The sequence below is a fragment of the Meriones unguiculatus genome, chromosome 7, assembly GCF_030254825.1.
Source record: "Meriones unguiculatus strain TT.TT164.6M chromosome 7, Bangor_MerUng_6.1, whole genome shotgun sequence".
In the NCBI taxonomy this organism is placed as follows: domain Eukaryota; kingdom Metazoa; phylum Chordata; class Mammalia; order Rodentia; family Muridae; genus Meriones; species Meriones unguiculatus.
Window position 1 is genome coordinate 97,645,959 of NC_083355.1, and position 144,179 is coordinate 97,790,137.

General features: G+C 41.7%; 1 protein-coding gene across 3 annotated transcripts; it reads right to left on the reverse strand.

Moving 5' to 3' along the window:
- Window positions 1-2,309: 2,309 nt before the first annotated feature.
- Window positions 2,310-46,766, reverse strand: Sel1l (SEL1L adaptor subunit of SYVN1 ubiquitin ligase). 3 transcript variants are annotated; one of them, XM_021657509.2, is made up of 21 exons: window positions 46,555-46,766; window positions 40,797-40,834; window positions 39,609-39,840; window positions 30,070-30,237; window positions 28,531-28,636; window positions 27,631-27,793; window positions 24,017-24,070; window positions 23,872-23,931; window positions 22,179-22,260; window positions 21,702-21,856; window positions 20,273-20,329; window positions 16,633-16,701; window positions 14,744-14,821; window positions 13,759-13,821; window positions 12,603-12,690; window positions 12,140-12,288; window positions 11,305-11,470; window positions 10,943-11,017; window positions 9,577-9,749; window positions 7,550-7,678; window positions 2,310-6,445 (listed from the first exon to the last, which is right to left on the reverse strand). In XM_021657509.2, exons 1-21 carry the CDS (start codon window positions 46,622-46,624, stop codon window positions 6,236-6,238), a joined length of 2,385 nt encoding a protein of 794 aa, XP_021513184.1. In that variant the 5' UTR covers window positions 46,625-46,766; the 3' UTR covers window positions 2,310-6,235. The 3 variants fall into 3 exon arrangements, with proteins under 3 accessions (XP_021513184.1, XP_021513170.1, XP_021513178.1); XM_021657495.2 differs by having other exon boundaries at window positions 30,220-30,237; window positions 46,555-46,758; XM_021657503.2 differs by lacking the exon at window positions 30,070-30,237 and having other exon boundaries at window positions 46,555-46,758.
- Window positions 46,767-144,179: the final 97,413 nt, after the last annotated feature.

Genomic DNA, 144,179 nt, shown 5'->3' on the forward strand with positions numbered 1-144,179 from the left:
TTTAATTACTTTTAAGTCTCAAGTGGGTGATGAAATAGATACTAACTAATCAAAGCGTGGACCTCTTCAACTGAACAGAAGCAGCTGTTTGTAGCTCCACCCTGGATAGTTCCATTTAGTTCAGTTTATGCCAAAATGGGGTTATAGGGAAATAGGGTGCTAGTTTCAATCGTTTCTGTAAGACGGAAATTTGCATGTACTGTGTAAGATGTTACCAAACAACACTGTTCAAATAGTAAGCGAAAGAAAATAAATAGTATATGTGCAGAATGCCGGAACAACTGTTCTCTGAGATAAAAACGACAAAGCCAGCTAGAAGGCTGTATATATTCGTGTGTATACATTAGAACAAAGCACCCAATGCATCCAGTTTTGTTAGGAAAAGTACAGAATAGGCAAGGCCATGGGCGGGGGCTGGGGTGGTGATATGTGTGCCGGGAAGCAGGAAACCCAGATGGGTAAATTCTGAAACTCACAGCTGCATTTGCACAGCTCAAAATAGGTTGGCTTCCAAGAATGGTTTCTATTCACACTGAAATACTGAATCATGTAAAACAGTGACACCTTCATTTTCCAAGTTCAGAGTCTTGGGCTATGTGGCTCTCCCAGTACTTATAAGACTTAGGAAAAATCCTTCTTAATGAGAGGCTAGTTCTATTGGGAGGCAGAGAGAAGGAAAAAATAGAGACGGGGTTGAGCTGTGAGCAGCATGGATGTTCAAAGTTGAGGTAACTACCTGACCACATGCTACGTAATTCACATGAGAAAGCCTGCATTTAAAAAATACAAAACTTAGTATAGACTTTGGCATCAACACCATGTTATATATGTTTTTCTTCGTTCTTTCATTTATTTATTTTTTTTGAGGCAGAGTCTCTCCTTGTATCCCTGGCTGTCCTGAAACTTGCTGTGTAGATCAGGCTGGCCTTGAACTCAGATCTGTCTCTGAGGGCAGTGATTTAAGGTGTGCATTATCACACTTAGCCTTTTAATATTGTTATATTTCAATAAAATTAATCCAGAGAACCACAACTTAGCCTTAGGAAGGTCTGTTTTGTCCAAAATGAAACATTAACAAAGTATTACCAGTTTGGTAGCATTTTCAGGATCCACTTATATTTAATCTGCCAACTTGTTAAGTTGTAGTTGGTCCAGGAACATGTCCTCTTGGACTCCTGGGTTCTGAAGAATTTTTCTTTTACTTCTTATATTTGTGAAAAATAAAAAAATAACAATAACAATGTTCCTTTCTGCCTTTTTTTTTTCCCAGTTTCTACTACAGAAATGGTTTCTATTTTTAAAATTGAATGTAGTTCATGCACTGCTCAGAAGAGCAGTGGACAAGGCTATGGCAAGCCTGGGAAATACGGTTGGGCAAACTCTCAACTCCACAGCTCAGCATCAGCAGACTTCCAAGGTGGTATATTCAATGTAACTTACACTTAGCCTTTTAATATTGTTATATTTCAATAAAATTAATCCAGAGGACCACAACTTAGCCTTAGGAAGGTCTGTTTTGTCCACCTTGGAAGTTAGGGGAGGAGCTGTGACAGCCTCCTTACCTGATTTCCCGGCTGAGCTGGCAGACTGCTTGGATGTCGCTAGCATCACTTTTCTAGCCATCTCGGGTAGCTGTGTTCTTTGGAGTAACAATTGAGATCCGTTTATTAACATGTGGCAGTCTGTATTATCCAGACTTCTTACCCAAGGATCTTATGTGCTAAGCTGGACCGTTTTGCTTTCATTTCCTCTGAGTCGCCTGCTAGGGTGCTGAGGGACAAACCTACAGCTCTCTACAAGCTTGCTTGTTTTCCTGAGGATGGCAAGCTCTCTCCCACTGACAGACCCTTAGCCACGAGCTAGGACCCTGTGTAGAGCACACTCTCGGCTAATGTTTTTGTCCCTCTCCTCTTAGACCGTATTTTAAACAGGCTTTCCTGTGCTGTATCTGTGTCTCTGCAAGCCCTCTTAAAACCCAGGGGTGAACATGCACACACACGTTGGCAAGTTATAATCAGTCTAAACAGAGGTGTGCTTACTCCAGACATCTCTGGCAGATTGAGGTTAAGCGCCAGAGAGTCCACAAATAGTTATCACTTCTTGGAAAATTCATATTCTCCCCAGGACAATGTTCAATTAATTCATGGGAATCTGACTCACAGATGCTAAACATGAAAGGCAGATTCCAATTTCCGCAGAGGACTGTATTCTAGAATTTTGTTTCTGAATTTCAAAAAAGGTTCACTAGAGGTTGACCCTTCCAGGTTAAAAGTGAATGGAAAGGCCTTTGGGCATGGCACACAAAGAGATAACCAGAGGTGGGATCTTTATTTCACAAGTTTCAAGATACAGTACAAAACGAATCTGTACATCTCTCTATTAACAGGATTTGTTTACACAATTATAATACACTTCACCAGCCTTTATACTGCATTCCATTAAATACAAAATAAATTTACAAAACGTCTAGTATGGTGTTCCTCTACAATGCCAGCTTATGCTCTAAAAACTTCCCTCAATATTTATAGTGGTCATACTTTGATCATATCAACATTGTTATTTAAATAAAGAGGAATAGTGTCAGATTGTTCGTCAATAAATAGTAAAGACAGAGCATCTGAATGGCTCCCTGCACATAACCAAACGACCCTTCTTATGCACACAATATTGTTTTTTTTTTTAAATGTGTAAACAGTCTCTTTAAGATACAAATCATTGGTATAAGGGGTTATTTCAAATTTTCTTGAAATCCCTAGTGGGTGGAGACACTTACTTAGCTTCTTTTCAAACAACATTACCCATTTAAAAACCAGAAATTACAGCACCCCGGAATATTTTCTCTCCTATCTGAGCAATAACTGATGAAAATATTTCTCTTGCACAAAACAGTTTTCTTTTGCTCTGGTTATTTCTTGCATATCTCTAGGTCATAATATTGCATAATACACTTTAGAATCACTTTCAAATACCAGTTGCTAAAGTAACTACTAGCCTGCTTTTCCTGGCAGGGAAGGCGGGTCACAGGAAGCATCTTGTTTTGAAATGCACATGTGAGGTGTTATTCCAAACCCCTGGAAAGGAAACTTTCTCAAATGTAATTAGACACTGGTGCAAATGTCACACACGAGGAGTTGAGGTCTGCATTTGGAGCCCTCATGTTCCTAAGCACTACAGAGCAAACATGAGTAGCAGACAAGGGAGAGAAAACCCAAGCAACCAGTCAAACAAAAGCAAAATAGGACACACTGCCATGGGCTTGTCACCAGATCTCTGGAGGCCTCTAGTGCTTCTCCATGTAGAGACATGACAGGCAAGTAGTAAAATGTTCAGAACTTACCTTCAGAAGAATAACAAACCTTCAGGAATATCAAGATTTAGGACTTACACTTTTACATTAACCTGGTTTAGGTGTTAATGAATTTTGAAAAAAAAAAAAAAAAAAAGCCTTTGATTGACTTTTTATTTTTCTATGCTATTAGCTTGTAACCAAGAAAACCCACAAATCAGAAACAAAAACTTCAAAAACAAAAACTCCACCCTTGTAAAACACCACAGAAGAAAAACTCGTGGTCTTGAGACTCTGAAATAGTTGGCTACCCAAAGGGGTAGAAGCACAGGAGGACAGAGGCGAACAGAGAGCCTTTGTAGGCTGCAAGACAGACCACCAAAGGCAGCAGTAGGGATGGCCTACAGGGAGCAAGGAAGCCACACTCTATCTGGTAAATCTAAATCCTAATGCTAAAACTCCTGAATCCCGGAGTTGGCTTAATGTCATTGACATTAACTAGCTTTATTGCCACTTTATTCAAATGGATGCCATTAGTAAGTATGTGCATTATTTTTAAGAGAAACACCAAACCCAATTCCTATTTGCTTTGGTACCATGTCCCATGAACAGTAGAGAACAGGAGCAAAGCATTTTGACACCACCTTTGAAAGAAGCCGTAAGAACTGAATTATTTTAAACATGCTATCCAGATTCCTGGGAGCCAACAACCTAGGCTGGAAAGAGCAGATGCTAACAAGCCGAGGGAAGGGCATCTACAGTAGTGGCAGTAAAAAAGACTGCAAGGGTTGAGTCTGCTACATAGAGAACATATTGTCCCATCCAGCTGTAGGTAGTGTATGCTAATTTAAGAAATACTTTCTCCGAGTACTCTCTGTGGGAAGGAAAGATGGACACAAAAATGCTGCTGTCCAGGGAGCCGTTAGGTGGATGGTACAGGAAAACCATAGAAGCCGTAGGCATCTTAGAGTTGCCCAAATTTTCATTGATTTTTAGACTAGGTCTTGTTTTGCTGTGTAAGCTGGTCTTAAAGTCCTGGTCTACAGTGATCCTCCTCCCTCTGTCCCCCAATGGTTTGGGGCTAAGGTATATACCATCGTATGCATTTCCTCTAAATAATTTAAAACAGTGCCTTCTACATGAAGAGCTTGGCTGCCGTGGATGATACTTACTGGGCTGGGAGAAGAGGCAGCAATGAAGGCCCCTATTTACTGTACCACTCACAATCTAATCTTCAAGCAAGAACACAGAATAAGCCTTACTATTTACAGGTGCTGCCCAAAGCAACATTACATTTTTGAGAGGAACACTTGCTGCCTCTCAAAGATCAGCTTTTTATGTGGCCACCTCTTCAAATTTGGAAGCAAATATCTGGGAGAAAAGTTTGCTTACCAGGTTTTCCATAATACTGTAAGCACACACAAAGGTACACCACTTCACATTTAAAGTCTTCATGTTCATTACAGATGAACAAAATTGAGTTCTGATTACAATCCCAACATTCAAACCCAAGGCTTTACAAACTCCACAAGGGATGAAAACTCAAGTTTCATTGCAGACAGGGATGATGGAACACAGTGTAAAGGTGACTATGCACAGGCTGGTGTGAGCTAGCTATTGGGTGCTGGCTGCTGAATACTACCATCTGAGGACTACAGAAACTACACATTCAGTTCCGGCCTTTATTCTTTCATATGGCTCCTTACGTGAAGCTCTAAATTTCTGTTGTTTTTTGTTATCTTATTTAAGCAAGTGATGCTGAAGTGTAACAGCTGTAATTTCCTAAAGCTTACAGCAGAAGGGTGATGTCTGACAGCTAAGTAAGTGTCTGACTTTCTTCAGGCACAAAAAACTGTTGTAATAGAAGGCTACCACAAAACAGTACACCCAGGCCTTGGTTTCTGCCATGCACTGGGTCTAACCCATCCTCAATTATTTGAGTGTTAGTATTTCTGCCTGCCATATCTTGGCAACAGAATTTTATAGTTGAAGACTTTGGGGGGTTATCTGTTCTCTGTGCAGTAAGAAATGCAAAGTAAAACGAATCCTGGGAACCAATGCATCAACCTGTAGGTGCATCTCAGATCTCACCTCAAGTTGGGTAAGACTGTTTTCTGATTTCGCCACTTAGTCCATCCTCTGGCTTCTGGACTACTCTGTATACTCAAACAAACAAGCAAATCATACTGAGTAGTTCGGGCAAATTCATATGTGAGTGCAAGGAGTCAGTTCACTGAGTTTTACTTCTATTCCAAGGAAATGAAGTGCACAAAAAATTCTTTAGTAAAGCCTTTCAGTCTTTGAGGAAGAGAAGTTTGCTATGAAGTGTCACAGTCACCAGTACAGGAAACCTCTCAATAATCCCTTTCAAAATACAAAGTGCCAAATATATGTACTCGTATGTAGACTGGCAAACTTTACCAGTCACTGCACTTCCCAAACACCCTGAAGACGTCCTGCTTGGCTTGTTTTGTTTCTGACTTCAAGGCCAAGGCAAGTTCTAGTCTCAGACGTAAGCATGTTTTTGCGGTTAAACTTGCAACTAACTGGGTTTTCCCAGGTTGTCAATGCTTAGGACCTTAAGATATTGATGCAAGAACTCACGCACATTGACAGGATGACAAAAGGACTCTCTCAGGAAAACAGATGGCTACAGTAGACATGACTTGAGTATCTTGTGTATGTTTCCAGAAGAAAGAGAAAAAGAGGAAAAAGAGGAAAGCCACTGAGAGTTGTCATTCCTTATGGCACTGAAACAAACATTCACCGTAGCTCCGGTGAGAGCTACTCGTCCCTGAAAAGGAAGGCAGCAGGTTCTAAGCAGCTTCTGGGATTCAACACTTCCTCATGCCTCTTCCAGACGGCGGCCACCGTCTAGAGCCCTACATCAAATGCAAGTGTTCAGCAAGCAGCTCCCTAGTGGTCAGGGACCCAGTGGGTGTGTGGCTGCTACTGCGGTGGCTGCTGCTCTGGTGGTCCTTCCTGCTGGGGAGGGGCTGGCCGTGGCCCTGGGGGCCTGGGTACTGGCATGTCCTGGTGCTGTCTCTGCCTGTAAGCTATGACTGTACCCAAAAGCAGTGCAATGATGGTCATGAGGTAAAGGTCCCACTCAGGTCCCAAAAGCTGGTCCATATCCAGTTGCGCGAAGAGATCTCGAATCTTAATGAGAACATAAAAAGCATTATCACTTCAATGTCAGTGAAAGAACTCTGAAAGTAGTTATTAGAGATAAGCATGGGCCCTTTAAGAACATTTAGGACACTTAAACCCTTCTTTAACTGAAGCCCAGAATGGTGTGTCTCAAGAACTTAGCTACTGTTTCCTAACAGCTGACCACATCAGATGTCTAACCACTCTCCATCAGAAATATAACGCAGCAATTTCCAGCTATTTCTCATAGTAGATATTTGAAAGGATCCCTGCGACAATAAAAGAAACTCCAAAACCATCTAAGTCCTGGAATAACTCTAAGTTGTCCACAGTGACAGCAGGCCAGCTGAACAGCTCTGCTTTTCCCATGTAACTAAAGACAACAGGACCAGGTATCCATTCTCTGAACAAACGCCTCTTTTTGGTTATATTTTAAGTAAAATGCACACTATTTCTTATAACCTATAACTATTTCTTATAACCTATAAGTTTGAACTTGCAAGTTATATTCTTAGTCTATGAGATTTTGCAAAATTATGCCCCAAAAGCTCCTGTAATACATATTTGTAGGCACAGCGGTTAGATTTTCAAGAAAAAAACTTATAGGCAATGACAATGTTTCCTGGGGGACTTTGTGTCTTTTTCATCCGTCTGACTTTCTAATCATTCATTTTTAGACAGGCCATCTCAGCAGTCCAGGCTACATGAGACAAGAAGCTCTGTGGGCATGGTTAACGTCTGTTGCACTATTGGAACAATCAGCTCTCAGGCTTCCTCTCCAGCTTTTTCTTCTTAGGGCATTGGTTTGAGTTGCTGCCAGGTACTTGTCTGACTTAACGTTTATTACTGTTTTAAAGTGTCACCAGTTAAGTCTCTGTTTTGCCTAAACCCGAAATTAACCGGAATCAATGACAAGTGCTTTTGTGCAAAGAACACTGAGAAATGCCACTTGAAAATTGGGTTGACTGCCTAGTGCACAGCTCACCCCACCTGATGGGTTCATTTACACTTTACTGTGAGGAAACAGAGAGCCTGTGCTCCCAGCTTTTAACCTCTAAGCCTTAGAAAATGACATAATTTGTAGTTTTTAACCAAGACACACAGCTCACTTACATTTGCTTCCCGTATGTACTGTAAGAAATAGACGACACCTAATTTGCAGAGTGCAAGGAACACAGGTACTTGTGCATCTGGGCTAGCTTCGGCTGCCATGTCATAAAAGCGCTTGGCAAGGTGAATATCCTAGAGTGCAGAAAACAAAACTAATTCTTGTCAAAATCTATGAAAAGTATTTATTTTGTGTTTCAGAAAAATTTGTCTTACCTTTCAAGATTCTACTTAAAATTAATGTCCATTACTTAAAGAAAAACCCCAAACTTTATCTGGGTAAAATTTCTTTAATTACCTAGTTAAATAATTTAAAATCAGGAGTTGGAAAATGTAACTTATTTCCTCCAGTGTAACATCAGATTTTATGTGCAGACACACTAGGTTCAGCTAAACATCTAACACATGATATTAATGACCTGGAGATTACAAGGGAAAGCCTCTAGGTTTGAAGCTAATCTTTTACTTAAAAACAGTGTAAGCAGCTCTGGTTTAGTTCATACAGGGGTAGGACATTCAAGAATCTGAAGCTGGTCCTGTCCTAGAGAAGCATTTTGGGATTTCTCAACTTATACTATGTGTTTTCCTAAGACAGAAGTGGCTGGGGCAAGCCTGTGGGCATGGTAACCTGTCTCTGCAATGGGGGGCTCCAGCCTGACAGACCAAGTCCTTTCTCAGTTTATTTTCTGGGGTGGGACAGCCTCAGAGATCCCAGTGTCTTGTTATGCTGTTTTCAGAGGAGGCTCCTGTGCTATCACAAACTACCACAGTGCTAATATACCTGTTTCTGAAATGGATGCCCCCAGTCATAACCAATTCTGTCTCAGGATGGAGGGCTCAGAATTCAGAATGGCAGGCCAGGATGATGGATGTTCTGAAGAATACCAAACTTTTAAGACAGAATGACACACAGGAAAAGAAGGTGGAACACCAAAAATTACCGCCTCCATACACAGATTTAAATAGAAGGAATTATTTTCAGTTAGTCCTTATTCTCAGCCCTCAAATATGTCATTTGTTAAAAAGAAAAGCACTTTTAATTAACAGTAAGAATATGGTTAGTATCCAATTATAAATATATAATCTAAACATTTTTTTACAACTGAGTCTTTTAAGACATTGAATCCAACTTGATATCCTACCAGAGACTTTGTGATGTGTATGATTTAACAGGCTATTAAGCAATATCAAACCACATCCTGACTTATATTTTCCAATCATCATCAATCTTCATATTTTGGTAGCAATTTACTTGGTGTTGGGCTGAGTTCTGTTGTTGCTGTTGTTTTGAGACAGGGCCTCATTTAGCCCAGACAGGCCTTGAATTAGCTGGGTAGTTGGGAAAAACCTTGACCTGATCCTCTTGCCTCTACCTTTGTTGGATTACAGTAGGCGCTGTACCGATTAGCTTGTAGAAGTAGTGTTTACTTCATTTACGAAGTAGGAAAAAAATAGAAAAGATGACTATGATGCCTTTTAAGGTCATGCCAAGCTGTGGGAATTACTGTGAGTTTTGTATCCAGCTACTTATTCTCAAAAGCTGAACCCCAGTACCCTACTGGAATACTCTTTTATCAAAGTGTTTATTTCAAAGTGTACAAGTAGTAATACTTTCTCAGAATTCTTTTGTGGTAGATAGACAAAAACCTAAAACCATTCCAAAGAAAATTAGATTTCATTAGGAAGGTAAAGATCATTTTTCTTCATTAGGAAGAAAAAAGTTCATCAATAGGAAAGAATTTAATTCATTTCAAAATGATTCAAAAGCAATGGCACTGACTGAACATGGATATAGTTCCTGAAACAGGAGGTTTTCCACAGGGCAGCGCTACCCAAAATACAGCAGTGCTCATATTCATGAGTGTGCTCAAAATGAGATGTAAGGACAGTCCTCTGACATACCAAAGACCCAGTTCTTATTCTGTGGCCCAAAGTCGGACAGAATTCCAACAGCACTGTTTTCATTCTAGTGAAGGCAATCTCCCCTTGTCTTAGTAATGCTACTCAAGTGCGAGCTTTGACGTCACGCTCACCTGTTTAATGCCAAGGCCCTTCTCATGCATGTACCCCAGGTTAAACATGGCTTGGGCGCTGTGTTGTTGCTCAGAAGCCAGGCGGTAATGAATAAATGCAGTCTCGTAATCCACATCAGTGCCAAATCCATAGAAATGGTAGTCTCCAAGTTTAATTCTAGCCACAGTATAACCTGAAACAAAAATTAAATGCAGAACTGCTGATAAATGAGGTGTGCTTAAAACAAATCAAACTTATTTTTAAAATGTGCTTTTATAAAAATGAATTTTCATTTGTAGTAGAAAAAATTTCATTGGTTCCCTCAGCCAAGTTCTAAAGCCAACAAGCATTTAGAGTACTCATTATTTCTTCTGCAGAATGCATATAATAGTCACAGAGGTCAGGCCAGGAGGGTTTCACTAATGTCATCCTTCCAATGACCATGCTTCATTTATCATGTCATTTTAACCTAACATGCTTGAGCCCTGTGCAGAACTGGAGAAGGAGAGGGCTAGTGTGGAGAGGAGTATGTGAGAAAAATGTTAAAGAAAAAAGCATGAGGAAGGTTAAGAGTTCTTCTCCATGTCTTTCTATCTTTCCCTTCTTCCATAAGACTCCTTGCACTCTGCCCAAAGATTGGCTGTTAGTCTCAGCATCTGCTTTGATCCCCTGTTGCAGGCAGCCTTTCAGAGGACCCTCTATAAATGCAGAGGGGTCAGGAGCCCCACAAGAAGACTAACAAAGCTAAAAAATTCTGATCACAGGGGCTCCTGCAGAGACTGGTGTACCAACCAGGAACCATGCATGGAGAGGGCCTAGACCCCCTGCTCAGATACAGCCGATAGGCAGCTCAGTCACCATGTGGGTTCCCAAGTAAGGGGAGCAGGGACTGCCTCTGTCATGAACTCGGTTGTCTGCTCTGTGATCACTTTCCCTTGGCAATGTGGCTTTGTCAGGCCACAGAAGAAGAGGATCCAGGCAGTCTTGATGAGACTTGATATACTAGGGTCAGATGGTAGGGGAGGAGAACTCCCCCTTTCAGTGGACTACAAATAAGGAGACAGGGGAGGAGAAGGAGGGAAAAGTGGGACCAGGAGGAGTTAAGGGAGGGGGCTACAATTGGGATAAAAAAAAAAAGTTCTTTTCCTCTTCATGCTAGCATTCTATTCGTCAATTCTTAGTTTATACAATCCACTGGCCTAAAGCTAAAAACCTAATGGTGATAAAAAGCATTTAATCGAGGACTGGCAATTTAACTATTGACCTAGGAATGAAGACTGATTCCAAGTAAGATAAGCAATAGTGTCTGATGATGTTCATGAGAGGTACAAATCAATACAGGGAGGATCCCTGGCAAGACTCTTGTCCTGACAATTAGCCACTCACCTTGAGAGGCGGCCCTATTCCAGTGCAGCAAAGCTCTGGGGTAAGTTTCATTCTCACCTACAATGGTGGCTTCCCCTACAGGAAAGACAAGAAGTCAAGTGTTTTCACTTGTAAGCTACAGTGGAACATAGTAAATACTAAATTAAGCTAGTATGGAAAGTAAATAAACATTAGAAAAATATTCTGGATTCAAAGGAAAGCACTGATTCAGGATGACACTACTTCCTGGAGGTTTTAGTCAGCCAAATACTGAGACTGGTTTGGGGACTTGGGGTGGAGAAAGGGCAGTTTTGTACTCATTTCATTTTGAAAATCTCTTCCTGAATGAGGATAAGCTTCGCTAGGACTCAAGTGGACCTTACTCTGGTCGAGGATGAAGGCTGCATTGCTCTGTGCCACTTCATAACCCTGTTCAGCCAGCAGAAGGTACTGGATCACGGCAGCATTGTAGTCTCCGTCTTTATAGCTATTGTAGGCAGTCATAAGCCTCTCTGACCAGCGGCCTCGCTCACACACGTTCTTAAACAACTGTGCAAAGAGAAAAATGACATGTATGTGCTGGAAACAGCCTTTGTATCTTGGCTATGAGTGATTATTCAGTTTGTTCGGTGACTTGCTGGCAGCTGGCTGTCCTTACTGTTTAGAGGCAAACACACTGCAAAAATAACAGCAACCTACATCCTATTTACTGTGGCCAGGGCTGTTCTTCTAGTGATGTATGTGTACTGCAGATACTGGCATATTCTCCTGCCCGAGGAGCTGCTCATGAGGTGAGTCCTATTAACAACCCCATTTGACAAGTGAGGACACTAAAGAAAGCAAAGAAAGATTTCCAAATGGTGCTAAGCCTTTGTCAGGGTCCCTCCAATGATAGGTATGAAAGCTAAAGAGAAGTGGTCCCAATTAGGAAATGCTAGCCTTGACCTTTGTACACCACCTTCAATGTACTCTTTATTTTGATACTATGCGTCTACTCTGGAAGAGATACAGATGCTGTGGATGGCCCGTGCCATTGCTTCTTAGGAACAAACAGGTAAGCAACAGTATGCACAGCTCTCCAATTAATTCCTGTAGTGTATCAATGCTAGTGAAGTGAGTCAGCTTCCACCACCAGGCCAAGGGAACTAGAATGAAAAGGGAAGGCCTTTCTAGCAGGTAAACCCATTTCCTACATACATGCTGCTGAAAAGTCCTCACCTCTACTGCAGTGTGACAGGAACGCATCACACCTGTGCCGCTGGCATGCATCTGTGCTAGGTTATAGAAAGCCAAAATATGGCCTCCTTGAGAAGCTAAATTAAAATATTTCAAGGCCTGTTTATAGTCTCTCTTGACTCCAATACCATCTGAAAGAAACACAAAACAAAAACCAATGAGGGGTGAGCAGTTAAGATTTAGTTAAGAACAGAGAAACTTTATTTGAGGGATAAACTAGTAGAAGGCAGAATTCTTACTCAGTAAAACATGTCAATCTCACCAATGCAGATTAACATATTAATTTAGATTAATATAAAGGATAATGAGAAACAAGAAGCATAAGTAACTGAGTTGGTAGACTATTAAATCACCAAAAATGACTCTCCCATTTCTTTATCCTAGTGCCATCTAGTGGAAAGCAGTTTAGACTGTTACATCCATCATTAACTCTGATGATACCTACTATAGTACATAGAGCCAAGCTGCAGCTGCCCATCCACCCAGCCTTGTTCAGCAGCTTTCTGGAAGTACTTGAGTGCCAGGTCATAATTCTGTAGAGTAAGATGTCAAACAGTAAGAAAGCACAAAAGACTGATACATATGGAAGTACAGAAAGTCATTCTCTGTATAGACAAAGTATACATATTCTTAAGAAACCATTTTAAAGGGACCATCTTCTGATTAAAAAAAGTAAACCCAAAACAATACCCCCATAGTGCTTCAGGTCACAGGAGAGTTAGGGTCTTATATTATGAAGAAAAGCAAATAAGAGTTTGTGAAATAATTTGTTTGTTCTTAGAAAGCATAAACACAAATAGAACAGTAGAGTAGGAATTAAGAAAATCTCTTTATACTGTAATATTATTTTCTCTTATCTGTTCCCTTCCTGTGTATATTACAAGATGCTAAGGTTTTAGATCCCAAAGGTCTATGTAACCATAGAAAAAAACTGAAATACACTATCTGAATTTTGGTATCATAATGACCAGAAGGCAAAAGTATCACTGTCTTTTATGTTAGAAAATAACCATAAATAAGATTTTTAAACCAGTTCTTAGTTTTAGACACAAAAATATATGTTGCTTGGTCTAATATCACTACACAAGGCTGACATTTAGGAGGTTACTGGTGGTCTGGATGTAAGACAGAAACCTGACAACTAAGAACTAAAGTAGCTTACTAAGGTTCATTCTTTGGAGGCACTTGGCTTTCAGCGAAGGACTGGAGAGAAGAGAGGCAGAAGCTAGAAGGAGCAAAGGGCAGAAGGGAAAGCTTCTCCCTCCTAAATGGAAGAGACTTGAATGCTTTCTTAGGCTTGAGTAAAGAAGCGGGCAAGGAAGAAAGTCCTGGAGAAATGGGAAGAGTACGGTGTGTAGAAAGCAGACATGAACAATGAGAGACAACTCTATCCTCAGATGGTCCCAGAGATGGAGCTGGCCTAAAAGGACAGTTAGATGAGGTATGTGTGAGGCACGAACAAGCCAACTCAGAGATAGAGGAAAAGGGCTCTTGCTGTGGCAATGGGATGGGTCCATCAGGTTGAATGTCAAGGAATACCTCCCGCCCGTCTGCAACGGCTGACTACTTCCTAAGCTCAGCAAGCCACACTGCACACTTACAACTTGAACTCCTCTTCCATAGAGGTAGGCCATTCCAAGTCCACTCTGTCCCACTGGGTTGCCCTGTAAACCAGAGAATCAGACAACAGTGATGAGAGCTCATTAAAACACGGGAGGGTAAATGACTGCAGAAGAAATAATATGAAGAATAGTGAAGTATGTTTTAATTAGTTTCCAATTAAAGACAAACTTTTCCTCTCCATTTAGATTAAATATAACTTGACTTTTAGACACTAGAGGGCTGTCAATAATTTGCTTTCAAAGATTAAAACATTAAATGCCTTTAAGGTCAAGTCTTGTGAGCTGACTTATGACCATCATTACCACCAATTTATGACACAAGTGTGACTAACATTTCACCAAAATTAAAAAGCATCTGCGTATTTATGCATTGGTAACTTGGTAACTTCCTGCCGAAGAAAGAAGGAAGGACAATGTTATGGGCAGAGTCAACAGTCATGTATTAAAAGCAACAATGCAACCAGGAGGTAATGATACTTAAGATTAATGTGGTGACACAGAGCAAAGCATTTTGAGATATAGAACACAAAATTCTAGAATTCACCCAACTCACAAAAACACATGACATCTTAAAAAATGTGTCAGAGCATCCCTCAAGAAAACACTCAAGTAAGACTGTGATCCAGCAGTTGGAAACAGGTCAGTGAACACATGGGAACCATACAGGGCTTTAAGTACCCTATATGCATTTTTTCTTGCTGAGTCAAAAAAAGCCTAATTCTATATCATGGTTATCAATAGAACTAGATTATGGAAGCTTAACACTTTACACTAACAGTCACCCACCTAGTTCCTAAACAGAAGCTGCTCTTAGTGGACAAGCTTTCCTGGTCAACTCATCAGATATATACACACTTTCAATAACTCAGAGAATGAGTTGGTTATGATTAATCCTGCAATACGGTCCACTCATTAAATACTAGTAACACAGCACAAAGGTCAACACCGAGCCAGGAAGTCTTACCATGTCAGCGGCTTTCTTAAAGTAGTGAAGTGCTGTCTCGTTACTCTGAGGTACAATATCACTTCCTTCAGAATACATCTGGAAAATAGACCCCCATTTCATAGAGTTGGCACCCTTTTTCCAGATACAGTTTTTTCCTTTTTCATCTCATTTTCATTAGTTCTCATGAAATTATCCCATAAAGTTTAGAAATCTTCACAGGAAAGTATAGAATTTAAGGCAAACTTTTATTGGTAAACATTTACACATTTTTAAGTATTTGGTAGTCTACTAAATATATGACTTAGGCATGGATTTGAATATATGAAGCAGGTTAATGGCTGCCTTAGAAATCTTCACACATTTGAAAATTACATTTGCTGTGTCTATGTGCTTGCGGGCGGGCATGCATGTAACACGGTGCACGTGTGGAGGTCAGAGGACAACGTGTTCCTCTCCACGTACAGTCTGGGTCCTGGGTATTGTCTTTGTCTGCTGAGCCATCTCACCAGGCCAGGAAAAGAAACTTGAACCCAGGACAGTCAGGAGCCTAATAATTAGGTTGAGACCAGATAACTGAACCCATCAGTACAAGCTTTCTGCCGACTCACAAAGTCTACTTTGCCCTTTCTTCTACCAAGCTGCCCCCCAAATGGGGTAAATGGTGCAGCTGGGGTTAACAGATAACTAAAAATTGGGTTGGGGAGATGGCTCATCTGGTAAAACGCCAGATACATGCATGTGGGCCTAAGACAGAATCCCAAAGCTCAAGTACAAAGAAGCGGGGTAGGACTGCATTCCCTTCAGTCCTTGCCTGCGAGGAGAGGAAGGCAGACCCCAGGGGATTTCACCTGGCCTACTTGTTAAGCTCCAGGTCAATGAGAATCCTATCTCAAAAAATAAGGTGGATGATACTTTAGGCTGTTTTCTGGTCTCTCTACATAGGCACACACATGTGTATGCACACCTACATATTACCTGTGGGTACATACACAAAACTTACAAGTAACTAAAATTATTAAACAAGGTATAAATACTAATGAATTACAGGATCAGGTAAAACCTAAGAAGAAAGGAAACCAAATGGCCAGCATTGCTTCTCATCCACATACATACTAAGGGAATATATACTAGAAAACAACACTAAAGTTGCTTTTAGACATAGGATTAATTAGTAATTAGGAAAAAAGTAAAAATGCTGGGAACAAAAAGATTTTAAGATCCTAACAAAAACACATGAAGGAAAAAGATTCCTGTGTTATGGTGTGGACAGCTGATATGCTCACCACCACAGCATCAATACCACACAATCCACGCTATGACGCTGGAAGGCTTGCAAGCCATGTTCCAGCTCCTGGTTAGCTAGCTGGGATTATGTGGTAAGTCCGGATGAGACTTTTCTCTCTGTAAAATCCTTGGAATTCATCTGAACTTCCTTACTTCATGATTTGCTTATAGATGAACAATATCGTTTACACTGTATTAATGTTAAAAATGATGAAATTGGCATTCTTCCCTCACACAGAATCTATTCATTAGTTTTTATATACAAATGCTTTCCTGCGCTACACAAAGACTACCCTGAGAGGTGATCACAGCTCTCATATAAGACAATGAAAATATCTGCAGACAAATGCTCACAGCTCTCTCACTCCAGCATGAAAAGTAACACACAACTGTCATTCTTAGTAGAACCCCATGTACCGCACATTATAGCTCTCATCACTGCACATAACAGATACAATATTGGGAGCTCAGACAATGACTACACTTAGGAGGAAATGTTACACTATGACTAAGTTGTCTGAGAACATGCTTTACACGGCATTTACCTTATGACAGGCCATGCTACACTTGCACTGCAAATTTTATTTTGCTGTTACATAACATAGCTGCGGGGTGTACAGTACCTTTCCCAGGAAGGCCATGGCATGCGAATTGCCAGCATTTGCTGCTAAGTTGAAGTAGTCAAACGCTCTCTGAAAGAGAATTTATAAGAATAATTATTTTTAGCAGAATCTGTTTCAACCAAAACACTTAGTTCAGGAACACTAGAAAAAATTTTTCTCTTTTGCTATATTAAAGTTGCTTCCAAAACAAGAATATCCATCTGGATTTCAAAGAGAATTGTGTATATGTAGCAGTTTTATAACCACAAAGAAAAGTCTGGTATTCCCTAAACTTTACAGATTAAGATATCTTATTTACAGGAAAAGTAAGTAAACGTCAAGCAGCTCAAATTCACTTGTCTACTTTACTATCGGTACCCGTGAGAAAGAAAAACAAAACAAAACAAACAAACAAATCTAAGAGGGCATTCACAAGGCATGGGGCATATTCTGAAATACAATCTCCTTTTGTATTAGTGAGAGAAAAGTTCTTGGCTGTATTTAAAGTCACATAACTAAGCACTGCTTTTGGCCAACATTCACTGGCACCTCTCTCAACTCAGTGCTACCGTAGCTCACTTGTGTTAAAAGGTCTTATGCCACTGGTTACTCCTTGTCTCCCTTGATGGTTTAATCTCTTCTCTTCCTAATCTTTTTCAATCAAGTGCATTCTCCTGTTATTAAAAAACATACCAAGAAATACAAAAATGCATCTTTTCTTTAGTTTCAGCTTCTCTTCAATGGGTCTGATCCCAATTAGCTACTTCATTCACAGTGTAGCTTCCCCAGTGAGTCCACTACAGAAGTCTCCGTTCTACTACCTTGACTGGCTTCCACCAACCACTTCAGAAAGGGGGCTCTTTAAGCTGCCGATACCTGCTCATCATCAGTAAGAGTCTCCCACCCACTCCACCTCTCTGAAGCATCTGATGCAGTCGGCCTCACTCCTTTGGAAACACTTTTAGCTTGGCTCACATGCCACCCTTTCCTGGTTTCCTTAAACCTGTCTGTACCTGCACCATCTACAGCCACCTTTACAGTAAAGTTCTTCAACTGATGACCCCATTTTCACTTTACATTCTCTAGGCAGCCTTATCAATTCCACGGCTTCACATATCGTCTAGATGATGGCAACTTCTATATTTGTATTTTCAAGCTCTGAACTAAATAAAGTTTACGGTACCTGTACCATAGTTCTAGTCCACACATTTTCGCTCAGATGAGCCTCTGGAATATTCTGTTCTTTCACTACTTGAATTGTATTTTGGGTTTCTACTAATTCATTCTCCACATGGCAGCAAATGTCAACATTTTCAAATCTGAGCGTGCTGGCTCTAAGAGTGCCTTGAAATGCAGAGGCTAGGCTGACACAAGCAAGTGCTGACAGTCTCAGAATTACATTATATCTCATGATGTCAGCACTATGGGCATGTCAGCCATGCTCCCTTATGCCCCAGGGCCTATGTACATACTGTTCCTTTTGCCATGGAATGGCTCTACTCCAGTGTCAATGTCACCCTTTTTCCCCTAGAAGGAGTCTTTCCTGTCAATTGGTTGCTCCCTTCCCCTACTTAATTATACCCACTAATTCTGCTTTGAAACCGCAACTGCAAATTTAAATGCTTGTATCTGCTGATGTAGCTATTTAAAAGGTACCTAATATTCACTGAACTTGAAACTCCAGCAAGAACATGACTAAAGCTTTCCACTCAGTGCTGTATTTTGAAAACCTGGCAGTGACTGGCACATAGTAGGAATTGCAATGTTTGTTGATTTAATGACACCATGTGCTGGGAAAACTTTTTCTTTTTATTGTGGAGCTGGTGGAAATAACCTTCCATTGTGCAGCCACTTTATAGGTTAGCAGCATAGAGCACAAGGACATTCCCAGTTCTTGCTATGCAAGAGCTCTGGGCAAACTCTCTCAGAATACCACTCTCTCATTATTTTTGTTACGTAGCAGTGTACAGCATACATTTTGGTGAGCAAAAGACAACATTAGCTGTCAAAGCTGCCCAAATAAAGAAAACCCACAAGAGTCTGGCATCAGTGCTAAGTGTCAATTTAAATCTTAAAGTTGAAAGGCTACAGTACATGAAATAACTTTACTTAGTATAGTTAACTCTACTATAGATAGAAAAATTAGAGTTTGATAAATACTTCTTGAGAAGTTACTATGTGCTAGGTTCTGCTGAGGGCTGGAATAAAGTAAACAAGATGTGACTGTGCTCTCTTGAGACTAATTAGGCTCTATCCAGGAAAATAACTTAAGTTATGGAACAAATTAATCTACCTTGGACAAGGATCAGAAAGAACACATATTTTCAGGCATCCTTTGTCATATATAACCTCTGGGGACAGGCCTTGAGGGAGACATTACAGGTGGGTGTTGAGTTCTGGAGGTGGGAATTACAAGATGAGCAAAGCAGCTGGGGTGATGGTCACCACAGAAGCGGGGGTTGAGATCACTTGAAGTCATGAGAAAGAGAGACTCACAATAGGTTCAAAGACCTTAGAAAATTCTGTGTGCCCGTGACTGAGACAGCAAAGGGACAGAGAGGTACAAACTCTGCTATGAGACCTTGCAGGTCATGTTAAAGGGCAAATCTTTAAGCTACTGAACCCACAGAACACTGAAAAATTTTAAGTGAACCATAGGACTGGGTGCTGGGGTTCTGGAAACAGATCGATACTCAAAAGCTGCAGGTGGCAGATGAGTCACAGAAGTGACAGGTGCTGATAATGGAGAAAAGGAAATAGATGAGTCAGATTTAGGACAGAAAGCAGATAAAACTTGGTGAGTAGCTGTAGGTCAGACTTGAATAGTTGTATGCTCCTGATTTCTAATAAATAATAGTTTCCTCAGCTCTATATTCTTTAAAAGGTGTCTTTTTATACGGCATCCTTTTTGTTTTTTGAAAATTAATTTTTAATCAAGTGTGTGTGTGTGTGTGTGTGTGTGTGTGTGTGTGTGTGTGTGCCTGAGGGTGAGTATGTATGCTTAAGTGTAGGCAGCTACAGGGGCCTGAAGAAAGTCAGATCCCCTGGAACTGCAGGTATAGGAAGTTGTAAACTGTGGACATGGTTTCTGAGAACAGAACTAAGGTTATCTGAAAGAACAGCAAGTCCTCTTAAATGCTGAACCATCTCTCCAGACCCCAAAGGTGTCCAAGACCTAGTTCTATTACATATTTAACAACAACAACAAAAAAAAATCAAGATATATATGTGTGTTTGGGGAAGTAATACGACCCAAGTTTAAGAGTAGTAAAATCTGGGGCTGTAAAGATGGTTCAGCAGTTAAGAGCACATGCTGCAGTCTTCCACAGGACCTGGGTACAGTTTTCAGCACTCAGATCTGGTGGCTCACAACCACCTGTAACTCCAGATCCAAGTTATATGATATTCTTTTCCAGCCCCTGCAATGGCACCTGAACAGAGAGAGCATACAGAAACAGACATACATAGACACACATACACACACTAAAAGTAATGAAATCTTTCTGGCCCTTCTGAGGACTGTTGATGTGTTTATGAGCCATCAGGTAGGTCTTAAAAGCTCACCTGTGGCAGTGTCTAATGAGCCTGAGTAGCTAAGAATACACACACAGCAACATGTTTTTGCTACAATGTGAGCAAAATCCTACAACACGGTGGTTACCTGGTGATTCTGCTCTACTCCACGCCCTCCATGTAGGTGCAGCTGTCCTAGACCAACCTGGAAGGCAAAAACAACAAACAAAAACGATACAAAAGTGAATGTGAGCATCTGGCATGCAAAAAAGAGTCAGACCAACAGTTGGCTGTAAAAAAGCTCTGCTCATTAATCAAAAGACTAGAAGTCTAATCTTTAATCCTGAGTATTTACACTGCTTCAGTTATCTTAAAATTGCCAAGAGCGAAAAAGGCATGCTTTAAAATAAACAGAATTCTTCTAAAATAAACAGCATTCTTTTGCGTGTGTATGCAGTGTTTGTGAGTGAATGCATGTTCATGTGTCAGGTACAAGTACATGGAGGTGGAGGCCCAAGGTTAATGTCATGGTTCGTCCTCACTGCTCTCCATCTTATTCTGAGGCCAGCTCTCTCAACTCAACCCACAGATCCCCAGTAAGGCCACCCTAGCCAGACAGCTTGCTCTGAAAAGCTTGTCTCTGCTTTCTGAGTGTTAGACCTGCAGGCCACACTCACTTAGCGTTTATGTGGGTTGTAGGCACATGAACTCTGGTCGCTATACCTGTACAGCAAATACTTTTATCTACCAGGCCATTGCCCTGGCTCCCTAAAAGGCTTTTAGACAATTTACGCTGAATTCAGTGAACATGCTCTAAAGTAAATACTAAAGGATGCTCTTAAACCAACAAAGATAATTATCTGAGAAGCTTAGAAATAAAAACAAAAGGAAAGACAAGTATGAATATATTTAAACTAATATGTGCCATATAAAATAAAACTGTTGTGAGGTTTAAAGCCATGTAGAATTAAACCATGCTAAGCATATTGTAAGGGCTCCATGTTGTCTGGGAACAGTACACGCTCATCCACTAGACTCAAGGGGCAGAGCTGAGTGTCAATCGTGAGGTCGCACAAAGAAGGCCTCATTGTCTTGTGTTTGGAGAGAGGTGAGGCAACAAGAGCAAGCACCAAGAACAAGGTCAAGAGAGCAAAGGAAAGGGAAGGTAGAAAAGCAAGATAAACAGAAGTGAAAGAAAACATTTAAACCAAAATATACCCCAATGTGAAAGAATTGACTTTTACAACGGACAAGATAGTTGTAGTCTAACTTCCACGAATAACGTTCAAATCTACTATTCATTATAGTTTTAACTTAAGACTCCCTTCTGTGAGCCTTAAAATTATTGTTAGTACCAATTACTTATTTCTATATATCCCAAGTAGCTGCGATTTTAATAGAAAAAAGGTGTTGAGAGTGTGGGATACTGGGTTCCTAAAGGACACACTGGTGATTCTAAACCACAGCTAATAATCACTCAGAGCAAAGACAATGTTACTTACAGATGTGGGTGCTTGCCCTTCCCTCCCAGATTAAGTAGACACTGACGTAAGAAATTCCCTGATGCTGACACGCACCTGTGCTTGAACATCACCCTTCTCAGCTAGGAACTGGTAATACTGAATCAAATCTTCTTCCAGCATCCCACTGTTCATCCCTGGGTTTTCCACTTCATCGGGCAGCCGTATTCTCTGGACTACAGAGCCTCCAGTTAGGGAGATATCACTAGCGACTGATAGGGAGGGACAAATAAGACTGTGAGATAAAGTCAGAGGGGCAGGTCCACAACTGTGCAAGCAGATTAGACACGGTGCTAATGGGGTCTACAGGTGGCAGCATAATAATACATTAATAAATGAGACTTCCACTACAAAATGTTTAAGGATAAAATGCAAAAGGAATGTCTTCCTTGATTAAAAAAAGGAGTTAAAAGGTTAAGTCCACTTAAAGGAGTCATTTGCAGTATTTGAACTACTACAACCAAAATATATACACTTAAAATTAATTGCAATTTTTTTCCCCTGTAGGGTGAAAGAGAAAAATAAAATAGGTACCATGATTAGCAACAAGACGATAATGCGTCAGTGCCGACTCACAGCTCTGGAGAACTCCTATGCCAGCCCAGTAGCGGTAGCCCTGTAAGACAGCTTGGAGTGAGACAACAGCAGCACAGGTTTCTGTGGCGTTCTTCTTGGAACAAATAAAGCCAACCACTCAGGATAGAATCCCGCTATCCTCTGACCCACATACCCCAGCACGAAGTCTACAGCTAAGCATGAGAAAAGAACATTACTAGAGCTACCAAGTGAGTGCCATGAACTTTACGAATGGAGCATGGATATAGTCCTCACCAGTTTTTTACTCAGAATCAATGGCAACCTTATTTTAGACATAATCTTAACAAGAATGAGCTGATCTTCAATATCAAAAACAGAAAATAAGGAAAATGTTTGTTGGAAGCAGGCACAAATATGTTATGCTAGCAACAAATGACTATAGAATAATGATGTTGGGGGGACTGCTGATTATAAAGAACACGAAGCAGGAAGGAGGTGTCTGGAATCAGTCTGCACGGACTCAAATCTTTATAAGCATTCCCAATTTTTGGGTCATAACTAGAGAGCCACAAATATAACATGTTCTGATTCTACAGTCACTGTTTAAGAAAGTTGGTAGTTTAAACTATTTCATATTCATATTTGCCACACAAAACTGTTCCCTATTTTGTAAAAATATATCTGAGCCAGGTATGGTGGCAAAGGCAGGCAGATTTCTGTGAGTTTATCACTATCTTAGTCTCTATATATAGAGTTCCAGGCCAGCTAGGACTACACGGTGAGATCCCTGCCTCAAAACTACAACAAAAAACAACAACAAAAAAACCTACCAAAAATTTTATCTGAAGGAGGTTTTCAGTTATTCTCTGAAGTATGTTACCAGAGATGAAACAAAAACAACATTGAAATCAGAGAGGAGAGGTGTTTAGAAAGTCCAGTAGCATCTTTGCTTTCCATTCCCTTCAGTTCTGTCAGCAGCTGAGCCCCAGGACAAAAGAGAGTCCAAGCTCCTGGGCATGACTCAGATAATTTGCTGGATTCCAATCTGCCCTACGTATCAGCTCCCAGCATTCTACTCTTTAGGCTATCTCTGTCTATCTACATACCCAATCTGATCTTGACAATCAATCAATAATTATTTTTGAAATTATCTATGATTTACCCAGCTGGCTGGAAAACTAGACTATCCTTGTCTGTCCTGTCAGTAACCAAATCTGGAGAGCCTTTCCCGCATTCCCAGTGGTTTTGTGTCCACTCAGTCCAGCCTTTACATTCCTGTAACAAAGAACTTATACTCATTTAAAACATACCTTCTATCATGTGACCTATCCCAAACTGAATGGGTAACAAACTTAAGCCCCTCGGCCCAAAAGGGATTTGGTGGGAAGATCTGTATCTGTAAGTGGCAGTGCTGTAAGTTTAGACACAGCCAGCAAGTACCCTTTGTAGGACAGTTCTTTGTATTGTAGGTCATCAATTTAGATGCAAAATTTATGACAACACAATCCAAAAAATAATTCCAATAAACAATTCCAATTTATATAATTTTTGTCACATATGGATTCAGTATGTTATAACAATTAAACTATTTGATCTTAAGTGAATCTCAGTCAGCAAGGCTGGGAAACTTATGGCTAATGCAAACACAATTTTACCATTTAATGTAAGTTGTCTTAAAGTTCATACTTACCAAAACCATATGGGCTATCAGATTACCTCCAAGAGCTCCAAAAGTATAATAAACAAGAGCCTGTGAAAAAAGATACATAAATGAACACAGGCCAGTGCTTATTCAACTCCAAATTCAATATACAGGAAGACTTCAATAACATTACCTTTGCCTGACTTGAATTAACACCAAGTCCAGAGGCGTAGAGAAAGCCAAGAGCCTGGGGTAAAATGAGGAAAAGTCAATATTCTTACTTTGGTGAAAATACATATAATTTTATACACTGAGAAGAGTCAAGGATCTTTAAATATGAAAAGATTTGAGTACAGCTATGTAGGATGGTTCACTTAAAGAGCCGGAGCAAAACACCACAAAGCTAAGTGCAACTTAAACATGTCATCAAGCTTAGTCAGAAGGTTAATGGAAAGTTAACTAGAAAAACAAAGCTAAAGACATCATTTTTACTTCATTTTTTTTTAAAGCTATTTTTTTGCCCTTATATCAACATTTTTCTTTCACTGCATGGAGGGATGAAAAGGACAGAAGTGTCCCAAGATAAGTAACCTCAGGAATAAAGAGACACCAAGTGGTCAAGGGACATGATCACTTTGCAAAACATGAAATTCCTAAGAAAGCCACCGCCAAAAGATGTACTGACATGACTCTACCTTCTCTCCTGTGTATCACCCTGATGACATGCAAGTGATAAGGGAAGAGTGGCAGAGAATGGGAATGCCATTAGTCTATGAGGCTCATCCACATTTCAGCCTTCCTTGCATTTAGGTCAGATTATGATCGTAGAGATGGCTGCAAAGGAGGTCAACTGCTTCCCAGGAAGTCACCATTTATAAGAAAGCAATACAGGCAAAGGAGCTCAATCTAATCTGGCTGAGCAAGAAGTAACTGATTTGGAGTTTGTGCTAGCTAAAATTAATTACCACACTGTTAGTATATTCTTATGGAATATACCCTTGTCAATTCAAATGCTGATTTCTCTACCCCACTATCTGGTTTCAATCCAGACATTGCATTGTGATCCTTATCTAAGCATCACCTGTCTCAAGTTTGTGTCAACATGCCACCATTTGTTCTCTGTGTTGTCAATAAAACAGCCAACCCCAATGCTGAGCAATGGAGAGAAGATGGTAGAGCATCCTGGTCCAGAGAGGAGGAGAAGGAAGATGAAAGGGAAGGAAGCAGGGAGGAGGAGCAGAGGTCGGCAGGAGAGAACTTGGAACAAGGAGGAGAGATGAGCCAGACCTAAGATATAACTAAAAGCCAGTATAATGGGTGAAATCTGATTGGTAGAAAACTATGTGGGCTTGGAGGTTTAGGATGGAGTAATCATTGCCCAGTATTGTGCTCTAGATTAACTATATAAAACCTAATCTCTGCCTGGTGATTTGGGTATACAGCTGGATTAGGAATAACTGCTGATTAACTAAAAGATAAATCAATAGTAAACATTTATAACCCACAACACTACATGAGAATGTTGGTGGGGTATGAATGCAGCAACAGTAGAGATGTGGATGTCTGCCTTAAAGACATCAATGCCTCTGAACATAATGTACGTGTGTGTATATAGGTTTATATAAGCTTATTTAATCAAGGAAAAAGAAGTTTCAGAAACAAAATAACAGTTAAGACAGCATCTGTTTACGGCTAAAAATGAGACCAAGAAAGAGGAGCAGGTTCTTTAAATATTCACAGAAAACAATGGGTATGATCCTGTTACCATGAAGCCTCAAGAGGACTGTCTCACATCCTTCATTCAATTATGGTTAGAAGGAAACAGGCATCTTTTTAGGTTGCAGAAATGATAGAGAAAAATGTATCTTACAAAAATAGTTTTCACAAATATGAATATATTTTAACAATGTATTTTTAAACATAGCTCATATTTTGATTAAACATTAACTACTAAAAGCAGTTTAAATAGTGTGTAGTTTGTATGTATGTATGTATGTATGTATGTATGAACATACGTACATATGTGCGTAATGTATTTGAGTACTTTGGATATGTGTCTGTATACTATGTGAGTGGAATCCTCTTGCAGGCCAGGAGGGTGTTGGATCTATTTGAACAGGAGTTATAGATGTGAGCCACCCCATGTGTGCTGGGAATTGAATCATGGTCCTCTGGGAAAGCAGCCAGTGTTCTTAACAGCTGAGCCATCTCTCCAGTCCCTCTTAAGATGCTTCTTAAACCTAGGTCCAATCTTTGTATTCTTTATATTATTAATTGATAAAACATGAAGACATGTTACCAATATAGTGCAATGTGGTACTGACATTCATCTACAATGTAGCCTAGTTAAAAACAGTTACTTAAGGTTATGAGCCTTTAGCTGTGGCATTTGGCTTTCAGGTCATAGAAAAATTAACTAATTGATGCTGTGATAAGGACACAACAACAACAAAACTGTAGAAAAACTGCATCTACTAACACAGAAACATTTCAGCTCAATGATGTAAGAATATACTATGAGTATGTAGGCTGGAGGGATGGTGTGTATAGGGTAGGGTAGGGTAGGGTAGTGTTAGGAGATTAGACCCAGTACTTGGCACATGCAAGGCAAACGCTATTTTTTCTTGGCTATATCTCCAGCCTGAAAACAGCTTGTTTATTTATTTATCTATTTACTTATTTTCATTCATCCACCCATCCATTCACTTATTTATTTATTCACTTATTTATTTATTCACTTATTTATTTATTCACTCACTCATTTATCTATCTATCTATCTATCTATCTATCTATCTATCTATCTATCTATCTATCTATCTATTTATGTCAATATTGGGCTGGAGAGATGGGTGGCCCAGTGGTTAGGTGTGCTTGTTGCTCTATCACAAGGACCCGAGTTCAGATCCCAACACCCACGTCAGGCTGCTGCAACTTCAGATCCCAGGCATCTGATACTGACTCCTGGCCTCCTAGAGTACCCATAACACACACACACACACACACTCATACACTAACAGATACACATACAAATCAAGGTTAACTTTGGGGGGAAATATTATGATGAATAATTTCAGATAAAAAACTGCTCTATAAAATTTTTTCATCATATTTCACTCTCTCTAGATTTAATACTGAAAAACTGCAAAAGAAATTGTGGTAAGATGTAGCTATAAAGTTATCTTCATTGACCATAGTCATCTTAAATGAGGAAAAATAATTATCCAAGAAATTAAGTAAAATGGTTGTACAAAAAATTATTATTTAGCAATATGTTGTCACCCAGTCTTCTACAATTGTTGAAAAAAGACAGGGCTCAGAGAATAAAGTGCTCTTAGAATCAACAGTGCTGAGTACTGGAGAGAGACTGGAGAAATAGCTCAGCACTTAAGAGTATATGTTACAATTTCATGGGATCTGAGTGTAATTCTCAGCATCCATAATGCTTGGCTCCTGCACTCATATGCACACAGGCATACATATTCACACTTCATTAAAAACACATGTTACACTAGAAAGGTGCAGGGGCTGTAGAGATGGCTCAGTAGTTAAGATCACTGGCTCCTCTTCCAGAAGACCTGGGTTTGATTCCTCCATCCAAATGGTGGCCATCTATAACTCCAGTTCCAGGGGACAGGACGTCCTCTCCTGACCTCCTTGAGTACCAGGCACACAAGTTCTGCGCAGACACAGACGCAGGCAAAACACCCATACACATAAGCAACAATCCAGCCCCCAGCTTCCCCCAAAACGAAACTCAACAACAGGAAGGTGCTGTGTACAAGGCTCTCCACCGAAGCTGCACTTACAGTCTGTCCTTTGGGAGACCCTTCCTCAGTCAGTTTCTCAAACATCTCTTTAGCTGCCTGGATATTCTGTGTGAGGTAATCACCAAACAAAAGAGCATAGGACACTCTCTCCAGGGCTTTGGTGTGATTCATGCCTGCTGCCTTTTGAAGATACCGATATGCTCTTTAAACAAAAGCAATCAAACAGAAAGTCAGCAGTGTTTTTGAAACAGCCATTAAAAAATTTTTTCATTACTAAATGTAGCATACATTTTTTTTTAATTTTATAATAAGAAATTTTTACACATTCCTATCATGTTATTTATATATGTAGAAAATATTCTGGGTAGTTTGAGTTAGTTAAGGGGCCAGTTTTCCTTATGTCTAATGTTTTGAAATGGTTTAATTATACTAAGAATGAATGAAAAATCCAATGAGCAGGTTAATAAGATTTGCAATAGAAAATTACATCAGGAAAATATTCCAATAACTCAAAAATTTCTAACCCTACACATAGACGAACTAAACAAGCAGATATCAAACAGACTTAAAATATTAGAATTCTTTTGCAGTGTTACACTCTAGGTGAAAGTTTCAAAACAAAACCAAAAATCAACACATTTGGTGACTATTTCTTTTGTTTTGTTATTTTTGAGTCTGGATAGCAGAGTCATTCTTAGTTCTTAAAACTGACTACAACTACTGTTGCCCTTTTCCCCACTATCAGCCTTTATGGTCAATATGCATAATCTTTTTATGTAATGAATTACATTCTGTCAAAAACCTGTCTTCAGGTTTCCTGCAACAGCATTTAAGACATCTTATATATTTCTGGTAGCATGGTCTTAAGAGAAAGCGCTCAGTGACTGGCCTCAGCAAGGGCTTCTCTTAGGGGAGAACGTGCTGGACAGTGAAACTTACTCTCTCCTTTGGCTCTTCCTATTGCTTCCATTTAGTATCTTCATTCCAGTCTGATAAATCATTTCTGCTTCCTGCATCTGTCGTCTTTTAGCAGCATCTTCTTCAGCTGACAATAAAATGACACATGCATTAAACAAATCTCTGTTATCTAGTACCAAGCTCACTCACTGTTTCAGGAAGGTTACACACAGAAAGAATGATCTTTCACTATTTCTAAACTCAACTCTAAAAACAACTAAAGTATGCCCTGTACCGACAACAGACTTTTAGAAAACACAAAGTCCAAAAAAGTCACTTGTTTTTTTTTTTTTTTTCCCCAGAGAAAGCAAGATCGGGCTGCTTTTGAGGGTATTTTTGTGTTAGTAATGGTGACTTTTTAAAATACAGTTCAATTAAAACTTCAGATTAAATGCTACATTCAGCTAAAATAATAACAAAAAGCTATCAGAGAAGAATAAACCGAAAACTACCATAATATTCAAAGGTGATATGTTGTATATTTACAAATGTATTTAGTTATATAATTAAAATCTTAAGACCTGATTTTTATTAAACATAGGTCTAAGTTAGTATGCAAAGCTCAGGTATATTAATTCTCTCTCTTCTTTTTTGAAATAGGGCTTCAAGTAGCCCAGGCTGGCTTCAAATTCCCCACATAACCAAGGATGCCCTTGAACTTTTGCTCCTGCTGTTCAGAGTGCTAGGATTAAGGTATGTGCCACCACACCCAACGTGTGTTGTATTGGGTGGGGTCCAACCCCAGGACTTTGTGCATGATAGGCAAGCACTATATCTCCAGTCTAGCGCATTACTTTTTCATACTCATTAATGTAACACTGAAAAAAAATTGTAGAACTTTTGTGGGTTAAAAAAAAAAAAACCTACTTCGCTACTTCAATGCAACATTTTAAACAATATAGTACCCATCATAAGACACCCATAACTTCTACTATTTATATAACTAGAAGTTAATTTTTTATAATAAAGAAAAACTTGACATATTAAACTAGTCATGCCAGCCTGCATCTGAAGATGGCCTACACTTGATGCTGTTATTGAGGGATGCTCAGGAGTCTATAGCCACAAAATAGAAATATTATACTGCTATGTCCCGTAAACACAGCTTTCCACCAGAGGGCAGCATTTGCACACAAGGTGGTTAAATATACTATGTATGTCAAATGTTATATAGCATATTTCACTCCGTTTAAAGAAGGTAGTTTTTTGTTTTCTTCTAATTACTATTAACCTTTGCCATCACAGTCAGCTTCCAGTATTGACAAAAAGTTTTGTATTAATGAATTCAACAGCCTGCCTCAAGGGCTCATAGAACTTCCTGTGAATCAGTGAGACATAAATGTGAAAGGCTGAGTGGCAGCCTGAAATAAGCATATCACATGCTCACAGCTCTTAAGTGAGTCTTTAAGGCTGTGACCACGTCACCAACACGGGCCCACGTGAAGCAGGACAGCTAGAAAATGCCTTCTGAGCTGCCCTAGACTGAAGCCCCAGGGCATGCCCCACTCGAGCAGTACGCACTTTCGCAGAAGCCCCACTTCTCATCTGTCTTGTAGTCATAGGTTGTGGCACACCACCGTCTGCCATCTTCCCTCCCGTCTGAGGTGCACTCATCATACTCCTTATCCAGAAAAAGGAAAGGGAAGTGGCAGGGCTCCCCGTGTGCTGTACCTTCAATGGCAGTCAAGACTGGAGAAATAAAAAAAAAGAAAAGAAACAAAAGTCTAAATATAAACACCTTTCTGATTCATGGATTCAACAATGCTGAAATTCAGCTATCAAAATCTAAATGAAAAGAGATACGCTACGCCAACTGTAATGGGAGCCAGAAGAGAGCTGATTGGAGCTGACTTGAGGTCAAGTCTACTTAGTGACTACTCACATGCATCTAGCTTAGACTTTGAGTTCTTAAGATAAAACAGCTTAGTGTTCAAAGTCTACTGTGAAATGCCTCAAGACTGTCGTGAGTTTGAGACTACCTGGGCTACGGAGTCTCAAAAAGCACAGCAAAGCAAATCAATAAACCCAACCAAAGAGCTCCCCAAACTCCGCAGATATAAGGGAATCACCTCTATTCCTTTTTTCTGAATGGAGCACATCAATTTCAATTATCTAAAGTTATACTGGGATAATGCTTCCCGAGGCAAAATTAATCATTCACATATTCCTCTGTGAAGCATAGCACTTTATTAGAGTACTTATCATATGTACTGAGGGTTTTATTATTAGTTTTTCTTCCACACTGTGGCTCTTACTAGACTACTTAATATGGCCCCTGTCACTTCAGATAATAAGTTCAAGAACTGACAGCTGCTATTATGCTAACACCCTTCCCTCTGAAAGGCTAGAAAGTATCCCTCTTTTCGTTTTAGTTTAAAGGACACATCTTAAGATACTAATTTTAAAAGTAGTTGCAGTAATCTAGGAGACAGAAAAATGTTTCAAGTGTTTGCATCAGGTAGATGCCACTAATCCTATAGCTGTAAGGGATGCAAGTATACCTCCTGCAAGAGCTCATGTTCTTGCTCCCAGTCAGTGCCTCCAAGTATGCCCAGGGCTGTATGAGAAAAGGGGAACAGACAAGTACGGCTGCTGTGTCTAATTTTCACGTACCTATCTAGATTCGCTTTCCACATAGGCGCTAACCTAGTGGTTCTCAGCCTATGGGCCATGACCCCTTTGGGGCTAAAAATGACACTTTCACAGGGTCACATATCAGATATTCTGCATATCAGATATTTATATTATGATTCATAATGGTAGTAAAATTACAGTTAAGAAGTAGCAACAAAGATAATTTTATTGGTGGAATCACAACAACATGAGGAACTGTATTAAAGGATGGCAGCATTAGGAAAGTTGAGGGCCCCTAGGGCTCTAATCTGTCTACCACATTTCTTTTACTACCAAGTATATGAATAATAGAAGTCAATAACTTGACTCTAAAATAAAGGAATTCTATGATGGTTGACGGCTGGAATATTTCCGATCCAATGTCAAGATTATCTTTTTTAATTTATGTATTTATTTACTTTACATCCCCATCGCAGCCCCCTTCCTCCTCTCAGTCTGCTCCCACCCTCTTCCTCCTTTCCCCCTTCCCTTCTCCTCAGAAAAGGAGAGCCCCACCAACACCAACCCGCCCCATCATATCAAGGTGCATCAGGGCTAAGCAGATCCTTTTCTACTGAGGCCTGACGAGGCAGCTCAGCCAGGGGAAAGTGATCCAACAGCAGGCAACAAAGTCCATATCAGAGAAAGGCCCTACTCCCACTAGCTAAGAGCAGTGTTTAGTCCCCTACATAGCCCTTTATCACTCGTGTCTGATATAATATCCTTTCACCTGTCAGATAAAAACCTTTGACATGCATAAACTTAGCAGACCATCAGCTTCCACCAACTCAAAAGCTACAAACGTCATCAGATAGCATCTGAACCTGTAACATATTTCCTCATTGTGCTTTAACTCTTCTAATCTAATAGCCCCATCAATGCACTTGGTTAAAAACAAACAAACAAAAAAGCACTGATTTGTAGTTTCCTTTTGTTCTATGACTATAAAAGTTCATGTGGGCGCTTCTACACTGGGACACTCAATGCTTCCAGGCCCTCGTCACTCACAATTTGGCTCAGAACAAACTTCCTTACTCCTTTTGGATAGCGAGTAATACTTTGTGTCAACAGCAATGAAGAGCTTTCCACCAAGGTTGGGGCCTGCTGGAAGCCACTGCTTACGACTTCTTAATCCCCCACTAAATGAAGGGTCCTTCCTTGGCATCCCCAGATCAACAAAGAAGTTGAAACACTTCTTTTCTCTGAGTCTGTTTATGTCAGCTGAAAAATGAATGTGTTTGTTATTCCACTGAATTATTATTCTTTGCATTTTTTATTTTACCATAAGAAAAATGTGTTTTTTATATGACACAATCAAGACAACTGGGCAGTATGAAAATGTAAAGTCCTATCACTTCAAATTTGTTTTCTCCAGAGTTAATGAGGCTTTATAAAAATTTTGAGCTTTTCCTTTTTATTTACAAACATAAAAAAGAAATGGCTCCCCCCACATAAACATGACTCACTTGTTTGTATAAATGTGGTTTATGTTCAATACCTGTTTTCCTCTTGGGATTCTAAAGTTTTGGTACATGCTAGGCCAAGGTAAATAAATGGCTAATTCCCAGTCAAACCACCAGCCACTAGGTCTCTTATGAGCTTCCTTGTGGGCAGTGTCTCAAAGGTTATCTCAATGTGCTCTGTGTATGGGAGCTGGGAGGTGTCAAGGGAATCCTATATAAAAATGTGGTCCTAAGAATTTAGGCTAACAGTGTTTTTCAGCTCCAGCTCCCCACACCAAACACCTAGTATGCAGTATAAATGACTGGTTTCCCCAAAGCCTGGCTTAGGTCCCAGGAGCTACGACTTATCTTCCAGTTCAAATAACTGAGACACATTGGCTAAGTCTACATATGCACACTGGCTGCATTTTATTTCACCATTTCTATAACTTGTAACTTTGTTTAGGTGTTGACAGATTGAGAATTTCTCTCTTCCCAGTTGGCCAAAACTATATATATATATATATATATATATATATATATATATATATATATATTTTGTGTGTATATTTTTTTTTTGTGTGTATACATTTTGTCTGGCTGTCTCTCCCAGCTAATTTTCAGGTGTGTGTGTGTGTGTGTTTGAGAGAGAGAGAGGGAGGGAGAGAGAAAAAGGGAGAGGGAGAGGGAGAGAGGGAGAGAGATACTCATGTGTGCAGAGAGCTGGAGTTAGAGCCAGTTGTGAGCTGCCTGATGAAGGTGCTGGGACCTGAACTCAGGTTGTCTGTAAGGGCAGTATCTGTTCTTAACTGCTGAGCTAGACATAGGTTGGGGCTCTGCTGATATTGATACTTCTAGGAGAGGATTTTACGAACTTATGTCTTGTTTCTTCTACTTTGTCAAACACAACTTTTCCCTTCACTGTTTTTTCTTTGAATCCTTCTATTGGATAAGTCATGGCCAAATGCTGTGGCTCCTTCTAGCAAATCACCAAATCTTGGGACAGTCTTGGGTATCTTGATGTCTTGACCTTGCAAGTGGGATTTACTAGAATGACCGGGACTTACTGGAAAGCACTGCTAGGGAAAAGGAGACACAGGAGCAGGGCATGATAAGCCTGGTGTACAGGTGGGTTACAGAGCCATATGAGTAGGAGCTGAGAGGAAAAGTGTGCATGAGAGGAAAAGTGACCTGTAGGAGCTGAAAATAGGGGTTTAACTCTAGGTTGATTGGATCCCCAGCTGGTCTTACTGGCTACAAAATGGGAAAAATAAGAGTAGCTCAGTTGATATGGATAGTTTCGGTTTTTGATCCATGTCCTCTGATGGGCCTTAAAATTCTCCAGGCAGGACTGACCTATGTTGTTCAAGTTTTCATTGCTCTTTCTTCTAAAGGAGTATATGCATGTGTGTACAGGGGTGGGGGATATGATTAAATCAGGGCTGAGGAAAAAAGGCAGATAACCCAGAGGACAAAAGGGGTAAAGAAAATTTTCAGCTTAGCTGTTATCACTGCTGCAGCAGCCTTCCTTTAGTACTCATGCTGGCTGGGTTCTCTCTGGCTGCTTTGAGGCTACAGCAAATCTGTACTGGGAGTTTGAATAAACATTGAGGAATTAAAGTTAAAAAACGGTTTTTAGCAGAGTTGTATTTTGTGGTTAGTATATATTAGATATACGGTAAAAATTCATAAAAAACACCAAATTCTTCTGACTTTATATGCTAGACGTAGCACCCTGGTCAAGGGAAAATGAAGGAAAAATATGTTCCTGAAACACAGCTTCCTTGGTTTTCCCTGCAGTGTGGGCTGGAATTTAAGCATGGAGTACTGGAAACATAACAAATCTCAGTAGCTGATTTTTCTGTTATAGAAGTTTGGTCCATTTAAGGGGGAAACAAGAATAAAAAGAAGTGGTCTACAGACAAAGATATTCTTTTAGAATTTACATATCAAGTTTTGTTTGCTAATTCACTCTTGTGAAAGCTGAAGTCTGACTCCTTCCTTCCTTCCTTCTTTCCTTTCTTCCCTTCCTCTCTTCTTCCTTCTTTCTTTGGTAATAACTCCTGGCTGGCCTGGAGCTCACTATATAGACCAGGCCTGTCTCTGCTTCCAGAGTGCTGGGATTAAAAGCTTGTCACCAGAGCTGACCAAAGTCTAATTTCTTAAATGCAGATGGTTTTCCAACCTGAATGTACTTTGAGTAAGTCAGTTAAGACTAAAGATTGACTAGACATAAAGGGCTTAGGGAAGCCTGCCTTATTCAACTCCCTGGTCCTGAAGCACCTTCTTTTCTATTGCTGCTAACATCTGGCCTTTTTTGAGTTTACAGACCTTAACTGCCTGGACTTGATTCTGAGCCAACGGCCAACACTGCCTAGGATAAGCTTTTAGTCCCAGTGGGAACTGTGCCCCATTTGAAGCAGGAATGAGCTCAATGAACAACACTGAGCCTCCCACATTTAGGACACTGGTCAGGGGCCCTAATATGTGAAAAAGTCCTGATTTTAAGGGTTAGCTGGCCTCAATGGCAACATTCACATGGCCCCAGGGAAGGGCTCCTTTTGTGCCGGGACCCCCTAAAATCCAGTTGCTGACTGGCTATCCAGCTCTGATACAGACAGCACTGGCAAGTCTGGCAAGGGCACAATGCTGAGACCATGATCCTTTGCTCCATTAATCAGGACGACCTGATTCTGGCTGAGCAGGTCTCATTGCTGCTGGCCTGTGCTTCTTTCCTCATCAGCTGCAGTGTGCAGCAATGGACTGATGACCTGACTTGGTTTCCTTCGCCCACTTCCTGTTCCACACGGCTCAGGGGAATCCGAGTAACTACAACTCTCCTCTGAACTCACTGATAAGTGAAAAACGATCAGGGTGAATGGGTAACAGAATTCATGAATTTACCTTCAAAGTATTTCAAAATTCAGGATTTTGTTGTGTTCAGTTTCTATACATAAATGAAGTTACATAAAATGTTTTTCTGTGATACTGTTCTGTGGCTCTACCATACAACCTCTCTAGACAAATGATAAAGATAAAACTAGGGAATGGCTGAAAAAAATGTGTACTTATGATTTCTGAATGGAATTACTGATATTCTAACAACTGAGCAAAATAAACTGAAACATGGACGTGGCAAGGGGCAATGGGCATTGATGATCTTTGGAAACTGTTTCTAGAAGCTGTACTGTGTCCTAACGACATGCTAGCTGTAAGAAGGTAATGGCTGACCTAAATGTTCAGTTTCTACACAGAAACCCTCCAGATCCTTCCCAGACTCATGGGTAGGTGGGCTGGGTTATGGACAGTACAACCATGTGAAACCTACCATCAAGTCCTCTGAAATCAAGGACCAGACTAGGAAGACTAAGACAAGTCACCCATGGTGGAGGGTTACATGATGCCACTTAGCATGTATCCTTCTTGAACAGTCCCAACAACTGTCAGCTCTGTTTCCAGGGTTATCATGTGTACCATATGGGATGGAACTTCTGATAACCATACTTTAACCCTGGAAGGCTGTTAGGTTTATTTTAACCTACTAAAGACAGTAACACTGTGTCTCAATTGATTCTCTGAGCCAGGTTAAAAAAGAAAAATCGTTAATACAGTTAAGGAGGAAGCCGCCTGCCCTTCTAACAGATTTATTAACAACTAATAGGATTTACTGTAATTCACTACAAACAGGACGCCTAGAGGGCAGAGCAGCAGACTGGCCTCACTATTCCTGGGTCTTATTGATAACATCTTGGTTCTAGAGACGCCTTGGTCAATGACCACAGAGGTAGAAACCACGCTGAGAAGAATCAATGTACCAGGCCTAAGTTCTATCATGTGAAATTACTGATTTCTGATGAGCCCCCACCAGCTTGCTTCTTCAGAGTAGCTCCTCAAACTATATAAACAGCACGATTCATGCTGAACACACGCATTTCCTCTGAGCATCTGCAATTTTGGTATGTGCCAGGTACACAGTTGCCACCTTGCCTAACTTCAGGTAGTAAGTCAGCCCCAGCCTAAGGTAATGGGACTCTAATGTTTGCTGTGTGTTACTGCAACTTACTGCTGACGAGTTAAGGGCACGGGAAGCTGCGGGGAACCTGTGGGAAGGCCCCCAACAGAAACCTCACAGCATTCTTGGGGAGCTTTCTGGAAAAGGATATTTGAGGGGAGCTGCAGGAGGCGAGAGTATAGACACTCCAGAGTCTGTGAATCATGCTAAGCAGCGTGAAGTGTGTGCTTCAATGCAGAAGGCAGATAGAAGGTGAGAGCTAGGTAAGGAAGCAACAGGGTCAAATCTGAAGTTAGGAAGATTAATACAGAGCAACAGGAACCAGAAGCTGACAAAAGGAGGAATTTAGAAGGGACTGTCATAGAATCTAATTCTAATGTAGCTGAATGAAACACACAAACCATGCAAACTCATGCAATGTACAGTACATATTAAGTATGCGTAAGTGTACACTAGTTCATAAATTATGAATAAATTAAAAATCAATCCAAATCATTACTGAAAACTAAAACAAGTTGAACAGGTGAATGTAAATATTTATAAAGTTGTTGGTCTAAGCACACTCAGAAAATTATATGAAAAGATAGTTAAAGCACTATTTCAAATCCTCAGTAAATATATCCTGGAGACAAAAGAATCAGGAATCCCTATCTGTTGTGTCTGTTCACTGGCCTAAGAAAGAGAGATGACTTGGTAAGGATCCTTTATAATCATGCTACCTACAGACCTGCCATCAAACATGTTAACAGTGCTGAAAATATCACAATTCCTACTCTGTCTAGACTGCTCATTTTACATACTCCTCAGATGTATGCACGCACCTCTTCCTAAAGAATACCTCAAAGTTTATGATTATCAGAGACTGAACAGAAGATGTCTAATCAGCATGGCTCTTTTCTAGGGAAGTGATCCTCCATCGTGTCCATTAGAGGTCTTGAACAGTATGCCCTGGCTAGAATCCATTCTGGATGGAGGCAAGAAAGGAGCTGTAAGTAGCTCTGCTGGTCATGGACTTAAATTCTTTTTCTGTGTCTGTGGCAGCTGTTTCTTTGAAAATATGCACCAGGTCTGACAACTCTGATTCTTTGAAGTTCAACTTGCTAATCAAATTCTTTTAGTTACATTACCTGTAATACTTGATGTGCACTGGAAGCCTAAGCAGAGATCCTAAATTTCCTAACCTTATCTACTGAAAAGGCCTATGAGAAGGCTCATATTCTAACTCATGGAAATGAATCCAGATTTTCTGGAGAAGTAGCTGAGGTTAACTCTTAGGTTAGGAGGCATACTGATTTTGAGACATATTATTCTGCCTGAAAAAGTTATGAAAGATCACTAAAATCCAGTCAAGAACAAAGGCATAAACTAAAGGTGTTCCCAGTGGACATAATAAAATACTTGGAGCAACAAGAATGGCTGTATTGGTGAAATTGGAATATATAAAGATCATGGGTTTGTGATGAGGTCCTAGGATTTTGAAAAGCTTATTTGTTCTACAGTTCCTAGAATCTTCTATATACCAATGTGAGGAGGTGCCAGGGTTTCTAAGTTACCAAAACAGGGAACCAACCATGCAATCAGATGGTTGAAGCTTGAAGCTTCAGTCTGCTCAATCAGAGGAGCAGAGGGTTCAGGTGACATATCCGTGATGCTTACATAATGAAGCTTTCATATAAACCCCAAAGGACTGAGTTCTAAGAGGGTTTCAGCTCAGAGGATGGAGGTTCCCAGAGGGTGGTGTGCTCACAGGGGTGTGGAAGCTCTGCTTCCCCTCTACCTCAGTCTACACATTTCCTGTCTCGTTGTTCACCTCTGTCTTGTGTAATACACTTTACAACAAATGGGTACACACAAGTCTATTCCTGACTTTTCTGAGCTGCTCTAACACATTAACTGAACCCAAGGATGATGTCATGGGAACTCTGGCTTACACTGACTGTCAGACGCACAGGCAATTGAGACTTGTAACTGGCATGTGAGTGGGACAGTTGGCAGCGCTATGGGACTGAGCACTTGACCTAGGGGATCTGATACCATCTCCAGGTAGAGTGATGGAACTGAAGTAAATAAGAGGGCACTGGCAGCATCAAGTGTAAAATCCACTAAGAATTGCTTGCATGCTGCATGGGAAAATACTGACCAACTGGTAAGTGTAAGAAAATTATCTGCAATTGTCTTTTGTTTTTTTCTTTCTGTATTCTTATCAATGCTTAAAAACAAAGAACTTCAAACTGTACAGATATACATTGTGAAAAGACTGTCAGAATATTCTCTAGAATATTGTCAAACGTTACTTTTAGTTAATGGATTAAAGCACTTGTAATTTTTTTTAAATTAATTAGTATGGCAGAGTTTCAACTAGGATTGATTGCTGACAGTGGCTGGTAATGAAATAAGTGCTGCAGAGGTCATCCATGAAGTAATAAACTAAATGGCAAAATGGCAGACTATGGCAGAACAGTTATGTTACCAAAATTTAAAAGGACGGACATTTAACACACTTTGTATTAAGAAAGATCAGCTATCAATGTAAGCTGTGAAGCAGATACAAGTTAAAAGAGGATTGAAGTTCAGGTATGTTTCAATGGGAGAAGGTTAAGATTGAAATCGAATTATCTAGGATGACTGAAAAGTTACAGGATGATGAAAAGGGTAGGAAAAATCCTAACACAATTCTGCAACCACACCAAGAATTGTTTCTTTCTTTTTGCCCCACCTTGACATATTAATTTTTTCTCAAAGGAAAAAGGCAGGATATTAGTAAAAATATATGCAATTTTATCTATGAATTTAGGTTTTGTAATATCAAATCTACACACTGAATAACTGATTGACTAAAACCTTGAAAATCCTGTAAAATTACACTGCACTTTCCATGTGCTTAATAACTAGCAAGACCAGCTTAAGTTAGCATTTACCTACATTCCCTAGTTTTAAATTTTCAATTGTCTCTTTCCTGTATCTGTTGGAATCAAGCAATGCGTCAAGGCTACCTGGCTTCCGCACTTTCTTTGGTTCTTCATAGCTCTTGCTGCTTGGATTCGGAGATCCTAACAAGCTGATCTCTTCGGTGACACTGACTTCCTCCTGGGTCTTGGAGCTGTCTTCCTCATCCTGGAGAGGGGATTCCACATCGGATTCCTCAGAATCAACAAATATCTGGCCAGCAACCACTTTGCCTGTGGTAGCGTGGTCCTTCACCGGCTCATCTGCTGGCAAAGAACTCTGAGAAAAAAAGGACGTATTTGTTACTCCCCAGCTGTTCCAAGACTCCCTCCAATCCAGTCTGACCACTGCTTTGACAGGCGTCTCTTTCAGCTCCTGCCTGTAGGCTTAGGTGCGCTCATCAGAGTTAGGTCTTTGCCACCTGACTAGCTTTGCATTTCAACTCAGAGATCACCTTCCCATAAGCCTTCCTTAATTCTGAAAGTCTGTATTACAACTTCCTGTTTTTATCTCTACTCCATCTAATCTAGAGATCAGTGTTCATAACTAGCAGGCCTCCTTGGATATGTGAGAATCAGCTATACTAATGCAACCCACAAAGATGGACATTCCCTGATTTGATTTAAAATGGCACAGGTTAGGCCTTCAAAATTAAAACAAACCAAAAACTTTAAAACTGGGTATGGTGACGTGCTTAATCCCAGCACTTTGGAGGCAGAGGCATAGATTTAAGGCCAACCTGGTTTATGTACAGAGTTCCAGCCCACCCAAGCATACATAGTGTGACCTTGTCTCATTAAAAACAAACAAACAAAAAAAATTAAAAAAGTGGGCAAGATGGGCACACACCTAAAATGCTAGCACTTGGGAGGGCAGAGACAGGAGGATGAAAACTGGTAGGTCACTCTCAGCTACATAGTGAGTTTGAGGCCTGCCTGAGCCACATAAGACTTTGGGGGGAAAAGGGAAGAAAATCTATCTTTCTTTAGGCACTAAACATGCTGTCTTAAAGCTCTTCAGTGTAAATGTCCACCATCCACATAGCACATTCAGATTTAGTTGAAACTGACTATTCTCTTATATAGGTCAGTTTTGTTTTTTTTTTCAAAAGAGCTAAAATACTGGCATCATTTTATCTTCCTTTTAATTTAATTCTATTACTCAAAATTAGTATGTCCTTTCTAAGGTGCATAAGTCCTACTTTTAACTTGTTCAGTGTAAATCTTAGTACCTACCTTGGAATCTAAGGATTCATCCTGATTAGTTTCATCATCTGTAAAGAAATTTTAAGATAAATTATCTTTTTTGTTGGGAACTATAAATGTTAGAAAGCACATTAAAGACACCATGTATCCTTACCCAAGAGTCCAAGTAATTCAGAAATTATATGTGAAAAGCTTGAAGGAAGCACAAATACACAACAGATAGTAACCAGACACGGGATAATAAATGAACCTAGAATTACTGAAAAATTGATGGTGTTCAACAATTTCACAAAAGATTAAGGAAAAAAACTTTCCCCTTCTTTTTCCACATAGGAAAACCAGGAGGCTCTTTTCCCAGTCCTCTAAAATAGCCTCTTCTTCAGATTCCATCTCAGTTTACAAAAATGAAGCTTTAATGTTACTTTCTAGGCTTTGACCGGTTCTGTTTCTCTGCTGATGTTCTGTATTACCGGAGGTTATTTTAATGTAGGATGTTGTTGTTTCACTAATATGACCAAGGATGGGAACAAGTAATAATTGCTACTATTGTTCAGCAGAGTTAAGAAATAAATACAGACAAATACGTTTAAGATTTGTGGTCTATTTTTCTAAGGAGAAACCAGATAGAGAACAGATGTGGCATTGAACTATCTCCTGTTATTCGTATGAGAGTTATTTATTAAATCAATAGTTTCTTTGTGTAAGTGTGTGCCATGTGCATGTTGGTGCCCATGATGGCCAGAAGAAGGCTGGGGTTTATAGATAGCTATGGGCTGTGTGACAAGGGTGCTTGGCACTGAACTCAGGTCCTCTGAACAACAGCAAACACTGTTAGCTGATAAGCCATCTCTTTATGCACAAAGAATCAACAGCTTCTTAAAGTGTGTGTGTGTGTGTGTGTGTGTGTGTGTGTGTGTACAGAGATGGTTCAGTAGTTAAGAGCACTGGCTGCTCTTGTAAGGGACTCAGGTTTGGTTCCAAGCACCACACAGTGTCTCACAGCAGTCTGTGACTTCAGTTCCTGGGCATCTGACACACTTTCTAGCCTCCACGGGCACTAGGAGTGCACATGCTACACACACACATGCAAGACAAACACTCACCAAAAATAATTATAAACCTTAGGGACAAAGTCAACTGGGCAGTGGCGCAGGCCTTTAATCCCAGCACTTGGAGGCAGAGGCGGGTGGATCTCTGAGTTCGAGGCCAGCTTGGTCTACAGAGGGACTTCACAGAGAAATCCTGTCTCGAAAAACTGAACCAAAACAAAATAAACCAAACCAAACCAATCTGGTTCCAGCCATCATTTACACCTTGCTTCTGAACGTACACAGGTAGCTCAGCGGTCTGAAAAAACGGTTTTTGTATTATCCTTTCCATGTTTTGCTGTCTCCACTAGTCTTAGTGGCTGTTGTCCTTTTCTCCTGCTCTCTAAAGAAATAGGCAACAATTCACGGCAGCTGAACGCATCTGACCTTTGTAGTCACTGCCAATGTAAAGAAACAAAAACAGTCACATGGGCTTCTGCTTCCTTCTTCTTTTTCTTAAAATGCTCTGATTTCACCCTGGATGGAATATTAGTATTCCCTTGTCCATAAACTATATGAAAATTCACCATGAAATTCTATAAAAACCACCTTGAAATGTAGCATTAATTTTGTTTCAGGTGGTGTTAGCATAAGGGACTGAACTTAATGCAGCTTAATTTGAAGCGTTTGTTTTGCTTATCTGAGAAAAATAAGTCTTGCAGTGAAGTTCTGTCACATGTGTGCTTCCAATTAATAAAAAAGTAAAGTATAGATTCACTTCTGAGGGGCCCTTCAAAAGGTTTTGCTTCTGCAGCCTAGAGGTGGTAGTGGGGGGTATGGTATGCCTCAGTCCCACAGTTACCGTGACATTTTGGTAGTGGTCCATGAACTAACAACCATCCTTCCTCCTAACTTTCTGACGATCTTGATGGTTCAAATCTCTGTTAAGGAAAGGAAATCCACCCCTATTATATATCAATGATGTATGTACAAATGTGGCTTGCTAACCACAGATAGCAACTACTCAGTTTACAAAAATGAAGCTTTAATGTCACTTTCTAGGTCAAAACCAAGTGTGCACATTCATATGAGATATGCCCCTGGGCCTTTTGACTCGATGCAAGTGAAGTCACTAAGTTGGTCACACACACAGCTGGTAAGAAAATAATAGAGACACCTATAAGTAAATATAAATGATACACCTCTGAAACAAATCTGTGAGGCACTGGATGAGCAAAATGTGTTGTTGAACTCTAGGAGAAAGGATCTGTGACATCAGGGTGGTTTCATGTGAATTGCATCATTCTTTCTTTCACAAACTTGGAGCATATATTAAGATGACTTGGTCAACAAAAGAATTCTTTTTCAGTTACTAAACTGGAAAACCTACTTCAAACAGCAGCTTTAAGGAGAAGCTATTTTCTTTTTCCAGTTGACATTCACACGACACCTTTAAGAAGGCTGCTGCTAAGTAACTCCAAGTACTTCTGAATGCAGTTTTTAAGTAAAATCAAAGACACTGAAATTGTACATAAATAGAAGGCACAAAGTAATGCTTGAGTCAGGCAAGAAGAAAAAAATCAACAAGATTCAATAAAGAGTTCTAAATTCCTCTTCATCACTATCATATCTAAAATGTAACTACCTGTCCAACTACATTGACTGCACACTTTTCCTTGAAAAAACTCCATTTCATTTTTGTTATACTAGTTAAGTGAACTGCACACAACCATGGATACTGTCAAGAAAAGGTGATCATTATAAATTCATTTTCCCATGTGTCATGCACAGCAAATAGGTTAGACCACCTCCAAACATAAAGACCAGTGAGTTTAGCAAAAAGAGAACAGCCCATCCTGCCTTCTGCTTTGCTTGACATGGGTGCAGATCCTAGAAAATTTCTGATCCTAAATTACCCCAAATCTGAGGTTTGGAAACCTGTGACCTGGCTTTCCCACATACTTATTTAGACACATATGGGTTCAGTATGAAAAGTTTGCTTGGCCTCTATTTTCTTAGTCTGTCAAAAGGGAATACAACCATGTGTCTGTCCATTCACAATAATGTTGTTCACAACATCTTAAATGGGGAAATTAAACACCCTTAGCAACCCAGAAGCTGCCCTCTGAACTTACGTATTAATACAACTTACCTCAGATACTTGGCAGAGTGGCTAATGTACAGACTATAACACTCTTTCTCCTAATCTCTCTGTCTCTCCCCACCCCATCTCTGGATTGAACCCAGGCCACCCCAACAAGCACCACCAATAAGGTAATACTCCCAGTTCCAACAAGCCTGAATTGCTAAGTGAGAAAACTGAACACCTTTTCATTGTTATCTTGAGAAAATTAAGAAATGTGTATATGTGTGTGTACCCTCCTCTTAATTTATCCATTTACAAGAAAAAAAGAAAACATTTCTAATACAAGTACCACGTTTTTACATTTCTCTAAGCCAACATATTAGACGATGCCTATCAACAGTGATGGGATCAAGGTCTGCTTTGTTGGCTAATCAGAGCCTATGTGGTATGGCTGTAAGCTCAACTTGCCCTGGGTAACCCTAATGTTAAACACAAAATTACTATTAAAATGATTTTTATTAAGAGCAAAGTTTTAAATCTAAACTTCAAAAATGAGGCAAAAATCCTATGTAACAAGCAACTGAATGCATGGCATGGAAAGCTGAGAAATCCTTGCCTTTAATTTATAAAGCTTTCTATCAAATATGGTATTTGAACTTATGTGAGTACAGTAGAGCTATCTTTTGATATACACAGATGCCTGGTAATAGGATACAAAAGGATGTCCTAACCCTAGGTCTCAGGGCGCCCAAACCCAAGGATTACAAAGTCCTCTATATAAAGTAGAACACAACCTGCAGATCCTCTCCACCCCTTCTCACAAAGTCAATATCAAACAATTAGTTATTACATTGTTCAGGAAAAAAAGGATGGGAATACAAAGTCTACACACGTGCAGAACATAACAACTTAAAACTCAAGGGTGGAAATCTGATGATGTGGAACTTGTGGATTAGCAGGGTCCACTGGCCTTCACTCTTTTGCATCATGCATTTTTGTAACTGTAGTTTGGGCTAAGTTTTTGCCTGTACCAGGGAAATGCTTTTGCACGGCTGTCACTGTGACAGCAATCAGAGCAGGCATTTCCTAAATGCTGTACTCCATTTAGATCAACACAACCCTGTGATTTAATACTTGACTAAGTATTTTAGAACAACGTTCAACTGGTGATCATCTCGACTGCCCAGAGCTCAAAGTACACACAACACAGTTGACGAAAGATGCAGGGAAAACTGTTGTTTGAACATTCTTTAGTCTCTGCAGATGGAATTTCAGAGGGATATATGTTATGTTACTTAATTACTGGGCTCTTCAAACTTTGGTGTCAAGAATCACAGAGCTTGTTCATGTAAGTGTGAGGTGTATTCCAGACCTAACACTGTATTCTTAAGAAAATCCCAGGAGGAATTCAGTTGCAGGTCAAGAATTCATCAGGCACTTTATCCAAGGTATTGGACAGCTCTACGTCATACTTCCTTTGAACAATAACTGCTAAAATTTCTGCAAGAGTCAAATACTGTATAGTCTTTAAAGATCTGATCATAAACACAAAATGTCATTTCAAACGAAGCAGAGTGGACCTCAAGCATGATGCTGGCAGGAAAGTGATTACCATATGCTTGTCAGTTTTGAAATGGTGTCTCCAAATACACTGTAGACAGGATTTTGGTCTAAATCTCTTATTTTAGAAGTAGGATGACATTATGATTTTCATCTACAAATAGGACAAAGGATTTGGGGGTTCAAATAACCACCTGGGAAAATTTCTGTTGTTAAAAGAAAAAGTTGACATTTATATTTTACAGTCTTCCAGAAAAAAAAAAATGTAACACCACCCAACAGCTGTCTTGTTAATTGAAACTGATTAAAATCTTGAAGTCTTATTGTAGTCAATGTTTGTCTAAGTATGTTTAAAATAAACATTTATAAGATGGTAAGTTTTCTGATATAGTCAGATCAAAACATAAAAAAAAAAATCCTTTGTAAAGAGGTAGTAAATATCAGCTATTTGAAAAATCAATTTAAAAACATATGGATTTTTATAGCTACAGGAAAAGGCAACGCTATTTTCTATTCATGTTGGATGAACAAAGTCTATCAAAGATCACTATCTACAAACTCAAAACCACCGTGGCAGAGGTCACATCTTCCCACGAAGGTTTATTTAAAAGGGGGTGGGGGCTAGTGACTATAATTATATGAGAGGCTTTCTTTTAAAATCCAGATCAGGTGTTGAGCAATCCCCCCACTGTCAACATCCTAGTCCCAATGAACCCTGCTCTGCACATAAGTGACAGCTCCAGGTGTGTCAACTGCAAACCCCCGCGAGTCCCAGAGCCTGTGCATACATCATCTACCTGAAGGTGGAGGAATCCCGGAGGGTCTAAGGCAGCTGTCGGGTCTCCCTCCCCACCAGTTAATTCCTCTTTCCTCAGAAGTCACCTAAAGTTTGCTGCGTGGGAGATGGGTGGGCAGGGGGACCAGCTCTCCCTTACGCCCACCCAGCTTCCTAAGCACCCTCTTTGGCCCAGACTAACCCAAGCCCGAGGCAAGAGCGAGTGACCGTCAGGGCGAGGTGTGACCCGAGACCGCTGAGCCGCACCGCCCTGTCTCCAACACGGTCGGGGGGGGGGGGGCGGTGGCTGGGGCCTGCTGCCCGAGGCCGGATACTGACCCGAGGACGCGGCCGCCGAGCCCAGGAGCACGGCGCAGAGCAGCAACGTCAGCCCGAAGCGGACCCGCATCCTGCTCTCGAAGGTCGAGAGCCGTCGCCGTCGCCGCGACCAACTCAGCCGCTGCTGCCTCGCCGCCGCCTCGCAGCCGCTCTTCCTGCTCAGGTTCCTTCTTCTCCCCTTCCCAGGCCTCCCTGGCCCAGAGCGCAGCCAATCCCCACCCGCCGCTCCGGCCTCCTTGTCCAATGGCCGTGCCTGCCCCGCCCCACCCAAGGCCACGCCCCCTATGCCATCCGTTAGCCAATCGTTGTGTGCGGTTCTCAGACCAGCTTTTCCGGTTGGACCACGGCCTCACCGACATGGCCCCAGCTAATTGGTAGCGTCTGTGTCAGCGCGTGAGGCAAAGAAAACTCATCAAGGACTACAGCTCCCGTAATGCACGGCATCAGCTATTTATTGGCCAATGCTCTTGGGAGATGTAGTCCAGCATAAAGCAAGGGCTCAAGCTGCAGGTGGCTGAGAAAGTGAGGAGGAATTGGGTAGATACTCAAGGGAATAGATTCACAGGACTCTTGTCTTTGAGCCAGAACAAACATCAAGGAACATAGTATGCGGTTAAGAACTTGTAAAGGTTGCCAAGCGTTTCTTTGTAATTATTTTGAGAATGTGAATCGGACATGACATGAACACTGAGAAATAAGTAATAGCTGCAATGAAAAATCTAAGTATATTTAAGATTTAGTTAAAAACATACTTAGGTCTTTAAAAAAAAGAAGAGTACGTAAAGCAATACTTGTAGTTCACAGAGGCTGCAATACAAGAAAATACAGCTTGTTATTTCCCTTATAAAACAAAACATCCCCCCTCCCCGTGAAGATTAGTTCAGCTCCTGTGTTCGTTTTGGTAAGGCTTCCATATCCACTAGCCACCCAGTAAATGTGCCAACAGCTTTCCAAAACACTTTCAAACTCCTGGTCCTCATTATTCTCTAATGAAATATATGTTCTCTTCTTCCTTGACCGGAAATGGGACTAGATGACTGTGTGGCGATAGAAGTGAGAGCCACAGCCTTTCAGACTTGGTGATATTTATGTAGAAAGTACCGATGCGGACACGATCCTTTTGAGTAGCAGGGCAGCAATGTTCTTAATCAAGTTGTGTTGCTCTGCTAAAATTTACTTTCCAGCACTGCCATATAGTTGGTTCTAAGGCCAGGAAATCTTATAAATTCCTCTTTCTGTCTGTTTCTGTCTCTGCTTGTGTGTGTGTGTCTGTGTGTGTGTGAGAGAGAGAGAGAACACCAATAAAGGTGTAGGGGGTCTCTGTTAATTGATAGACATCTTTTATATTGAGAGTGTCAATATTCACATTGTTGATTCATCTAGATTGTTTTCCCTATGAAGTCCCAAGGAGTCTCCTGTCTCCCTTTTCACAGCAATGGGATTCCAGGTTAATGCTGATGTGCCTGCTTTTAAAAAAATCTGGGTTCTGAAGGATGGAGCTGAGGTCTTCCAAATATTCAGAAATGAGCTCAAGCTGGACTATAGGAGGACTTCTGGCAGATAGAGAAAAGCCAACATTCTTCAGGAACTTGTGAAACTGGTTTCCGTCTGCCAAAGGAGCCACTTCTCTTATTACCTCTGACAGAAGCAACATATGGTTCTTCATTGATATGGCTTTGTGGATGCAAATCAAAGCCCATGCCAGCCTCCAGGCTCCCTGTTCTCAGGTACTTGTTATACATTTCAGAACCCCTATGCCAGTCTCCTAGCCCTCACCTCCCAGCCAGCGACTCACCATCTTTATAGCCCACTCTTCTCTACTATTCCTGCTCTCTCTCTCTTCTTACTATTCTCTCACTATGCTATCTCTTGCTATCTCCACTCCTCTTTCTCTTCTAGTATCTCCACTATTCTCTCTTTTGCTTTCCTAGTCCTGACCATGTCCAGCTTGCTTTCCTTTCTCTCTGCTCTGGACTCTTCCAGATGCTTCTGGCTATTTCCCCTCTCATATCTACAATAAAACCCTTAATCCTTTTGTGTAGTCATGCCGGCAGTTTCTTTAGTAATGATCACTCATACTAATACAGCTAGCACTTTACTGACTGTTCTGGTTAGATGTGTGTGTGTGTGTGTGTGTGTGTGTGTGTTTGTCAATGAGACACAAGCAAGATCATTTGGGAAGAGGGAAATGCCTGTTAGAGTGACAAAATACCTATTACTTGAGAAAACACCTGTTAGCTTGGCCCATAGAAAGTCTGTGGGGACATTTTTGTTTGTTCTTTTTTGTTTTTTGAGACAGGGTTTCTCTGTGTAGCCTTGGCTGTCCTGGACTAACTTGGTCAACCAGGCTGGCCCTGAACTCATAGAGATCCACCTGCCTCTACCTCCCAGAGTGCTGGGATCACAGGTGTGACCCATTGTGCCTGGATCACATTTTCTTGATTAGTGACTGACGTGAGAGGGTCCAGGCTACTTCGAGCAGTGCCACCGCTGGGCAGGTGGGCCTGGGCTATCTATGAAAGCAGGCTGCCTCCACCGTCTCTGCTTCAGTTCCCACCTCCAGGTTCCTGCCATGGCTTTTCTCATGATAGAGTGTAACCAGTGACTCAGATGCCTCCCACCAGCACTGCCAAGTTGCTTTTGAGTATGGATTTTTTATCACAGTAATAGAAAGCAAACTCAGACACAGTCTGAGTCATCTCCCCAACTTTGTACTTGCCCTGCAGCAGGATTTCATTAATATCCTACTCTAAGCTGGCCTGGTATTCACTGTGTAGCCTAGGCTGGCCTTGAACTTATGTCAGTCCTCTTGCCATGCTGGGATTAAAGGCCCTGGCTGCCATGCTCAGCTCCACGTTCTGTTATTTTTTTTGCTTCCTTATCTTTTACCTTCATTTCTGTCATTAACAATATTTTCTCAGACTTCCATGTCAATTTGACACAAGCGAAAGTGATTGAAGAGGAGGGAACCTCAATTAAGAAAAAGGTCACCCTAAGATCAGTTTGTAGACAAGCCTGTAAGGCATTTTCTTAATTAGGGATTGATGGAGGAGAGCCCAGCCCATTGTAGCACTCTGGCCTGGTGGTGCCGGGTTCTATAAGAAAGCAGGCTGAGCGAGCCATGAGCAAACCAGTAAGCAGCTCTCCTCCACGGCCTCAGCATCAGCTCCAGCCTTCAGGTTCCTGCCTTGTTTGAGTTACTGCCCAGATTCCCTTCCTTCAGTGATGAACAGTCATATGGGAGTATAAGCCAAATAAACCCTTTCCTTCCCAAGTTTATTTATTTATTTATTTATTTATGGTCACGGTGTTTTCATCGCAGCCATAGGGATCCTAACATCTACTGTTTTGAAATCAGAGAATAAAATATGTTTTATTTTCCTACCTTTTATCCTACCCATTATCAAGTCTAGTCCTTTCGAACCATGTGATAACTTTTAAAATTTACTTTCATTTTTAATTAACTTATCAACCAGCAGGTTTGCCTATGGCATTTAATTATTTTTATACTGTGTTGTATTACTTGATATTACTTTATAATATTGTATTACTCATTTTAGTCTAGTGTTTTTTGTTTGTTTGTTTGTTTGTTTTTTATTCTTTCTCACTAGAAATGCCTTTACTGGCCCTCATTTTCTCTTCCCTGGATGCACCTGAATCCTTGTGGCTGTATTCACCAATGCCAGTCCCCCTTCATTCTAATCTACGTCACACACAGTGGCTGTGTCTCCTTAAACACCCCTTTCATAAATCTGTTTGAAATTTTCATCAGCCTCTATTTTAATAGAATAAAAATATTTAGAACTTCCTTTACTTATAAAATAAGAATCTGTGCTCAAAGTTCCCTTTTGGGAAGAAACTTCTGCCCTCCACACAGGAAACAGTGGTTATTTGATAACTCAGACTGGGGAGGACTCACTGAAGATCCAATCTTTTTGTTTGTTTGTTTGTTTGTTTGCATGCTTGTTTATTTTGCTTATTGTTTTTACTGTAGTGCTTCATGCAGTTCAAGCCCTGGCTAGATGCTGCACAGATGGGGTTCCCTTTCTTTTTATCTGCCTTGCAGATTTCTATAGTAATACAATCTTCTGTTTTTCTTGGGCCCCTTTATTTTCTTCTCAGTGACCTTTACTTGTTCTTTGTCTCAAGCCTGGCATCCATCCCAATTTTATTGCATCTCTTCTTGGCTGAGACTTTCCCAGCTAGCCCTGTCCCCTTTCACTCTTAATTTCTCTAAATATCTCTCACATGTTTTCAGTTGGGCCTTTTACATGGATCTGAACTTGCTAAGATCAGACATCATTTATATGACTCCTTGTGTTGGCATTACCATCAACTAATAGTAGATAATTGGTTGGCTGACAGATGTACTTTTCTTGTCTGGCATACCGTTCCCAAGTTCAGGGAGAAAGCGCTTTCTACATTGAGGCATGTTTAACAAATGTTACTGTTTCTTGCACATTGTTTGTAAGGGGTAGAAATTCATTTTAGCTGCTTTATTTGGAAAGGTCTATACTTGGTAGAGCTTTTATCATTAGCCAGCAATGAGGAACTGACCTGTTTTGAAAATACTAACAGGACCTTGACTTCCTGGGGAAGCTTGACATTTTCGAAGTAAGGTCTGGACTGTGGGAAAATCAGGTTTGTTTGGTCAGCCTGTGGCCTTGAATGATGTTTAGTTGAGAGGGGAAAAAGACTGTGAATTCTCAGTGGCCCTATATCCGAGCACACGCTCCCTAAGGTTAACCGCCAGCACCCCCAGTTGAGGTTATGTACTTATTCTGCTTGTACACAATGTTAATGCTATTATTTATCAATCCATAGTATTTGCTCAGCTGTCTCCTGTTAGTTCGTCCCCTATTAGCTTTCTAAGTCACTGCTGTAGATTGCCAAGTTGCAGAGAGCCTGTTTTCCCTTTATTGCAGTACAACCTAGAATCCGAGAGTGGGCAGTAAGAAGTGTCTAAGTCAGTGGATCAACTCCCGAAAGGCCTTCAGTGCATCAGCCCAGCTCTCTTTTCACCTAAGTATGATAGGACAACTCCTAGATATATCCCGAGAGTGGAGTGGCTGTCATCAATCCTTAGAGGGTGATACCCTTTCTTCTTCTGAGGGATTGGTTTGAACTGGTAATGTGCACAGGTTGCTAGCATTTGTATTTTGGTGTCTGCCAAGGAAGGATTAGGGAGAGAGAAATAGGATATTTTTTCAGAGCTTAGAAAACAATGTACTTTCTTTGATGTAGCGGAAGCCAATTAAAGTCATTTCTCTTGTGTTTGTTTTTCATGCATAAGTAAAATGTAAATCCTATAAGTAGTAGCCAGATCCAAGGGCATACCGTGGTCTCCATTTACATTCTGAGCTATTAACTTAAATGAACAATGGCTTTCCACCTCATCATATCCCTCGTAACTTGGAGACAGCAGCTGGAAGGTGCATCCTAGGTAATCTAAATAAATAACCTTCAGATGTTCATGTCGCATTACAATTCAAGGCCATCAAGTTCTAAGTGTAGCCCATCGATCGTGGAGGTGTGGTTTTGCCATTTCTAAGCTTTGAAACTGACAGAAGGTGAGAGGGTGGTGGGCCCTCAGGCTATTTACCAAGCTCCATCCTGAAGTAACATTTACTTTGTGGGATGTTTTTCTCCCTGGGCATTATTAGTCATATCAGATAAAGGAAAATCCAGGATGTTTTTATATCCAGAGTAACTGGATAGGCATCTTTGGGTTTAGTCTTTGTGTAGAGTTGTTAACTCTTAGTTCTAAGAGAGAGACTGGGAGAAAACTAACTTGTAGTAAGAATCGATTTGCTGATATCATGAGGAAACGAAAAAGCTTCGAGTCCCCATTAAATTTAGAGTAAATAACCCTGGAGTAAATGGCAACATATTTAGTCAATTTTGCATTTAGAACATCATATAAAAATTCCTTACTTTCTGCCAGCCGTCTTCCCTCCCCACTTTCCTTCCATCACTGTCATACACAAGGTCCATTTTTGTAGCTTTTTGGTCTCGTAGAGGGAATGACCTATAAACGTACGTGAGAATGCAAGGGTGAGTTATTGCAGTTATGGAGAGAAAACAACAGGGCAGGCAAGCTAGGAATGCCTACAGCTGCTGGGTCAAGGGAGATGGAAAGTGGAGTGAGAAGGAAGGCGATGTTCTGAGTTAGAAGTCAGAGAGGAGACAGGCTTGGAGGAGGTGTGTGTGCAGCTTCTCTCTCACCCCCTCTTTATTTTTCTGCGTGTGTAGGTGGTGGTGGTGGGGTGCTTCAGGAAGAGTGGAGCCAGTGTATTACTGGGCTTAGGGGCCAACAGGCTTGGGATTTCCGTAGGGTCCAGGAAAAGGGAGATGGAAAAGGGGGGAAGCTTTCTGAGCTGTAACTCAGAGTTGGCAGGCTCTGCAGTGACTGCCTGTGCTCAGCCACAGACTGGGTGCTTCATATTATACAGGCACACGTGTATCTCATTAAGGGGACAGCTATTTCTCCTTTTTCTTTATGTCGTCCTTAGGCGTGTTATATTTCACCTTTCAGCTTTGGACTGGCTTTCTTTAGGTTATAAAACAGGATTTCTGCTTCCACATAGGACATCCCTATTCTTCTTGGAGGAGAACCCGCTACTGAAGTGCACAACCAGTTACTGTGTAAAATATGCTTTAATTTTCAATTTATATCATCAGACTTAGGTTATGTGTGTTGTGGAAGAACAGCATGGAAGTAATGATGAATTCTTCTTAGTGCACCAAAATGGCAGGGAAATGCTGCTGGTAAGTTTTAGTCCCAACCAATTGGTTAAGGAACTATTTCTCTCTGCTATGTTTTTAATATGAAATGTCCTCCATAGGCTCATCTGTTGAATGGTTGGTCCCCAGTTGGTAGCACAAACTTTAGGAGATAGGGTCTGGCTGGAGCAAAGAGGATGCTGGAGGTGTGGCTTTAAAATTTATACTCTATGGTTGGTCCCTTCTTCTTTGCCTGCTCCCTGTGGGGCATGAGTTGGATAGTGTCCCACTCTAAATGATCTTACCGTCTTCATGTTTAGCCTTACCTCAGGCCCAAGTGATGGAGCCAGCCCATTATAAGCTCAAATTCTGGAACAACGAGCATATTAGTTACTTTTCCATTGCCACCATGAAACAACATGAGCAGGCTAACTTCAAAAAGAAAGTGTTTAACAGTGCTCCAACTAGATATCTTATGGCACCAAATAAAGCCCACAGTGCAGGAATAGGTTATATCTTCTTGTGTTGTTGGCGAAAGTGTTCCCATGGATCCTTCCTAAATATTATAGGTTATTCCTAAAGCTACTACATATAGATCTGATGGTAAGGTCTTATGATGAAGATAACACTTACTTGTATAATCAAACTTATAGAGTAGGGCATAAATCTAATCAGATTTATTAGTAGTAGGCCAATAACGCATCTATTCATAGGTTTCTGGTCTCAATAGTAGTGACAGGTTTGGGTTCCAACTTGTAGAGTAGGACATAAATCTAATCAAAAAGTGGTTGCTTACTCCCACAACTCTTGTGTCATAATTTCCCCAGTGGGCATATTTGTCAGGGCAGTAGTTATTGTAGTTTTCAGGGTTTACAGTTGTGTAAGGTTGATGACTACTTCTACCCCCAATAGTATGTGTAGTGCCTTCCATCAAAGAAGGAGGGAGGGTGGGACTGGGAGGAGACAAGGGATGGGCGCTGCAGAGGGGATACAAAGTGAATAAATTGTAATAAATTAAATTAAATTAAATTAAATTAAAAAGTATCCTGGAAGAATGAAATTTCCATTTAGGTACCAGCTTGATTTCTCCATGTTCTATGATTCAATTATGTTAGGTTTTCAGCAAAATTGTCTTAACTGTCAAGTTTCGGAGGGTTTTCAAGAGGTTTGGCAATAGCCTGCAATGTTTGGGAGGGGTGAGATCTACAGGACCTCACTGTCCAATAATTCTAGAAGAATTAACGCATTCCTGGCATTGGGCTTGTTAGTCTCTGGTATCTTGTAGGGACATTGTTTTAATATTATAGGGCAACACTATACAAACACACATATGTATGTATATATGAAAGATGTAGATATCAATATGTATATATTATACATTTTTAATTGGGTTGTTTATTTTCTTGATGTTTTGTGATGGATTTTTGAGTTCTTTGTGTATTCCAGATGCTAACCCTCTGTCAGACATACATCTGATAAGTCTTTTTTTCCATTCTGTAGGCTGCTTTTTTACTTGAATGATTATTTTCTTTGTTATATGGAAGCTCTGTGGCCTCATGTAGTCCTATTTTTCAATTATTGATATTAATGCCTATGCTATCAGGGTTCTGCTCAGAAAGTCTTTTACTGTGCCAGTGAGTTCAAGCGTGTTTGTGTTCTGTCAGATTCAACAGTATCAGGGCTTACGTCGAGGTAGTTGATCTATCTGGAGTGAGTTTTATATAGAGTGAGAGGTAAGGATTTATCTTTATTCTTTTACATTTAGCTATCTAGTTTGATTAGCACCATTTGTTGAAGATGCTGTCCTTATTCAGGTGTATGGTTGGTAAAAATTGAGATGGTTGTAGGAATATGGGTTCCTAATTCTATTCCACTGGTTAAAGTGTCTGTTTTTATGTCAGTGTCATGCATTTTTTTATTACTATAGTTGCCTGGTGTAACTCTGAATTAGAAGTGATCATACATTTGGCCATTCTTTTTTCATACAGGATTGTTTTTGTTATTCTGCTGTGTATTTATTTGAGCACCTACACTTGTGTGTTTCAAATGATATTTAAAATTTAAATTTTTTCAACATTTGATGGTGATTACATTGAGTCTGTAAATTGCTTCTACTAGAATGTTTATTTTCACAATATTAATCCTGTCTATCCATGAGCAAGGGAGGACTTTTCATATTTGAATATCTTCTACAATATCTTCCATCTCTTATTAATTAATTAATTAATTAATTAATTTTTTGGTTTTGTGAGACATGGTTTCTCTGTGCAGCCTTGGCTGTTTGGGAACTTACTCTGTAGACCAGGCTGGCTTCAAACTCATGGAGATCCACTTGCCTGTCTCCCAAGTGCTGGGATTAAAGGTGTGCACCACCACTGCCCAGCTTCTTAATTTTTTCCTCCACTAATTAATTTATTAACTTTGTATCTTGATTGCAGCTCCCATCCCCATGTTCTCCCCTCACACACCCTTCTTCTTCATTCTCCCTTCTCTTCCTCAGAGAAGGGGAGGTCCCCTGTGGGTACCAACTCACTCTGGCACATTAAGTCTCTGAGGGACTAGGCATATCTTTTTCCACTGAGACCACAAAAGGGATCCCAGTTAGGAGAATGGGATCAAAAGACAGACATCAGAGAAGGTCCTTCTCCAGTTGCTGGGGCACCCACATGAAGACCAAGCTGCACTTCTGCTACAAATGTGCAGGGGCCAAGAACCAGCCCATGCATGCACTTTGGTTGGTGGTTCAGTCTCTGTGACAGCCCCACCCCCGTGCCCAGGTTAGTTGAGTCTGTAGGTCTTCTTCTGGAGTCCTTCACCCCTTTGGCACCCTCAGTCATTCCGTCAACTCTTTCATAGGGCTCCATGAGCTCTGACTGTTTGGCTGTGTGTCTCTGCCTCTGTTTCCATCAGCTGCTGGGTGAAGCCTCTCAGAGGAGTTATGCTAGGCTCCTGTCTACAAGCACAGAAAAGTAACATTAATAGTGTCATGGACTGGTTCTCTCCCATGGGATGGGTCTCAAATAGGGCCAGGCATTGGTTAGCCAGACCCCCAGTCTTTGCTCCATCTTTGTCCCTGCACTTCTTGTAGGCAGGACAACTTTTGTATCGAAGGTTTTGTGAGTGGGTTGCTGTCCTTCTTCCTCCACTGGAAGTCCTGCCTGGCTACAGGAGGGGTTTGCTTCAGCCTCCATATCCCCTGATGCTTGCTAGTAGACTCAGCTAAGGTGACCCCCATAGACTTCCTGGGGCCTCCCCTATCCCAGGTCTCTGGCACGTCCTACAGATGACCCCACCTCTGATTTCTGTTCTCTTCCCCAGCCCTCTGTCTTTGGCCCTCTCTCCATAGTCCTCTCTCTCTTGCTCTCCCTACTTCTAAACCCCACCCCTGCTCCTCTTCCAATCCCTTCTCTACCCAGTTCCCTCTCTCTATAGACACCTTCAATGCCTATTTTATTCCCCCTTTTGAATGAGATTCAGGCATCTTCCCTTGGGCCCTTCTTGTTACTTATCTTCTTTGGGTCTATAGATTGTAGCATGGTTATCCTGTACTTTATGGCTAATATTCACTTATAAGTGAGTATATACCATGTGTGTCTTTCTAGATCTGGGATACCTCACTCAGGATGATCTTTTCTAATTCCATCCATTTGCTGCAAATTTCATGTTGTCCTTGTTTTTAATAGCTGAGTAGTATTCCATTGTGTAAATGTACCACATTTTCTTTATCCATTCTTTGGCTGAGGTGTTTTCCAGTTTCTGGATATTACAAATAAAGTTGTTATGAACAAAGTTGAGTGAGTATCCTCATGATATGGTGGAATATCTTTTGGGTATATACTCAGTTGTGGAATAACTAGATCTTGAGGTAGAGTTGTTCCCACTTTTCTAAGAAACTCCCAGACTGATAAAACAGGAGGTCCTTCCCGATCCGTGGACTTGGAAAGGGGCAGGGAGAAGCTGAGGGAGGGAGGGTGGGGTTGGGAGGGAATAAGGAAGCGGGATTCAGCTGGGATACAGAGTTAATCAACTAATAATAATACAATAAAAAAAAGAAAGAAAAAAAAAAGAAACTCCCAGACTGAATTGTATAAGTGGTTGTATGAGTTTGCACTCCCATAGCAATGAAGGAGTGTTTTCTTTTCTCCACAACTTCACCAGCATGTGTTGTCGCTTGAGTTTTTGATCATAGCCAGTCTGATATGTATAAAATGGAATCTCAGAGTCATTTTAATTTGCATTTCCCTGATGACTAAGGATATTGAGCATTTCTTTAAGTGGCTCTCAGCTGTTTGAGATTCCTCTGTTGAAAATTCTCTCTTTAGTCCTGTACATCATTTTTTAGGTCATTTATTTCTTGAGTTTTATTTAAAAATATATTTTGGATATTAATTTATTTTTCAATTTCTTTCTTCAGAGACTTGAAGTTCTGGTTATACAGGTCTTTTACTTGCTTGGTTTGAGTTACCCCAAGATATTTTATTTGTGGCTATTGAGAAGGGTATCTGTTTCCCTAATTTCTTTCTCAGCTCAGTTATTGTTTGTATACAGAAGGGGTACTGACTTTTTTGAGTTAATTTTGTTTCCAGCCACTTTGCTAAAGCTGTTTATTAACTGTAGTTCTTTGGTAGAATTTTTGGGGTCACTTATGCATGCTATTATATTATCTGCGAATATCAATATTTTGACTTCTTCCTTTCCAATTTGTATCCCCTTTGTCTTTTTACTCTAGCTAGGACTTCGAGTACTATATGGAAGAGATATGGAAAGAGTGGGCAGCCTTGTCTTGTCCCTGATTTTAGAGGACTTGTTTTAAGTTTCTTTCCGTTTAATTTTATGTTGGCTATTGGCTTGCTGTATATTGCCTTTATCATTTCTAGGTACGCTCCTTGCTCCTTGATAAGGTATCCCTTATCTCTCCAAGACTCTTATCATGAAGGGCTGTTGGATTTTGTCAAAGGCTTTTTTAGCATCTAATGAGATGATCATGTATTTTTTTTTTCTTTTAGTTTGTCTACATGGTGAATTTCATTGATGGATTTTCATACACGGAACCACCCCTACATCCCTGGGATGAAGCCTTCTCATGGGGGAGCGTCTAACCTGGATGCTTCAGGAGAATGGCTGGAAAAGAAAGGCTGTGGGCTGGAGGCCGGTTGTTCCTGGGGCCCAGGCCTTAACATTTCTACTGTAGGCTATTTTATATGTTTTCACTTCTTTAGTCAGATTTGTTCTAAGATTTCTTGAGGCTATTGTGAATGGGATTATGTCTTTGATTTCTTCCTTGTTATGTTTGTAACTGGTGAACTGCTTAATGTTGCAAAGCATTCCTTTGACATTCTGCAGCTGCTGTGAATGTAACGAAAGTTGTAAGACTCTTTATAGAGTTGTTTAGGGTATGAAGAAAAAGTTGTCACTACTGAGAAATAAGTTTATTTTGAGAAAATCTACTATATTTCGGGTCTTTGGTAAGGACAAATTAATTAATGATGTATCATAGAATCTATGTCTCCTACTACAGGAGTCTGGGAAATCCAAAGGCTTTTAGAACATTGGGGCAGAGGTGCCTTTTTGGGGTTGGTCTGATGCTTGTATTTTGATGCTAATTACTGGCCCTCAAGATCTGCTCAGTGCTCAGATACACCTATCCTTGTTGTGTAAACCTGCCTAAGACATTACTTTTGATTGGTTAATAAAAAAGGCCTGTACCTGGGCAGGGCAAAAGGAAGTAGATATGGCTAAGCTTCCTAGGCTTTGGGGACAGGATCACAGGAAGGAAACAGGCAGACAGGAAGAGAGGAAAGGTGAGGAAGCTGCGATGGGTTAGCGTGGAAAAGGAAAACTTGGGCCAGGAGGAAGGACTCCAAAAGTGGAGTGGAAAGGAGTGATTCAGATGAAGGATAAGCAAGTATTTATGGAGTTATAGATGGAAGGTAGCCCAGAAAAGGATAGTTAAGGCAGATGACATTGGATGGGGGCTGGGAGATAGATGATGAGGTTATTGAGATGGTGTAGGTGGAATTATTTGCCCAGCCCAAGGCATTATAAGGCAATTATAAAATCTAACAGGTGTCTGTGTCTTATTGATTATGATAGCGGGTTAAATAATACTGCTGTAATAATTATAGGGATAATAATAAGCATTATATAGCCCGATACCTTTTATTTCCAACAACAGGTGCTTTATGTTTGTAGGTCTTTGGGAATAAGTGGACAGAATCATTTTCAAACTCAGGTGGTTATTACCTGTGAAGCATGTTCAGGATGAAGTTCACGCAGGGCTGCAGCCCAGTTGTAACATTTGCAGGTCCCTGGAGACCTGGTATGGTCTAAGATTAGGATTTTGCTTGGGTCAGGACAGTATTTCACCTAGAATCATAACTATGTGGGTCAAAGGATAGACTCAAAGTTGAGAATTGGTTTATCCTTTTCTTCCATTTGAAAAAACATCAGCTAAATAAAACATGGTCTTAGATAAAAAAAAAAAAATGCAGAAATAAAAGCAATGCCACCAGTACAAAAGCTACAGCAAGCTACGGACCCCTAAAAAGTATATAAATTTTGGTTGAGTGAAAAATAGTTACATTCTTCCACCAGAGAACATATTTTGTTTATAGCTCAAAGTCTGCATGTAACTCAAAATATCTACCCTCAAATGAATAATCATTTCCAATTACATTTTCTATCAGATTCCCAACTTATAGTTAATTTAAATTATTTAGTATATTATCCATTTAATACCTGTTTCCTTTGTTGAGGCTCAGACAAGATAATAAATTCCATCTCCCCGTGAGTTCAGAATCTGCTAAGAAATAAGAGATAGGAAACAGACAGATAAAAACATCAGGCTTCCTTCTCCTGTCTGACAGCCCTGCTTGTACCTGTGACTCATTTGAAGGGATGGGTCTTACTTTTGCAAGCACAGCTATGTCCGGGTAGGACATATCCACAGACATAATACCCTCAGGAGATTAGGAAATCTGAACTCTTCCAGAGCTTAAAATATTGGCTGTCATCCTCTTTAATGGGGGAAAACCAGCCAGAGAGCCCGCTGTGAATAGAATTGCAAGAGGAAGGATATAGATACAGTGCAAATAGCACAGAACCGTCAGATGACGCAGAGTGGGACGCAGGGCTCGAGTGTATATGGACCTAGTAATTAGTGGAATGCATGCTGGGATAGGTCTTTCCTGGTTTGTTGAGATGGAGTAATGAAAGTACATCCTTAAGCACTAAGATCACCTAGGAGATATATGCACATATTTAGAGTTTCACTGTCTTTGTCTCCCTGAAGTCACAGTGCTCCACTAGCCTCTGCCTGCCTCTCATATTCTGTCATTAAATTTGGATTACCATGCCTGGCCTCTAGAGGTTTTTTTTTTTTTTTTTCTCACAACAAGATTGATTTATTCATATGTATGTGCATTTGTATGGATGCCATTTATATGTATGCCATGTGTATGCTGTACCCACGAAGGCCAGAAGAGGAGGCCAGATCCCCGAGAACTGGAGTTGCGGGTGGTTGTGAGCCTCCTGATGTGTGTGTGGGAAACCAAACTTGGGTCCTCAGGAAGAGAAGCAAGTGTTCTTAACCACTGAGGCCTCTCCCTGTAACAGTTCCAGAATTCTTTACCTCACAGGTATCTTTCAATCTCTGGTATTAAAAAGAAACCCCAAGTTTCACTATTTTAAAAAATTTAAAAATTTTTTAATAGTTTTTATTAATTATACTTTATTCACTTTGTATTCCCCCATAGGCTCCTCCCTTTTCCCCTCTCAATCCCACCTTTCCTCCCCATTCTCCACGCATGCACCTCCCCAAGTCCACTGATGGGGGAGGTCTTCCTCTCCTTCCCTCTGACCCTAGTCTATCAGGTCCCATCAGGAGTGGCTGCAATGTCTTTCTCTGTGGCCTGGTAAGGCTGCTCTCCCCTCAGGGGGAGGTGATCAAAGAGCAGACCAATCAGTTCATGTCAGAGACAGTCCCTGTTCCCATTACTATGGAACCTGCTTGGACACTGAACTGCCATGGGCTACATCTGTGCAGGGGTTCTAGGTTATCTCCATGAATGGTCCTTGGCCACCAGGTGCTTGGTCACTAGCCTTCACTTCTTTTGAAAGAATGGCTTGATAGCATTTGATGAGGCTTTGGGAGATGGTGATTGGGAGGGAGTTAAGAAGGGAGCAGCCTGCTATTCCTCATTGGAAGTAAGAAGGCTGGATTGATTCTTCTTCTTTTATTTTTTAATCCTTACAACCTAAACGATAGTATATGAAACTCATTTTATTATGTACACTGTGCATTTTCCTAGGTACCAGCTCTCACTTTATTGATGTAATAGCACATCTGAAGTATGAAGCTGTAAGACCAAGTTCTAACAAAAGGAACAGTAGGAGAGAGGAATGATGACAATCCAGGACCTGATCAGGAGGTCAACACTGGGGATATCCTTCTGACAACTGGCTTTCTCCAAGGAAAGTTGACAGACGAAGCTTACATCTGGATTCTGAGAGCAATGAAGAGCTGAAGGGCTGGGAAGCTCAGTGCAACACTGTTTCTCACAAATCATTGTTTCTGGGGGAAGTGGGGAGCTCACCTGTCACTCATCCATGACAAGGCCTAGCTGATGCTTTGGGCAACAATGTGTGGAGGCTATGAACGGATTTAGAGTTTGTCACTACTAAGAAAAGACCACCATCCACTGCCACAGTGAGGTAGCTAGCTGTCTTCCCGGTCCTGGGCCCAGGAAGCTGTGTGCTCTAGTGAGAGGTACAGTCAAGATTCAGAGGGGCTCTGGGAATCTCTTAACTTAGTGGGACTGGGACTTCAATCTGCTGCTTAGTTCAGATGGCTCTGCAATCACAGTGATGAGCAAAGTTGTAGTTGTCATCTTCCAGCCACTGATCAGAGCTGTGAGACCAAAGTGTGGGCAGAGTTGAGGGGAGGCCTGAGTAGGAAGGAGGGAGATAAAGTGACAGTAACAAGATGCATTACTCTTCACAGGTAGCAGATGGGCTGAACAGTGAGCTGTGCTAGAAAGAGCTGCATGTCTCTGCAGAGACAGAGAGGGAGAGAGTGAGAGAGGGAGGGGCAGAGAGGGAGGGGAAAGGAGAGGGAGAGAAAAAGGGAGAAAGACCAAAGACAAGTTGTTCAGATGCTGCACAGAAATTCTTGACATAGAAAAAGGGGATTTTGGGAAGTAGCAATTTGGTACAGGAAGGAGCTATAAGACATTTTTATGAGGTTGGCCACTATGGCCTAAGCATGTGTCTGTGTTGGTTACTGCCCACAGATGATAGGTTTGCTTGTGATGTATGTGATAGCAATAGTAGCCTTCAGCTTGTCATCAATAGAGTCAAATTTGGTAAGGACAGTGCTGGTCAATGGTTGAGTCAAAGAATGGTCAGCCAAGACTGGTTGAATTTGACCATGGCCCTTGGGTTCAGTAAAGATGTCTCAATAAACAGTACCACCTAAGATGTTTCAGAAATAATGCATTTGGTCAGGGAAGCCATTAAGGGTCATTATCTTGTGCATAGTCAGCATTATTTCACTGTGCTACATAAAAGCCTAGATTTTGTGCAAGGGCAAAGGCTTCCTTGCCATAGCCCCTATCAGACAACTTCACTGATGGTGAGGTCACCATGGTTCTGGAGGGCAGTCATATGCTAGAGTTATATTCATAGAGATGCTCCATGGCCCTGGCATGAAATGGATCACAGGAGTAGTGAAGATGATGAAACCATTCTCCAAAAGCCAGCAGGAAACCTTGGCAAGGTTAATAGACTTCTCTATCAACACCACCACAGAAGGTGACAACACGAGGGTGCTGGCAATATTACACATAGCCATGTTCTTCTAGAGCGTGCCTGTGTGATGCTGTGCCCGAAGAATCTGCAGACCCCTAGAGCTTGCCTCATTATGGAAGTCACGATGTTGAATCCCTCCATCACTTTCCCTTCCAACTTGCTGACAACAGAGCCACAGAGCTGCATGACAACGTCTGCAGCTAGGTCCTTAGCGATGAGGTGATCACACAGGGAAAGACAGAACCTGTGTCTTCTGGATTTAAACCCTTGGAACCCATAAAGCCTTCTGGCATACCAAACCTGCCACCCAGGGTTCCCTTGGTAGCACTAAGTTTGATAGTTCCAAGTGGCCTTTCTTCTGAGTTGCTGCTCTCTAAGGCTTGAAGATGCTGGGCAGGCCCACTTCCTAGAATCAAGTTAGTGTTTTTCGATAGGGCAGCTTCTGGGGTCCCACTGGCGGTAGGAGGTCCAGGACTTCCTTGCTTAACAGACACCCACTTTCCTACCTAAGAGTCTTTTGCCTTTATCTTTTGGAACATCTGGCTTCATGACTGGATAGATTTGCCCACATCTCTCGCCATGTTTCCAGTTGAATTTCTTCTCTCTGGAAAGTTCTACTCAGGCCCCATTGTGGGACTGCAGGGGCTTCTTGGCTGATAACCAAAGGGTCTTCACAGCCTTTCTTTACACCTTCCCTGATGATGTTTTCTTGCCTTTTTTTGGTTATGGACCTCACAGGCTTCATGGCCTTTACAGAATCTTTGAATTTCTTCATGGTAATGGGACTAGAGGGTTTATTGCTCCACTCTGCTTGGTGAAGGACCCACAGAAAGTCATTTTTCAGACCAAGAGTGCCATGCAATGGACTTAAACTCTTTGTTGTTGGAACTATGTATGGTATTTGTCAAAGCAACTAGGAAATACTATTTGTGTATGTACATCAACATTAGTATCTTATGAAAACCAACCCCAAATTAGCCCAAGCAAGTTGACAGGTTATAGGTGAGTGAGAGCTTTTAGGTGAAGGAATTGTTACTTTCCTGTTTCACACTATAGTACTTTAGGAATCAGCGCATTAACAAGTGGTACATGTCACTCGTGGATGAACCAGGCAGATGTCCATTCTTGGAGAAAACGGTGAAGGAGCTGAGCGTGGAAGCAGACAGATGGAAGAGAGGTGTGGGGGCGGGGAGCTGGTGTAAGTGCCAGGAATTTAGGTCATCATCACTAGATGATACTGGCTGGTTTTGTTTTCAACTTGACACAAGCTATCTTCATCAGAGAGGAAAGAGCCACAGTTGAGGAAATGTCTCCATGAGATTCAGCTGTAAGGCATTTTCTCAATTAGTGATCAATGGGGTTAGGCCCAGCCCATGGTGGGTGGTGCCAGCCCTGGGCTGGTAGTCCTGGGTTCTACAAGAAAGCAGGCTGAGCAAGCCAGTAAGCAGCACCTCTTAAGGTTGTATAGCATAGTTCCATTTCCTGGTCCCATCGTGCTTCCTAACTAGGACAATGTAATGAGCTGACCTTCCACTCCTACCTCCGTGCTTTCCCTGCCATGATGGAGGACACCCCTTGAACTGGAAGCCAAATTAAGCTCTTTCTTCTTGCTTAAATTGCTTCTTGCCAGGTGTTTTTATCACATCCTTGAGAAAAGTAACCAATACACTTGGCTTACAGAAAGGAAGCAAAAAAAAAAAGTTATTGTCTTAACTAAATCGATTTGGGAAACTCAGGGTCCTATAGCTCACCTTGTGGCTGCTGCTAGCTTGTTGCAACTGTTTGCTTCTCTCCGTCTGGAGCTAAGTCAAAATCCACAGCTAGGAAGAATGTAAACAAAAGCTTCCCAGGTGTGTCTGTGGGTGAGGCCGCCATGCAAAGCCCAAGAAACACTGGCTCCAATTCAAGGGCATGTGTGGTTTGCAGGCTTTTCATCCCACAAACTGAACGGAAGGTCTGTGAGGAGCAGGCAGCGGTATGTAAACCACTGTGTCCACACTGGGAAGCTAGTCAGTTCCTCCTTTCTTTTCTTTTTTTTTCAATGCAGTTTATTCAGGAACCTTGAACAATCATCTGACCCTGGGGAAAGCCAGCCCACAGCTTAAATAGCCTCTGGGTAGCCAACCCAGGCGTGCCACGGGGGCAATGCAGATAGGTCCACATACATGGAAGCAAGCCAGATCCTCGGCCTTAGCCAAATGTGGAATTGTTCGTGACAGAGAGCTCTCACCATCGGGAAGGTGGAAGGCGGAAACCAGCTCCATCTTTAAGGCACAGCATTCCGCAGCTCTCTACAGTTCCCCCTTTTTGTTTTAGACGCATCAGGCAAGAGTAGAGGTCTGATCTCTGATATTAGAAATAAATTGGGACTTTGTACCGATGTTCGTTTAGGTGTCATCCACCCAAAGAGCATCAGACCCGTCCGATACCTTTTTCTCAGAGGTGGGACCTGGGGTATCAACCCGCATGCAATCAGACATGCTCTTCTCTGGGTCCAAAGCGGCTGACCCTGAGTGCAGTGCTTAGCCTCGCATCCTGAGCGTAACATTTTAGCTTTTTATGGTAGCCAACCATGCTTGGGGAGAATGTCCTGCTTCAATGGCTGTAAAGGCCTGAATGATCATGGCTGCATCACACTGTTGTGAGACTCTAATCTTGCATATATACCACAGGCAAACCAAGGAGACCAACACCAGAAGGCCTGCTAACGCTCCCATGCCCGCCCATTCCTTCAGATGATTCATGGCTGCAGCAATCCATGATGATAATCCTGTGGCTAGTCCTGCGTCCACTCTGGTAGAATTTACTGTGACAATGGCCACTCTCAGCTGCTCCATCGTAGTATCGAATTCTCCAGTCCAATTACCTAAAATATAGCTCGACAATTGTTTAGACAGATTTGCAGCACAGGAAAAATTCTCACGTTATATGCTAGTGACTCAAAGTCCAGCATATTTTCATTGACAGCCAAGTTGAGCGATTTGCCATAGGGTATCAATTTGCTCCTGCATGAGGTCAATCCTCTGATTGAACACCATCAAGCTTCCTTTTAGTTGAGCATTAATTCCTTTATGTACAACTAAGGCATGAGCTACATTGGCTAAATGATTATTCAGGGTCTGAGCAGTCTGCCCAGTATGACTCATGGCTAATGCCCTGGTGGTAGCTCCAACAGCCGCCAATGAGATGGCAGTAACAATGGTGGCTGTAGTTCCAAGATCCCTTTTTTGTCTGAAGAGAGTCATAGCGTGAGGGGCATCAAGACACACATGGTATATACTCACTCATATAGACATACAACATAGGACAAACCCACTAAAACCTGTGCATCTAAAGAAACTAAGCAAGAGAGAGGACCCTAACTAAAATGTCCAATCCCCATCCGGAAAGGCAAAGAGGATGGACATCAGAAGAAGAAGAAAACAGGAAACAACCTAGGAACCTACCACAGAGGGCCTCTGAAAGCTTCTGCCCTTCAGACTATCAAAGCAGATGCTGAGCCTGATGGGCAACTGTTGGGCAGGTGAACGGAATTTTAGGTAAGAACTGGGAAATAGTAAGAGCTGGAGAGGACAGGGTCTCCACAAGGAGAGCAACAGAACAAGAAAATTTGAACACAGGGAACTTCCCAGAGACTCATACTCCAACCAAGGACTATTCATGGAGATAACTCAGAACCCCTGCACAGATGTAGCCCAGGGCAGTTCAGAGTCCAATTGGGTTACATAGTAATGTGAAGAGGGACTGCCTCTGACATAATCTGATTGGCCTGCTCTTTGATCACCTCCCCCTGGGGGGGGAGCAGCCTTACCAGGCCATAGTAGAGGACAATGCAGCCACTTTTGATGTGAACTGATGGACTAAGATCAGAAAGGAGAGGAGAACCTCCCCTATTAGTGGACTTGGGGAGTGGCATGCAAGCAGAGGGAGGAGGGAGGGTGGGACTGGGAGGGGAGGAGGGAGGGGCTTATGGGGGGATGCAGAATGAATAAAGTGTAATTGATGAAAAATTTAAAAAAAAGGGAAAAAAATAATTTAAGAACCTTAAATGACTTTCAAAAGTGGAGGAAAACATGGAGTTAGTCAATTGGCATGAAGCACGTCTCGCCCCTGGGGGCAATGGTCTCCTGAACCTACTCAGACCTCGGACACCACCACTGCTAGTTCTAGAACTGACGCAGGATGTTTCAACGAGGGGGTTAAGGCTTCTCATAATATTTCCTATAAGCCCACACCTGTTTGTCTATATCCCCCATTTTTATTCATTATTAGCCAGATAGAGCCAAGTAATTGTGGTAATGATACTTGCTTTTTTGCCCAATGCTGGAATGCTAGTAAATTTAGGTATGCCCTGGTTACTCGCATGCCTCACTGGGTGCCAGTTCCTCCTTTCTTAATCCAGTTTTACTTTAGGTTCCGTTTTGTAAGGGTTGTATTAGAAGATCTAACAAATGGAGCCATAGGGACAAAATGACCTTTAAACGCGTAGGTGGGAGCCAAGCAAGTTTCACCTGTCCTGGGCGGTGAGCCAGGTGGATGTCAGAAACGTTTGCAGACGTGAGACTGCTTACATGTTTATTTCTGAAGACCGAGGGAACACGGGACTGGCTGTTCGCTTTTCTGTCTTCTTTAAAAGAAAGATTTCAGGCTGTATTGGTCCTTGCAGACCATCAAATCCCAAATCCCAACTAACTCTCTTTCTCTTTCTTTCTTTCTTTCTTTCTTTCTTTCTTTCTTTCTTTCTTTCTTTCTTTCTTTCTTTCTTTCTTTCTTTCTTTCTTTCTTTCTTTCTTTCCTCTCTCTCTCTCTCTCTCTCTCTCTCTCTCTCCCTCCCTCCTCCTTCCTTCCTTCCTCCCTCCCTCCCTCCTTTCTCTCTCTGTCTCTCTCTGTCTCTCTCTGTCTCTCTCTCTCTCTCTCTTTTACGACAAGACCCAGAGGAATCGGCATTTGTTAAAGGCTGCAAGCAGGGTCTCCCTACTCAAAGACTGTGTAGAGAAGCCTGGAGTGCGAGGGGAACCTCACGACTTCGGAGTACAGGTGTCATGGCGGTGGCCGGGCCTGCGGAGTGCACCCTCGCGTCCCTCCCCTGGCTTGTCCTCCTGCAGCTCCCAGGGTACCCACAGGGGATGATTCCAGGGGACCCACGAGCCTCACAGGAGTCCTTCCTTCAGCCACGCTTGCAGGTTTTGGAAAATACGAAGGCTCTTGTCTTCCTTCCGGGAGGAGGAGACCTGATGTCAGACTCCGAAGGCTGCGCACTGGTCCGCTGTGTCTGGGAGAAGGCTCTTCCAGCCAGGCTCCTCCTCAGGTGCTCTGTGGGGCCTACCTCACCGCCACAGCCGCATCCACCCGCTCTCGGCCGGCTGCTCTGCCTCAGGGAAGCAGCCTGCCTACCGTGACCTCTCCTAGTTCGGAAAGAAAGGCCTTGGCAACTCCCCGAGGACGGAGAGCAGCCATCAAGCGCAGCTCCCCGAGGAAGACCGTCAATCTGTGCTGTGAACTTTCCTTCCTTTGAAAGTCCAACCGGAAGCTACCTTATGGGGCTCAAGCCTTATTCCTCATGGAGTGAAAATAAACTTGAGGTCACAAAGGGAGGACTGTAGTTTTAGAACCATATAGGGCCTGTGTAAAATTGATTGTCTGACCTCAGAGGGGGAAAAAGAAGAGCAGAGAAGCGATTTTTTCTATCACAGTGTTTGGAGGATGGAAAGGGTCCCAGTGATTATTTGGTTTCCTTGTTGTACAAATAGGAAGTTAATGCCTCGCGTTCCTTTCTAGTCGAATGGTTGATTCAGTAACGTATTCAAATATTTTCATCTTTAAAATGAATAGAACATCTCCCGAATGGATACCCGAAATGCCCTTCTCTCAAATTTCCCATTCCGCATTCTTGTTTCCCGAACATGTGGCTGTGATATGGCTCATTAATCTAGAAGCTAGGCGGTGGCTCTGGGGTCTTACATTTTAACCCTGGGTCTCACCATGGGCTCCTGAATTTTGAAGCAGGGTCCTTTGACAGTTAAGAAAACTGCCCATGATTCAGATTTCCAAATACTGATGATACTCTCCCGGCTGCTTTGATGAGTACAGTCGACAGACACAACCACAGACACAACCCATAGGCTTCCCCTTCCCCCTTTGGAAAGCTCTTGGTAAACTGTTAACTAATTTAAATAGTCTGGGATGCCAATCATTGAGGTCCATGTTCCCAAATGCCACACAGCAAAGGGATAAAGGACGCTGGACCGGTTTCAGCTCCTGGACAAGTGATGGAAAAGTCAGCACACCACGCTGTGAGGCTTTAGAAACAGGACTCTAAACTGTACTCGTAACTTGAAACCCCACTGTAACTTGAATACTTTTTGGCACACACTAGGCTCATAATACCTACCTGTTGCATTGTGCATGCCTTTATTTTCGGGTAGAAGGTATGCCAGAAGCCTTTGAACAACAAGCGAAAGAATGTGTCAGGATAAGTCTTAACCTATTCCTGGTTGAGCATGGGTGTGTGTGCCATTTAGTGAGTGCCATTTAATCAGCTGGCATTGTGACAGAACACCCGAAACAGTCAACTTAAAAGGAAGAAAGATTAACTTTGGCTCATGGTTTTGGAGGATATCACTTTATTTCATGGCAGCTGGGAAGCTAAGGAAGGGACAGGAAGGGCTGAGGTCTCAATATATCCTTTTAGGGCAAATGCCCTCTTTCAAGATTTTTTTTTTTAAGTTACTGAATGTTTTACAGCTGAGTCCCTGTTTTCATAGTCCCACCACCTATGACTAGCATCACAGTCTGGCACAAGCCTTTATTTAGTACATAGGCCCTTAGGGGGACATTTCAGGTCCAAGGCACAACAGCGAATAGTCCCTGAGGGAGAGACACCAGAGAAACAGCTCTGAAGAAATCGCGGCTTGTTGTGATGGGAAGTGTACATGCTTGGGTCTGTGATGAGACTGGGCTTCAACGTCACCTCCTCTCTTACTTGTTCTAGGGTTGAAGAAGCTAACTTCTTCTCACTCTTTCAGCTGTTACCCTGGGTTAATAGAATTTTGCAAATATGACTTATATGATCAAGGGGACTAAGCAAAACGTTTTAGATATTACCTACACACAGAGTGCTGTCTATTTTATTGCCAAAGGTAATCAATTCTAATGACCACTTGCTAATAACCTATATACTCCAACCAAGTACCATGCATGGAGATAACCTAGAACCCCTGCACAGATATAGCTCATGGCAGTTTAGTGTCCAAGTGGGTTACATAAAAATTGGAAGAGGGACTGCCTCTGACATAATCTGATTGGCCTGCTCTTTGATCACCTCCCCGTGAGGGGGGAGCAGCCTTACCAGGCCACAGAAGAAGACAATGCAACCAGTCCTGATGAGATCTGATAGACTAAGATCAGAAGGAAGGAGAGGAGGACCTCCCCTATCAGTGGACTTGAGGAGGGGCATGCGTGAAGAAGGGGGTGGGATCGGGAGGAGAGGAGGGGGGCTTATGGGGGGATATAAAGTGAATAAAGTGTAATTAATAAAAATAAAAAAATAAAAAAGCTGTAGGTGATGTTATAGATTGTGTGACCACCAGGTGGCGCCATGTGCTCACTGTTTGCATCAGCTTCTTCACAGATGGTTCACAGCGTTTAACACAGCTCTCTTTGGATAGTATGAGTTTAACACATTTAGAGGCCTAAACAGCTTAGTCTAAAATTTAAAAAATGGCAGATTCTATCCTCCAGGCTTCTATTCAGCTGGGTATCGACGGGAACAACCTATTAAACATTCTCCATCCCAGATGTTGAAAATATTATTGAAATGAGAACTCAGCTGGATCTGATTTTTTTTTTTTTTAAGTTTAAAACATTAATTCAGTTTATCTAAAAACATGAGGCTGTCTTTGGGTATTGAGAATTTCATGCAGAGTTGGCCAAGATGTCAAACTTAGGCCTTTCTGCAGCAAGGGTGAGTTCATCTAAATTCTAGGTGGAGGTTACAGAACCGGACCCTTCCTTATCGACTACTTACTGTGTGCTCCTCTTTGTAAGCTCTTGGGATTCAGTGTCAGAGAAAGAGGTGGAGGGAGAGGAACAGAGGGTAGGGAGGAGAGGGAGAGGATAAAATTTAAAATATGAACTTTATCAAATTTCTAAGTGAAAAGTGACAAAGAAAGGGACAATGCTTTTGAGCAACGCAGCAGGCTCTGCTTATCTTTGTACCAGGCATGACGGACCTGCAACCCCTTCAAGTCCGTTTGTTGGAGATGCCCAGCTTCAGCCCGTCCCCACGGCTGCTAATATCATCTCCCATTGGGGAGCACTTAGGTCTGTGCCCCTAAATCTCCATGCTATGACACACAGGTGCGTTACTAAGAACTGTAAGGGGTCTGTCAGAGACAATTTCCTTTTACTATGAATCTCAGCTAGAAATGAGCAAGGTTATAGCTTGCTTTATCGTCCCGCGAGTCATGCTAACTTAATTTTGTCCCTTTATTCTGCCAGGAAGGCAGAAAATCGTCTGGATCAATTTGTGTTTCTTGTTTCTTGCAGGTGGTGTGGCAAGGGCCAGAGGGTGATGTAAGGGTGTCGGTGTGTGTTCAAGAAGGTCCTTTAAATCCTTGACATTATCTGGCCTCACGGGCATCTCTTGAGGTGTCTGTTATTCATTTAGTCCCTGGTTGCAGTTTATTTAGCTTGCAGAAGAATCAGCCATCCTCTAATAGTTTGACAGTCATTAGCCCCTCACACTACCTCCTGGTCCTGGCTCGGGGGTGGGGTGGGAGGGAGAGAGGTGCAGGGTACAAATAATTCCTTTACACCAGAGTTTAGTAAAATCTATGACTGATTTTTGCCCATGAACAATCTGTCCCAGGAACGCCAGGCAGCCACTGCCTCTTTCTCTCTTACTGCCTCTTAGGTGCTTTCCAAGAAAAGAGCATCGTTCTTGCTTTCAAATATCTAACAGCTGCCTGGGGACTTGAGGCCACCTTGGGGTTAGTCAAGTGACCCCTTTTGCTCAGCAGCCTCACTCCACACTCTCTTAGCTTTCCATTAGGCTTTCCAGCTCAGGCTTGGAAAATCCTCTCAAATTTAGAAACTGAAAAAATTCTTTCTTTCTTTCTTTCTTTCTTTCTTTCTTTCTTTCTTTCTTTCTTTCTTTCTTTCTTTCTTATTCCTGATTTGTCCCTAAAAACCTGTCCCTCGAATTCCTTGCACCTAAATACCCCATCTTTTGGAGGTAACAAAATCCAGAATAATTTTTCCAGGCTATTTGCTGTACCCTCCTGCTGCGTCTCTCTACTTCCTTTTACCCTGAAAAACAGTCTGGGCTTCTGGCTGGGCATGTGAAGAAAGGTAGGAAGGTGAAAGCAAATATGGGGAAAAATACTGCTTCATATTCTTAATATGTTATCCTGACACACCAATAATAAAGCACCCACATGTGTGAAAGATTTATCTTTTTTATAAATCGAAGTGGTTTCAAGGTTATCCCTACAACAACTTCTATCCCATTTTTCCTTTGCATTTCAGTTCAGTCATTTTCCTTCCTCAGGGAAGAATCTTTTGACCTACTCCTATCAATGCCTTTGTGGTGCCACTTCTCTGTCTCCTGTAATATTTGATTTCGTTTTGTAAGACCATGGCAGGATATGAATAAAGAATTCACCTTTTTTAGGCATTTTTTTTTTTTTAAATTTGAGACATTGTTTTTGAGACTAGGTCTTACTATGTAGTCTTGGCTGGTCAGGAGCTTGCTATGTAGACCAGGCTGGCCTCAAACTCACAAAAATTCCTTCCTCTGTGTCCAGAATGCTGGGATTACAGATACGCCACCACTCTGGGCTCTCTTTCCCACCTTTAACATAGAGCCCATCACACACTTGCTTGAAGGTCTGCTCCCATCTCCATCATATACCCGCAGGGATTCTTTCTGCTTGAAGGTGAAATCATTTTAACTCTGTCATTGTGCGACTCTGATTCATGTCTTCCTGTTCCAGTAGGTGCTGAGATCACAGAAGGGCTCAAATTATGCCCTGTTCTGCCCATCTCTGCTTTCGTGCCTGGCATAGTGCATACCACCGAACAGAGGCGAAACCAGCAGTACTTCCAGGGGTGGAGCTCTCCATCGCCTCCCATATGCTTGTTCTGAAATAGGAGGAGATAGGAAAGAGGCATAAGTGATAAGCCAGGAATGGCTTACTACCCTGGCTGTTCTCGGGAGAGTCCTGCATAATTTAACTGCAGACTGTTCTGCACCCATTCCTCCCAAATAGTGTGAAATAGTAAAATCCCAAGTGGGGGGTGGTGATAATGAAGAAAAACTCATTAAGCAGTAGCTTAGCAAAAAAAGAGAAATTGTGTGGCATGAAAACACCCAAGTGAAAACCAACCAGCCAACCTGGACATGTTGGAAAGGCTCGTGGGGTGCTGGACCAGAGGAAGATCTAGGTTGACTCTCAGAGTTATACTTGTGATGCCACAAAATCCGAGACTTCAATATATAGCTATACCGGCTGAGGAGCTGTGAAAATGGCGCTGGAAGGAAATAGCATATGGCAGCAGCTACATGGCCAGGCATAGAGTTGGAGAAGTCCACTAGAGCCCAGAGATTTTGAGCAATAGGAACAAGACTCACCAATGACGAAACGTGTCAGGTACAGTGATCTATCACACAGCACAGACATGAATATGCACTGGAAGGAAGAGCGAGAGAGTTTTTTTAACCATAATTCCCCTGGTCTCTATGGGATGGTGAGCTCCACCATCTTTGTCTTTGACAGGAAGCTAAAGTGGTTTTAGATACAGAGCAAAGAAAGCCAAAAAGCCCAGGCCATGTCATCAGATGGTTCAGGAAGTCTGTGTAGGCCTGCTGAGCAGAGAAGCAGCATGGCTACAGTGCAAACAATGGATGAAAATGGAACTGTGAGACTCACATGAATATGTAAAGAAGATTTCATCTCAGAAACATACCAGGGAACAGAAGGACACACTTTGGAGCTGCTTTGTGTTCTAGAACAACTGGGAGGTAAAATTTGTTGACAGAGACAGGGTCATGTCTCAGGGTCAAGTTCCAGGCTGGCTTGGAACTTGCTGTGTAACCCAGGTTGGCCTCACACTTAGATTCTACTGAGAGCTTGAATTGTAGGCATGTGCCACCATGCCTGGCTCAACATTTAGTTTTGATAGGATTAGTTTGAAGTGGTAATTGAGAACCAAAAAATAATGAAACAATGAAAACATGAAAAAATTCTGGAAGCAAAGAAATTAAACTGAGAAACTATCCAATATGAAAGTAGGACCAGTAATTGGTAACAGCAAACAACAAAGTGGAGGGAATACTAAAACTTGAATTATTAACATGAAGAAAGACATTTAAATAAATGTAATAAAAAAACCCAGAAAATTTAAAGCAATGGAATTGAAGCTAATGTCTTCAAAAGATCAAGGAAAATTTGAGCATAAGAACATTGTTGTCAGCTGAGTCTGCTGGCACAGGTATATAACATTCGCACTTTAGAGGCTGAGGCAGGAGGATTGTGAATTCAAATCATCCTGGGCAACTAATTGAGACTCTGCGTATGTATGCATATATATGTATATATATATATCCCATATATATATGTATATATATTTATCTATACATATGGGATATGACACAGTGGAAGGGCGCTTGCTTATCAGCATATGTGAGGGTTGAATCTCAAGTGCTGCAAAAACAAGAAAACAACCCCCAAAGTAATCATGGAAACAGTGCCTCCTACCCAGTGTTGAGTTTCCGTGAAAGAAGTGCTTAAGGAAGTAACAGAAGTGTTTTCTGCATGAAACACCAGTCTGCAAAGTCAAGTCTCAGCATACTTCTGGTGCGAGAGTAAAACGAGGAAACCAGGAGAGCCCGTGTGGAGGTTCCTCAGAAAGTTAAATCCAGAACTACCATGTGACCCCACGGACCTATTCCAGATATCTATCCAAAGGAATGGACGCCGGCATCCCGAAGAGATGTCATTGTAGAGTTAGTCACAACAGCCACACTTTGGAAACAACGTCAGTGTCCATCGGGACGGGGGGAAAGAAGATGTGACGAAGGCAAACAACGAATGCTGTGGAGCCTGGTGTATTAGCACAGATCGCTCTGGAGGAATAAGCTGAAGGACGTCCATGCAGATGTCAACTATATGAGGCATGGAAAATAGTCAGATATGTGGAGGTAGACAGCGCAGTGACAACCACCGGGGGCACGAGGGAAAAGGAAAGTGGGTGTGGTTATTTGGGGAACATAGAGTTCCAGTTATGGGAGGTGATTTATCTGGAGATCTGGTGCACAGAACATTACCCAGAGATAGTGCACATTACATACGGCAAGTTTAAAAGGACAGACCATATGTTAAGTGTTTTTAACCTAATAAGAAAAGAACAAAAGCTTCAAGGAATGCTGCGGTTATAGGAACTTCTTGGAGGGGAGTACAAGCAAATAAAACTCCTTAGAGGTACGAGCTGAAATGGGAATGCAGTCTCGGTAAATACAGCTGGCGGACACTGATTCCACAAAAATCTACAATAAATTCTGAGCAGCTATGGGGGTTACGTTTGCGGAACAAATGGCAGTGCTATAAACATAGACAATGTAAACATGTAATATAACTATAAACACAAGAAGGGGAGGAAAGAACAGCAAATGTTACCTATTACTTCTTTTTGTGAGTATGTGCTATGCATTCATGTCTGTGCATGTACATGTGTGCACATGTATGTGGAGGCGAGAAGCTGATGTTGGGTATCATCTTTAGTCACTCCCCACCTTATATTTTGAGTCAAAGTCTCTTACTGAACGTGGAGTTCACCAGTTGTGTAGATTGGCCGGGCAGCAAGCTCCTGGGATTTGCCTGTCTTTGTTCCCTTCCTTCCCAGCAATGAGATGATTGTCTTAGACTACCACACTGTGCTTTTAGTTGAGTGCTGAGGATCCAGACATTTTGGTTGAGTATGATTCTCCTGTGTCCCAGTCTGGCCCTGACCTCATTCTGTAGCTAGGGATGACCTTGAACTCCAGATGTTTCTGCATGAACAGCCCAAGTATGGAGATTTCAGGCCACACATAGATTTGTGCCATGCTGGGACTGAGCCCAGAGGTTTGGGCCTGCTAGGCAAGAACTCTCCAAACTGAGCCACATCTCCAGGAAATGTGAGACTGAGTCTTTAGCCTTCTCAGCAAACAGCAGGGAGTAATAGGAAGGGTCCTTACCAAAATAACTAGCTTTCACAAAATACCAAACCTCTAATGTATTAAAAACTCCCTTCTTAACCCCAGAGGTATCCTTTAAATATTAAAATGTGGGGAAGCATGTAGTTGAAATTCAACAGTTTCTTTAATGTTTGTGTAATTTCTTTTTATTTTTACATCTTTTAAAGCCAAAGTAAATTTAAAACCAGTATTTTTAAATGAAAATTGCTTATATATGTATAAGCCACTTTTCAAAAATGAAATTTCCTTTCCTCCTCCTTTTCACACTTATCTTTTTTTATTGCTGTACTTAAGTATGAAAAACTATATGGGATCATTTAAACCCAATATGAACAGGAATTCTCCTTGATTTAGATTCTTGTTTGTTACCTTTAAATTTGTGATTTTTCTGCATTAAAATGTTTATAATAGACATATATTTGAACAGGAACACACACACACACACACACACACACACACACAAACACACATGTGGAAACCCAAGCCTGATATTAGTAGTCTTCCTCAGTTGTTTTTCTGCCTGAGTTTTTTCTTTTCTTTTCCATTCTTTCTTTATTTTTTTTTGAGACAGTCTGTTACTCAGCCTGGAGCTCATCAGTTAGCTAGACTATTTGGCCATAAAGCCCCAGGCGTCCTTCTGCCTTCATCTCTGCGGATTTAGATACCGGGGCTTCAAACTCAGCTCCTCATGCTTTGGCAGCAAGTGCTTTAGCTATTGTACAGTTTTCCCTAGGCATGCATTGCTTGTTTTACACAAACAGGAGATTTAAAACCATAAGCCTCTTCCCTCCAAAACAACAACAACAGAAACCCAAACAAAAGTGGGCATGGTGGAGCACACCTGTAATACCCGTGCTTGAGGGGCTGAGGCAGGAGATTAGAAACTTAAAGTCATCCTTGGCTATATAGTGAGGTTGAGGCCAGCGTTGGCTACAGGAGACTGTCTCAAACAAAACAAAACAAAACAAATGCACAAAACGAGAAAACAGAACAAACCCACTCATCAATAAATGAATAAATAAGTACACAAATAAATGTTAGACATTAACACAAGTAGTGGTCAATTCTGGAGAGGGTACGATTGGACAATTATTAGGTTTTTGTTTGTTACCTTGTACTTTTAATTTGCAGAGAGTATTTGTAGAGTGTGTTAGGGAGACAGTTCAGTGGGTGAGGGTACTTTCTGCTAAGCCTGATAACCTAAGTTCAATTCCAGGAACCACACTGTCGAAGGAAATAATTGACTCCTGCAGTTGAGTGCGCGCACACACACACACACACACACACACACACACACACACACACACAAGCTCTCTCACTCAAAAATGTTAAAAATTGTAGAGAGAAAAACGATATTTAGAGTATCTGCTTTATACCAGTTGGATTGCAGTCATGCCTCAGGGCTGCCTAAGACATCCGAGGACAGGTTGGGAGAGTAACTGGCTGGCCAGAATGGTCTCTTGGATCTGTAGTAATTAGCTGGCTGTATGGAAGACTGGTGTGGCACACAGCCACTCTCAGGTGGTCAAAGAGAAAACTGACAGTGTCCATTAGTAACGCCAGGTTTCCACCCCCCCCCCAAGGGTCTGTGAGAAACAAGAGAACAGCGGGACCTATTCATCATTGCATACACTTAATTATGGCCTGCTCAATGTTTCCCTGGAAGCCTGACACCTAGTTAAAGTCTGAGAACATTAATAGGTGTTAGGTTTTTTTTTCCCATTGAACCAGATGATTTTTTTCCTACTTATTAAGCATCCAACCAAGATGGAAGCATGTTCATGAAAACTAATGAAACTTCTATAATTTTATAGCAAAATTTTGTGAAGAGTTTGGTCCATTCATGGGAAGAGGGCATGGCGTTCGGACAACAGCAGGGAGAGAAGAGAATCGGCATGGCTGAGAATTTGCTGAAGGATAGTGATGTCCTATCCATATTTCCCTCTGGCCTTCCCTTGGTACCCAGAGCCAGGGAAGCATGGTGTGGTGGTTTGCATGAGAATGGTCTTTGTAGGCTCAAATGTATGAATGCTTGGTCCCCAGTTGGTAAAACTGTTTGGGAGGGATTAGCAGGTGTGACCTTCTTGGAGGCTGGGTGTCACTGCAGGTGGAATTTGAGGTTTCAAAAGACCTTTGTGTCTGTTTCTGCCTCCCACTTGGGGATCAGGATGTGCGCTCTCAGCTGTTCTTGCTGCCGTGCCTTTGCTGCACCATTATGACCTTTAACCCTCTGAAACTGTAAGCTCATATGCTTTCTTTTGTAAGTTGTACTGGCCATGATGTATTGTAATGGAAAAGTAACTAAGACACATGGAGAAGTACAAAGAGCATGGACTTGGAAGTCAAATTTTAGCTCCTAGCTTCTGAAGCTTCTAAGAAGCTTCTGTCTTCAGAAATTGAAGATCCTATGTCTGACTGTTGCTTACATTCTAATGATGTGGGTATAAATGTGATGAGGACTTCAGCGGGAAAAATTACCCCTTAAACACAAAGAAAGGGCTCAACCTCCACCCCGCCTCAAGGATGATCATGGACCTGGCTATGATTATGACCTGAACTGTGTATTTTTCTATTTTTGTCTACTTCCAATTTGACCACATTCCAATTAATATGAGGATTCTTCCCTGGGACCCTATAAAATTAAATATGAGTTAAATTTTATTCAGAAGGAGTGGAGAGATGGCTGAGATGATGACTCTAAAGCTCTAAGAGAATATCGTGCATGAAGGCCATCTTGTGCATGGAGATCAGGAGAGATACAGTGATGATCCAGCACCTTCTCCTTGCTGGCGGTGATACTGAGACCCAAAGTGACGAAGGCTTGCTTGGGCTTTGCTTATCGGTAAGTAGTAACGCTGTGACAAGAGAACTCAGCCTCCTGATTCTGAACAGTCACCTGTACTACAGGGCATCAGGTGCCCTTATACAGGACTGGTTTACCGAGGGAGAAGTGTATCAGTTCAGAATGGACTGGGAGGCCAAGGAGATAGCTCAGCGTGTTAAATGTTTGGCATACAAGCCTAAGGACCCGAGTCTGGGTCCCCAGAAACTGTGTAAAGCTAGGCACGAGTTTGGATCTCCAGAACCCATTTATAGCTGGGTACAGTAGTGCAAGTGTTCAGTTCCAGCACTTCTGTTGTGAGACGAGAGATGGGGACAGGAGAGCTGGACGCTTGTAAGATAGCTAGCCTGACATGTTGGGACAAACAAGAGACACCGTCTTAAACAAGGTAGAAGGCAAGGACAGAAATTCAAGATTGTCTTGTTGTCTTCTGATGTCTACACATGACCTGTGGCATGCATGTACCCAAACTCTCTCTCTTTCTTACACACACACACATACACACACACACACATACACACACACACACACACACACACACACACACACACACACCTGCTAATAACAACAGTAAGTAGACTAGAGACAATATATTGATTGTAAAATCCCCCGACATCAGCCATGGGCCATGATCCCACCAGGGCATGTATGTGTTTGTGTCATCTCTCTTAACTCTCACTTCATATTCCCAGAGTGCTTCACCATTTTTCTTCTCTTCGGTTCACCCAAGAATCAGCATATTATCCACTTGCAGGGACATTATTGATCAAAGTCTCTTCTCTATGATATTGCCTTAGGACGGGCATAGGAGAGACTAAACTGTGAACATCCGCGACCCATCAGTTGTTGGCATCAGGAAGTTAGGGAGCAAAGGAAAGGTCTGTATTGGCAATTGAAAAGTTGGTGGTAGCACAGTCAAGAACTAAGATTGGTCCCTGTTGATTATTGCTAGAAACACAGGCATTTATTTCACAGTTCCTGGAAGAACCTCAGCCACAGGGCAGCACAAAAAATAAATAGTCCACAGAGGCCGAGTAGCTGGAGGGAGCTGTTGTCATTGCTTCTGACTTGTTGGATGTTTCTAGCCTGAAGCTGGTGGATTTGCTGACTGTGCTTTCCTTCTGTGGGGACTGAGTGCTGAGTCTTGAAAGCATAGGCTGCTTTCAGGAGAAGCCGCAGGCAGATGCTCTGACAGCATTGGCCTGAGATTTGTGCTTTGGCATGTTTTAATCTTCAGTCTTTGCCGGCCCCTGCTTCCTTCACTGTCTCTCCCTTTCTCCAGGGTCTTTCTATTTGCAAAATGGAGAAAGTACACATTTAGACATTTCTGGAGAATGGAACAAAAATGCTTTATAGAAAGGAGACATGACCTCATAGAAGAGGGATGTTTATTTACCCCAGGCCTGGAGAAGTTCATGCTAAGAGCACAGTTTTAGAGCCAATGAGACAAGCACCTGTGAGGAAGCTAACTACATCAAACTAAGAGTAAAGCAGTCTTTGCCTGAGGCTCTACCTTCTAAAGGAATCAGCAGGTTGAAAGATCGACTCTCAGAGTTTCTTTTTCCTTTTCAACTGACTTCAATTTTCTACTCTTGCCTGAAGTGGAAGTTTCTGTTTTCTTTGAAGATTCAGTTTTGTCATGTGATGTTTTGCTGCAAGCTGGGCATGTGATGTTTTGCTGGAGGCTGGCTGTGAGAGGGCACGTGATAGTTTTCTGTGAGTTCTCTCATGTGAGGGGTGTGACTTTGGACAGATGAGAACATCCGTGGGTGGGCTTTGAGGAAAGGAGATATGTATATAGAAACCCACGGAGAGTGAGACATTGGTTTTTGGATTGACATTGCTGCACTGATCCTCATGCTTCAACGCTTGACTTTGCAGAGAGAAACATTCCAGAGAACTTCTCGGGGCAATCCAACTGACTCTTATGGCTTTTGCTGACTTGTCCTGCTGATCCTTGTTACTGCTTGGTGTTGGCCTTCGTACTGAACTGCTGGTATCCTGACGACTGAGTTTGGTAAATCCTCTAAGGACCCATTGACCTTAATCAGCAGGAAGTAGATAAAAGAGGTCTACAGCCCTTTTCCCTACTGATTTCCTACCTAAGGTTGAGGAGGGTTGGAAGAAAGGTAAAGCTGTTCAAGAACCCCAAATAAAGTAGGTTTGGTGAAAAATCTAAGCCTGCACTTGCCATTTGTTTTTCTTTTTCAAGACAGGGTTTCTCTGTGTATCCCTGGTTCTCCTGGAACTCAATCTGTAGACCAGACTGGCCTTAAACTTACAGAGATCCACCTGCCTCTGTCTCCCAAGAGCTGGGATTAAAGGCATGTGCCAGCACCACCCGGCTACTCTTGCCATTTTTGCCTGGACTTCTCTTTACATTTGGAGAGCAGGAAGAGTATTCTTGGAATTTATTGAGAGAATGGACCTAGCAGATATTAGTGTCAGTGATATCTCTTGGTGTGACCTTGATTGGATCTCATTGGCTTCTATGACTTTATATTGGAATCTACTTTGCTTTCACCTTCTTTCTCACTTGTCCTCCTGCCACGAAGGCTGTGGTATCTCCATTTACATTTTCTGACTCCCTTATACTGAGCCCTGCAATAATATGAAGCTTTGGGTATTGGAGTCTATGAGTAACATGATAGGGGGTAGATTAACACTAATGGAAAGAATGTGGGGGATGATGGGAAGAATTGAGGTTTGTGTTTTCATTGTCATTAACACTCTAGTGGTTTCTGGGGTAGAAGGCAATTTAATGAACTTATGAAAGTGCTGTTAGAACAAAATAAATAGAGTTTGTCTATGTATAGATTAGATCAAGTAAATATTACATGTCCTCAAGATACAATGTATCTTTTCTCTTTTCCAATTTTCATATTTTGTTTCATTTCATGAAATAATAATGACAATCTTTGTAACAGTGATTAAACTAATAAATAACATTGTATATCAGTGCATGAGAGCAAAATGTGCATTATAAATAATAATAGTTTATTTATGATATTGCCTCTACTCACTCTTTCTATTTTCTTAGTAAGGTATTTTGGGATCTCAAAAAAGCTGCCAAGCAAATACACCAGGACACACACATATATATTATTTATGTATTCATATGAAAAAATATTTTTCCACCAAAATAAGAAAATATGTAAAGTGGAAATCTTAGAATAAGAATCATTAGACATGGAAGACATTCACTAAATTTATATACTACTGAGACTTGGTTTTATGGCTTTCAAAGTCAATTTGGACATTTTTGGAATATCAAAAGACAAAATCTTAGTTACTAACATTATTTTCAAGTCAAAAATATATTCAGATGGCTTTTTGTTTTTCTGGCAAAGCTTCATTTTCTGCCAGTTTCAGTGGTTTACAGATGTCTGAATTCCTTGGACCAAGACATTGTTCTTTGTTTTTAAAAGTCTTTTGGGGACCATTGTAATGTTACAATAGTTTATTTTACCAATTAACAATATTAAAAAAAATCCCTTCTCTTCTATTATCATGAGTCAATAAAGAAGGAAGATTTAACAATATAAAGGTAGAAACAATATAATTCCATGAGGACTTTAATTTCATTCAGTGAATATAATTTTAATATCATGAGAGACTCTTGGGATCGTTCATTTCATTTTCCCAAGGAGTGGTGAAAGATTTTTATCAGTGTTGGCTATATTGCTGTGCATGGACAGAAGTTTAGGGAATACTGATGTAATGCGTTTCTCTGAATGGGATAGTTAAGAAATCTTATTTTAATTATTTCCTCTAGTGAGATGGAAAAAGTATGCCACTGTGTAATTGGGAGCCACTCCCTCTGGGACAGCTATGCCTACGTATTTTCATTAGCAGCCCTTGAAGAGCATCTTACAGCGGATTGCTCCCCATTCCCAGAGCCACATGGGTGTGTATGTGTGTGTACATGTTTGGAACAAATGCTCAGGAGATGAAGCTGCTAGTATGGAGACCACCTTTGAGAAACACCGCTGTTTCTAAATCAAGAGGAGATTATCTTCTGAAGCTGAGTGGCCTAGATGGGGAAGTCTGCGTTGGTGTCTATGGCCATCCAGTCAGTCATGGACCTAGGGAGAATGCACTCTGGAATGAACTCTTTATCTGCTATACCAGACATCAGAACTCCAGGATCTCTGGACTTCAGACTCTACAACTTAAACCAGTGGTCCCTAGCTTTTCAGGTTTTCAGCTTTGGAGTGAGAGTTACATCATCAGCCTCCCTTGTTCTGAGGCCTTTAAACTTGTCCTGGGCTACCCTTGACAACATCTAGTATTTTCGGTTTATAGAAGGACTATAAAGAGAAATCATAACTGTCATGATTGCACGAGCCAATTCTCCAAACAAATACCTTCTCAGAGAACTATATATTATCCTATTGGTTCTGTCTCTCTGGAAAATTTTGACTAATATGCTAAAATGCATGGCAAAAGCCAGATTGATCATCTACTAGACTTTCTTTCTATAAATAATTTGAATTTCTCTCTTCCTTACTTCCTGTGATATGTTGCACGGTGCTATTTTCCTTAAGTCATGTATAGCTCCTTAATTTGCATATTTAAAAAGTCTCTCCTTTGGAAGTACTCTGTCCATGTCAGTTGATTAAACAGTAAAGCAAGCATGGAAGTTCCCACCCCTATAGTTTTTAGACAGCCTAACTGGTGTAAACGTGTGCCTCTGCACCTGTGCCCCAGTTCCTAAACTCTGAGACTTTATTATTTATGAATAAACGCCTAGGCCATAAGCTTTGACTCCTTCCCCGACTAGCTCATAACTTATTTTACCTGTTTATTCTATTCTGTGTGCCATGTGGCTGGTTACCTCTCTTCAGTTTCTTGAGTCTGTCTTCCCAGATGCTAGAATCTCCCCAGATGCTATCCCAGCGTTCATCTCTCTCTGCCGGAACTCCCACCTCCTATTTCCTGCCCCAGTTAATAGGCTATCAGCTTTTTACAGACAGGTGATGCGTCCATACAGTACTTAGGGAATTCTTTCTACCAACTGGCTTCTCTAAACTGTAAAAAATTTGCAAATGCAAAAATTTGCATATGATTCTTACATGCTTTTGGGAATATCAAAGTATAATGACCTAGCTAAATAAATTTCGAAATCCTTGGAAGTTTTGAATATCAAAATATATAGAATGATAAAACGTCATGGGTAAAATTGTGGTCTGAATATGTAATGCGCTCCCCCTCCCCACCGTGGGATTGTAAAATTTGGTCTCCAGCTCATTGCACTGCTAAGGAAGGTTACAGAACCTTTAGGAGGTAGAGCCTTGCTGCTGTGAGCACATCACTGGGGGTGGGCTTTGGAGTTTTATAGTCTGACTCCACTCCCTGTTATCTCCATCTGCTTCCTGTATGTGAACAAAATGTGATCATTCATGTGTTTCCCATCATGAGGAGCTGTATCCTTTCTGGATCTGTAAGTCAAAATAAAAACAAAACAAAACAAAACAAAAACCCCTTATGTTCTCTAAGTTGTTTTTTGCCAGGGTATTCCATCACAGCAATAGAAAAGTAACTAACTTACTTATTTACTTTATATCCCAGTAGGAAGTTCCCCCTCCCTTCACTCCTCCCAGTCCCTACCTTCTACTTGCCCTCCTTTTCCCTTCCTTTCTTTTCAAAAACGGGGAGACTTCACAGGTAAGAAAAAAAAGCTGGAGCCAACTAGAACACTCGAGATTTCTAGTGTTTCAAACGGGTGTCCCCACCCCCATATCTCTATGCTTCCCTGGCTAATCAGGAACTCTCTATGTAGACCAGGCTGGCCTTGAACTTACAGAGATCTGCCTGTCTCCGTCTTCAAAGTCTCAAGTTAGAGATAGATGCTACAGCTCTTAGGCTTCTCTCCATTTCCATGTGCCATACTTTTCTTTAAGCTAGAGTATAATGAAATAGCCAAATATTGACAGGTCCAAAGATGTCTTATGTGGCAGAACATTTCCTTTTCATCCTTGATTTTGTGGATTTGTTATTTTGGAAGATTATCTAGATTATTGATTCTTGTCTGTGTGACTTACATGGAAGGGGTTGGCTGGTTGTAGAAAAGAGAGGTTCACGGCTTGCACTCTGTTTATCATTGCTTTATATTTTATAGGTTCATATAGTCAAGGATGAGGAAGCAAACTGTGTTATAGATCTGAGCTGAAAAGTAGAGAGAGCAGGATGAGAGCAGAAAGAAAAACAAGTAACAACATGGTATAGGATAGGCAGCTTGAGTTAGAGTGCTAGGAGTTTAAAGTCATTTCTAAAGCTGACATAACAGAATACTTCTCTAAATATGATATCATTTAAAAGAGATCAATATTTTACTAATTTCAGTCAAAAATGTAGCATTTTCTGCCTGACTTAGTGAAATGGATTTCCTCATTCCCTTTTAGGCATACTCACCTTGTTTAAACTCTTTCATCTTGGAAACACAGAGTGTCCTTTCCTTAGAAAGAGCTGCACAGTTAATGAACATTTGCTTAGAGCGATTTGCTACATTTCATTCAAATGTATCTCCAAAATGCCACATGCTATTAGAGGCTGCAGTTCTTGCTTTGTCTGTAGACAATTCAATTATGGAAAATACCCAGAAAGAAGTTGTGAAAAGCATATTATGAAGCAGCCAAATAGGCCTCAGCTTATACGTATTTTAAAGAGGGATCAGCGTGTGAGCTTGTTGGTAATTGACCACAGAATTGGGTTGTCTGTTGAGCAAGCAGGTACTGAAATTGCAAGATGAGATGCAATGCATAACAGGCTCCCTTATAAGAAGTACTGGAAAGTTCCAGGGCAAAGGAAGGTAGGAATGGATCTCTGTCTGATCTTATTTGACACTGTACTCTCCTGTGTTTAAGGTAAAAAATCGCTCAGATGGTACCCTGTTAGCAGAGTATAGTAACATCATAATCCCAGCACTCAGGACTCTGAGGGAGGAGGGTCATGACTTTCCAAAAATAAATCTTGTTACCTTTTGCTTTCCCTCATTGACATCATCTGCATTTGAGCTTTTAGCATTTTATGCCTGCTATCCTAATTAATTAATTAATTAATTAATTAATTAATTAATTATAGATTGCTTCAGATAAGCTTAGAGGGAGGCCAGCTTCCTATCCACTTGCTTAAGCTGCATTTATTCATGTTCAGGGTGCTTGTGTATTCAAGATTCACACACAGCATGGCCTCTTTCCAGTGTCCTCATTGACTTAACCAGCATTTGGACAGGCCACTCTTAATAGCTCAGCTGTCTTCATTCACTCTCTTGCTCTTTTGTAGCTGTCCAGTGTGCATCTCTGTCATCCTGCCATTTACAATGTCCTAGTCAGATGGTAGAACAATTCTAAGGTTTGTGTTTGGCCTTAGTGAGATAGAAAAGGTCCATTTGACTTTTCAGTTAGACCACATACATCCCTATCAAGATTGTCACCCACATTTTCATAAGTTTGGAACATTCCAGGTAAAGAGGCCACCATTGTTTACTTCCTGAATTACACCATCCCCAGGTGGGAGATTTCACACTATGAAAGGGAGGGTGGCTTAGGCAGGATCTGAAAATCCCTAGGTTGCATTAGTTAAGGGTCTTAAGCCATGTCAAATTCTCACCATTTTACCTTTTTGTTGTGTCTCATCTTATTTCAAGAACATTTCCTGGAGGAGCGTTATAGTTTTGACAAATTATATATTTTTTGGATGGCAGGAGCTATATCTTAACTTTCTTTATGACTCTCTTCTTTTCTTTCTTATTCTAGAATGTAAAGCACCATGGGTTGTGTAGATACTCAGTCATTATTCCAAGTAGAAGACAACCCTGAACAGACAGCCTGGTTTCATTATGTTTCAAGCAAGAAGACTGAAGGTAGGACAGGTGACAACCTAGCAACAGCTGGGTGCTGTGTGCACCACGTGCTACAGCCTTCTGTTATCTAATGGTTCTGGTAAGGAGCCACTTGAGGGACAGCACGGGGGACTTTGAGGAGTATGTTCAGTGTTTTTCACAGAAACATTTCATAGGCAAGGACACTGTGAAGTCATGTTAAGCACTGATTTCTAGAGAAATGGTTTACGTGGATACTACATGGGGGAGCCAGGCACATGGTAACAAATACAGTGCTGGAGGCTCTGGGGATACACAGAGGCTGCAATGGGAAGGCCCAATGGGGAGCTGGCTAGGAAATAAATTAGAAACCGGGAAACAGATTTCTAATTTTATGCTCTCTGTGAGCCAGTAAGGGGAATTATTTGGTACATAAAATGGACACTCTCATTCTTAGCACTCGAGAAAGGCGTGTCTCCATTTGAGCCTGTTTCCTTATGATTCATGGCTACTCTATTAGACCACCCAGTTTGGAGCACATGAGAAATACACTCAGTATGCCTCGGAGTGCTACTGTATAAAGATTCAAGGCATGTCAGAAAAGAATGTAAAATATACGGGTACTGGTTAAAACCTTAAATTTCTGTTTTTCATTCATTCATTCATTCATTATTTACTTCGAATTCTGGTAGGAAGTTCCCCTCCTTCCTCTCCTCCAAGTTCCTCCCTCTGCCCTCTATACCTTCCCTTACACCCCACCTTCCTTTCTTCTCAGAGAGGGGCAGACCTCCCATGGATATCAACCTGCCTTGGCATATCAAGTAAGACTGGGCCCATCTTCTACTGAGGCTAGACAAGGCTGTCCAGTTAGGGGAAAGGGATCCAAAGGCAGGCAACTGAGTCAGAGACAGCCCATACTCCTGCTGTTAGAAGTCCCATATGAGGACCAAGGTGTACATTTGTTACTTATGTGTGTGTGGGCCTAGAACCGTCCCATGGGTGCTCTCTGGTTGATAATTCAGTCTCTGTGAGCATATACGGGTCCAGGTTAGTTGATTTTGTAGGTTTTCTTGTGTTGCTCTTGACCTCTCCGGCTCTTTCAATCTTTCCACCCCCACTTCCATAAGATTCCCCGAGCTCTGCCTAGTGTTTGGCGCTGGGTCTCTGCATCTGTTTTCATCAGCTCCTGCGTGAAGCTGCTCAGATGACTGTTATGCTAATTTCCTGTGTGTAAGGATAGTTGAATAGTTTTAGTAGTAGCAGTGGTGGGCTCCTTCCCGTGCCATGTGACTGCAGTGGGGGGCCAGTCATTGAAGGTCGAAGGTTTTGTGTGAGGGTTGGTGTCCCCAGTCCATGTGGATCAAAGACCTCAACATAAAACTGGAGACACAGTGGGGACCACCCTTGGATGCATTGGTACAGGAAACAACTTTCTGACTAGAACCCCTACAGCTCAGATATTAAGATTAACAATTAGTGAGACCTCATGGGTGAGGGAGGGCAGGGAGGGGAACTGGGGTGAGGATCAGGTGTGGGATAAGGGTAGCAGACTAGGAGTGAGAACTGAAATTGGTGGTGGTGCATCGGTGAGACAGGGGAGGCTCCTGGGAGTCTATGGTGGTGACCTTAATGGAAACTCCTAGCAGCAGGAGAAGGTTGCAACAGTTGTGGGGAGTGGAGGAAATGGAGCTTGAAGTTGCCTCCTCTTGTAGCCAGGCAGAGTTTCCAGTGCAGGGAGGTGTTTATTTTTATTTTTTATGTTTTCATGAATATACGCATTTTGTTTTAAGGCAATGTAAATAATCTAAACATGGGAATATATTAAATATAAGGTCCTAGCCAAATGCTCCTCGTAGTCCCTGTGAGAGCCATAATCCTCATATACATATGAAAGCTGAGATTCAGAATGAGAGACCTACAGAAGCTTGCACTCGTAGATGGTAGAAAAAGGATTTAAACCGGAACCCACTAGGTTCTGAAGATGTTTTTTATTTTCTCTTTAGCTACTCCAAGTTGTCCAGGTATGCATATAATGAGATTGTACAGTCTATGTTTGTCAGTCAAAGCATTCAGAATAATACAGCAGTCCCTTTGGCAGTTGAACCTTTATTTATGGAGCCCAGGGAATGGTGGCTTTCTCCCCCACCCCCAACCAACGCTGCTGCCTTTCTGGTTGTGCATTTTATTGTAGACCTGATGAAAAACATATTGAATAGTCTTTTAGGGTTTGATTCTATTGAGTCACGGAACCTGCCACAGCAGAACAAATATTTCAGAGAGCCAAAACAATATCTTTAATGGCTTGATAATTAAAACAACACCACGCAAGCATGATTTAAATGTAAGCAAATTACTTAGAGAGGGGGAAAAAATCTCTCTGAACTCTTTGAAATGATCTGCTATTTGTTTAATTAGAGCAGAATCTTGTGTTGTATAAAGACACTGACAATGAAGTCCTAAATGAATTGATTTCTTAAAAAGCAGTAATTAAACACATTTTCCCCAATAATGGGGCTGGGGGTGGAAGTATGAATTGTCAAGGATACTTGGCATGCTGGATGCACTGAGGTCGATGGTGAACATATTTGCATTACTCTTAATTTCGGGCTCCTTCGAGCAGAGCTGAGATAAAAAGTTGGCAGGAGTTTACTTGGGAAGCAGTCCCAGAAAGCACAACGGGGAGACGAGGGAAGTAAGAGAGTAAGAATGTCTGTGTCAACACTAAGCTATTTACTGTGGGCAAGTGGGACTCCATCTTACTGGGGAGCCTTTGAGAGAGTGAGTCCAACAGGCCTTCAAACGGTCTTGCTAAAGTCTTGCAAAGCATCCTCTGTTGGGTGAAGGCTGCTATGAGAGTGCTCGCTCCTGGGCGTGTTTCAGTTAAGCTGTCCTGGCAAGCTCCCAAGGTGACGATTAGGGCTCTCATGCAGGGAGATGGAGAGATGTTCCACAGAAGGGAGCTGGGAAATCTTGACAAGTATATAACTGTCCTTGGAGAGTGTTGGTGTACCTAGAAACAGGTCTAGGAGACATGATGCAAGGAATTATACTCCATGTCATCGGTAACTTTAATAACAGCCTTTACATTAGCACAAGACAATAGGCCTATAATAGAGACTACACATGTGAGACCCATGGTTAATGCCCCTCTTTTTATATTAGGCACATTAAAGCATTAAAAAAATCAAAATTAATTTAGGATGCTTCTAAAATATTATCATTTCATCACATAGTAAACAGACATAATTTTGGTTTGTTTTGTTCTTCAAGACAGGTTTTGTGTGTGTGTGTGTGTGTGTGTGTGTGTGTGTGTAGCCTTGGCTGTCTCGGATTCACTTTGTAGACCAGGCTGGCCTTGAACTCACAGAGATCCACCTGCCTCTGCCTCCCAGAGTGCTGGGATTACAGACATGCATCACCGGGCCCAGATGGAAATAAATTATTAAAGAATCATCACACTCCCATTTTTTTCCTCAAAGTCTTTGAGATCTATCATGCATTTTACGTTTAGAGCATATTTCATCTGGCCCAGTTCCATTTTAATGCTCTATATCTGCATGTGGCTCATAGCTACTATTTGGATGCCACAGCTAAGGACAACATAAGAAAGTCACTCCCTGGGGAAGTCTTAAAGCCACCTGTGATCATCTTCAAAATAATATACAAAAATCTGTGTGGATATTTTTCTGGTTGTCCTTTCTAATTTTGTGAACATCATTGAGCAGCACATTTTGGTACTGTATGGATTCTTTTAAGCACATTTTCTGTGCTTTTTACTTTGTATTCTCTTTTGTTGATGTATGTGCTGGCTGCCATGATTCACTTTCCTTTAGGGTACTGGTAGGAGAAGCCTGCAGGCTCTCTTATTCTGATGAGTGTAGAACACCCATCACCAGGGCTTCCCATGAAGCTCTGCTGAGCAATGGGAAAGGAAGAGGCACCACTGGACCTGGTCTTTCAAAGGTTGGTGCTGACAAATCAGGCTCTGCCTTCTAATTACGGCATTAAAAATCATAATTTTTTAAAATGTCCTCTTTTCAGGGGGAGAAAGAAGGAGAGAATGGGAGCACCTCTGGAACAGGGGAGGCCCAGGAGTTTACAGGGTGACCCTGGCTGAGATTATTAGCGGTCAATCTGGAGCCTGAAGTTGCTGCCTCCTGTAGCCAGGTGGGACCTCCAGCAGAGGGATGGAATGCCAATCTACCATAAAACCTTCAACCCAAAGTTTGTCCTGCCTACAGGAAATGTTGGGATGAAGATGTAGTGGACATTGAGGGAATGGCAAACCAATGACTGGTCCAACTTGAGACCCAACCCATTGAAGAGACCCAACCCCTGACAGCTATTAAGGATGAGAGCCTAACACAACTGTCTCCTGAGAGCCTTCATCCAGAAGCTGCTGGAGGAGATGCAGAGACACACAGCCAAACAATAGGCCAAGCTCAGGGAATTTTGTGGAAGAGTGGAAGGAAGGACTGAGGGATCCGGAGGGGTCAAGGACACCACAAGAAGGCCTACAGAGTAAACTAGCCTGGGCCCATGGGGGCTCACAGAGACTGAACCACTTAAAAAAGAGCATGCATGGGCTGGACCTAGACCCCCTACACAGAAGTAAAAGATGTGCAGTATGGTCATCATGCGGGTCCCCTAACAATGGGAGTAGAGGCTGTCTCTGACTCATTTACCTGCTTTTGGATCTCTTCTCCCTAGCTGAGCTGCCTTTTCTGGCCTCAGTGGGAGGGGATGCACTTAGTCCTGCTATGACATGAGGGGCCAGGGTGTGTTGGTACCCCTTTGGGCCCACCTTGGATGAAGGGAAGGGCACCTGGGGGCAGGACTGAGAGAAGGAGGAGGGGGCTGGAATCAGGCTGTAAGGTGATTAAATAAATAAAAAAAAAACCTTAATTTTTACATATGTACCATATATTTGAAATAGACCACAGTTTTGATAACCTTCCCTCTTTCACAGTTCTCCCTTTACAAACTCTCTGGACCCTCTGAAACACGGCTATATCTTTCTATTGTTAGTCACAGTGGCAGGTAGGCTTAACTGACCAAGCTCTCACGCCAAATGTGCTAATTTTCTTTCTGCCTCTAGTAGGCTGCCTGTGGAAGCACAACAAAAAACAAATAATACATTGATTTTCGTGTTTTCCTTGCAGTTAGCAGTGATCCTGAGACAGAGCTGGCTAACGCATTGTGAGCCTGAACTGGATGATGCCTCCTCTTTCTCGACTTCCTTCCTATAACTAACCTGATTTCTGGTGATGTGGTGACAAGAAGCATGAGGATGAAGGTCAGCATGTTTGGGGTGACAGAGAAGAGGTAGAGGAGACATATTGTAATGAATGGATTTTGGACTTCTTTGCCAGCCTTGGGAAAACTTCCAGAAATTTAATGTGAGGCAGACAATGCATTATATATTCAAGGCATTATTAATTGATTTTCTTTTATGTTCAAAAATCAAGTCCTATCTGTGATCGGGAGGCCTTTCCAAATCTACCAGTGGATAAAACTGGAGATACAATTGCTTTCTTCATAGTCCCTACAAGTAGCTAATTAAGCAGCCATCCAGAAACACAATTAGAACAAACACATACACAAAACACTGAAAATCTGAAGTTGTCAGTTCTCAAGAGACCTAATTAGATATCTCATATCTTTGAAAAAGTACAAAAAGTATAAAATATCAAACTATTTACCTTTATGTTCTTGTCCACAATCCCCTTACTTAAATTTCTTACTGTAATTTCTTCTTTGGCACATCACTTTCTTCATTTAAAGGGGACAAAAATCATTCAAAATCTTTCATCTTTGGGTCTTCAGATCTTTGGTAAGCCCAGCACACAGAAGGAGATCAGTAAATATTTATTGTATGGACATGCCAAACACTGCAAATAAAATCGGGACTTGTTTTTCCTCCCTGATGGGAAAACCTTCTGGCTGGCCTGGTCTGTGGGCAGTATCACCACAGGCTGCATCAACTCTGGGGTTGTCCTCTGGAGGTTGGCTGAGCCTTCCCTTCCCCAACAGGAGTAGAAACACAAGGAAGGAACAATTCAGACTGAGGAGTTGATTGCCTCTGAAGACCTGCCCAGCACAGGACCATTAATAACTGTAAATAAGAAATGGCCTTTCCAACAGGGTTGGCCCACATAGAACCCACAGAGACTGAAGCAGCATGAACAGGGCGTACAAGGGTTTGCACCAGATGGAGTCCTGGAGTTGAAAGGAGAAGTGGACACATGCCCCATCCCTGACCCAGAAGCGAGCTCCAATTGTTAGCCACTTGCAAAGGAAAATTTTGTTTTATTCAAGGGAGTCTCACTAGGGAAACAAGCTACTTTTAAGGGTAAAACCCACACCTAGCAGAAGGCTAACACAAAAACCAACTTGGTGGCATTTTTGGAGGTTCTTTTTCTCATAATGTGAAAATCTCTTTTCAATTAAAGAAAAAGAAAACAACAAGGATAGTGTTTCAGAGAGGTGCTTTCATAGCACAACCATATCTGTGGCTACATCTCTTATAAAAGTCAGCAAGTTAAAAGTTTATAGGAGCTGGAGAGATGGCTCAGAGGTTAAGAGCACTGTCTGCTCTTCCAGAGGTCCTGAGTTCAATTTCCAGCAACCACATGGTGGCTCACAACCATCTATAATGAGATCTGGTGTGCAGGTGAACATGCAGACAGAACATTGTATACATAATACATAAATAAATCTTAAAAGTTAAAAAAAAGTTTAGTTGTCTACCAATAGATAGATTAATGAATAGAAAAAATGTGGTATGGATGGACTATTGAATTCTATGCAACTGTTAAGAAAAAATAAATTATAACATTTATAGGAGTAATGGGTGCAACTGAAAATCACTAAGTGAAATAGCCAGTTTCAGGAAAACAAATACTGTTTTCTCTCAAAGGCAGAATATAAATGTAAAATTCTTTCTTTCTCCCTCCTTACCCTGTACGTGTAGAAAAACAAAAAGGAATGGCATATTTCCATCCTACAGTTCCTTGGGAAAAAGATTCTTCTGCAAGTACTGTTGGCATCCCTCCCCCGCCCTTGTCCATGAGGATGAAATTTAAAGCTCTCACTTAGAAAGATTAAAATGTTGCAGACAAAATGTGATTAGCAACTTGTATGGGGTGGTAGGTGTTAAAAGAAAGCTTTATTAATTTACTCAAACTCTGTATGATCTTCTGAAGATAAATCTGACAATTTTCACATCTGTCTTGATGTATTGCTTAGTGGTTGAGCTCTGCAACATACTATTGGATTGGAGCAACTATGCCAGATGTCCTTTCCTGGATACATTATGTTCTCTGAGCACTGGTTGAATCTTCTTCAAAATGAAGATTACAATACTAGTGTTCTCATTGGTTTGTTGTGATGGTTTAAGGGGATATTAGATGTACTAAAAGGTACACAGCACCGAACTTTGTATAACTAAGTTCTTCGTAACCTCTGATTAGTAATGAATTAATGTTTACATTTTGGATTATGAATTTATTTTAGTTTAAGGTTGGTTGAGCTTAATTGTCTTCAGGAAGACATGGTTTGAGCATCAGTTTTCTGTTATGGTGGCAAATACTTGGGATAAATCGGCTTGTAAAGGGGGAAGGCTAGAGAATGGCTCAGTTGATAGATAAAGTGCTTGTCTTGTAAACTTGAAGAGCTAAGTTTGATCGCAGCCACTCACATGGAAACAGTAGATTACTGGTGGCACACACTTGTAATATCAAAGCTGGGGAAGTGGAGCTAGGAGAATTCCTGGGGGATTGCAGTCTAGCCCAGCCTACTGTGCTAGTTCCAGGGCAATGAGAGATCTCATCTCAAAAAACAAGTGGATGGCTCCTGAGGAACAACACCTATGGTTGATCTCTGGACACACACACACACACACACACAAACACACACCTATGGTTGATCTCTGGACACACACACACACACACACACACACACACACACAATCAATTTACAGAGAGAAAGCTTTATTTTATTTTGCCTTATGGTTTTCAAAGTTTTGGTCCACGACTGGATGGCCCATGTCAGTGCAACACACTTTTGTAGGATTGTGAGGTAAAGGGTACCTATTCACTTTGTGGTAGCTATAAAGCAGGTTCCAGGGTCTGGGTGTCTCCTTCAAGGGTGTATTCCGCACGGACTAGTTTCCTGTCCCTACAACTCAATTCTGAAAAGTTCTCCCATTTCTCTATAGTGCCATGAGATGGGTGTTGGTGTTAATTTAAAGGTATGGCCTGATAATGTTTGTTATTAGTCCTATAATTATTGCGGCAGTATTATCTAACCCTCTATCACAATCAATAAAGGACACAGACAACTGATAGATTTTAGAATAGCCTTATATCAGCTGGGGCACGGCAGAAACTACCTCCTAAGCTATCTTTATGTGCTCAAACGCCATCCCATGCCATCTGCTCTAATAATTCTGTGTGAGCTACTTCCCATCCATAATTCCATAAATACTTGTTTGTTCTCTCATCTGGGCTGTTTTCCTCCATCCTAGCTGGCCATGTGTTCCTCTCCACACTAACCACTGCAGCCTCTTCTTCCTTCCTCTTCCAATACCTGTCTCCTTCCCTTTCTCATCCTCCTCTTCTCTCCAAAGTCCTTGAACCTTAGCCATGCCTACCTCATTCAACCTGCCCAGGTGTGTTAGTATTTTATTATTAACCAATCAGGACTAATTTCTTAGACAAGGTTTACACAAGGACAGGTGTACATGAGAATGTGCTCATTTGGACAGCAACCAGATCTTGGGGGTCGGTAATTAGCATCAGAATATATATAGCACCAGACCAACCGCCAACAGTTGGGGACTAAGCTTTCAATACATGAGTCTTTGGGGGACATTAGAAATTTTATCACAGTTTTCATATATTTTTTAAATAAATAATTATAGTGACATCCCGAGAATCCCTTTGGTTTTACTGTTTCATCTACCAGACGGCCTTGTTTGGAGTGAACTAGAATGCTAGTAGACTGTAGTGGTCAAGGACTCTCTCTCCAACTTGTCCTACAAAGTAAAAGAAAGTTGATTCAATTCCATCTTCCTTTCCTTATTCCGTGTACCTGTGTAAGAACAACACCCGACACAAATATTAAAGTATTTTTTTTTCAAGTGCTCCCTAGCATTATCCTTATAGCTATGTGAGGAAAACCCAAGTTCTTTATACCCAAAGACCTCTCCTTTGTGTCTTCTTCTGGCCCTGCCTGGCCAGAGCAGCAGGGGATGGCGTGGCAGTTGTGGAAGAGTAAAGTTGCTTAACATTTTTAGAGTTGAGAGAGCTTAGCCTTTAATTCAATCAGGGATATGGAAGAAAGAGGAGGAGGAGAGGGAGTTCTTTGCTTTGTTCCAACTAGTTTACCTTGAATCTGCAGCTGGTTAGAGTTTCTCAGAGGCTGTTAGTTCCAATTAATTTGGTATACACTCTCGTATGTATGCTTGATGAATTTAGACGCAGCAATGAATTTATCTGTGCACCAGCCATAAAATTTCCATTACTTTTCTTAATGAATTTTACATTTGATTTTGAAAGCTTTTTAAGAAGTTGCTCATTTGTTTCTCTGGGCCTTTCTCACCCACCCCTTCTACATAATTTGTGTCAAAATAAGAGATTCGTTTGGAAAGAGAATGGACATTTACATGAGGCATTTTGTATTCAGGGACAGGGAGATCTTGCCTTCCCCCGTGTCAGGACATTTTAAAGACTGCACAGCATGGCAAACTTTTTGGGCTCCAAAGCATCATAAAATAGGAAGACTGGGGTTTTCCTGAAAGTTCACTTATCAACTGCAAAGGGAAAAAGCAACTATTTGTGGAGTAAATCATGGAGGAAAAAGAGAAGGTCTGCTGCAGAAACACCAGGTCTGAGACCCCTATTCCTCAGTCTGGTGAACTTGGCCAAATGGAAAACACCAGGGTCTGAAGTAGACAAACTGCTGTGTCTGTATGCTCTAAGCAAGCTTTCTTTCACGTATAGCACAGCGGCTGAACTAGACTTTAGAAGCAGCCTACTTCCGCTCTCTGGAAACACCAGTCAAACAAACACTTTGGTTAGGTAATTTAAACACATTATAATCAGAAAACGTGTTGCAGAGGCTTTAGTTCTAAGGAAGAAAACTGTGAATGTTTGTGTTGTCAGGTTCTTATATTTGAGCATGCTGTATTTTTAGGGAAAAGCTCTTTTTCTGTGCTGTGAAGAGGGAGCTATGGGCTTAGGAGTGTTAATTTGCTCATGTGGATAGATGTCTGAGGAATACAAGAGGCCAGGAAGAGCTACAAGAATGAAGCAAAGCATTATCTGGGGAAGTCACACTCAGGACTGTAGCCTCAACATAACCATGCTGTGGAGGCTGAAATAGCTTAGGCTTAAATGTGGCTCAGTGTTCTTGTTGGTGAGAGGATTTGTTCTTACTCTTTCAGGAAGTGATTGGTTTCTTTGAGAGGAGTTGACATTTTTAACATGCCTATTGGAACTTGTGGGAAGCAGAGGAAAAGGATGACTTACAAGATAGGTCTTAGCTTGGGGCTCTCTGAGCTTTGGTCAATGTTCCTTACAGAGCAAGCAGTGTTTTAAGCATGGGGGAAGATTTTCTGCTTGAGGAAAGGGATTTCTTAGAGTGTACGAGGCTTAAATTCTACAGACATCCAAGTCTAGGAGCTGCATAACTTCTCCTGCATCCAGTGTTTTCTATTATCTCCAGGCTTCCAGTAGACTGTTGATAATAGTGTTGCATAATGATGGAGTTTGTCAGTAGCATATTGTGTATGGTGGTGTGTTATTTTGTAATATCGTGACAAAGCTGTAAGGTCACAATGCCTTGGTGACATGGTAGTGTTTGTGTATATGTGAACAAAGCTATGCACAGCAATATAATTATGCGTAATGCAAAATACTGATACCAATGATGAGTAAATGATACTAATACATGCACAGTTTGAAATGTCCACCATAGTTTCATATTTTGAAGGCTGTTCCTCCTCTCTCTCTCTCTCTCTCTCTCTCTCTCTCTCTGTGCATGTGGGTAGACTTTAGGAGTGGGGCCTTGCTGGCAGGAATAGATAACTGTGACCCAGCATGTGTTCCTTCCTTGTTCTCTGATTTCTGATTTGTACAGTGTTCCTCAAACATGCTCCTGTTGTCTTGAACTGAGCTGTTCCAAAGATGTCTACTTCCCCATGAAGGTTTATGCCAGGATTTTTGTCACTGTGCTGTGAAAAGTAACTAACACTGAAAATTTGTACCAGGAGTAGGGTTGTTGCTGTGCGGTTCTTAGGCTTTTGGAGATGATTTGAGTTAAGAATTTTGGGAAATATTGTAGACAGAATTTAATGGGTGATTCTGGTGGGAGCTTAGAAGACAATAACACTGCTAGAAATATGGATAGCAAAGACAGAGCTCAAGCATTTTTATGGGAAGTAAATTAGATGCCATTATTTTTATATAATGTCAAAGAATTTGTCTATAATTTGCTTATGTCCTGAAAACTCGAGTGACACTGGATTAAAAATGACCAAGTCTTCCAAAGGAAGTGATTACTCAGGTTTAAATGTCACACATAGACTGTAGTAGTTAAGGTTCAAAGGGACCTGACTATTGATTGCTTGATCTGGTGGCAGAACTTAGCTTCATCTCCATGGTGCTGAAGAAAAGTGGAATGAAAGAGTTTATGGGTGTTCCTACCAAGATTTTTTTTTTAAAGCCCATGAGACTACGCAATATGTAGCAGAATTATGTCCCCTACAGGAATATCCTGAGTAGTCAATGCGTGAAGCTTTGACTAGAGATCCTAAGTTGAAATGGAGACTCTATGATGTTGAAATATGCCAAGAAAAGGCATAGGCAATGAGTGGAACTGGCTTTAAAGATGGAGACCATGTTGAAAATGGTCTGTTGGGATTCAGGTGATGTCGCTACATGCTCCAGATGCTAGAGATGGAGCTACAGGATTAACATTTGTTCTATTGAAGTTTGGTCTTGGTTTAGTGCAGTCTTTCCTTGACTTCTTCCTGTTGCTCCCTTTTGGAATGAGAATGCTGCTCTGTGTCATGTCTTAGAAATATTTAACTTTCATTTGAATGATTGTTGCAGAGGACTTTCTGCCAAGTCCAACAACAATCATTTTTATCAAAGTAGCTGTGACTACCTTCAAGAGATCCTGAAGCTGGGTTTGTTGACTGTTGACTTTCTCTCACGGGAGAAGGGTGTGAAGAGGGTCAGTGGACTGTTGGCTGAAATTCTGCATACTACCTTCTGCATCACCCATCTTACTATGCGTAATTCTGCATTGATTGCATGCACATTGTCCAGGGAGATGCTAGAGTACACAGATGGTGAAAGGCTAACTATGGAGTGTAAGAGTCCATTTATGTAGCTATAGGAAAATTGTCAGCCATGCTGGGATGAGACTTTCTGGTGGTACAGATGCTTTTGGGTCACCTATGCTCTTGTAAGTAAGCCCTGACCCCTGTTCTGTAAAGTAAGCATACTGGGTCCTCAAGTGGGATTTTGGTGGAATCAGAGGAGGGGACAGGTTTTTTAAACATCTCCCCAGAGTGAGGGGTCTCATAATAAATTTATAGATCTTCACAGTTAATAGATTTCCTTGAGTATCAGAAGAGACCTTGATCTGTGCACAGTGATGGGCCTGTTAAGACTTTGGAGACATGTGAAGTTGGGATAAATGCATTTTTCATTTCACGATAGCAGCTATAGTGGTATGCTATGGTTTGAATCTGGATGTCCCTCTCAAATGAATGGTTTGAATGCTATTCTCTAGGTGTTGGTGCTATTTTGGGGGCTGTATATTGTCTAAAATGTGGTGCTTAGGTGGAGGAAGTAGGTTCCCAAAGGTTGAAGGTTACAAACTGTTCCCTGTATCTTGCCTCACCTTGTTTCCTAGCTGACTTTTGTGTGAACAGCTTCTGCGATATGCTCATGCTTTTCCACTACAATGGACCACAATCCTCTGAAACAATGAACCAAAACAAGTCTTTCCTCCCATAAGATCTTTCTATTGGTTATTGTGACATGAAAGTAACCAATACATTACTAAACCCACTTGTAATTACTTAAGGTGTACTGTTTCTATTCATTAAAAATTTTACTGAGAAACAATATGCTGGCAGAAGTTCAGTATTTTTATTTTGCTAGTTACACTAAGATGCTATGTTCAGGGGTAAACTTTACATCCTTCTTTTGAAAGACAGATAGTTCATTTGTTATCGACTTAGCTTTCCTTGAAGTTAGCATATAGGGAATTTGGGTACTCATTGCACATCTGCAGGACTACATTAGCCATCCCACCCTACTTCCTATTTCCTCACTATGAATCCCAGAGACAGAAGCTCTTCCCAAGAGCAGGGGAGGATTGAATTTGCTAAGTTGGAGCAAATCACTTATTATATCACACTTATATACAAATTCACTATTGTCTTAAATTACTTCATTTCTAGGTTGGGAGATGGTAGCATTTAATTTTTTTAATAATACGATTCTGTACTAGAGTGACTTTAAGAGAGTTGTGTGAGATCAGACCACAGAACTCCAACAGACCAGTTTTCCTCCTCCATCTCTTCAGTCTTTATTGTGCCTTGTCTCCCTTAGGCTCATTCTTTGAACACATCGTCATGAACTGTTGGTGCTGTTTTGGGAGACAGTGGAAGCTTTAAAAAGTGGGAGAAGTGGTCTACAGAGGCGAGTCTTTCATGTTTTTAAAGACCGCTCCCCTTCTTCTTTGCTCTATGCTTCTATGGTCTCTCTGGATGTGAAGAATGTCAACCTCATGCTCTGATGGCCGTAAGCTCCACCATGCCTCCCCTGCCATTGTTGACTGTGAGTCCCTCAACTGTGATCCAAAATAAACCTTTCCTCTCTTAATTTACTTCTTATGAGGTCGTAGTGACCAATACACTCTTCTACTCAGATCTGCTGCTGGAAAATAGCAAGAGACCCCGCCAACACCATCTACTGTGTTTGTGACAAGCTGGGTATTTCTGCATGGCTGAATGGTTGAACTGTGAAGGTGAAGAGGCTGCTTCTTGCTCCTCTTGGGCGGAGAGCCCCTTTGGAGGCCTATTGAGATAATTCAGACTAAAGGAAAACCAGAGCTATTCATTGCAGCTGTGTTCACTCCGGCCTGCTGCTGAGAGAATCTGACATGTTCCCCTGTTTAACCTTCCAGAACTGTCTTCACCTTTAATTTCTACCCAGGTCTAGGAAACTGTTTGATTTGGATCTCTGTGTAGGGCTGTCTTCCCAGTGGGCTCAGGCCGCATCCTCTCATTAGTCCCCCTTGCTGATTTTCACAATAAAGGGTGTGCCCAGGAAGGGTCTCTGGGTAAAGACTATTCAGGGCTCAGAGCTCAAAGGGGCAAGTTTACCTCCAAATGATAAATCATTCCTTGACCTCAATTTTTACACCCTGTAATAGTGGGCTAAGGGGGGTGGGGTAGATAATGTGGACTCTGGAGTCTTGCCAGCAGGAAGTATCGGAAGCTGGGAAATTACTCTACCTCTGAGCTCTCCATAGAATTATCAAACATGCTCTTTGGCAGCGGCTGGGTGTTCACATTAAAGGAGAGGTTGGAGGAAGGGGCAGTGATGCTTGGAGAATAATACTTGTTATACAGCTGTAGGGGAGACACCTTTGCCTATCATGAAAGCTTCAGGTGTTTCCATTCCTTCTTCCTCGTAATTACTCAGTATCTGTGGCTTAATAGACCTGCAGTTCCTGTGGAGAGTGGACTTATACATGAGACCTGCATTCCTTGACCCAGGTTGTTGGAGGGATGAATTCCAAAGGTGAATGTTTCATTGAATGACTGACAAAACATTTTAAAGAACAGGTTATTTGCAATTCCTAGGGGAGGGGAGAAGATCATGAGAAGGGCTGTGGTGTGTGACAGTGAGTTCAGTCTGGGCAGATTTGGAGTCCTGTTAATGAAAGCATTCGGTATCTTGAAGGATGAGGTCACCCCTAATCTACTTATCGAGGTGGGCAGTTACTTCTGTGGGTGTTCAGTTCCTTTTCTCCATCCTAGACATTAAGCAGAAGGAAGTGTGGGGATTGACTTTCAAGCTTTTATCTTCAGAGTCTGAGAACTAGTCTATGGTGTAAAGATGTCAATTTTAATGTAACTTTTGATGCAGTTGATTTCAAGTGATGGATGAGACTTTTGTTTTTAAAAAGTGGATTTTCCTCATAATAGGAAAGTAAGCTCATAGTCAAAACTGAGAGCACGAAAGAGTAAAAATAAAAATGAAGTTTGCAGTCTCCAAGGAAAAGCAAGATGAGCATTCTTCTCTTCCTTTCCAAACTGTCAGTGAATCCTCCTCTTAAGCACATTTTGTTTTTACAGGTAGAATAATGCTATGTTTATGTACATACGGTATTTTTTGGTGGTTAACTATCTATCTTGAGCATCTTTTTCTAATAGTGCACATTGTCCAATCTTTGCAATGCGGCAATCCATTTATGGATTTCCTGTCATTTCTTTAACCAACTCCTTCTTGATGAGTGGGGAAGATATGTCCAGATTATGAACTATTAAAGAGCTGCTGCATCAAATATCTACTTATTTTTATGTTGCATATTTTTGGGATAAATGCTTAGGAGAGTAGGTTTATTAGAAACAGCACCAATTCACACACTCACAGAGGGTGCAGATGAGCATTTATTTTTTAAAATTTTACTTTTTATTAATTCATTTTACACCCCAGTCATATCCTCCTTCCTCCTCTCCTTCCAGCCCCACCTTTCCTCCCTGTTTCCCCTACTCCTCAGAGGAGAGCCCCCTACCCACCCACCCCAGTGTATCAAGTTGTAACAGGACTGAACGCATCCTCTTCCCCTGTGGCCTGGCAAGGTAGCCCAGCCAGGAAAGAGTGATCAAAAAGCAGGCAAAAGAGATCATGTCAGAGTCTGCCACAAATCCCCTTACTAGGACACCTATATGAGGACCAAGCTGTCCATTGTCTACAGTTGTATAGGGGACCTAGGTCCAGTCCCTGCATGGTCCTTGGTTGGTGCTTCAATCTCTACATGCCCCGTAGGCCCTGGTTAGTTGGCTCTGTTGGTCTTCTTGTGGAGCTCCTATTTCCTCTGGGTCCTTCTATCCCCCCACCCTGTCCCCACTCTTCTGCAAGGTTCCCTGAACTCCACCCAATGATTGGTTGTGGGTTTCTGCATCTGTTTCCATCAGCTGCTAGGTGGAGCAATTCAGAGGACAGCTATGCTGGGCTCCTGTTTATAAGCATAGCAGAGTATCGTTAATCATGTCAGGGGTTGGGCGTCTCTCAGGTTGAGCCAGTCATTAGTTGGATGTTCCCTCAATCTCTGCTCTAGCAAATGAGCATTTCTTTACATCTTAGATAACACTGAGTGTTAGCAAATGCTTCCAACTATGCATGTACTAGCATAGTAACTGTAAATCATTGTGGTCAAATTTGTATTTCTTTAGTTGTGAGCTAGTTTCAACTGTTCCCTCATCAGAGGTGATTTCATTTGCTGTGAATGGTTTTTTTTTACCCCCATTCTACCCATTAGATTACTTGTTTCTTTTGTTTTTGTAGATATGCGAGGAATCTTAATTCATAATACAATCTTGTCACATTTATTAAAATTATCAAGGCTTACCATCTATCTTTGGACTTGGAGAGCTTGTTTGGAGGTTTTAGCCAGGGAAGGCAGTTGATTGTATAGCTTTGACAGAGACTGGTTGGTCCTCCTCCTCTCTCTAGAACGGTCATTCCTTGCCATCAAGTGTGTAGCTTCAGGAGGGATGCACATCAAATGAAGTGGTGAGGGAGGAAGAGGACACCTGTCTAGAGTTCCAGATTAGCTGATTCAACTCTGGTCATCAAAAGGGTGATAGATATCAGAGGCAGGTTGCCTTTACAGCTTATTTTTTCTTTAAATTATCAGAAAGAATTTTATTTTATCATTTAAAACAGATTTATTGATTTTTTTCTTATGTTTCTGAGTTGTATTTGGCATCTAAGTTTTTTTTTTTTTCCCCCATCTGGATTATAAACAGGATTTGCTTATTTTTCTTTACAAATGTGATCTACAATGTTGTTATTTATATTTAAATATTCGCTACAAGAAATCTTAAGGTATGCATGTGAATTTCAAATTACAAAGAGCTATGTAATTTGCTTCAGCTGCCTTTCCCCTTATTGATTTGAAAGGAAAGTTTCTTACGTATTAGCAAATAAACTTCTGATTTTTGTTATATAATGATTCAGTATGAGAGATCTGTTCTTATTGTGCATACAGTTTCCCCGTTCTTTTAGAGAAGTCCTTTGGAATTCTTCTCAAACATGGAATCTGAGGATTAAAAACAAAGTAAAAGAAGAAGCCAGTCTTTGCTTCAAGGCAAGAAACGGAAAGGAAACCTGGTCTGAGATACAGTTGAGCAACATGGGAAGACTGCGTGGCCTTTGCAGACTGAAAAAGCCTCTTAGTTTTTCATCATGGCTCCAGCAGAGGCCTAGAGTCCTCTTTGGAAATACAGGTCTACTGAGTGCCTGTTTATTCTAATTTGATAGGCCTTGCTTCATTTGGCAAAACACAGCCCACATACCCGGGGTCAATCATCGGCCTCCCTCGCAGGCCAAGTCTGAGTCAGTGGTTGAGAAGTTTGGCTCAATGATGAGAGCTGCCTTCTCACAGCTTTTCATTTTAAACACAAAGGGTTTTCATCCACGTTACTGTTATTTACTCTACCGTCAGCTATCTGCCTTAAAGCCAAGGATTTGACTTACTGAGAAGCAATTAAACCAGCTCGCTGTGTAAGAAACTAATGACTACGGTGCCCCAATCTCAGGAAAGGGGACTCTTTACTCAGGAAGCATATGTTTAAGGGAACGTTTCCTCTTACAACTCTGCTCAGTTTTGAATCCCAAACTTCCCCTTGGAAATGTTAACAAAACAGAGGAGTCTTGGCAGGAGCCCCTTTTACTCAAAAGATCTAGATCCTCATGCAATAAATAGACTATTTACATCTCTCAGACCCTTCAGGGATACTTTAAATGCTACCTATAGGGGATTTTAGCATGACTCTTTCATTTTCAGTTAGGAGGATAAAAATTAAGAAGATAATAATAAAAGTTCAGACTTTATACCGTGATGCACACAGACACATCAGAAAAACCTACAAGTTCGCTTGTAAACCTCAGCTTGACTGTTAAGGCTTTCTAATTTTCTTGTGTCTTTCCACCCAAAATGAAGAAACCCTCTAGGGATCTCTCTAGCACTTTTCATCTGATGCTGTCAAAGCACTTTATACTCGCTATCTAATTAAGACTCCGAATACCTCAGCGAGAGAGGGAAGCATCAACACTATAAACCTGACAAACAGAAGCTCAATTCCCTTCAAAGCTAAATAAAACAGCTCTGGGTACATGGTAAAGATGCTCTGGATTTAAAACATTGAAAAGTTCGCATTTTGTTAGGTTGTACATCCCTCAGTGTCTTCCATAGCGTTCGAATCGCTGCATGATGAATTCTCTGTTACAGGAATATTTGACGAGCCAGAGGTTTGGAGAAATAGCAAGCTTTAAGTATACCAGCAAAGGAATTACAGATAGAGAAACACAAAGAACTTAAGGGATCTCCCCTGCTTGCACAATATATTGCTCAGCGGATAAGTAGGAGCAGGGCCTTGGAGAAGGTGGAGACACGCGAACGGAGTCTAGAGGGGCATGAAAGAAACAACGCAGGATCTATAACTGTGTGTCGGGCTTCTTAGCTGCAAGTAGCAGAAACCACCTTGGGTTTGTGTAAGCAAAAGGGAAATTTGTTGGAAGGGTATCAAGGGCATTCCGATTCAAGAGCTGAGTCAAAGCCTTGCCTTCAAAGACAGGCAAGAGCTAAGCAAACTCAGGGGTGCAGGGTGGGCTTGGGAGGTGGGGTATGGGAGGGAGGGGTGGGAGGTGAGGTAGAATTGGAGACAGTTATCCTGAAGACGGAGTCATTTAGTTTGCATCTATCCATTATATTCTATTAAGGATGTCTTCCACTGTTCCAGCGTGTTTGTGACCCCCACATCAGTGTATGTTTTGACAATCTTCATCCACCAGATTATCCCAAGCCATTTGACCTAGCTCAAGTCATTTTCCCTCAGGTTTCTCAGGGGCAGGAAAGAAAGAGGGCTCCTCGACTGTCTACAGCAGAGAGTAGTTTTTATGACACAACGGAGGATTCCTCAAGGAATATCAGGAAGTGAGGGGCCTGTGCACAGCTGGAAAAACAGGATATCCACAAGAATCACTCCACTCCATGTGGCTATTTTGCTTGGAACCAAGAAGTCCAGAAACTTAAAGTGTGTAGTGTGGAAAGGATATGTATGCATGAATACCTCCAAAGCCTGCTCTGGTAGAGGAGTTACTGGCTTGTCTTTGTTCTGGTAACAGTGGTTGATGCACTGTAGAAGGGATCTGAGTTTGTATAATGTTGTTCCTTCTTGTCAGACTCCTCACTTTTCTTCATTGGCAATTTGCACTCAACTTGGGCAAGGCGCATGTGTGTGTGTCACTTCCTTCTTTCCTTCCCGATAGTCGATACATTGTCTATCAGATGACCACGGACGTAGCTTACTGTTCTTTGTCTGTAGTGACTAGCCGTGTTTATTTCCTCTTTCCAGCATTTAAAGGACTCCCGAAACACAATCTTTTTAAGAGAGTGCTTTTCAGAGTGGTAGCGTTATATGAAAGTCAGGCTGTTCAGTGACTATTCAGTCACACTAATGTTTTGACACCACACCTCGGAAGATATGGCAACACCGAATAATCAACAGAGGGCTTCAGTGTTCACTCATTCTGTACGCTTGATGTCCTATCCTGCTTTCAGTCTGAAAACGATTTTCTTTTTTACTCCAACTTCATCTTCCATCACTCAATTATTTTGATCCTGAGTTTGTATTCCTATAATTTCCCATGCTGTTCTAGGTTTTCATGACAGTTGTATTTTCTTCCACCCTTCTATTGAAAATAGATTTTTCCTCCTCACACAATATATCATGATTATTGTTCCTTTTCCTCATTACTCCCAGTATCTCCCCACCTCCCTTTCCATCTGGATCTACCTCCTTTCTGTGTCTCATTAGAAAACAAACACAACCAGGAGATAATAATACGATAAATAATATAAAACAAAAACTAACATACTGGAAGAGGACAAACCAAGTAGAAGGAAAAGAACCCAAGAAAAGGCCTAAGAAACATATAGGCACACAGACCCATTCATTTGCACACTCAGGAATCCCATAAAATTGCTAAATTGGAATCCATACTCTAGATGCAAACAACTTGTGAGGTAAAAAGAGAAGAAAAATATATAAATAAGATAAAATAAGATAACATTGAAAAATAAAAGAAAAACTCTGACATGCCATTATGAGACAAGGAACCATCAAAGATGCTGTTGAGTTTGTTTTCTGTTGGGCATCTACTGTTGGGCATGAAATGTACCCATAAGAGGAGTTTGTTCCCCCAGTGAGACTCCCTTGGGGAAAACTAAATTTCCATTTGCAAGTGATTATTAATTGGATATTGCTTCTGACTTAGGGAGAGTGTAACTGTGCTTTTTTGGGGCTACTTTGTTGGGCTCTTATATCTACCACCCTTCTCCACCCAATTCCTTCCAACACCCCAACTCTAGGGAGACAAGAAAGAATGTTGGAAGGAAAAGGGGCATAGACCTCTTTACACTTTCTGCTGATCTGGGCATTGGGTTTCTATGGGCAAGTTCAATCTTCATTGTCAGAATATCCAGCAACCCAGCAAACCTGCAATAGCAAATGCAACAGCAGGAACCACCAGCAGGGGGCGCAGCCCCTCTGAGAGCAGGCCTTCCCAGAGTTCTCCCATTTGTACTTTGTCCAGAGTTCCCAGAATTAAACTATCTGCAGTTGGCAAAAATCGCGCCCCTTCTAGAGCACGAGACAATCATAGTTAATGGCTGTGAAAAATCTGAAGCAATCACCGTATTCCACACCTGGAAATTAAAATAAAAACATATTCACATAACATAACAGGGTTTTGAAAAAAAGTTATTTTTTGTTCACAATTTACTCATTATATATCCCAATTGAAGCACCCTCCCTCAAATCCTCCCCGTTCTACCCTCCCTCCCTGCTCCCCCAATACTCTTTCCCCTAGTCCACTGAAAGAGGGAGTTCTCCTCCTTTACCATCTGCCCATAACTTGTCAAGTCTCATCAGGACTGCCTGGATCCTCTTCCCCTGTGGTCTGGTAAGGGTATATCACCAAGGGCAAGTGATCAAAGAGCAGGCAACCGAGTTCATGAAAGAGGCAGACCCTGCTCCCCTTACTCGAGAATCCACATGTAGACTGAGCTGCCAATAGGCTACATCTGAGCAGGGGATGTAGGTCCTCTCCATGTATGGTCCTTGGTTGGTGCATCAGTCTCTTCAGAACCCTGTGGGCTCAGAATTTTTAACTTTGTTGGTCTCTTTGTGGAGCTCCTGTCACCTCCATGTCCTTCTATCCTCACTCTCCTCTTTTTCCATAAGATTACCTGTGCTCTGCCCAGAGTTTGGCTGTGAGTCTCAGTGTCTGCTTTGATCCCCTGTTGGGTGAAGCCTTTCAGAGGACCCTCTAGAGTAGGCTCATCTATAAATAACTTAGATGTCCCTCAACAGAGGAATGGATACAGAAATTGTGGCACATTTACACAACGAAATACTACTGAGCTATTAAAAACAAGGAAATTATGAAATTTACAGGCAAATGGATGGAACTAGAAAAGATCATCCTGAGTGATAGAAATAGAAAGACAGGCATGGTATACACTCATTATAAGCAGATATTAGCCTCATAATATAGGATAGTCATTCTCACATCTACAAACCTAAAGAAGCTAACCACTAAGGAGGACCCTCGGGAGGATGCTTGAATCTCATTCAGAATGGCAAACAGGATAGACACCAGAAGTGATGGAAGAGAAGAAACATAACTGGGCTTTTAAAGAAACCCAGATTCTCACTACAGATGAGGGCATGTATTCACTTCCGTCAGTGCTAGGACCCCATCTGGTGCAGACCCATTTAGGCTCACTTGTGTGTTGATCTTGTTGGTATAGAGGGCCTTGTTTTCTTGCTGTCTTCCAACCCCATGGACTCTAACACTATTTTTATCTCCTCTTCCTTAGGGTACCCTGAGCCCCAAGGGGAGGGATTTGATGGAGACATTCCACTTAGGGCTGAGTGTTCCAAAACTTTCTCACTCTTCGTTTAATGTCTGGTGGTGGGTCTCTGTATTTGTCCTCATCTGTTGCAGGTGGAAACTTCTTTGCTGATGGTTGAACAAGGCAGTGACCTATGAGTATAGCAGAAGATGGTTGTATTTTGAAGTCTATCAGTGCCAATGTAGCATAGCTAAGATTGTAGGATCCCATAAAATCGGGATCCAGACTCTTTCTTAAGTCTAACATGGAGAGCAAATGACTTCTGGTGAGAGTAATGTTAAAGATGGTGCTGATGTCTTATAGGTGGAAGAAGCCTGTCATTCTAGACATATCAGAATTAAACACCTCTTACTGCTTCTAGAGAGAGCCACCAGTTATATCACTTGTCAAAAACCAGGCTTCTGATATCTATCACCTCATTCCTGAACACTGTCTTTTTCACCACCTGAATCTCTAGGTATCAGGAATACAATTTCCTGCTATAGGCAGGGTTCTGTCTAAAGGTCGCTATTTGCTATCGTTGACTGAGTTTCGGTAATAGGTTAAAGGATTTCTCTATGTGAGTTCCATCGAGCACTTTGGCTGTGTATGGAGGGCAGGTGCAATTTCTCAGCTATCAACCTGGAGGCTTCTTGTGCTCCTGAAATATTGTCCGGGTGCCAGCCCAGGTTAGCCACAGCATCGGGATGTCCTGCAGCCCGAGGAACGTGTGTTGGATGACGTGTTCCATGTGCAGCATGCCCACTTTCACATTTGCTAACCGACTCACGCAGAAGGTCTGGTAAGATGGGATATGCGGAGAAAGCGTTGAGTGTTTACAGTTTAATTCCCACCGACTGAAGGGTGTACTAGGTATTGAGGTATGAAGACCCTATAAAAGTTGCAGCAGCTTCCAGGCATGGTGGTACACACCTGTAGTCTCAGCACTAGAAAGCTGAGGCAGGAGGATCAGGAGTTCAAGACCATCTCATTCTATGTAGAGAGTCTGAGGCCGGTCTGGGCTACATAACAGTTTGTCTCATGATAAAAGCAGTTTCATTTGCTTTTGCAATGGCAAATAGTTGCTCCTTCACTTGGATGTACCTTTCACTAATTCTAATAAGCTTCAGTTGGGCAGCTATAGTGTTCTATATTAAATCAATGTTTCCATGAGCAGGAGGTCCTAGGTTTAGCCTCTTGAGTCTTCTTTTTCTTTCTTTCTTTCTTTCTTTCTTTCTTTCTTTCTTTCTTTCTTTCTTTCTTTCTTTCTTTCTTTCTTTCTTTCTATTACAATTTATTTACTTTGTATCCCCCTGTAGCTGCCTCCTTTCTCTCCTCTCAACCCCTCCCTCCTTCCCCCTTCTCTACCCATGCCCCTCCCTCAGCCCACTGATAGGGGAGGTTTTCCTCCTCTTCCTTCTGATCCTAGTCTATCAGATCTCATCAGGAGTGGCTGCATTGTCTTCCTCTGTGGCCTGGTAAGGCTGCTCCCCCTTCAGGGGGAGGTGATCAAAAAGCAGGCCAATCAGTTTATGTCAGAGGCAGTCCCTGTACCCATTACTATGGAACCCACTTGGACACTGAACTGCCATGGGCTATATCTGTGCAGGGGTTCTAGGTTATCTCCATGAATGGTCCTTGGTTGGAGTATCAGTCTCAGAAAAGACTCTTTTGCCCAGATTTTTTGGTTCTGTTGCTCTCCTTGTGGAGCTCCTGTCCTTTCCAGGTCTTACTATTTCCCACTTCTTTCATTAGATTCCCTGAACTTTGCCCAAAGGTTGGCCATAAGTGTCAGCATCTGCTTTGATACCCTGCAAGGTAGAGCCTTTCAGAGGCCCTCTGTCGCAGGCTCCTTTCCTGTTCCCTGTTTTCTCCCTCTTCTGATGTCCATCCTCTTTGCCTTTCTGAATGGGGATTGAACATCTTAGCCAGAGTTCTCCTTGATTAGTTTCTTTAGGTATACAGATTTTAGTAGGTTTATCCTATATTATATATGCCTTGTGTGTCTTTCTGTCTCCTTTTTTTTACCCTAAGGCATTCAGAAAGTGTCCATGACCTTGGCAGACTCCTGAAGATTGCCATAAGGTTCTCTGTTTCCCATTTGATTAAGTGGAGGGAATGATACTGGAAACTTACCTTGCCTTGCTGCTGTGCGGATGCACCAGGCATTGCTTACAAAGCTCTTCCCTGCTCAGAGCAAAGCCCTAGAGAGAGAATGTGCTCTTCGGCTCCGATCTGCACTGCACTCCAAAAAGAGACTTCTCTTCTTTCACCTTCTGCCTTGCTACTTATTGTTCAGTTTAGGGATGAGAAATACATTGGCACAGATAGTCAGGGGCCAAGAAAATACAAGCAAAGGAATCATCATTTTCCCTGGGTCTGGAGTCAGAGATAAAGCCTGAGGGCAGTATTACTGTACAGGGACAGGACTGGCTTCTGTGTTTTCCATGCTTAGTTGCTTCTGACCTTGCTCACAAGCCTTGTATCCAACACATATTTAATTTTGTTCTTCGTCTGTCTCCACAGGTCAGATAGGAAAAAAATGTAATAAAGCAGAGACTTTTTACAAACATAGGCATGGTTGCATTTTTAAGAAGAGGACTTTAAAGAAAGGAATTACAATGTACAGAGAAACCTAGAAGTGAGTGGAGACAAACAGCCCATCTGGAGTTTATGGCCCATAAACGTAACCAGGAGACTTTGTTTCCAGGGAAACTGAGTGAAGGTGGGTAATACATGAGGAATGCTGAGAACAGTGCCTGGCATACAGTAGGGTTGCAATAAAGGTAACTGCTTTTGTTCTGCTGCTGTTATTATTGGTTCCTTTGCCCCCACTGTATGCCAGGGTAATGTCTCCCTGGAACATTCTTTCTCTGAGTTTGGGGATTATCTCTCTAACTTTCTGCTGATACCATGGCACTATTTTACAGGTGGAAAAACAGAGTTCTAAGTGCCTGTCACACAGGTACCTGTATCAGTTGGGTTGTACCACCACAGCCCAAATCCCCAACTGAAGGAAAGAAAGATTTAATTTGGCTTGTGGTGTCAGAGGGCTCATCCTACGGTTACTTGGCCTGATGCTTTTGGCCAGAATATCCTGTAAACTGGAGCATGTAGCAGAGAACATTCAGTTTTGGGGCTACAGGAACCAAGGGGAAGGTTTTGTGTGTATGTGTGTGTGAGAGAGAGAGAGAAAGAGAGAGAGAGACAGAGAGAGAAACTGGTGTTCTGGTATAATCTTCAAAGGATTCCCACCCCCTCTGGCCTGCTTCCTCCAGTAAGGCCTCCACAGCTCAAAGTTTCCACATCTTACAAAATAGTGTCAGCAGCTGGAGTCTAAGCATCAGGAGACATTCCATATTCAAATTAGGATGGTAGTGGTGTTGCTTATTTAATAACACACGGCTCTTCTCCTTTTCATCCTCCTGTTGAGGAAAGTTCACTGCCTGCCTTCTACAAGGAGATTTTTTTTAAAGCATATTCTAAGGCGAATACTATCCTTTAATCCTTAAAGGTATGTATGTATATCGAAATGAACTTCAGGTAAGGGAACTGTGGTGACCCAAGCTTTCACTTACAAAGGACTAAGGCAGACTGCATAAATGAGAAATCTCTAGAGCCCGTGGAAACAGGCAAAAACAATATTTCACCAGGTCAGGTGCCATGGAAAAGGAGGCTATGATGGACAGTTAAGAGTTTAAGCAACTCTCAAGTGTCTCAGCTACAAGGGAAAATGGGAGTATCTCCTTGATTGGTTCTCAAGTAGCAAGGCTCATAAATGAAAGGCTTCGTGCTAAAGCCTGACAGGAGAGAGGGCTTGTGGTCCCTGTGTTTTAGCACTACAGTTAACACTCCAGAGAGCAAGGCTGGCATGATTCATGGTGTTGTCAAATGCTGCTGTAGTCTGAAATGTCATATTAAGTAACTTGGTTGCTGTCATAACTGCTGTAAAGTTACAGTAATAGAGGGTGGGAGCTCTGAATTTATATTTCTAATTACGTGTCTACTATTATCCATGTCCTTTAATTTTGGATTTGTGTGATTTTGATGCTAAGGGCCTAGGGGCCTTGCTGACCCTAGAGGGATTGCCCTTTTCAGGGCTGGCATATGCTAAGAAATGGTTAACAGTTTGCCCTTGAGTACCCTCAGTAACAGTTGCAAATGTAAACCAAGCAAGGAAGAACCCTCTAGACCTCTATTTTCTGGTAAGGGGAATCTCACACTCAACATTGTAATTCCCCTTCCTAATCACCATAGGGCCAGGTACCAGGCATCCAGAGATAGTTCATGCTTTAGAGCCCACTGGAGTTATTCAACTTGGTCAAGTCTTTGCTGGTTTACCTTGTCTCCCCTGTTTCTTTTCATGGGAATCCTAATAACTAGGCGCTTGTCTGTGTGGTCCCTCCTCACAGGATGAGCGAGTACAAACTCCCTCTTCTGCTGTCTCTTGACCTTTTGACCTCACCATACTTAGACAATAAAAAAGCCTAAGTTTTAGGACAGGTTCTCTCTCTCAAAGCAGCGCTGAGAAGGGTAACTGTGGATGTAGCTATGGCTAAACAATATCAAATAAGTTAAACGACATGAAAAGTCACTAACAAAAAATCTTGGAAGTAAGGACTTAGGATGTAGGGTGTCCACCGAAGAAGAGCTGGTTGAGTGAACATATGTATAGGCGATAGCCAAAGGATATAATTTCGATCAACAAACTCTGCAGTAATTGGTTTAGAAAAGTCAGTGCTTGGCCAATGATTGTCAGCTCCCCAAATTTTGCTTCTGCCTCTAACTTAGAATAATCTAGAAAAAAGCAACTATGCTTCTCGAACAGGTCATATAGAATGTCCTGGTCCAGTCAGTAAGTCCTTAGCTTCTCTACGCTCTGCTTCAAGTGCAATTTCCCTTTGTTCATTCCTTCCTTCCTTTGTTCCTCCCTCCCTTCCTTTTTTTTCTTTTTTTTTAATTTTAATTTAATTTTATTTTTAATTACACTTTATTTATTTTGTATCTCCCCTCTAGTTCCCTCCCTCCTCCCCTCCCAATCCCTCCCTTCCTCCCCTTTCTCCACGCATGCCCCTTCCCAAGTCCACTTGGTCAGGGAGGGTTTCTTTTTCTTCCTTCTGATTCTAGTCTATCAGGTCTCATCAGGATTGGCTGCATTGTCTCCTCTGTGGCCTGGTAAGGCTGCTTCCCCCTCAGGGGGAGGTGATCAAAAAGCAGGCCAATCAGTTTATGTCAGAGACAGCCCCTGTTCCCATTACTATGGAACCCACTTGGACACTGAACTGCCATGGGCTACATCTGTGCAGGGGTTCTAGGTTATCTCCATGCATGGTACTTGGTTGGAGTATGAGTCTCAGGAAAGACCCCTGTGCACAAATTTTTTGGTTCTGTTGCTCTCTTTGTGGAGCTCCTGTCCTCTCCAGATCTTACTATTTCCCACTTCTTTTATAAGATGCCCTGCAGTCTGCCCAAAGTTTGGCCATAACTCTCAACATCTGCTTTGATAGTCTGTACCTTCCTTCCTTCCTCTTTTTTCTCTCTCCCTCCATCCTTCCATCTTTTTCTTGTATTTGTTAACATATATTAATTATAAATAAAATGGGTTTCATTATGCTATTTTCATACATGCATATAATGTATTTTGATCATGTTCATCCCTCTTATCCCCCTTATACTTTTTAAATCACTTCCCACTTCTGCTGATCCCCTTTTTCTTCCCAAATAGATACCTTAACATTTTTTTGTGTGTGCATGTATGTATATGTGTGTGTGTGTATGTATGTATGTATGCATGAATGTATGTGTGTGTGATACAGTTAGTTACTTGATTCCTTACACTAACATTAACTGTTTAGAGTTTCACATGAGTGAGAGGCTTGTTATAGGAGCTTAGGCGCCTTCCCAGTGGCTACACCATTGGGCAAACTGTCTCTCTCTCCACCATCAACCATTAAAACTATTTTTAAAAGTCCTCAATGAAGGGTGGGACCTCAGGAGTTTCTCTCTTTGCTTTCTACTTCCATTAAAATGGTAATGAGTAACTCCCTTGCTTTAGCACTTCCTGAATAAATGGCCTCTGTTTGTTCTCAGTCTTTGCTTATTTTTATTTGGGCTTTAATAATAAACTATTATTTCTAAAACTGAGCATATTGCATTTATCTATCAAACTCATTCCCTTTTCAACTGTCTTTCACAGGGCAGATTCTTACCTCCAACAAATTTACAGGTGAATTTTAATAACTCTCCTTATTTTCATCACTCCCCAATCTTAGTTATTAACTTGTGGTCATTTTTCTCACAGTTATCCCACTCTTCTCCAATCTATAGCCACAGACACTGCTTGATATCCAGTATTCAGTTAACAGGTTCCTCTAGTTTTTTTTTTAATTTTTTGTTTTATTTTTCATACAAAGTTTTCTGAAATACCATTTCTTCATATGCATTCTCCTTTCAAGAAAATACTGAATCTTGACTCTAACTGCAGTAAAAATCAAGATTTCATCTCAGATTACATAGTCTTTAGGGGTGGGATTCAGAAGCAGTTTTGAAAAGCTTATTCAGGTCACTAATTTAATAGGGAAGGGACCCCTATTAAATTAATAGGACTCCCATATTTCCCTCTGCCTGATATCAAGTTTATCAGACAAATTGTCCCACAAATGGAAGGAAGCCTTTTCAGTGTTTCTCCAACCAACTTGAGAACAAGTTAACCCTTTCTTGTCTAGATTTGTCCGAGGATGACCAGGTGGTCTCTAAGGGATGGATCTGGGAAGCTGTATGTTAATCAAGTGCTCCAGATGTTCCTTATCTACAGGATATCTTGTAGCATATTAAATTTTAATGTGCACAGGAGCCACACAGGGGATCTTGTTGATGTACAGTTTCTGGTTGAGTGGAAGGAGAGAATCTGAAGAAGTCTTGAGTGTCCTTATTAACACTTAAGTAGCCGTAGGACACCTACTGAATCACCCCAAGAAGCTTTACAACCTACTGAGGCTTTGGTCCCATGCTTGGAAAATCTGATTTAGCTAGTCCACATATAGCTCGTGGGATCAGGACTTTAAAAAGCTCACCAAGTAACAGCGGTGTCCTGCTATGATGGTGAACCATTGTAGTATAGATTCATCTCTGTGTCTACAGTCAGGATTTTTCCTCATCTGGGCTACCCTTCTTCATGACCATTAAAAACAGCCTGTGTGAAGAGAGTCATAGCATGAGGGGCATCAACGGGCACAGGCACGCAGTGAGGCATGCGAGTAACCAGGGCATACCTAAATTTACTAGCATTCCAGCATTGGGCAAAAAAGCAAGTATCATTACCACAATTACTTGGCTCTATCTGGCTAATAATGAATAAAAATGGGGGATATATTCTTTGGGTGGATGACACCTAAATGAACATCAGTACAAAGTCCCAATTTATTTCTAATATCAGAGATCAGACCTCTACTCTTGCCTGATGCGTCTAAAACAAAAAGGGGGAACTGTAGAGAGCTGCGGAATGCTATGCCTTAAAGATGGAGCTGGTTTCCGCCTTCCACCTTCCCGATGGTGAGTGCTCTCTGTCACGAACAACTCCACATTTGGCTAAGGCCGAGGATCTGGCTTGCTTCCATGTATGTGGACCTATCTGCATTGCCCCCGTGGCACGCCTGGGTTGGCTACCCAGAGGCTATTTAAGCTGTGGGCTGGCTTTCCCCGGGGTCCGAGGATTGTTCAAGGTTCCTGAATAAAGTGCATTGAAAAAAAAAAAAAAAAAAAAAAAACAGCCTGTGATTTCTACTTGACCTTCTCTTCCCACCTCGTCTTTCTTTGGTTAGTTCAGTTTATAATGGCCTTCCTCTTACCTTGACTTATTTGGGCACAGATGTTCACACTTGATACCATATCGTCATCCGACTACTTGGGATGCCTTTCTGATACGAATGTATCTGTTGTGGTTTGAATATGAAATCTCCTCCACAGGCTCTTTTTTTTTTTTTTTTTTTTTTTTTTTTTTTGTTCCTTGAGACAGGCTCTCACATGTCCCAGGCTGGTCTGGAACACGCTTGTTATATAAGTGAGGGTGACCTTGAACTTCTTGACCTCCAGCTTCTACCTTCTCAGTGCTCAGATTAAAGTCTGTGTGGTTTGGGGGATCAAACCCAGAGTTTTGTTCATGCTCGGCAAACAATTTACAAACTAAGCTATATTCCCAGCCTCAGGCTCATATTTTGAAGATTAAAAAAAAATTTTAATTTAAAAAATTTTTTACAGCTGCTGGTATTAATTTTGGAGGCTGTAGGTCCTAACATGAGGAATGAGGTACCAGTAGTTGGCCATTGTAGGTTGTAGCCTGGCCCCTGGTTGATTGGTGCCTGGTTCTCTGCTTCCTGTTCTACCAAACAGGGTCTCAGACGTACCCTTTAACTCTTCCAAGGCCGCAAATTGAGCTGTTCTGTCGTACCTTCCTTTCTGTGAAGACTGAAGCCCTTTGAAATCATGAGCCACAAACAACCCTTAAGTTGTTTATGTCAGATATTGTAGTCACAGCAAGGCAAAATACCTATTTTTTTTCTTTTTCTTTTTTGATTTTATTATTATTTTTTTTTATCAGTTACATTTTATTAACTCTGTATCCCAGCCGGGTCCTGATCCCTCATTCCCTCCCAGTCCCTCCCTCCCTCCCTCATCTCCACCGTGCCCCTTTCCAAGTCCACTGATAGGGGGGACCTCCTCCCCATTCATCTGATCCTGTTTTATCAGGTATCTTCAGGACTGGCTGCAAAGCCCTCCTCTGTGGCCTAACAGGACTGCTCCTCCCTTCGGGGGTGGGGAGACCAAAGAGCCAGTCATTGAGTTCCTGTTAGAAATAGTCCTTGTTCCACTCACTTTGGGAAACCAATTGGTTACTGAGCTACCACAGGCTACATCTGAGTGGAGGTTCTAGGTTATATCCATACATGGTCCTTGGTTGAATGTCAGTCTCAGAAAAGACCCTGTGCCCAGATATATTTGGTCCTTGTGGAGTTCCTATCCTTTCCCCATCAGACTAACTTCAAAACTCTATAAGTAAAAAAGACTTTCATGTTTTAGACCTAATTTGACCTTATTTTTTCATTCATTGGTTTGTTTTACCACTCTGTAGGGGCATAGGATAACTTATCGAATTTATCCAGTGAAGACAGAAATAATAGCTGTTTCTGGGAAAAGATAACCCCAAAGGTTATGGTTCACTGCCCTGTAAGACATTCGTCAACTTTGTGTGTGGAACATCAGTCTTAGAGCATTTATTAATTGGTTATATATATTATACCTTATTCTCCATCAATTAATGAACTGAATAAATTCTTGACATAAATCAACTGCTTGAGCCATGACTTTACCTCTTCGAAAATATGCTTGAAGTTCCGGAAATTCTTAAATAGGAGTTTAATCAATGTATTGTAAAATTAATTAGGGTTGCGAAACAGGTGCTGTGTATTAATTTCCTCTGAAACAAAACTATTCACCTTGGAATGAAGCTTGTTAAGGCATACAATGCTAGAAGGGAGATAAAGCAACAAAGGACTTGTAAGGGGGTGTGAAACAATTCATCCTGTAGGGAAGCATGTTAAACTTGGGAAGTAAACAACTCAGTAGCTTCAGGATGCCCCAGAAACTGACCAAATTTACTAGGTCCTGTCCTCTATAGCCATATATAAAGCAATAAAACTAGTCAAGAGACACTCTCAGACAAGCCCAACTGCCTGAAAGAAGCAGAGAAAAGTCTAACTACCTTAAAAGGACACTCCCCAGTCAGTTTCCTGCTGGCTGTGCAGCATGCTCCAGGTCTTCAGCTTCTGTGAGCTGTCACTCATGCTGTGTGGGCCTCAGTGATACAGCTGTTTCTGAGTCATTTCCACTCCTGCATGTAACCTCTCACCTATTTTCTTCTAAGTAACCCCAGCAAAATTTATTGTTTCACAAAGTTGGATTTTGGTGGTCTCACCAGAATAGTGTTACACAACATCAGGTAATAAACTTTTACGTTTGAATAGACAACACATCTTAGAAATGCCAAGCAGAACAACTGATATATCAAACAACACATGAACCCCCCCAGAGAATCATTATTTCAATCAGGAGCAATGCAGACTTAATTTGGATGCTCTTGGTTGTAGACAAGGATGACGATCATTCTTTGGACATTTTTCAGCTGCTAATTTCTCACCATGTGTGTGTCATCAATGGAAATAAAGGCTTGGAATTTGAGGGCAAATGTGGGAGGAGCTGCTGCAATGAAGTCAGGCAACCAGTTAAATCTTGGCTTTGCCCTTAGTAGCTGTTCTCTGTAAACTGAGATTAATAAATCCCCATGAAAAGCGTCTGGCACATAATAGGTGCTCCATAAATGTTAGCATTCTTTCCTGTGAGCATCTTTAGAGGATGAGAGGTGGACAACCGCAGCCCCAATTGGAAAGAGTTATGGAGAAAGAGTTAAAATGAGTTAATGCTGTTTATGTGGGGCCATAAAAACACCATCTGCTGGAACTGGCCAGTTAAGCTACCACAAAACTGACAAGCACCAACACTGTGCAGATCGGAGAGGAATGACCAAGGTCTTGCTGTCTTTATCATTCGATAGAGCTGCCAACTCGGGACGAGCCTGCAGTTTACTTACTACATAACCTGGCTGTTCAACATTTAAAGATTTATTTTGGTCCTTAAATATTTATACTATCCCCAAATCTTTTATGGCTACAGTTACTGCTGAAGAAAAAAAAAACAAGACTCAGGAGGTTCCAGTGTGGTATCTCAGCAGTTCTGGACTTTGCCATTAGATTGAGTTATATTTTATGTTGAATTAGACTCAGACGAGTGGATTAATATTAAACTCTCATTTTGCTTGATGAGGCGGACGTGCCTGGGAGAAAAGGATAAGGTTCATTTTATTTATTTTTTATTTTTTCCTACTCATCAGCCAATGAAGAAATGGCTGCTTGTTCTGCAACACACATTGTGAGCTGTAAGTGAATACCAGTGAATTCAGAACCTTGCAGGAGGTGGGCGGGGGGGGCACTGAAAATAAAGCACGAAGCTGAAGGTTGTAAAAGTAAACTCAGTGATTGCTCTGCAACCTCTCACGACATCTGCATTTTGATTCTTGGTACCCATTAGGCATAATGAGGGTTGAATCCACATCCCTAGGATATTTGGCCTCATTTGGATGATTAAAGAGAAGGAAATATATGTCCCAGACACCAGACACCTGCCAACTTGCAATAATAATTGCTGACATTTGCATAATGTCTTTTCCCCTAAGAACCTCAAAGCCCTTTGTCTTTGAAAAATCTACTCCTGATAGGGAGGATGTAATTTTGTTTCCATTTTACAGAATCTGAGAGCCATGGTAAGTTCTAAATATTTGGTCACTTTGATAACCAATGTGCCTCCCAACAAATACCAACCAGGTTTGACTCTGCCCATCTTATGAGATCAAATGAGATCATGGAGGTAAGGCTCTAAGCTTTAATACCTATGATGTCCTACCAACTTCATACTGAAATCACCTGGGGTTTCTCAGCTACGTGGGTTCCCGGCTGTCACCTTTTCTGGCTGATGAACTGAGTCTTTAAAAGCATCAAGTTTTAAAAGTTTTAAAGGACTTGTTATCGAGAAGCTCAAGTGATGGGGATATACACAAAATCTTGGGGACCACATGGCTCCATTTCTGTGAAGTTTTAAGAGTAGGAAGGATTTCTGATAGCTTTTAGCACTGCTCATCATCCTTACTGCTCTTTGCATTCATGACTAACTCTGCTAGAAAGGAAGAGATACATTTCAAATGTGATTATGTGCTCCCAAACATGTTTCAATAACTGATTGACCTCTTATATGATGATGTGGCTCTATAGGATTATAATAGAGGTGAAAAATTCCTATCACCTATAGACATAGACACCATGATGTCATAGGGAAGTATATTCTCATATGTTTGTGGTGATTAACAATGTAAACATGCCTACCACATTGCCTGTCATGTGAATGCATAGCACATACAACTACATAACATGCATTGTACTTGATAATGCAAAATTATCTTACTGATTCATGTAAGTTGTCATACTTCTAATGTCATTTTTGAGTGTATTTCTACTTCAAATAAATTTTTACTGTGCATTGGCTAATATATGTGGACTCATCTTCTGTTTACCATGTCTTTATATACATATTTATTTTTGTTATTTGCATGTGTGGGCATGCATGTTCTACAACATGAGGGCGGAGCCCAGAAGACCGCTTTACAGGGTTAGTTTTCTCCTCTACTTTTATGTGGGTTCTGCTCAGGTCATCAGCTTGCAACTGCAAGTGCCTACCACTGATAAGTCTTCCCAGCTCATACTAAGTATTAGATTTTTTTTTTTTTAAGTATTAGATTTTATTCTGGCACTTTAAATGTAATTTATTTTTGTTGATCTCCTTCCCTATTCTTCCTTCCCCATATATCTGTATCTCATTCTACTCTTCCACTCCCAATAGTCTCACATCCTTTTATATGTCACATGTGTTGTGTCACCTTTTTCTTCTTTAATACTTGTTTTCTTCTTGGGGTCTTCTTTATAAATATGAATTATATTCATACTCACATTTATCTCTCTGTCTGTTTATATAACAGTTAGAATCATCACACAAGTGAGATCATAGAGTATTGGTCTTTCTGAAGTTTTGGGTCACCTCGAGTAACATAATAGTTTTCAGATCCATTTATTTTCTTGAAAATTTTATTTTATTTATAGCTGAATAAAACTCTATTTCATACATGTGCCATTTTAATTATTCATTCATCTGTGGATGGAGATCTAGTTTGGTTCCATTTTCTTGCTATTCTGACTAGTAAGCACAGATGTGTATCTCTATGGCAAGATACACAGTCCTTTGAGTATGTGTTTCAGATACCATGTCTTTTTATTTTTTTAAATTTATTAATTTTAAAACTTATTACCATTTATACACTTTGTATCTCAGCTGTAGCACCCTCCCTTCTCCCCTCCCAATCCTACCCACCCTAGATACCATGTCTTGATCACATATTTTTTCTCTTTTCTTCATTTAATTTCAGATTTTATTTTTTCGTCACCATGGCCTTAGGAACAGTAGGCTAGAGGCTGGGTTAGTAGGTATTGACCACCTGGGTTTGTGTGAGCATACCGTGTGTGTGGGGAATCACCCAATGATGCATTTTCCAGAGTGTATCTGTGCCATTAAAGTGGCCCATTGATTGTGACTGTGCCAGGATCCCTGGGAGGACCCTCCTCTCACCTATAGCCAATAGCAGGCTGGTTCAGATCATTGTCTTCCATGAGGAATTATATTTCTTACATTCCAAAAACAATGATTAGACTAACACAAAGCTATGGTTTTGAAGACAACAAAACCTTGTAGCTTGTAGCTTGCCAAAACTTGTAGCTTGGGGAAATAATTTTTCATCAGTGAATGGGAATTTAAGGCTGGAAAAAAGCTAAAGGTCTGTGAATCACAGCAGATAAAGACCCTATCCGTGGTAAACGAGTGTAATGAGCGCTTACATGGGAGGGTGGGGGATTGTTTGGTGGTAAGCTTGCTGGTTGTTCCTGTTTTTCACAAGGATTTTCAGCTAGGGTTGGGAAAGGAAAGTGGCCATCAGTGTCTTGAGCCCCTGCATCACGACTGCTGGTCAACCATGAGTTCTGATGTGGGACCAACTCCATCTCAAGATGTATGGACACCGTGGTGACATTTACAGGGCTGTTTTGTGGAAACAGCTGTTGCCTGTGGGGAGCAAGACTGACTCCTCAGACGTCTCAGCTGTTTCTCCATCTGTCTGATTCAGAGAAAGGAATAAGAGGAAAGCAGTAAATATGAAAAATAGGACCTGCACAGAAACCATGGAAAAGGGGGAGATGATTAGAGATATGGCAACAAGGTTTTGGCAATTTAACCTATGAAGGTTCATTCTTCTAGTATATTTGGCAATAAAAATGAAAGTCATGTCCTCCAGTGACACTAATGAGAGGGAAATGAAGTGATGCAAAGTGATATTAGGGAAGCCTGGATTTCTGCCAGCTGCTTGGTTCCATGAACCCCCAGCAGAGAGTGAAACTTCTTGTTTATCTGATGCATTCTCTGTGAACAGCTACTTCTTTCCATAGCTATTTTGGTGCCCTGGAATGTTAGGATGATTTTAGTGTATTCTGGAGGCACAAGACATCCACGCAAAGACTAGATATCGGAACATTTCTGGGAAGACATTAAGATGATTTGCTGTGATGGTATATTAGTGGCTTAAGAGAGCAGAGAAGGATCCTCTGTCAGTTCTGGAGGCAAGAAGCTCAAAATTAGAGTGTCAGTGGGCCATGCTCCTCTGATAGCCCTTCAAGAAGAATTCTTCCTGCTGGTAACTTCTGATATTCCTTTGGCTTGTAGCTATTTCACTCTGACCTTTGCTCTTATCCTCATACGATTTCACTTTCTTCCCTCTACTTTTTTTAATCATCCCACCAGTCTTGAAACTAGGGCCCACCTTAAAATCTGGATTGCTATAGTGTGATGTCTGTTCTTGGTTGTCTACTTGACCACATCTGTAATTAACTAAAACCCGAGTGGCTGGGCACACGTGTGAGGGATTGTTATTTATTGATTTTTTTTTGAAGTGGGGATACCCTCCCTGAATCTGGATCTTTTGAGGTGAGAAGACCCATTTTTAGTCAGGACCACAGCTTCTTGTGGCAGCCTATATAAAGAATATGAGATCAGGAAGCTTTTGCGATTTGCCATTTGCCCTCATCCTCACTGGCAGGCTCATTTCTTCACCGGCATTAGAGCACACTTCTTCAAAATTCAAAATTCGGAAAGGCTAGCTGAGACACTCAGCCTTATCTAGAGTCATACCCAGCCCTGTCACTTAGCAGTTGCATGGCCTTGAGCAGGTTGCTTACCCTTGATGTGTAGGTGAGTTTGTTAATATTCTGGTGACACAATACAGTATAATTAGATTGGATTGCTTCCAGATCTGCTAAATGTTACTTCTCTTTCTCTGATCCAAGACGATGGTTCTGCGATTTTAACAAATAAACCCGGTAGACAATGCCTTTACCACACAAGGCAGTTAACGCCCTAAGTTGCGTGCCATAAAGACCACACAATGAAGTTAACGCTCGGACTTGCATGGCATGAAGTAGTCATGGACATGATTGGCTGCTGGACACTTCTGGTCATCCCTCCACTTTTCTCTAATATATGCTTTATATATAGGGAATAAATGTTCCCCACATTTCTCTAATATATGCTTTTCATAAATTATTCTTAAACATCAGATCCACCCACAAAATACTTTCTGGTTTGATTACCAACTCCATATATTTTAATTAATATAAATTTTAATTCTCATTATGCCTTGGTCTTAAGTGTGTATCGGAGGCATTTATTTATTCATTTCACTCTTTACAGATTCCCGAGGACACTGAACTCCTGTTTTAGGGACTTCAGTCTCTGCTGCTCCTGCTGATGGGACATTAGCTTTGCTCTCCTGTCTGTCACCCTTTAGTCACCTTCATAGGGGATGGTCACCTCAAAAGGTTCCTAAGGTTCTTCTGCTCTTTCCTCTTTTCCTGGGGCAAGATTCCTATTACTTCATCTATCCCCTGCTGTATCTTCACTTGAGATCTGAGGCAGTTGTTTGCTTGTTTATATTTCTTTTAAACCAGACACTCCCAAATACCCATACGCACAGGAATTACTCAGCTTGTTAAAAATGCAGATCTAAGCACACAGACTCCTGTGCTCCTCAAGTTTCATGGTGTTAGTCCCAGAACAAGTCAGGAGTTAAGAGCGGATTCCCAGGAGGAGGCTCAAGGGAACCAGGAGTTTTTGAGCAGAGGGTCATCGTTTGTCACGAACATTGGAACTGTGCTGGGAACAAAAGCAGAACGGTGGAGGGTGCACTGACTCATTTGCACCCTACAGTCCGGCATGCGCGGGCGTGTAATCAATGAAAAGGGCACATGCGGACGTCTCCATGTCACGCCATAAAATTACGGCTTAAGCTTTTGCCAAATGGAAAGCGACTTCCAACTGCTTGAAGAGACGGGGGAGGTTACTTTGTCGAGAAACTGGAGACAGTGCCCAAGCCTGAGTGAACTTCAGATCACTTCATCAGCTGAAACGGCTGTGGGGCTCCTGGCCCCGTCTACTTAAGGAAGCAGGGGTCCAGCCGGGTCACATGGTTAACGGGAAGGCTAGAACAGACAGCAGAAATTAATGATTTACTCAATCAAAGACCTTTAAGTCAGGCGATAGAGATGACCCTGGCTTATTGATTATCATCCACCAGCTTTAAATTATCCTCTGTTCTGAAAGGAGAGAGAGAGAGAGAGGGAGAGAGAAAGAGAGAGAGAGAGAGAGAGAGAGAGAGAGAGAGAGAGAGAGAGAGAAACAGAGGAGGTGGTAAGGAAAAAAAGGCTTAGAGAAGGTCAATAAGTCATCCTCGGACAAGTTAAAGGCATGAAGCCCAGGCATGCAGTTATCTTTCAAGTACATTTAACAACAGGGAGAGAAGGAATGAAATGGGCTTCTAATTATTTAAATTGGACCCACACTCTGCTGAGCAGTGCAGTAGCTAGCATTCTTCCTCCTCGTGAGCTGTCAGTAAGGCCTGGAGAAGGAGATTAAACATGTCAGCAATAGGTGTGGATGTAATTGGGGGCAGTAATTGGGAGAAACCCAGACAGCCGATTGTGACTATGGGCTAGTTCTCTCTTTCAAAGCCTAAGTTCACATTAGCATGTTGATAGCCTTTTCTGAACTGGATGGAATTTATTAACAACAGAAATAATTACAAAAGTGACTTGCACTCAGAGAACCAGATAGCCACAGCCTGCTGTTAGTGCGAATTTACAGAGTGGGTGCATTATTTTTGTTTCTGTACAGTGTCTCTCATTTAAAAAAATTATTATTATTTTGGTTGAATTCCAAGTTAGGCCTGGTTTCTGGTTTTCTTATGTCATAATGTATGTTTCTCCGGTGGTTAGAGTTTTTGAGCAGCTATAAATGTGCTCATAACTTTTTAAAGACTATTCAGCATATTATTTTATATCTAGGTATTCAACAGAATTAGTTTTTTTTTTTTCAATGCAGTTTATTCAGGAACCTTGAACAATCATCTGACCCTGGGGAAAGCCAGCCCACAGCTTAAATAGCCTCTGGGTAGCCAACCCAGGCGTGCCACGTGTGCAATGCAGATAGGTCCACATACATGGAAGCAAGCCAGATCCTCAGCCTTAGCCAAATGTGGAATTGTTCGTGACAGAGAGCACTCACCATCGGGAAGGTGGAAGGCGGAAACCAGCTCCATCTTTAAGGCATAGCATTCCGCAGCTCTCTACAGTTCCCCCTTTTTGTTTTAGACGCATCAGGCAAGAGTAGAGGTCTGATCTCTGATATTAGAAATAAATTGGGACTTTGTACTGATGTTCATTTAGGTGTCATCCACCCAAAGAGCATCAGACCCGTCCGATACCTTTTTCTCAGAGGCGGGACCTGGGGCATCAACCTGCATGCAATCAGACATGCTCTTCTCTGGGTTGAAAGCTGCTGACCCTGAGTGCAGTGCTTAGCCTCGCATCCTGAGCATATCATTTTAGCTTTTTATGGTAGCCAACCATGCTTGGGGAGAATGTCCTGCTTCAATGGCTGTAAAGGCCTGAATGATCATGGCTACATCACACTGTTGTGAGACTCTAATCTTGCATATATACCACAGGCAAACCAAGGAGACCAACACCAGAAGGCCTGCTAACGCTCCCATGCCCGCCCATTCCTTCAGATGATTCATGGCTGCAGCAATCCATGTTGATAATCCTGTGGCTAGTCCTGCGTCCACTCTGGTAGAATTTACTGTGACAATGGCCACTCTCAGCTGCTCCATCGTAGTATCGAATTCTCCTGTCCAATTACCTAAAATATAGCTCAACAATTGTTTAGACAGATTTGCAGCACAGGAAAAATTCTCATGTTGTATGCTAGTGACACAAAGTCCAGCATACTTTCATTGACAGCCAGGTTGAGCGATTTGCCATAGGGTATCAATTTGCTCCTGCAAGAGGTCAATCCTCTGATTGAACACCATCAAGCTTCCTTTTAGTTGAGCATTAATTCCTTTATGTACAACTAAGGCATGAGCTACATTGGCTAAATGATTAATCAGGGTCTGAGCAGTCTGCCCAGTATGACTCATGGCTAATGCCCTGGTGGTAGCTCCAACAGCCGCCAATGAAATGGTAGTAACAATGGTGGCTGTAGTTCCAAGATCCCTTTTCTGTCTGAAGAGAGTCATAGCGTGAGGGGCATCAATGGGCACAGGCACCCAGTGAGGTATGCGAGTAACCAGGGCATACCTAAATTTACTAGCATTCCAGCATTGGGCAAAAAAGCAAGTATGATTACCACAATTACTTGGCTCTATCTGGCTAATAATGAATAAAAATGGGGGATATAGACAAACAGGTGTGGGTTTATAGGAAATATTATGAGAAGCCTTAACCCCTCATTGGAACATCCTGCGTCAGTTCTAGAACTAGCAGTGGCGGTGTCTGAGGTCTGAGTAGGTTCAGGAGACCATTGCCCCCAGGGGCGAGACGTGCTCCATGCCAATTGACTAACTCCATGTTTTCCTCCAATTTTGAAAGTCATTTAAGGTTCTTAAATTATTTTTTTCCCTTTTTTTTAAAAAATTTTTCATCAATTACACTTTATTCATTCTGCATCCCCCCATAAGACCCTCCCTCCTCCCCTCCCAACCCCACCCTCCCTCCTCCCTCTGCTTGCATGCCACTCCCCAAGTCCACTAATAGGGGAGGTTCTCCTCTCCTTTCTGATCTTAGTCTGTCAGTTCACATCAAAAGTGGCTGTATTGTCCTCTACTATGGCCTCAACAGAATTAGTTTAATCTGAATTGCTGACTAGTCAGCCAAACCCAGAGATCCTCCAGTCTCTACCTGTAGGCAGGCCACCATGCTTGGCTTTTCCCATCTACAGGTGCTTGAGGGTCAAACTAAGGTGCCCATACTTATGAGGCAAACCCTTTATGTACTGAGTCATCCTCATAACACAAGCTATATATATTTTTTTTCTAATCAAGGTCCACTCTGCCCTCACCTTCCTTCCTGTCTTCTTCCTTTCCTGTATTACTCATTTTGTGCTACATCTGAAAACTCCAAAGATTTGCCCTAGGACCTTGCATGTAAAACAAGATGCTTGCTCTAAAGGGACATGTAATAAAGCCAAAGAAGAGAAAAACATAAAATAAACGAAGGGCACCAAAGTGTTCTAGAGGCTCTGGTATAGATATTTACAGATGGAGAGTTGAAAGATAGGATGGTGTTAGTCAGTTGGCTTATGTTATCAAAGCAGGGCAGAGCTTTGATGCCCTAGAAAAAAAGCTTCATAAGATAACAAGGTCCTAGGAAGGTCTGAAGCAAGAGCAGACACAGATAGGTCTAAAATTAGACTTTTTGTAAAGTGAATTACCATGAAAAACTACAGAGCAGGATTTCTGCAGTCAAATAATTTTGTGAAATATAGCAGACACTATATCACAATTTGATACTCTTATTGGAATTTTGAGGACTCTGGGAAACTCTTCAAAAAGAAATCTGCTTAACTTACCCCATCCAGGCAGAGTGTGGGATTATAGAGCTTGAAATAAAGACTTTTGAGAAAAAAATAAATTTTTTGATAGTGTAATATATGACTTTTGGAAACACGAATAGGCTGGCAGATCTTGGCAGGCATCTCAGAATTGGTTCATGGAAAGTTCAGAGATGAAATTCAAGGAGGGCAGGCCCATTTGATGGGCAACAAACCCTAAAGCAGACAAAGAAGACCATGGACCATGCTGCTATCTTATGCAGGACATGGGATCTTTTTCAGTACATCAGATCCATCCTGAGGAAAGGCCTCAAGGTCTCAGTGGGAAACAGGACTGGGAAGGAGGAGAGGAAAAGCCGAGGACAGACTTAGTCCTGTACTTTCCATCTGCCAACATGGTTCCTTGGATGGAGGTGGTAAGGTTGCTGGAGTCAGATGATTGTGGTGAGGTTGACCCAGGGGATAGAATGCCTGCAAAGGGGTTGTGTGGTTGAGGAATAGGACACTGGCATGGGGGTGTGGCCAAGGATGGTGGTTTTGGTTAGCACACACCTCTCTTTTTCTTCAGACAGTTCGTCATTCACTTTTAAGAGGTAACTCTATTAGGTGGCATTTGGGAGAGTAATGGGAATGGTCCTTAATGTCAGCATTTTGTTCTCCCTCTTAGTGAAATCAAAATTTGTTCTGGGAGGTGCTCCATTCTGCCATAGCTAAAACAGATCACAATTTCTCATCATGCCACGGCTCAGTGTTATTTATTCTACCAAGAGACCTTCCTATTACATTTGTTTCATCAGGGAGAAATTTTGTTCATCTTTTGGACCGGAAATGGTACCCAGCACACAGTAGGACTCAACATTTGTTGAGTGAAAATGTGAATGCCTCGTTTTCAAAGAAATTCAGGGTGTCATTCTCCTTTGGAAAATACGTAGATAAAGGCAAGGAGTGGAGCAAACAAGAACTGATGTTCACCACATTTAGTCACGTGTCACAGGCTTTCTCTAAAAGACTTCCTTCAGATGGTTCTTCTCATGAGCAGACACTGTTTCGTTATGCAGGCAGGACGCTTAGGCTAGGGCAGGCATGTGATCTCAGTGTGAGCTACGGCTCCATCAATGCAGAGCCGCAGAGAAGATACTGAGTTCAACAGAGATTAGACTCTGCTGCTGATCCTATCATCAATCAGTGTTAGTTTCCTGTTATCTAATGTCTGACCATAGAGAAACCATGGACTCCCACTAATTTCTCTAATTTACATCAGGTATCCAAAGATTTCTTTCCAGACTTGACAGTATAACATAGCATGGGGGAGTTATTTTTGCAGACTGATGATTTGTATTGGTCACTGGTCCTGTTTGTGTGTGTTTTAGGTTGGGAAATAGATAGGTCTATGCTTTTTTTTTTTTAATTTTGTTTTTTAATCTTTAGTTTTTTAGAAACAGGTCACTCACTAGATGGCACTGTTGTATTAGAGTTCTCTAGTTTCTGGTTCTGGTTTTAAAAGTTCAGAAATGATACTGTTTTACTACCCAGAGTTTCCAGGTGCTGGTACAAGGGCGGGGTGGGAGATAAGCAAATATTATGCATACATTTTATTAGCGTGGGCCCTAAAACCCAGTTTAAGCTTTAGGAGTATCATAAAAGAGTAGTTTTCGTGGCAATACACTAATGGGTGGCTTTACCGACAGACTGTCTTTTCGGAGATTATGTAATTAAAAGAATGAGCTCTCTGCTTCCAGGGACTCCATGGTGGTGGCAGTGTGGATGATTTCTGGAGGATGCAAGAGGCAGGTGGAGGCAGAGAAGGGCCGAAAAGCTAGCACACTCAAGTACATGGTCTTAACACCTGGAGGAGGCACTCATCACCTCAAGCCAGCTGACTTTACCCCCTTCTTTGAAAGCCAGATTTCTTCAAAGCATCCCTGTTTCTTCCTGTAGTACTTTTCTGTTCTTGGCTCCCCAAGAAAATGCAGTTTCAGTCACCTTTTTTATCTTTGTACCTTTTTAAGATCCACAAGTATTCATCCTCTGAAATTCCTTTCCCTGCCATTGTTTGTTTGCTTGTTTGTTTGTTTGTTTTTTTCATTTTCACCATCAAAACCATGGTTGAGGTCTCTGTTTACTCACATTGGGAGCTGTTCTGCTGGAGTTGAGTCCCTGGACTGTTCCTGTGGTCCTTGTCAAGGCTCATCTTCATTCCACAAGTTTCCCGCTCCCACATCAGTGGTGCCTTCCTGTGTGAATGAGACATTCTGGCCTGGTACCCAGGGCCTCCCAGGTCTGAACTGAATTTGCTTTTCAGACATAGCTGCAATTATCCTAATTAAAGGAAAACACAGACGGAGAACATATATTCTCCTGTCTGTCGCGCAGGTATGCTACCAGCAGCGGGAAACTCAGCTCAGTGCTGATGGCCATGGAGCACTATGAATTCTTTCAGAGCCTTAAGAGTCTCTCTTCTCAAGTGCAGCTGAAAATGTTAATGTTACCAAAAAGAGTTTTAAGAAGGCTTGGTGAAGCAAAATTAGTGAGTTTATTGATTAGGAGAAAGGACCACCGCACCGCACTTGAAGAGTGCCAGGGCTGGTGACAGGAGAGGAATTCATCCCAGAACCTCAGCAACAGCTGTATAAGCAATTCTGGGACTTCTGGAATTACACTGTAAAAGGAAGTGATGTAGAAGATAGAGGAAGCATAGGAAAATATTATAGTCTACTCATTTCCTTACTGAAAGGCTTTTTTTTTTTTTTTAAATGAAAGTTGGGGAAGCTTTTTAAGGGTACTGGGCAGGAACATTTGAGGAAGAAATATAATTAAGACAAACTCTGGATAAAATTAAAAAAATCAAAATAATTTTGCCACAGATTGATCATATAAAGAGATTATAGCACACATTTTTGTTTTAGCCTGAGTATGGTTCACTGGCTACTATGCTATTTTTGCTAGTGTTAGCTTAGAAAGGGAATATAATCTCTGTGTAGTTAAAATTCCAATTGTTGATGTTGAAAGTCTTTTTTTTTAACATTAAAAAAAGTGTGCAGGGGTTCATGGACACTGAAGTGGACACCCTCTAACTAGACAGGACTCCACCTGGTGGAGGGAAGGGAATATCAACTCACCCACAAAAACTTCGACCCAAAATATACCCTGCCTACAAGACGTGCAGGGATAAAGGTAGAGCAGAGACTGAGGGAATGACCAACCAATGCCTGGCCCAGCCTGAGACCAACCCCTTGGGAGAGAGCCAACCCCTGACACTATCAAGGATACTCTGTTGTGCAGACAGGAGCCTAGCATGGCTGTCCTCTGAGAGGCTCCATCCAGCAGCGGATTGAAACAGATGCTGAGAGTCACAGCCAAACATTGGGCCAAGTGTAAAGGAGTCTTGTGGAAAAGTGGGGAGAAGAATAGAAGGACCTGGAGGTGACAGGATCTCCACAAGAACACCAACAGAGTCACCCAACCGGGGTCCAGAGGGGCTTGTGGAGACTAAAGCACCAATCAAGGACCATGCATGGACTGGAACCAATGTAGCCAATGGGCAGCTTGTTCTTCATGTGGGTTCCCTAGTAAGGGAAGCAGGAGCTGTCTCCGACATGGACTCTATTGCCTACTTTTGATCACTTCCCCCTAGCAGGGCTGCCTTGCCAGGCCACAGGGGAAGAGGACAAGCTTAGTCCTGATTCAAATTGATGAGCTGTGGTGTGTTGGTGTGTGGTAGTGCTCCCCTCATCTGACAAAGAGAGGATGGGGGAAAGAGGTATGGAGAGAGGGACTGGGAGGAGAGAAGATAGGTGGTTATGATTGGGATGTAAAGTGAATAAATAAAGTAACGAATTGAAAAAAATGTGTGCGGTAAATGCATGTGTGTATGTGTGAGTGTATATGCTTCTGCATGTATGTAGATGCCAGGGGAAGATGGCAGGTCCCTCATCCTTTCCGTTCTCTTTGAGACAGATCTCTCACTGACTTGGGACCCAGTTTTACTGGCTGAACAGCAAACTCTAGTGATTCTACTGTCTTCATCCTTAAGTGATGATGGGATTACAGGTACATGTGATGTGAGGCCAAACAATTTTTTTTTCTGGTGCTGTTCTGCAGTTGAATGTTGGTCTTCATGTTTGCACAGTAAGTACACATATCTGCCGAGTCATCTCCTCAGCACCTGTTTTATTAAAAAAAATTATGTGTGCATCTCAATGACCAAAGCCAGATGCTGTGCTCTCTGAGCTAGGAAGGCAGTGGTGGTGTACACCTTTAATCCCAGCACTCAGGAGGCTGAAGCAGACAGATCTTCGAGTTTGAGGCCAACCTGGTCTACAGTGTGAGGTCCAGGACAACCAGGGCTACACAAAGAAATCCTGCTCAGAAAATGTGTGAGTGTGTATGCGTGAGTGTGTGTGTGTGTGTGTGAATATAAGTGCAGTGCCTGTGGAAGGTAGAAGAAGGTGTCAGATCCTCTCAAGTTGGAGATATGGGCAGATGTGAGCCAGGTTATGTGGGGTTCTGAGACCCAAACTTGAATCTTCCACAAGAGCAATATGTGCTCTTAACTATGGAGGTATTTCTTCAGAAGCAGGCCCCTATGTTGAAACTCTTGATTCGATAAGGAAGATGGGCAAGTCAGAGCCAGGACCATGTAGATGAGGGTCCCTTTCCTTTTTAGTGTTCCCATAATCTTCTATCTTTCTATGATGCTACAACTGCTAACATGCAGTTGCTGATACATCCATGGGATCAGTTTACCTTCTCATTTTTCCCCTGTGGTGCAGAAATACTCAAATGCAGAGCTTCTGTTAGACACTGGTTGCTGACAAGCCACATCCCCTTACTATCATCAGAGCACATTCACTTTGGGGCCCAAGGAAAGTTAGTTTTATTTCCTGCTTTTCTTTCTGTCTTCAACCCCATGAGTTTAGAGGTCTTCAGAATATGCCTACAACTGGTTACAGGGACCCTGACATTCTTTGTCCAAATACTCTTGTTTGGGGTTTTCCTGAGTTTCTTGACTAAAGTAAGACTGTGTATTTGCAGACCCAAGAAGTAACTGAGGAATAGTTGTTTGCAGGGAGGAGGCATGTGTGGATGGAGCTTGGACTGAGTTGGCCATTTGTAGTTGTGTGTCTCAAAGTGTTCAAAGCATAGATGGTGGTAGAAGGAGAAGCAGACAGGAGCAGGGCCAGTTCTGCCTGTGCTAACATGTGCTGGTATACAACTGCGAGGAGCTGGCTGAAGCTCTTTAATCCAAACCTGGCCTCCAGGTTGGTATAAAGATGTATTCGTCCAGATAAGAGGTTAATCTTTTCATAGTTTATTGACTTGATTTGTATTTTGTAAGTATTCAACTGCGTAAGAAGCATGCTTTTGTCTGTATTCTTGCCCCAGGTTCTATGAATGTTTCAGGTAGAATTGCCTGAAGTAACCATGTGACTTGATGGTTGTTATTCTTACACTGTAGGTTGGAGAATTAATGTTCTGAGGGTTAAGAGCAAGGTCTCATGGTCTCAGTAGGCCTATTTCTCTACATCTTAACCTCTCAGAAACTAGGATGGATGTCATAAGCCAGACTTCTGAATCACATGTAAGTTTAGCAGATGCTGTCACCCCTTTGCAGCTTGCAGAGTAACTAGTTATATGCATTGAACTGATGACAGCCTAGATTCAAGGGAGTCAGTAGCCTTGATCAGTTCATCTGGGGAAGCTGGAACTGTCATCCAAACCCTGTTGAGTTCACTCCAATGCCTATGACCTTAACTGCCTCAGCATACATTTTTTTCCCCCTGAGGAATCTCACCTCTTTCCATTTTCCACCTTGAGTTCTCTCTGCATTTTGCAGTTGGAACCACATTTCCAAGCATATGCTTGCAAGCTGCAGTGGGATTACATTCTGTTGATTCAAATTATGCATATCCGGGCTCTTTACAGCATCATGAGCTCTGACAGTAGACACACACACACACACACACACACACACACACACACACACCACACACACACACACACACACACACACACACACACACTTTCTAGATGTATGTATAGTATACTCAATGACAAAACCGGAGGATTCTCAAGTCAGATCTGGACTTCATTTCCACCTCTACTCCTTAAACAGCACAGCAATATTGAGAGCATTTCCAATCTTCACCAGCTTCATTTCCTTCATTTGTGAACAAGGCAAATGGCTCCTAACTTAAAGATACATGGTCATATTTAAAAGTACCTTGGCATAGTGTAGGTTCTCATTTGAAACTAGAGTCCTTGTTTGAAAGCGAAACAAATGAACAAGGTCAAGATGTACACAGTACTCACTGCCTTGTTTGTACCCGTGCTGGACTCACTTATTCCATCAGCCATCATTCAACATGCCTCTTATCTTGTGTGGAAGATCGGCCCATGGGGATAGAACTGTGAGCTAAAGCAGCGAGATCCCTAAATTCTGAGAAAGGAAGCAAACAAGCTGACAAAAGACGTGAAGGAGGCAGGGTCAGGTGGGCAGGGACAGGGTGGCTGAGAAGTGCTGGAGGGACTCTGTATCCCTTGCAGCTGAGCATGAGATTTTCTAGCTCTGAGGTTCCCATAGGGCTCATTGTTCTCTCTGCGATACAGAGTTGGGCAATTACCTTAGCGGCCCTTATTTAGGAAGTGTGCATCCTCTAACTGCTTTTCCCTCTCCCCACACCCTGGAGAAAAGGCATATCAATCTACTCCTTTCAGGATACAAACCATCTGCTCATGTCTGTGATCTGGACTACAGACCCCCAACACTTCCCACCTCACTGGGTCCAGACACTTCCTTCTAACTAACCTAAGTCTGCATTTAACTTATGTGAGTTCCAACCAAGGATTTTAAATTTTTACTTATTTATTTATTTATTTATTTATTTATTTAATCTCAGCACAGGTGACATTTAGGGGTAGATGGCGTTTTCCTTTATTTACAGTCATGGCGGAGACATCATACTGTAACTTATAAGATAATTTGCAGCATCTGAGTGCTCTCTGCCCCACACCATTAGCAGCCTCTTCTCCTTCAGAGTGTGACACTCAGACACATCTCTAGCATTTGCAGAACATCTTGTTAGGGAGGTCAGTCAACCCTGCCTGAGAATCACTGCTCTAATCCCTGTGGGGACTCGCCGCACAAAGCCTTTGCTTGGAAAGTGACCTTCATTGACACGACTCCTGGAACCGGGGACTAGGAAGTTTGTCTCCAGAGTTTTCAGGAAGAGGGTGAGGCTGCCAAGGTGATTGGATTGCATTCCTAATGAGTTGAGCTGCCAACATCTGTTTGTGGTAATTGAGGACAGCTGTGAGGCTGGCACGGCTGAGACCTCCACAACCTTCCCCTGCCCCTTCAGGTATTCAAGCTGGCCCCTGCCATGCTGTTCTCATCAGCCTCTTGCAGGAAGATACCGGCAATGTCATTGCATTTTTTGTTTTGTTTTGTTTTTATGAGAGTGGTATCGGTGCAGGCAGCTGTTTAGGTTTGATGCTTCTGTGTTGGTGGGGCACAGTGAGAAGTGATGATTCTGACAGGTTCATAGGCAGCACAAGAAAACTAAACGCTTGTGTATTTTGTAAGATAAGCAAAACGCAACCAACACCACCAACATAAGAATCTCAGGTGTTCACTTTGTACGGGCTAGGTTCCACCATACAAACTTTACCTATGTCATTTACTCTACAATTAAAGAAAAAAAGACAACCCTTACTTTATTGTTAATTGTAGATGTGTATGTCAGTGTGTGGGTTTGTGTACATGAGTGCAGGTGCCCATAGAAGCCAGAGAGTGTTGAAGCTTCTGGAGTTGGAGATATGTGCTGGAAACCGAGTTCCAGTCCTTGGTAAGGAGAGTATGCGCCGTCTCTCTCTCTCTGAGCCTTCTTTCCAGCCCCTTACTCTGTTTCTTAAACAACTTTCTGAAGCTGGTTACTGTACCGTTTACCTGTTAGAAACTACCCATTTTCAGTGAGAGTCAGGGTTTTATAACTAGTGAAATTAGGGTTTATACCCAAGCAGCTGATCCCCAAGCTTCTACCATGTCTGTGCAATGTGGACTCGATTGTCTAACTTATGTTTTAATTTTATTGTATTATGTGTTACAAGTCTTTACTCATAATTAAATAATTTAAATAATCTAAAGCTCAGGCAGCAAACCTACCAGTCAGTCTGGGAAGTATAGTAAGGGTGATTTTTGGGGAGAGGGCTTCTTTAAACGTTTGTGTAGTGAGAATTTCATAATTTTGGTTTATTTAAAAAACACAGAAATGTTATGGGGATATGTTTTCATTTTAATCCCAGGTGTGGCAATAATAGGCTGCAGGTGACTATGATTTGCTTTGCTCTCTAGTAGGGGCGTGGTTCTCCTATCTGCAGATAGTTTCTTCGAGTGTGTGTTGTTTTGAATTCTTTTCAGAGGATATATAAATGCAAGGGTCCCTAGAGGCAGGGTGGCTGTCGATGTTGTTGGCTGGTTCATGGTTAGATGGTGATGGTTGCTGTTTGTCAAGTAATTGTGCACAAAGAAACAACAAGAAGAAATTAGGTATCCTGACAGTGAAGATCAATCAAACCTACCCCAAGGAACTCAATGTCCCTAATCCAGGGGAAGTAGTCTAAGGATAACTTTGTCTCCTTTCCCCTCTAGTTTTTTTTTCTACTATCTAATATTGGGGGTTAATAAGAGTGGACAAGGCTGGAAGAGAGAAAAACAGAACCCACCAAGTAGCAAACGCCAGCTACATGTTTGTATTTTCTAAATTATTTCTTAATTGGAGATTAGGTAAAAGTCCTCCTCCCGCCCCTGGACTAGAAGATACTATGTACAAGTAGAGTATTTGGGAACCTGAGTCCTCTCTTGTTCTTGAGGGTATATTTTGAGGACAGAGGTGACAAGTGACCACCTGGGGCTGATATCCCTTCCGGGTGTGCAGGTAACTACCTTCTAGCTGAATTCATCTCGGCTGACATCACAGCCTACCCCAGGGCATCGCAGATGGTAGAACGCTGGCATTTCTCGGAATCAACTCATTTAAAAAAGCAAGTGCCTCCTCTTCGGTTGTTGCAAGTCCATTTTCTCTGAGGGCATCCTGTGGCAGAATGTGTTCAGCTCCGCACGCATCCTGATGGTGTTCCGTCTCGAGGGAGCCAACCCTGGTGGATGCTTTGCAGACTTAGGGCGCTGGAGGATAGTAAAGACTTGCCCTCGGGCAGGGCTTTGTTTGGAGGATCTTGAGATTCTGAGCAGTTATATGCATTCCCATGCTTCCTTTTCCCATGGGGAGGACCGGGTGAAAATATCTCTTGGGCACCTATGCAGCCTGTCTCGGGAGTTTGTGCCACCCTGCGGAGGCCACTTCGAAAACGCCCACAGGGTCGATCCTTTGTAGGCTGTTCTCTTAGAGAGAAGCTGCTGCTGTGTGTTGTGGGGGGAAGGGTGGGGACATCATTCTAGCCTGAGGTCTGTTTAACGTTCTCACCCTATTTTATCCCGGAAAGCCTTATCTTGCCTGTGGAAGTTGCACTGTTACTTAGCATAAAGCAGAAGAGTCCTGCTCACCCTCTTTAGAGATGATGGAGAATTTCATAACCACCAATTTGGCTTGGACTTCTGATGTCCATGCAGGGATAAAAAGTGCCCCCTCCTACCTTCTCACCACATTCAAAGAATGGGAAGGAAAATGAGGCTCAGCTTTTTTTTTTTACTTCATGAAAAGGGGTAACCAGAGAAGCAAGAAGCAGCTGGGAGGCAATAATAATTTTCAAAGATACATTATCTCCATTAAGATAAAACCCAGCAGAACTCCAGTGACTCCAGGGATGAGCATTAACACTGTGCCTTTAAACTCAGCCAACCTATTTTGTCCCTGACTGTTGCTAATTAGGAGTAGCGCTGCTTCCAGCTCTATTGTTGGTAATTTCCTTGCCATTCTCAGGTTAGTTTCCACCTTGATCTTCCCTAATTTGCTCTATGCAGAGCTCTAGGGGTAGACACGTTCAAGACTCCATTTGTCCTCTCTGGTCTTATGGGTAGCCTTGGGCTTGGACACATTGGTTTCTCTGCTGTTAACAAGCAATTTTCTCAAAGATGACGATGTTCTCATTGTGATTACTCTTTGGGGCATAAACATGAAATGATTTTTCTCTATGGACCTGCCACCATGCGATGACAAAAGTCTCACAAATCCCAAAGACAATTTTTTTCATTTCCTAGGTATTTATAAATACTAAAACAGAACTTCATTTAAATTTGGGGCTTTAATGTGACTCGAATCTTTTATGTACAGCACCCTCACCACCTTTCTTGGAACAATCACTCTATAGTTTGGGATCTAAAGCTCTTTAATCTGCTCTTCCATTTTTCTCACCCAGATTTATAGCTTGATTGATTGAGTGTGGGTGGGAAGTACCTTCGCACAGATGCTGTGAAGTCACTTCCTACCTTTTTGAAAGGTTAACTTTGCCTGTATTGGAGGCCTTCTGGAGTCTGGTGGCTTCAGGCTTATTTCATGATAACTATCTGCACGTCGGACTATGGAGGCCTAGTGCGGTTCTGCCTCCTTTCAATGACTTTCAGGTTGCCGAAATGAGGGAGAATAGACAGTCCTCTACCTCTATATGTTTGTCCAAGGAGGGCAACCCTCCTTCTAGATGCCTGAGATAGGGCCATCTTTCCATCTCCCTTCTAGGAAAGCAGCTTCTTACTTGGTGGCCCCCAGTTTTCTGCTTTTTCTCTGTGCTTTTTCATAGGAGGGAGATGCTGAGATCTTTGCTGCAGGATGCTGGCAGGACGGTCTTCCATCCTTTTCCTCTCAGGCATCATGTCACACAGTCTTTTCTCACGTTGGTGGAATGGCCCTCTCTGGAAAACTTTTACAAATTTAAGTGGACACTAATCACTTTAAGAATATCACCTCTCACTAAAGATGCAGGTCAAAAAAATCTCAATACCTCTTTCTGTATGATACCTACCGAGAACCTGATCTTTGTACAAAAGAGTACAAAACTGCCTGTACTCTTATTTTGTGGTCATTCTGTACCATCCTAAGTATGCTCCAGAAACCTTTTGTTTATTTCTTTGGATGTGGGGTCCTGACATCTTATCAAAGACGCTGGAAGCCGAGATGAAGCCAGGACCATCGATGATGACTCCACCACTCCCAGCATGTGTCCTCAAGTACTGTCATTTACGGACTGTAAAGGGAGAGAGATTTATGGTGGTGGTGGAAGGTAGACGAACGTGAGTCAGACTTATGATCTCTGAGGGAGTTCCTGTGCCCCAGGTGTTGGCAGATCTGTTTTAAAATGTGGGGTTTGTACAGCTGCTTTGTCCACAGCTTTGGACTTTTGTTGCCAGTTTTACCTACACACACAAATTCCTGTTTAACATCCTATTACTTACCCTCAAGATTTCCAAGTGCTACTTACAGGCTACCTGCTGGCATCTCCACTGATGAGTTGGTTTAACCTCGTAGTGACCCTGTGAGGGAGAAACTGTCATCATCATCACTCTTTCATAGATGAAGGATCCTGGCACATAGACTTTTAATAAATTGTCCAGGGATATAAGCTCGTGAGTGAAGGAGCTAGAATTTGAACTTGAAAGTCTGATTATAGAACCTGAAGACGGAGATTACAGTAATGACCCAGTTAATAGGGTTTTAATAATGAGTGGTAGTAATAAAAAGAAAAAATGTTTTGGTTAATATGTAGTTCTGGTGCCACAAGACATTTCATTTACTCCTCTTTCCACTTACTCAATGGCTCTTCTCAACTAATAGCACTTGTACTCCAGCATGACACCATGCCCTTGCTTGCAGATGACTGTGCTTTGGCAAGGGCTGAGTAAACTGCAGATAAGCGATGGGATCTGGGAGGAAAAATCATTTCAGGTCAGAGGACTAGACACATGAATTGTAAGCAGTTCATGTTTGTGCTCTTGCAGAAAGGTCATGTAAGGTTTCAGAGGTGAGATCAGTGTATTGTTTGCGAGATCATATTTAGTCTTTGTCCTTTAAGGAATGGACTACCACCAAATTCCTTTAAAGGAAACAGCTATGAAAGAGAACCGGTGGGCGTGCGGAGTAAAGTTCGGAGAGTCAGGGGTTGAGGTCATGCCTCATGGTAAGAGGACCCACTAGGAGGTGACAGTAGTGCTGATAGAAGGTAAAATGATTCTGAGGTAAGTGGGAGTGGAAAGAAAGGGAAGTTACGCAATGTTGATAAATTGGGCTAATTATCTTAGACAGTGTTTGGCTGTAGAAGGGGGAAATAAGTTTATGATTCAGATTTATGGTTTGAGAGCTAGTGGGTTGCCAAGGAATGAATTCCAAATTTCATTGTGTAGCTTATGTCTGGTCCAACTCGGCTGATATTTCCCCCATGCAGTTGCCTAAGATGAAAGGCATTTCCCTAACCTCTCTGTCTTACAGAAGCAAGGGAGTCTAAGTGTGATTAGCTACGGACAGTGCAACAATCTGGGGCTGTTCCTGTCTGGTTCATCAAGATGTGGCCATTTTAGAGGTCTGTGATGTCCATTCTCCTGGAATGCCACCAGAGAAGCGAACTGAGGTCAGAATTCTCTGGTGAGCTCACATAATTTCCCAGTGAAGTCAATCCAAACATCTATTTAAAACACCCTTTTAGCACCTGCTGAGTTTGGAGGCTATCATTTGAAATGATTGCTGGCTAGGGATGGCTAGTGACTCTTCCTGGGCAGATCCAGCAGAAAAGGGTCAATAGTAGGTATTAAAAGAATGGTGGACAGCATCAGCCTGACTGACATAGAGCCTTGTCAGTAGAAGCAGTAGGGAAATATATAAACAACCCAGACGTCCATCAACGGAGGAATGAATACAGAAATTATGGTATTTTTACACAATGGAATACTACTCAGCAATTAAAAACAAGGAAATCACGAAATTTGCAGGCAAATGGTGGGACTTAGAAAAGATCATTCTGAATGAGGTATCCCAGAAGGAGAAAGACACACATGGTATATACTCACTTATATAGACCTATAAGATATGATAAACATGCCGAAATCTATACACCTAAAGAAGATAAACAAGAAAGAGGACCTGGGGTAAGATGATCAATCCTCACTTAGAAAGACAAGTGAGATGGACATTGAATGTAGGAGAAAACAAGTAACAGGACAGGAGCCTACCACAGAGGGCCTCTGAAAGACTCTACCTAGTAGTGTACCAAAGCAGATGCTGAGACTCATAACCAAACTTTCGGCAGGGTGCAGGGAATCATATCAAAGAAGGGGGAGTTAGTATGACCTGGAGAAGACAGGAGCTTCATAAAGACCAAATATATCTGGGCACAGGGGTCTTTTATGAGACTGTTTCTCCAACCAAGGATCATGTATGGATATAACCTAGAACCCCTGCTCGGGTACCAAGTGCGTACCCTAGTAAGGGAAAAGGACTATTTCTGACATGAACTCAATGGCTGGCTTTTGACCTATCTTCCCCCACCCCCCAAGGGAGGAGCAGCCCTGCTAGGCCATAGAGGAGGACTTTGCAGCCAGTCCTGAAGATACTTGATAAACCAGGGTCAGATGAAAGGGGAGGAGGTCCTCCCCTATCAGTGGACTTGGAAAGGGGCAAGGAGGAGATGAGGGAGGGATGGTGGGATTGGGAGGGAATGAAGGAGGGGGATACAGCTGGGATACAAAGTTAATAAAATGTAACTAATATTAAAAAACATGATTGGGAAGGGAGGAGGGAGGGGCTTATGGGGGGATACAAAGTGAATAAAGTATAATTAATAAAAGTTTAAAAAAATATGAAAAAGAAAAAAAAGATGGAGGTATAACATGTAAAAATGCCTCATATTGAAGAGATTGTCATGATTCCATCATTTGTGCCCTTCTATAATAGGCCTCTTATTTCTCACAGCCAGTCTTCCTCATTAGCTATTCGCTTGAAGTGGAGGAAAGTTATCCAGTGTCAGAGAAGGCTAGTCAAATAAACACGGAGAAGCAAGCACCGGAAGGATGCTTACTTTCATGGCATAGGATGGTGTCCTGCTGTGTGGAAAGGTCAAAGCTGAGCTTAACAAGGCAGGGCAGGAGGTGTGAGCTCCCATATCTCACCTTTCAACCTTAAACACGGCTTTGCCAGGGAAATAGTTTGTCTCATTCATTGTGAATTTTCTACAGGAAAAAATGTCCTTCATATTGTTCATGTTTTAAGTCTTATTTCAGAATAGGGATCACTGCCTTACATTGCAACGTTTTGGGCAAACTCTCAATGTTTATGAATCACAGTTGAAAGGAGAACCAATATTTATGAAGCACTGACCCAGACTTCATGCTGAGCATTTCCTGGGTGTCTTACGGCTTGTGGTTTTCAATGTCAAAACAGCCCTTGCAGCCATTTATCAAGGACATACTTCTTTTTTTTTTTTTTTTTTTTTTCTGGTTCTGTCCAAAGTGGTTTACCTCTTCTATTCTTTTAATTTTCAGGAGAGTCATGGAGATTAGAAATTATTATCTCTTATTGATGAGGACTTGGAGGTTTAGACGAATTAAGCATCTTGCTCAAGGTCACATGAGGAGCAGGTAGTGATGGCGGAATTAGAACTCTGATTTGCTTTCCTTTCAAGTTGGTGGAAATAAACCCAGACTAAAATCTACTGAAGGGATATAAGGAAGGAAAGCCAACGTTCCCTTGTGTTCTCTGCTAAGCAAGCATTTGTTCTCCAACAGACTCCCAAGTGCTGCGTCTTGCCTGCACTTGCAGGTTCCTCATGCTTTTCTAATACTCTGCTTTACTTTCATCCTGCAACCTTACCTGTCATTTTTTTTCCAACTCAAAGAGGAAGTGGTTTTAGGAATTGTTTTACTCTAATTAGATCCATGGATTTGGTGTTGCTCAGCTTCTTTGACAGCCTTGCTTTTGTAGTACAAAAGTTGTTTCATGTCAGCCAGACAACTTGATAACTCCAGTGCCAACTCTGAGGATGGAGAAGCTAAGTTCCAAATTAAAAAGTAGAGGCAATGTTTTGAGAACCAAGACAAAATGTCTTCGTCTTCATGCCTGCTGGCTTCTTAGGCACTGTGAAGGCTGATATTCAAGGGTTTGTCCTTATCTAGTATAGCAATACTGCTGGTCCTGTGTCATAACCCCATCAGACTGCTTTTGCTTTCAGCTCCTGCTGGGTAGTTCTATGTGAGTCGAGCTGCTCTTGGGCTACTAAGCTAAGAAGGTTCTGCTTCAATCATAAGCTCTGTGTTTCTGCTTTCTGTCAGGGTCTTCTCCCAGGCACCAAGAAGAGCCTATTGAGCTATCCAAGGACAGGACAAATGTGGAGATAATGAT

Excerpts from the sequence above, each read along its gene's own strand:
- Sel1l (XM_021657509.2), bottom strand. The coding sequence starts at position 46,624 with ATGCGGGTCCGCTTCGGGCTGACGTTGCTGCTCTGCGCCGTGCTCCTG. Across the intron at positions 30,238-39,608 it reads AAAGAAAGTGCGGAAGCCAG|TCTTGACTGCCATTGAAGGT; the intron begins GTAGCCTTGACG and ends TTATTTCTCCAG. Across the intron at positions 22,261-23,871 it reads TGATAGCCCATATGGTTTTG|GGCTACCGCTACTGGGCTGG; the intron begins GTAAGTATGAAC and ends GCTGTCTTACAG.